General features: G+C 36.3%; 2 protein-coding genes and 1 non-coding gene across 4 annotated transcripts; 2 read left to right on the top strand and 1 right to left on the bottom strand.

The window, feature by feature from the left end:
- The first annotated feature begins 12369 nt into the window (after window positions 1-12369).
- Utp20 (UTP20 small subunit processome component) lies at window positions 12370-106336 on the top strand. The gene is made up of 62 exons (XM_046429652.2): window positions 12370-12575; window positions 13476-13556; window positions 16912-16978; window positions 17081-17213; window positions 17671-17859; window positions 20244-20325; window positions 21015-21152; window positions 21660-21815; window positions 22549-22695; window positions 22774-22908; window positions 23901-23978; window positions 25806-25984; window positions 28977-29132; window positions 29265-29353; window positions 31014-31119; window positions 34094-34244; window positions 34900-34962; window positions 35786-35944; window positions 41850-41926; window positions 43873-43952; window positions 44190-44430; window positions 48701-48886; window positions 52302-52392; window positions 53327-53412; window positions 54363-54488; window positions 58887-59053; window positions 60659-60867; window positions 64971-65114; window positions 65826-65905; window positions 67470-67699; window positions 68198-68342; window positions 69685-69772; window positions 70773-70916; window positions 71630-71680; window positions 71781-71933; window positions 73280-73435; window positions 73746-73886; window positions 74301-74438; window positions 76887-77026; window positions 77126-77208; window positions 80784-81073; window positions 82112-82251; window positions 82468-82624; window positions 86067-86165; window positions 87216-87383; window positions 89362-89528; window positions 90163-90304; window positions 92252-92368; window positions 93637-93807; window positions 94019-94150; window positions 94510-94620; window positions 95982-96061; window positions 96649-96718; window positions 96852-97034; window positions 97728-97859; window positions 98251-98383; window positions 100249-100436; window positions 101153-101224; window positions 103771-104055; window positions 104242-104368; window positions 105586-105731; window positions 105990-106336. The coding sequence occupies exons 1-62, from the start codon at window positions 12531-12533 to the stop codon at window positions 106143-106145; spliced, it is 8376 nt and encodes a 2791-aa protein (XP_046285608.1). The 5' UTR covers window positions 12370-12530; the 3' UTR covers window positions 106146-106336.
- On the top strand, window positions 78283-78384 carry LOC124083169 (U6 spliceosomal RNA). Its single transcript, XR_006848670.1, has one exon. It is a non-coding gene; the product is annotated as a U6 spliceosomal RNA (small nuclear RNA).
- Window positions 106337-111037: 4701 nt separating the features above from the next.
- On the bottom strand, window positions 111038-120502 carry Arl1 (ADP ribosylation factor like GTPase 1). Of its 2 annotated transcripts, none has more exons than XM_058574287.1 (6): window positions 120299-120502; window positions 118472-118609; window positions 116130-116211; window positions 115023-115134; window positions 111933-112157; window positions 111038-111396 (listed from the first exon to the last, which is right to left on the bottom strand). In XM_058574287.1, the coding sequence occupies exons 1-5, from the start codon at window positions 120300-120302 to the stop codon at window positions 111960-111962; spliced, it is 534 nt and encodes a 177-aa protein (XP_058430270.1). In that variant the 5' UTR covers window positions 120303-120502; the 3' UTR covers window positions 111038-111396; window positions 111933-111959. The 2 variants fall into 2 exon arrangements, with proteins under 2 accessions (XP_058430270.1, XP_046285609.1); XM_046429653.2 differs by having other exon boundaries at window positions 111979-112157; window positions 120299-120499.
- Window positions 120503-144179: the final 23677 nt, after the last annotated feature.

A 144179-nucleotide genomic window follows, 5' to 3' on the forward strand; every position in this document is an offset into this window, starting at 1 on the left:
AGCGTTTTCATATGCCAGTTGTCTAATAAGTGGCATAGCCTGTTCTAGATTAGGGAATATTTTTCCTGCAGCCTGCATTAGGCGGGCTATAAAGTCCGAATAAGGTTCAGAGGGTCCTTGAGAGATCTTGGAAATTTTTGCTTCAGTCTTAGAAACGGGCAGGGCTTTCCAGGCATGAACTGCAGCTGAGGCTATTTGAGCATAAACACCTGGGTCGTAATTAATTTGTTGGCCTATGGTGGCATACTGCCCAGTTCCTGTCAACATTTCGGCATTTCGCTGTTGATGGCCCGCATTCAGGTTAATCTGAGCCAGCTCGCGGCACCTTTCATGATATTCACTTTTCCACAATAAGAAATCCCCTCCAGATAACACAGCCCTGCAAAGTTGCTGCCAATCATTAGGTATCAGTTGACTGGCTGAGAAGGACTCGAAGAGGGTCAATGTGAAAGGGGCATGAGGTCCATAATTAATGACCGCCTCCTTAAGCTGTTTTATGTCCTTGAAGGCTAGGGGGACATGGGCTCTGGCCGGCTGTCCATCAGCATCGGCGTTTTCAATCATTGGAAAAACCTGAGCCACTCTAGAACCCCAGTGGACCTCCGCCCGTCTAGTAGGGGCGTCCTCATTCCAATCAGGATTATAGGGAGGAGGTGCGGCAATTGAGGGGGCCCTAGGCACCCTCACATTTGCCCTTTTAAGGCGATGTTCTAATTCCTCTATCTCCCTTTCTAATCCCTCCTCTTCCTCAGAGAGAGAACTGAGGTCCTCAGGATCATTTTTGGGCTTAGAAATCTGGAGGTGTTTCCTACCCTCCGAGCCAGAGTCCTCAAGAGGACCCTCATCCTTTAAGGATTCTGCCATTTGCTCTTCCTGCACCTGATTAAGGGCCTGTTCACATTCAGCAAGCTGATCCTTGATCTTTACTTTATCTGTTAATAAAGCATCCTTTACCAACCTCCATAAGGAAAAGGTGGCAACTGGGACACTGTCCGAGCCCCGGTCCCTCAATAATTTCTGAAGGTCATGCCTCACCAGGTCCCAGTCACTATTATTAAGAAATCCTCCTGTCAGAAACCAAGGACAAGCCTGGGCAATAATTTCAACGAATTCGGTTGCAGTCTTAGTTTTTATTCCTGTTCCTTGTGTATTTAACAGCTCTTTCAGTTCGTTGGCCAGACGAACCTTCGCTGTTGAGTTACCCATGGTACGTACCCTGTCTCTTTAAAATATCTTTAAACCAATCCTCCCCCTTCTTTCTTAGAAGGTGAGCCCCGTCCGCTTACCCCTGCTTTCCGGATCTCGGTGAGAACCTCCAATTGCCGCGTCCGGCCAAGGGAGCCGAGTCCGGCGAGGGATGGCGAGGTTAAAAGACACACAGGACACCAAGGTTCTTCATCCAGGAGTCAATGATCTTTATTGCTAACATACCTTTTTTTATACCCCAAGCAGCAGAAGTGGAAAACTACCCAAAAGCAGGAGGGAGGGGGGAGAAATTTAGTTTCAACATCTATTATTGTCAGGTACCGAAACCTCCCTTAACAATAAGTCCATCAGACCAGAAAAGGTCAAGGCATTCCCGTGGGATACATATGTCTCAGACGGATAAGCAGGAACAGAAAAACCGCAAGTTCGCCATGGCCTTGTGAGCTGGCCACACTGGCATGCAGAACAAACTAGTGGAGGTAGGGCTCCAGGGGCCAAGGTGGACCTGTTGCCAACATATAATTCCTCCCACTGACACCAAAAAAAGCTCCAAATGCTTATGAACCACATGGTCAGATTAGTCACAGCAATGACCCTACTTCTCAGTACCAATTTCTGTATTTGTCAGGGTTCTCTAGAGAAACACAACCAATAAGAAGTATGATTATAAAAAGATATTTCCTAGATTGGCTTGTACAACCAGAAGCTGGATAGTCCACAATGGTCATCTGCAAGGTGGAGAGCTGGAGAAACAAGTAGCTACACAGTTGAAAAGGCTGAAGCCTCAGAACAAGAGGGATCAACAATGCTACCCCAGTCTGAGACTGAAGGCTTCTAGGAAGGGCAGCAGAATACAACAGACACTAGTATGGCAGTATGTAAAAAAGTAGATGTGTAACCGATGTGAATCTGCAATATGTATAAGGGTAAAAATGGGAGTTCATAATCTGCTTGAATCAAATGTATGAAATATGATATGTCAAGAGCTTTGTAATGTTTTGAACAACTAATAATTTAAAAAATTTTTAAAAATAGATAAATAAAAATTTAAATTAAAAAAAAATCACTGGCAGAGTCCACTTTGGAGGAATGAAGGAGCAAGAGTCTGATATCCTCAGGTGATCACAGCAGCAATCAAGAACACATTGAAGAAGAATAGAGCTTGCATCTCTTGCTGCTTCCTTGTTCTTCCAACTTTTATTCCATCCAAGCCTCCAACCTATTTGACGGTGCTGCCTTTGCTTTAGGAGGGTGGCCACTTCAGTTTGCTATCCCACATGCTAATCTTTCCTAGACACACCCACATTAATACACCCAGAATCCTCTTAATCTTTAACATTTTTAATCCAATCAAGTTGAAAATTCAAATTGACCATTATACTTCATAAAAGAGGAATAAGAATCTATCTCAATAGATGTGAAAGTCTAAGACCTCTGTAAACAATAGGAAATAAGCAAACAAGTCTCTCCTCTCACCTCAAATTTACAATCCCCCAATAAAGGAACCAACAAATATTAAAAGGGATAAAATTCCAAAGAAAGACAACAAAAATTATTACTATAATAATTAATGATCTAAAAAAAAGATCTAAGGAACAAATTAAGAGAGAAAATACAAGAGATGAAAGATCATTTCAATAGGGGGCTGGGGTTGTGGCTCAGTGGTAGAGCGCTTGCCTCACATGTGCAATGCCCTGGGTTTGATCCTCAGCACCACATAAAAATAAATATATAAATAAAATAAAGTTATTGTGTACAACTACAAAAAAAATTTTAAAAAAAGAAAGATCATATCAATAAAGAAACGAAGAAATGGAGATTCTGAAAAGAAACTGATCAGAACACTGGCAATGAAAGACATGATAAAACACTCCAATGAAGCACTCAAGTGAGAGGACTTCTAACAAATTAGATTATCTAGAAGACAGAATGTCAGGTCTTGAAGACTTAGACACAGAGTAAGCAGTTAAAAAATAGATCATATTCAGAATATAAAAGAACTCTGAGACAACATTAGGAGACCAAATTTATAAGTCATTGGACTTGAAGAGGATGCAGAGATAATAGGCTAATGGCATTGAGAACCTTTTCAGTGAATAATAGCAGAAAAATTTCCAAACCTTAGCAATGAGATGGACGTTAACATATAAGATGCATATGAAGCCCCAAAATCACCTCTCCAAGGTACATCATAATCAAAATGCCTATTATAGAGAATAAGGATAGAATATTAAAAGCTGCAAGGGAAACATGCCAGGTCACATTTAGAGGTAAACCAATAAGGCTTGCTTCCGACTTCTCAGCTCAGACTCTAAAAATATAGGAGGGCTTTGAATGAGATAATCCAAGCTCTGAAAGAAAACAATCACCAATTAAGATTGCTAAATCCAGCAAAGCTAACATTTAGAAATGAAGGAGAAATAAAATTTTCCAAGGTAAGGATAAACTAAAAGAATTCATGACCACTAAGCCAGAAAATACTTACAGAAATACTTCACAGAGAAGACTCCCAAAACAAACCCCAGAGCTTCTGAGTAGATAAAGTTCACTAGATGTTAGACAAATTAAAATTAACACAAAATTAAATTTATAAAACAAATCTAAATGGTGGGAAATAATAAACATCTCTCCATAATAACATGGAATGTAAATGGTCTCAACTTTCCAATTAGAAAAGTGATGCATGCCTGTAATCCAAGTGACTCACAAGGCTGAGGCAGGAAGATTTCAAGTTCCAGGTTAGCCTCAGCAATTTAGCAAGACACTGTCTCAAAATAAAAATAAAAAAGGGCTATGGATGTAGCTCGGTGGTAAAGCACCCCTGTGTTCAATCCCCAGTACTAAAAACAACAACAAAAAACAATAAAAACAATAAACAGATTGACAGGGTTGATTAAGAAACAAGACCCAGCTATATGCTGTTTTCTACAGACTCATTGTATAGCCAAAGGTATCCATAAGGTGAAAGTTAAAAAATGGAAAAAGATACTCTGTGAAAATGGAGTCCAAAAACAAGAAGGATATACTATTCTCATACCTGACAAAGCAATCAAAACAGAAAAGGAAGTTCACTACCTACTGGTAAAGGGAACAATTCAACAAGAATATATATGAAGTTAGTGTAGCGGTACCTGGAATTCCAGCAACTACTTGTTTATCTTTCCAAAGAATCAGCTCTTTGTAGTATTGATCCTTTATGCTTTTTAATTCTCCATTTCATTAATTTTGGCTTGGGTCTGAATTATTTCCTGCTTTATATTGGTTTTAGAGTTAATTTGTTCCCCTTTTCTAAGACCTTGAGTATAATATTAGATTGTTTATTAGGCATCTTACTTTTATTAAATTTAAAAAAGGCATCTTTCTGTCTCTTTTAAATGTAGAAACTTAATGCTACAAACTTCCTTTTTAGAACTGTCTTAATAGTATTTCAGAGATTTTGATATGTTGTACTACTACTCTCATCTGACTCTAGGAAATTTTTTTCTATGATCCATTCTTTATTCAAAAGAGTAATGTTCAATCTCCATGAGTTTATGTGGTTTCCATAATATTTCTTGCTGTTTATCTCTAATTTTATTCCATTTTGATCTTATAAGATGCAAAGGATTATATAGGTATTTTTTGCATTTGCTAACACTTTCTTTGTGACCCCAAATATGGTCTACTGGCTATAAGAATGGCAAGTAGGGAATCAACAATGTGGATTTCTAGGTCTATGGGGAAAGGGAGTAAAACAAAACATGGAAATAGAATCTATAACTATAGGAGCAACTCCTTCTTCTAGTAAAGTAACTAATACAGGGACATTAATCTCTAAAAGAGAATATGACGTTTCATTGTAGTTTGCAACAACTCCACCATTATCATCTTTTTGCATTAATCAGATTTTCATCACTGTGACCAAAATACCTAAAAAGAACAACTTAAGGGAGGAAATGTTTATTTTTCATCATGGTTTCAGAGCCATGCTGGATGAAACCATGTTTCATCCAGATCCATTGTTCTGGGTCTGAGGTGAAGTAGAACATCATGGTGGAAAGGCATGAAAGAGGAAAGCTGATCAGCTTATGGTAACTGAGAGAGAGGAAGAAGGTAGGATACAGGTGGGGAAAGGGCCAGGACTTGTGAGAAGATAAACCCTTCAGGGATTGCCCCCAGTGACCTATTTCCTTCAACTAGGTACACTTCCAGTAGTCCACTCAGTCATTGGATTAATTCACTGGAGTCAGAGCTTTCATGATTCAGTCACTTCCCCCAAAGTCCCATTTCTGCTCATATGATACTTTGGGGGACATTCCAGATACAAGCCACAGAACTCTTCTTTTTCAAAACTACAGGGACCAACAAGACAGAGATTATGGTGATTATGGTGTTTTCAAACTGGGTATGGGCCACAGACTGGCACTATTCTCACTCAAAATGTTCAGGTTTCTTTTCTATTACTGGATAATCAAGATTTGCCTTTGTTAACACCTTGAAAACATGTTTTACACTTCAACCTTAGAGACAATCTGTTCGCAGAGTGGACAAATACTCTTGTGGAAGTCTACTGGCTTTGAGAATGGCAAGTAGGGAATCAACAATGTGGATTTCTAGGACTATGGGGAAGGGAGTAAAACAAAACATGGAAATAGAATCTATAACTATAGGATTGCCCATGTAGAGTGAGAGGTCTTTTTCTTCTTCTACCAGGCTCTCATGACATCTGCAACTGGCCACCGTGGTTCAGTGGAAGCAAATGTTAAGCTGGAATAACACCCAGTTATCTCATGGATACAGCTGAATAACTGGCCTATGGACTTAAACCTAAATTTACCTTCTTTTAAGGACACCAATATCACATATTCTGTTTACAATGGGAACAAATAAACATGACTAAGCCTTTACTAAGATACACTGTGTTTAATGGCTTGGGATGGCTAAGTACAACTGAAGTGAGAGGAAAAGTTCCTCTCTGTATGAAAAAGACAAGTGGCAATAATATTTCTCCACTCTCGATAAATATCTTACCACTATATTCAAAGACACTGACTGACCACTTGGGATGGCAAAGTCAAACAGCATGTGCACCCCTCTGGGGGAGGTTATGGGTATGTTTGTTATAGGTCATGGGTGGCCATACCTGTTTGCGACTGTATAGACTGGTGCACTTACAAAAGACCCTACATACCTAATCCCACATACTTTCCATTTTTATCTATTTATCTATGGCCCATACTAACTGGGACATAGTGAAAGCTAGGTATAGAATAACTTGAACTGCCTAGAGGTTTTACCCAAGTGCTACACTTTTTCCTCAAACAACAAGCATTTTTTTCTAGTTTCAAGCTGATGTTTAGCTAAACACTCCACTGCCTTAAATAATATTCAGAGTTATATCTTGATTTAATACAGAAACTACTCAAATGTAAAAGGCAGTACTGCAATGCATCATTAGGGATGGAGGTACTATTTTCTGACAAAGCATTGTGAAGAATGAAGGTACTATTTGTCAATCTGTTACCACTGGAGTTTTTGGAGTAACATTGTGAGGGATGGAGGGACTACTTGGTAAAGCACAGTCAGGGATAAAGATACTATCTGTCCAGCCTATCACCACTGGATACCCCCCATATTCATTTTTCAAAAAGCCTCATGCCTTGCATACCATCTCCAGATACTTTCTTTGGTCTCTTGGCAACCTATCCCACTGACCTAGCACAACTAGGCTGTGTGCAGTAAACATGCTGTGGAAGCCTTAACAATTTACCAGTCTTGGGGCTGGGGATGTGGCTCAAGCGGTAGCGCGCTCGCCTGGCATGCGTGCGGCCCGGGTTCGATCCTCAGCACCACATACAACCAAAGATGTTGTGTCCGCCGAAAACTAAAATAAATAAATAAACATTAAAAAATTCTTTAAAAAAAAAAAAAAACAATTTACCAGTCTCCCTCAGAACTCTACCTCTCCATGAAAAAAGCTCAAGCTAGCCTGCTGGATGATGAGAGACCATGTGAAGCAGAGCTAAGCAGTGGAAGGATCTAAACCAAGGTTGTACTAGATTAACCAGCCTCCATCTAGTATGCCAGATGACCACAGATGTATGAATAAGTCCAAGCAAGATCAACCATATCAACCCACAATAACCAAACCACCCAGCCAACTGTAGACCTGTTGCGTGCCACTGTGTGTTTTTTTTTTTAATACAGATTTATTGTGGTGACAAATACCAGTATTACAGTGAAATTCCAAGTTTCTAGGCAAGGGAGAATATCTGATGTATGAACAATGCCTGTATTCATCAAACCAATTAATCAGAAAAGTTTAATCTAAATTGCAAGTAACAGAAATCCAATTTAGAGGATTTGTTGGATTACATTATTGAAAAGTCCAGGGGTAGACACAGCTAGATCTAAGTACCTGAAATTTATCATCAGGGACTTGTTTCTCTTGGTTCTACTTTTATCTGTCTGCCAGTTCTCCTTCATTAGGATAAGATAGCCACCAGCGGCTTTGAGCTTACACCTGACTGTATGAGTTACTAAATAAAATTGTGTGTGTGGTGGTGGTGGTGGGGTGTTGTTTCAAATAGTTCAAGATGTAGGGCCAACTTTCATTGAACTGATTAGCATCAGACACAGACCCCTGAATCAGCCCCTCCCCAGAGGATATACTCTCATTGTACTTGGGTCATGATCCAACCCTGAAGGCAGGAAATGTGTTGGTATTGAAACTACAATGATTGAGAATGAATAAAGAGGGGATTTCCTGAAAGAAAATTGAGATAGTGCTAACAAAAACAGAGAAAGTAGGTGAAAAGAACATACATCTACTCGAGTCCTCCATATTATTAATGAACACAAACAAAAGAGTGAAATGATGATTGCTCAGGTTGGCTCTATACTTCTTCCACCCCACCCAGATGTACAATTTTAAAACCAAATTTTGATCACATCTCTACATAAGTGGTTAATAAGACCAAGTGGTCATACACATCAAAGGAAAGGCTTATGACAGTCACAGGAGCAACGGGATATCTGAATGTGATCTCAAAGACTTGAATTGAGCCCTTGAGTCACCTGAATCATAAAGTTGCTTCTGAGTTCTTCTGATTGAATAAGCAGCATAGTGCAGCTTCTGAGACCATAGATTCTGAGCATGGAATCCTAGCTCTGACTGCTTTGTAAGGCTATCTGACCTTGGGCATGTTGCTCAGTTTCTGGCTCAGTTGTCCCATCAGTAAAGAGTATATAATAGAATCTACCTAGTAGGAAGAGTAAATGAGTGATCATATGCAAAACACTTGGAACGGTGTCTGGGACAGAGTAAGAGCTATTAAGTGCCAGCTATTAATCACCTGGGAAGACGCAACGTGGTGCCAAGTAATTTGGAGCTGGAGTAAGAAAATCTGGCATCATCCAGAAAAGAAACATGACCTTGGCTGAGTTGCTTATTGTCTCTTGGACTATTTTCTTTCTTTATAGTATAGTAGAAATTTTATCTACACTGCTTATCTCACAGGGCTGTCAAGAAGATCAGAGGACATAATGAATGTTAAATTCTTTGAAAACCTGAAAGTCCTTTATAAATAAGAGGCCTTAAAAATACTAATTATCTCCATTGAGATTATATGATTGTAACAGGGCAGTTTTTCATCCCACATAGTTTTATGCAAAGTGTCATTAGGAAAGAAAATCTGCTGCTTAAAGAAAATAATGAATTCCACAACCAAATCCAATTCAAAAGTTGTGAGAATTGCTTTGTGATTTGAAATACTCACCACCACCTAGTGTACCTAGAATGTTAATGCTGCTTTTAATAGAAAGGGGGTTATATTGGGAGTCAGGGAAACTGGATTGCAATTCTCAATTCTTCTGTCAATTTCCTGTGTCTTCTTGGGCAAGTCATTTTATTCCTTGGGGTTTCTCTCATCTGTACAATGAAAATAAATCAATGCTTACAATTCTGTGACTATGTATTTTGTGGCAGAGATGTTACTGGGCATGAAGAGGTCTGGTCATTATTCATAACTTGGGTTAAATATCTACTGTTATCTCTGGAAAATACATCCTCCCACACAGAATTTGATTATAAATATAGTATTTCATTAAGAGAAAACATCCAAAAGTATATGATAAGCCCACAATGTCTTTGTCTCCAGAATTTGCCGCAGTCTGGCTGGGCACAATCAGGAGCCACTTGTCAAAAGAAACTAACTTTATTTTTAGAACCACACACGCCAAACAAAACAGCCTCTCAGGAAAAACCCTCAGAGCCCCAACTGCCACCACCGGCTTTCCACAAGCCTCTCTCTCCAACACAAGCTTCTCTCCACCTCCCACAATCCTCCTGCTCTTGAGGCCGAATGGCTGGGTCACGTGGGTGGAGCCAAAAAAGTCCCCCAGTGAGCAGCTCCGTGGTCTGAAAGGGCAGGGAAACAGCCCAATGAGCATCACCGCAGAGGAGCCAATCAGCTAGATGTTGCTGGGGCCACTGTGAGCCAATCATCAGCCGGCAGCTGGAAGTTTGCTGGCAGCTGGAAGTTTGCTGGGGCCCCTTCGGCTATGGCTCTCAACAAGAATTTTCTGTGATCGTAAGCCTAGATCACTTTATAGATGCTCCAGAAGAGGATGGCAATCTTTCAACAAATGGCTTGGAAATGGCATAAAGCACTTCCACTCTTACTCAGTTGGCCTGAACTTGGTCACAAGGGTATACTTAGGTGCAAGGGTAGGGTTGGGAAGAAGGGAGGTAGGGCAAATAATCAGTTAACATTTAAAATGGGGTTCTTTTGTCTTTTTTTTTTTTTTTTTTTTTTTTGAGGTTCTGGGGATTGAACCCAAGGGCCTTGTGCATGCAAGGCAAGCACTTACTGAGCTATATACCCAGCCCTAGTGGTGATGGGGTTCTTTTTCTTAAAAATGAAACAGAGTACTAATTCTGTGGAATTATTAATAGTTTCTGTCATTCTCAATATTCATCTACTATATTTATCTCCTTAGCACTTATCACACCTGACAGTCTATAAATGTATATGTTGATTTATTTTTTTATATCCCTGTACTAGAACATGACCTTCCTGAGGACAGGGACCTCAGCCTTTAGGCCAAGGCTTGATTATAATAGGCACTCAATAAATTCTTGTCAACTGAGTAAATGAGAATTTTTTTTTCCAACTAGTATCTGGATTCACTTTTTGGTCACAATAGGTTCAAGTTTTCCTGGTTTTTAGTGTTAATGAGATTATCATCCTACTTCCTCTTGGGGCTCTGAGGACTCAGGAGTGGGATGCTGTGGTCAGAGAAGCCACATTCTGAGAATCAATATATTCTTCTTGATTTTAGAAAAGTAAACTGAGACTCAGATAGCAGTGGCAGAGCACTTGTGTGAGTCTGGGAGCCCTGGCAGTAGAGATCAAGCTCCTATGCACAATGACATAGCAATTCTTATTCAAAGAAGCAACTGTCCAGTAACAATCAAGACAAAAACGAATATGAAAGATAAGTGGTCAATTTAACTTATGTATAAGTTACCATTCTTTTAGTTTCCTTGATTTTTCATTTTTCTCCCCATTCTCTATTGTCCCACTAACTATTACCAAAAGCAAATAACAAAGAAAAAAAGGGGTACAATTATTTGGTAGCAATTTTAGCAAGAGATAAGGAACTTTGCTTAGAGTAGGGATTCCCATCTTCAGTTAACTGCAGGCTTCAAACCTATGAAATCATCTATACATTTTAGTGTGAATAAACTTACTTACATTTTTCTGGGGACAAGGTCTACAGCTTTGGTAGACTTTCCTGAGGGCTATGTGATCCCTAAAAGGATAAGCATATCCTAAAGAGAGCAAGAGAAAAAAATAAAAAAGGCCAATTATTAGCCTACTGGAAACCAATTATGGGGCATCTCAATGTTTTATGATATTTTGTTATTAAAAAGTAAAATCCATAAATTCTATGGAGCCATTAAAATATTTTAAATGACCTTGCAATGACATTGAAAATGTCTGTGATATATTGACAATAACAGTTTCAATATGTTGTGCCTACTGTACTTTTTCACGCGATTCCTTCCTTGATCCTTGATCCTTGATCCCTTAATATTTTGTTTCTTTTCCTCCACACCAGACTGTATTTCCAAGGTAATTAGACTGTCACATTGTTATATCCAACAGTGATTTCTCTACCCTCAGTGTCCAGGACAGCTGCCCACTGACTCTGTTTCCATTCCATGACTAACCCATTTCTACTTCACTGATTCTCCTACCAAGTCACCAGTATCTCAGGCTTGAGGTATTTAGTGGCATTTAATGTATTTAAGTCACACCTTAAGTCCTGACGTCTATGCTGATATATACAGCTATGTATGCATGTCTACTTAACATCTCTCCTCGGCTCTCCCCCAAGATGTAAGGAACTCAAACTAAATATTTACAAACATAATTATTAATATTTTCTCTTGTTCACTCCTAGAATACTGGCCCATAGCAGACTCTAAGTAAATATTTGAACGAATCAATGTTAAGTGTGTGGGGATTATATTTAAAATTATATCTAAAAACTGTGTATATTATAAAATTGTACAATTATTTAAATATATGCTACGCATAGACATTAAAATGGGAAAAAAAAAACACCAAATGAGTTAACAGTACCTGAAAGTAAAAGATTTTTCTTTAAATTTCCTTTTCTGTTTTTAAAATTTATTCCAAGCAGAGTGGTTATCAGAATTTAAAAGCAAGTGACCTCAGTCTTAAATTCGGACACCAGCTGCATAATCTGTTTCCTAGCGTGCCAAAGAGGCTTGAAGATACAACCCTCCTTTATGCTTAGCGTTCACAATCAGCTTTACTGTGAAATTATGAATGGAAAGAGCTTTTGCACGGTGCAGGGTAATAGTGAAGAGCAGCTAATGTTAGCTGCTAATGATGACAAACTTAGTTGTTTTTTTTTTTTTTTTTTTTTTTTTGCTTTCCTGAGGGTGCTGGGATCGAACTCAGGGCAGTGCTCTAGCATGAGCTACATCCCAAGCACCACGCATGTTTTCTTTTATAATAAAAACACTTATCCTGCTAATAAGAAAAAAAAAAAACAACACCCAGCCACGTGCCAGCTAGGACAACGCGGCCGGCCCGTGCGCCTGCTCGGACGCTTCTTCCGCCCACGTGACCCACTCAGGCTCCACCCCGCTCCCAACATGGCGCTGCCCTGGGACTCCATCCGCACGTGAGAAAGACTGGGCCACTGAGACTCGGAGAGTATCGCATGCGAGCCACTTTCTCCTGGCAGCGATCGGTTGTAGCTTCGACCCTTTTCGAGGCCCTCCGTGCCGCTGCCCCTCTTCAGCCATGAAGATAAAACCCATTTCCCACAAGACCGAGAATACCTACCGGGTGAGAGCGAGTGCTTGGGCCGGGAGCCGCGGGTACCTCCTGCCTCAGCTTAAGACTGGCACAGGAACTCTTGGGGCTGCAGAGTCTGGGCAGAGCGTGGGACACTTGTCAGGAGGCTCTGGCGAAAGTGGAAGATTCCGGGTGTAGTAAAAGTGGAGAGGGAAAGTTTTCAAGCTTTCGCTGACAGCTTGTGAGATTTGGGCCGTCCCGGGTTCCTTTCAGTCTAGAGTGAAATTTATTATCCCAGAATCTCCCTTGGTTTTTTATCTTTAAAAACCGAGCTGGAGAAGATAAGTGACTTCCAGCTAATGGCTACTGTTGCTCTTTTTCTGGGTGCTTCCTGGCAATTTGTTTCCAGGTTTAAAAATCACTCTTATTGCAGGTTTAAAAATCACTCTTATTGCAACAACTTAGCGGGTCCCTGCGCTTGTGTAGTGGTGTGAAACTAATAAATCCAGATAATCTAATCGTCAGCGTTTACCTAGGTTTACCAGTCTAGTATGGAAATCTTATTTGAAATGACATAGCTGGAAGAACTTAATGCAAATATACAGAAAAATTAATTATCCTCCAGTAGTAATGCAGTGTCTTTGTTTAAAGTCTTGTGCCATTCATTTGTTTTTATACTTACCCTTGTGTTTCATCAGTGATGCTTTCTTTTAGTTTAAAATTCGTTTATGTAGTTTATGATTGATAGAAAACACAAGTCTGAAATGCCAAGCAAAGCATACATTTATTTGTAATGATTGCACATAAGGGTTTTTGAACCTTTACACTTTTTTTTTTTTTTTTGGTTTCACAAGAAAATTGCCCACATATGATTATTATATAGCACTCAGATATTCAAGATGCTATAAGTACTAAATGATAATGTATCTTAAATATGCTTTCCCTCCCCAGTTTCTTACATTTGCTGAACGATTGGGGAATGTGAATATTGATATTATTCACCGTATCGATAGAACAGCAAGTTATAAGGAGGTAAGAAAATGTGATATTAGAAAGTCTTAAAGTATTTGTGATGCTTTTCCTGTATTTTTTTTTCAGTGTTCTCTATTAATAAAAGTGATTTCTTTTTCAAACTATTCTTACATGAGCATGAAATGTATTAGACCTGTGGTGTCTCACACAGAAGCCATACTTGAAATGTAAAGAGCTCGTTCATATGTGGCTGGTTGTTACCATATTGGACAAGTATAGATAGGGAACATTTCTTTCCATCCTTGCAGAAAGTTCTGTTGAGTGATGCTATAAAGGCAGTTGATTTGACTTGATAATCAACTGGCTTTTGTGATTCAAGCCTTTCCTTTTCTCTTGTGCATTCTGAGCACTGCTGCATATTTGTATTATTTTAAAGTGATTTTGATGAAGTCACTTTTCTGGGGCTTAGTTTCCTCTATTAAAAAAAATTGGGGGGTTAGACTACATGATTTTCCAGTTCTAATCACTTCTAACTATGTCATCCCTTTGGACAGAAATCTTCCTCATTTTACTGTATCAATTCATTATTCCTTCACTAACTAACCTTTTAAGGTCTTGTATAACATGCCTTTAACTTGAGAATTCAACTTTAGTTTTTATTCTTCATTTGGCTCTAGTCAAAGTCTACTCACAGTGTCTTTGAATGCATTGTGTCTTTATAGGTTCAGTGTGTTAAATCATGTTACCTAGGTAAGCACATAATGCTTTGGGAACTCATAGTGAAGACAGAGTACCCTAAATGCTTTGGAGGTATAGAATGTGGTGTCAAAGAGGTGATCTAGACAAGATGCTACTTGAATTGAATTTCATTGTTTGTATAGATTTTGGCATGGCAAGCAGGACAGGGAGCACTATTCCAGGCTGAGGGAGAAGCCTACATAAAGGAACAGAGGCTAGGAAATTACATGTCACATTTAAGGCAATACAAAGAAAGAATTTCATATGCCATTCTAAGTTCAGATTTTTCTTGAAGCTGTGGGAGTGAGAGACGTGAATCAAGCTTTAAGTTTTTGATCTGCTTTTAGTGTAGAGGAAAGAATGGGTCTTGAGTCAGAGCAACCAGTTGTAAGGATCTGGTAGTCATTTTAAGTAAGAAATTATTATGGGGTAGTTCCAGTCAAGATGGAGAGAAGGGAATTCCAAAGATACTAAGGAAGTATGACCTACTGGATATGCAGGAAGGAGGAGAATGGTGTTAAAGGTTTTGGTTCTTATAACTGGGTGATTGAGGATGTCACTTATCAAGATAGAGTTGTAGGAAGAGGAGCATGAGTTTTGGAGAGAAGATAATTTGTTGCATTTGAGACTAGTAGAATTTGATATTCAGTACCTATGGACATGAAAATGATACTATTCAAAAGATATTTGGGTATATGGATCTCGAGAATAGATGATTTCAGAGGTAGAATTAGATTTGACATTCAGCAGATGGTTTATAGTTTAAGCCATAGAAAAGTTCAAAAGTACTAAGGGGTAGAATGTTAATTTAGAGAGCATGGGATAGGATCCTGGGCTGGGTGGTCTAGAATGGCCTCAGTCACATGATTGGCAGCTGGCTGGGGCTTGCTGGTCTTGATTCTCCTCATGCCTCTTTTTCTCCAATAGACTAGTCTTCTTTTTATGATGGAGAATCTTTCCAAGAGAGTAAAAGTAGAAGCTGCAAAACTTCATAAAGCCTTGCTTTTGGTGTCACAGTGTCTCTTCCATTGAATGTTATTGGCCAGAGCAAGTCTTGAGGCCAGGCCAGATTCATGAGATTAGGAAATAGACTCCATCTCTTGTTGGGAAGAGCAGGGATGTGGTATGTCATAAGTGTCTGACATGTGTCAGTCAGTATGGAATGCTAGAAATATCTTTTTCATTTAGATTTTAAACTGTAATGTTTAGTTTTCTTCTACCTTGGGGGTGCTAAATAAAATTTAATGGGATTTTCTTTTTCCTATATTCTCCTTATTTATTTTTATTTTATCTCATTTTTATCTTTTAAAGTTTTAAAAGCACAATTTAATGGAAAAAAATTTTTTTTAAATATTTTTTTAGTTGTCAGTGAACCTTTATTTTATTTGTTTATCTGTGATGCTGAGAATCAATCCCAGTGCCTCACACATGCTAGGCAAGTGCTCTACCACTGAGCCACAGCCCCAGCCCTGAAAAAAAATTTTTTTGGCATGTTGTTCAGGTTTGTGCCTAGGTATTTTCTGTCTCTGTCTTTCTCTCTGTATATGTATATGTGTGTGTGTGTATATATGCATATATACACATGCATGGTAATGATTTACTTATTGGCTTTATCTTTCAAAGAACAAAATAATATATACTGTGTTAATGAGATAACCAACATGTTGTGAACTTAGAAAAAAGACAGTTCTCCTTATTGCTAAGGAAATCATCGTTAATGGTTCAGTATATGTGTATTCTTCCACAGTTTTCTCTCATACTCATATAAACATACGCCAACATTTACAGAGGTTTTTGTTTTGTAAAAATTAGATCCCAACATATATTTCACTATGTAACTTGGATTTTGTCACTTTGGGAATATATCAACATTCAATATCCTCCTAGTTTAATATAAAACATAGTGGGGTTTTGTTTGTTTGTTTGTTTTGTTTTGTTTTTTAATGCTGGGGATTGAACTTCTTTTTCAATAGCCACATAATATATTTTACTACATTTAGACTGTAGTTATTCCAACAGTTTTCCTATTGTTGGACTTTTAGGCTGTTTTGTTTCCACTATAGTAGAACTGAATATACATTTTTGTACTTCTATGTTTGCAGTTTTTTGTTTCAAAAAACTAGAGTTGCTAGATCAAAGGGTAAATCTATTTTTAATTTTAATAGAAATGCCAGATATCTTCACCATAAAGTTATAGCAGTTATTTCCAAAATCACCATGAAAGAACTGTAAAGAATCAGCACTTTTTTTTTTTCTGTGTCTAAACTTGCAAAAAAATAAAATAAAATAGAAAAAGAATTTTTTTCCTATATGACTATTTTGTGGGCTTTAGAGAATTATTCAATACAACCAAATCAACAAAACATTGTTTTTATTTTACTTTTATATGTTGGTGCTCAGGATTAAACCCAGGGCCTTGTGCATGGAAGGCAAACATTGTGCTACTGATTTACATTTCCAGCCTAAAACTTTGTTTTTATAAATTATCTGTTGATACTATCATTTCTAATTGCTTTTGAAAGTGTTAGTTAACATACTTTTCAAAAACAACTAAAAAAGACTTTAAACTCTTAGTTATTGTCTTACATATTAATATTATTATCATTATTATTATTGTTAAACTTTGTCATAGTTTTCTTGTACTTGTCTGATTAATGGACTGCTTTAATCTTGGCAGGAGGTTGAAACCTACTTCTTTGAGGGTCTGCTGAAATGGAGAGAATTAAATCTTACGGAACATTTCGGTATTTTAAATTTTGTTTTAATTTGTACTTTATATGTTCAAAACAGCTAAATAATAATGTGATAGAAAGCAGAACACATTCCTTTCTCTTTTTTTCACCCAGGCAAATTTTACAAAGAAGTTATTGGCAAATGCCAATCATTTAATCAGTTGGTCTATCATCAAAATGAGATCGTTCAGAGTTTGAAGACTCACCTGCAAATTAAGAACAGTTTTGCCTACCAACCCCTTTTGGAGTAAGTAACATCTTGAGAGAAAATTTGATATTTTTTTAATTTTTAAGAAAGATTGTGTTTTATAGCTGCACATGCCTTGGATCAGATATTTGTAATTTAGAAACAAGAAGAATTTACCTTTCCTGTTAGATCAGAATATCAGGAAAATGTGCATTATCATTAAACAGAATCCTAGGTGTGTAATTTTGCGTTTTTCATGTACTCCTAAAAGAACCCCTTTTTTTTTTATACTATGGAAGCAGGTAACTACAACCTTGAAGGAATGCACCTTCTGACCTGATTTTTTTTGTTGAACACTTTAAGATCTGAAGAATTTTGTATCTCTTAAGACTTGATTTAGAAGTATTTTTGAATTAATTAATCTGATGATCATAGGTAATCTATCATCATATAGATTTATAGCCTTTATTTAAAAAAAAAAAAACTACATAATCAGTTTCTTCTTTTTTAAATCCAGTTTGGTTGTACAGTTGGCACGAGATCTGCAGATGGATTTCTATCCACACTTTCAAGATTTTTTCCTGACCATCACATCTATCCTAGAGACCCAGGACACCGAATTGTTAGAATGGGCTTTTACCTCACTGTCATATCTTTACAAGTACCTGTGGAGATTGATGGTGAAGGACATGTCCAATATATACAGGTGACCCTTTTCTCTATCCAGTATGTTTTTTTATTTATATTTCTCTTCTGTCTGGCCGCTTCCTGACTCTAAACTATCTTTGCAACTTGATGCCTAATTATTTCCTTATATAGAGTTGATTTGCCAGCCAAAGTGACTCATTATCTAGTCTAGCAATCTGCGTTGAATGTGTCTTGTTTATATTGACCTAACCTTCTCTCATCTACAACTATTGAAATTATACCCAGTCATCCAAACCTAACTTGGATTTCATAACTTCCAAAAATATTCCCAGGCACCTTTACCAGAAGTGAAAGCATTTGTTTATTATCATTTATATTACACAGCTTTCATTTTAACTATTTGTAGTATAATGCTGTTTCCTTAAAACCCATGAACTCTTTCAGAATCCTGTCTTAAACACTTATTTACCCAGCTACCATTATGCTTACTAAGCCAAAAGAGATACCCAGTATTTTTGAGCTTATGTAGATAGGGAAGGAGAATGACTTCCATGGTAGCATTTTAAGAAAAGATTATTATCTGTTTAAATTTGGTATTTGATGGGATTTGGTCTCCTGATGGTTTCAACGTGGTAATCGCCACAGGAATACTTAAGATCATCGGTCAACTGTTTACCCGCTATCAGAAAGTGTGAGTATGGCATAGAACAGTGGTTTTGTGCCACCCCCTTTACCTGCCCACCCTTTTCTTTTAGGAACTTTGAATAAAGAATAAGAAAGAAGTATTTTTCTACTCTTGACTAGTTCTCTATGAAGCTTTGAATAAAATGATTAAAAGCCAAGATTGTGTCATTAACAACCTATGAGGTTTTTAGGGGAGTATAGTTTATTTGGTTTTATAACTTCAGCTGTCATAAAAACTATCACTTTTATGTCCCCTAAGAAAAGTTCTTTAATTCTAAATTTATTTGCTTTCAGTGTGTGACATCTTCAGTGGCCTGGATATTTTTACTTGAATATTGTTAAAACCAGGTTTTTAACACATCTCTGTTCACACCATCTTTTCTTACCTTTTATTTATTCCTGTGCTCATAAATATGAACTAAGGGCATACCTTGTACCAAGTCCCATTTGGTTGCCCATTTTTTATCAGTTATACTGACAGTCTTCCTGTATCACACCTTGAAAGCATATTTGACACAGTCATCTTCAAGGACTCTAAATCCACTTGATGCTGTTATGTACACACGTATTCTGAGTATTTACTGAATGCTCTCTGCTTGGAAGGCACTTGAGATGTGGTCACAAATAAAAGATGAAAATCCCTCTTCTTACCAAGACATTTTAATGGGGGAGAAACATCTGGGGTACATGCCTGGCATGTTCAATGAAGAACATGAATAATAATAAGAGCAATTAGGTGATGTCAGAGTACTAGTAGATGGGGGCCAGTTCATGGTGGGTCTTGTGGACTACTGTAAGATTTTTTATTTCATTGCAGCAGATACTTTAATGTCTCTTGGGTCTATCCTTCATCATTTTCCTCTATCATCAGCCCAAGTTTGCATGATGTTATCAGCTTTCCAAGTGGATTACCTGTCTCTCCCCCCTCCCCTTTATTTTATCCTTTCTCTTGCTCCCAAATTAATCTTTCTGAAAGTATTTGTTATTTAGCCATTATTTATTAGTACCTGCTGTGAGGAAGAAGTTGTGGGGAACTAGGAATATGGCCAAAATGAGAGAGAGATTCATATTCCATGCTCTTCCATATTAGAAAGGCCAATTTATGTAAGTAATTTGTTATAGCTGCATGGATATGTGACCTTCAGCAGGTTACTTAGTCTTTCTGTCTCAGTTTCATTATCTGTAGAATGAGAGTAATAATAGTACTCATCTCATAGAGTTCTTGTGCTGATTAAATGAAAGTAACACAGACTAAGTTCTTGCGTAGAGGTAAGTTAGAGTTCAAATTAATCTGCTTGGTGTTCACAGCTATCTGTTTACCTGAGTAACTTTTTCTGCAGCTTTTTTCAGCCTCCCACCTTTATTCTCCCCTAGCCTCTGCATCTCACCACCAACATTCTTCCTCTTTGAGACAGAATAGCCTCCTTATTATTTCTTGACCATGATCAATGCTGCCTGTTCTGTCTTTATTCTTCTGTTTATCCTAACATTCCCTATAGAATTTCTGTCATTCAGAACTCACTGCTAATTTTAGCTTTTCATGGAGTCTTTGCTATAAGACCAGCACCACTGAATGTGGGACTCTCAAGTCTTGCATTTGACATGTCAAATCTCCCAGTAATTAAGATATTAAACTTGTGTTATACCTCTTAGGTATTCCTCGCATGCTTAGCACAATGTTAGTTTTATTGCTGACATGTAGTATATCTTTATTAGAGTTATATGGTTAATAAATTGTCTTATTTTTCTCATTTATAGCATGTATAGTACACTCCTGGCTCATAAAAAACTACACATAAGAAATTTTGCTGCTGAAAGCTTTACATTTTTGATGAGAAAGGTTAGTTTGATGTTTTATATATTTGCTGCTAGTTGATCATCAAGAATCTGATGACCAGAAGTAGACACTTTGTAATAATATGACTATTATGGATTAACCTTTTAAAATACATAGACAGACCTGATACTACTTTGACTATATCTCTGTAAAGTTTAGTCTTTGCTCACTAATTAATTTGATGTAATTTGGGGTCACTCTTGTTATTTAGGTTTTTGGTAACTTTCTGTGTGTATATTTCAAAAGTATTTTCAAATTCAAATCCGTAATACATTCACAGTAAGATGAACAGGAAGTTATGTAACAGTTTCCTTGAAAAATGGTAGCGTAGTGTGATTTATGTTTGTCTAAAAGTTTCCCTAGTAAATTTTAGACAGGTTTTGTAACAACAACAACAAAAAAATAGGTATCACATTCTTCCACACTCATAAAATACAAATATATGATTTGCTTTAAATCATAGAATGTTGCCTTATGTAGTTTTTTGGGTAGGTATCTGCCTATCATACTAGTGAATTCATCACTCCTCTATGTGATTGTACAAACGAGAGTACACTATTGTAGTAACTCAAGAACATTACAAATGTTTGTTTGCTAAGTATGTTTAAATAAGAATATGTAGAATAGGAAGTAAGATTTCTTCATTTGAATGTATTTTTGTTGAAAATATACTTTTTCATTTTATATTTTAGGTCTCTGATAAAAATGCACTTTTCAATTTAATGTTCCTTGATCTTAATGACCATCCAGAAAAGGTGGAAGGTGTTGGGCAATTGCTCTTTGAAATGTGCAAAGGAGTTAGAAATATGTTTCACTCCTGTACAGGCCAGGTAATTAATGATGGGAAGTTGTGGGTGGGGTCTATGTAAAAGGATTAAAGAGAAAAATAGAGAAGAATTAGGCAAATGTTATGGGAGAAGGATAGATAACCTAGAACAAATACAAAGCACTAAGTGGGAAAATTAGAGGATTAATAACATTGCTTCCTGCTGTAGGCCCTAGGTACATTTTTTGGTTCTAATTAGTTATACTTGAGAGTAGAATGCTTTCTGACACATCAACCCTGGGTATGTTTACTTTCAGAGTCATTTCTATCTTCTTCATTGTGGATAGTAGGAGGTAATAACACAGATATCAATGGGCACAAGTAGGTAGAGAGGGTCAGTTGTACAATAAAATTCCCCACCCTAGTTTGGGAATTCCTTGGGTTACAGTTAACCATCAAAGCTCCCATATCCTTGGTAATTCTTGAACAGATTTTTAAGGTAGCTAATTTAGAATGGTAAATCACAGTTTAATACTTAAAAATAATTTAAATTGTTCTTGTATTACTACAGGCAGTGAAACTAATTTTGCAAAAACTAGGACCAGTTACTGAAACAGAAACTCAATTACCATGGATTTTAGTTGGAGAAACACTCAAAAACATGGCCAAATCCACTGTATTCCACATCTACAAGGAACATTTTGGTACATTTTTTGACTGTTTGCAAGTGAGTTCTAAGTTTTAAAGATGGGTATATAATGAGAAGTGTTGAGTGTTTTTTTTTGTTGTTGTTGTTCTGAGTCTATCAGAGCACTCTTCTACCTACATTTTAAGATTTTCCTCTCCATTACCCTTAGTACTTTTTTTATTTGATATGATGTCTTGAGATACAGTGATGTATAGTGTTACAAGAACCTTTGGACACACCTGTAACCCCAGCTGCTTGGGAGACTGAGGCAGGAGGATTGTAAGTTCAAAGCCAGCCTTGGCATCTTAGTGGGATCCATCTCAAAATAAAAATAATTAATTAAAAAGTTCTAGAGATGTGGCCCAGTGATACCTGGCTTCAATCTCTGGTTACCCACCCCCCCACCCCCCCCAAAAAAAAGAGAGGCTCTGGATCCACACTGTCTGTTTAAATCTTGGCTCCACCACTTACTACTAGTGTAATTTGGGGAAGTTAATTTAAATCTCTATTCCTCAGTCTCTTGATCAGTAAGGATGATGTCAATATTCTTTACTTCAGGGTTGCTGTGAAAATGTTAATTACTTCAAAGAATTAAGAATTGATCATTCAGTAAATGGTATCTCTCATTATCTAGTGTATCCCCATAAATGTCTTTTCCTTTCAAAGCAAAAGAATGAAAAAGTGCAAATAGGTCACAACATTTTCATTATTGGATGAAAAATTGAGTTTAGTATCTTTCAGTTATTTTCTCTGTTAAATCCATTGTTTGCAGGAATCACTCCTGGACCTACATAACAAAGTAACAACAAAGAACTGTTATGAAAGTTCTGAACAGATTAAAAGGTTATTAGAAATATATCTGATACTTGTGAAACATGGAAATGGATCAAAGGTAACTGAACCTACTGATGTGTGTAAGGTGAGTTCCCAACTTAATATGTTTAAAAGCTTGTTGATTAAAAGTGGATTTTACATTGTTTTTCTTTTATCTTTGCAGGTACTGTCTGAAACATTACAAATACCCAATCTCTCCACATCTTGCTGGGAAACTCTCTTGGATGTGATTTCTGCTTTGATTCTTGGTGAAAATGTTTCCTTGCCGGAGACCCTCATCAGAGAAACTATAGAAAAAGTAATTTATTTCAACAAATAGTAATTGAGTAGTTAATAACATGTTTGGCATCGAGTAAGCCTGCTGGGGAATACAAATGAAGCATGACAAAGGCTCTGTCCTCAAGGAATTTATAATCTTGTTAAGAAGACGTGTTGTATGCTGTAATGGAAATAAAGTGGGGTAAAAGCTAAATCTCGAGAGCAAATATTTAGTGAACATGGATAACTTACTATGTGTGAACTAGGTGTTCCAGGGATAACCCTGTAATCCCTACAGTTTGTGATGTTAGAGAATGGGCCTGGGAGTCAGTAGTTAAAATCTAGAGAACTGATTTGTTTGAGATACATATTGAATTATAACCATTAATTCTGCCTGGGATTGAGGAACAGAGAAAACATTTTTGAAGATTTATATTTGAAATAGTCCTTGAAGGTTCTGTAGCGTTCTGCCAGTCATAAGAGTTTAAAAATACTAAGAAGGGACAGCAAAGACCTGTATTGAGAAATGTGTACAGTCTGGGCACATGGACACTTGAGGAAGTGTGATGTGATAGCCACAAAGCTCTGTTCAGCTTTGGAAAAATAAGTTGGGTTTTATCTTACAAGTCATGGAGGACCCTGGAAGAATTCTAAGCAGGGGCATGATTTGAAGAGACTGACATTTTAGTGATTTTTGAGAGATGGTTTGGAGGGAAGTGTGATTGAAAATGGATATATTAGATGCTTTCTAGCATCACATAATGCAGCTGGACACATTGGAAAGGTTAGGATCATGCTTTTTGCCCTTTTACAATTTTGTGGAGCTGGGGAAAATCCTTAGGCAGGGCCTCTGTCATTGATAAAACAATGCCCCTTGCATCTGTGTGAGTTCCTTTGGAGAAGGCTGAGCCTTGGAACAGCATGCTGGTTGATGTGCCCTCCATTCCGTTAATGTATTCACTTTCTTTGGGGTAAAGGGGAAGGTATTCTCTAATTATACTTAAATTAATAGTTTTTACCCGTGGTTTGCAGATTTTTGAGAGCACATTGGAAAGACGTTTAATTTTGGATTTTTCTGAAGTCATGTTTGCTATGAAGCAGTTTGAGCAGGTGAGCAAGATACTAAGTTTTGAGTGTTCCTTGAATCTGTCGAGATAAAATAACCAAATTTGAAATTCTGTGATTTTTATTTGTTTTTGGAGAGAAACAGACTTAGTGTTTGATGTTTTAGTCGCTTCTTACTTTAAAGAAATTATATTCAGTTCTGGTTTACAGGTAAAACTTTATTCCAAATGCTAAAGCATTTAAAATGATATATAGCAAACAATCTGTCTTTAATAATTTTTAAGCTAGTTACAAAATCATGCAGTAAAATTGAAAAAAACAGTTTAAGAAACTTTTAGGTGAATTTGAAGCATAGAAAATAGTATCTGAAACAGCTTATTTTTGAGGAACATTGAAAGTTTATTTCATTGCTTTAAAAGAAATACCTGATAGAACAAATCTTTTTGTCAAATCCAGAGTTTATTTTGCCTGTTTCCTCTTATGGCCATCAAGTATTTGCCACATCCTGTAACTGATAACCTTGCAGTATACTTACTGTCTGCTGGAGACAAAGGTAGAATTAATAGTTATAATTCAAAGACCTCTTGTATCAATTCTTAATAATATATCATTTTATTTGACTAAAAACTGAAAGGAAAAAAAAAAACACCTCTATTGTTCATGTCCTAGATCTCATTTCTGCTCCATGTGGACTTTATCTCACTCTTGATTTCTTAGCGACTATGTCTTTTCTTCTTCCATTTCCCTCCAGACCTTCGTTTATTTGTTTGTTTTTGTTTTTAATCATTTTTATGTAATTTAAAATAGTGGCATACATCTAAAGATAGTCATTTGTCCTCCACATTCACTTTACCAGCACCGACCAATATGAATGATTTTTGCTATTTTTTTTCTGGCATTTGCTTTATATTTTTGGGTCATCTGAATATACTACTTTTCCTTAGTTTGTTAGTTTTTGTCCTAATCTGTAGAATTCTTCATATAGTTAATGGATAAAAAAAAGTAAATCATCTTTGTGATAGAGTTACATCACAGGTTTTGGTTGAACCACATGGTTTCTGTAAACAAAGAGTATTTATGACTATGTATCACTTTTTGCATGCCTTTGAATTTTTCCTGAAGTTAGTAATTACTTTATCTTTTAAAAACTAGAGTCTGTCTGCCAGCATCATTGTAAATACATGTCACACGGCAAACTGTCAGAGAAGTTAGCAGTTCAGTCAGTTCTTTTTACAATTCATTCTGAATGGGTTGCTTTCTTAACCCACTACACAGATGTTATAATAGGATGTCCTTTTCCTTCTCAATCCTGTTTCCTGGATCCCAGATTTCCTTCTTATTACAGTTTATTCTCTTATTTTAATGAACTATATTTTCCAGGGGTTCCCAAGAATGGTAAATGGAGGTAAAAGTTTTAAGATTTTTAATTAATTATTAAAACAACCAACTATGGGTAAATGGCAGAAAGTTCAGTAGAGGGAAGGAGAAGGGAGTGGGGAAGGGACAGTCCTGAGGTCTGGATTAGAATAAAATATTCTGTGCTTGTATAATTGTATCAAAATGGGTTTTAATGTTATGTATAACTAAAAAACACCCATTAAAATAAAAGATTTAGTACATCTGAAATTCTCTCCTTACAATACATTTTTAAAGCTGGATGTAAAATTCTAGATTGTAAATCATTTTCTTTCACAGTTTTTAGGGTATTGCATTGTCTTCTTTCATTGTTCCTATGGAGAATTTTAATGCTACTAGGATTCCTAATCCTTTGTTTATGAATTCATGGTTTTTTGAGATGTTATGATTTTTTCTTTTTTACCCATTCTAGAATTTTTATCTGTTAACAAGTGTGATTTCCTTTCTTTTCTTTAGCTTTTTCTGCCAAGCTTTCTCTTATATATTGAGAATTGCTTCTTAATTGATGACAGTGTGGTCAAAGATGAAACCCTGGCCATTTTGGCCAAGCTTATTCTGAACAAAGCAGCACCTCCCACTGCTGGCTCCATGGCGATTGAAAAGTATCCTCTTGTTTTCTCACAGCAGACGGTGGGGTGAGTTCTCTAAGTCTGTTCCTGTAGTGTTGGTAAGATTACCTTTTTAAATATAGTGCACCAAGAATGCTGTAAAAAATGAAGCTCTATATGTTTTAACATATATAATGATAGATAAATATCAATGATTATTTATAAATAAGTAATACATATTATGTGGAAAAAGCAAGTTGTACATATAGTATGCATAACATGATCTCATTTCGTAAAGTTTTCCTCCTCCCATACCACACTCTTAATTCTCTAGCTATAAAATAAGTTTTGAGATTTTTAAGTAAAAATCCTCATTATTCCTCTTTGTCAGAATTGTTTTAGTTATTCCTATTCCTTTTGCTTTTCTATGTCTACAGAAAAACTTTGCTGGGATTTTGTAAAGAATTGCATTAAGCCTTTTGATCAATTTGGGGAGAATTAACATCTTCCCAAGGATACAAAGACTGTTCATTTTGTTTTGTGTTGTCAGGAGATGGTGAGGAAAAATTAAGTGATTGTTCATTTTTAAATTTTATACTTTTGCCTTATTTAAGTTGTTTAAAGGACTATGAATTACTTTCTTAATTTCATTCAAAACAGGTTGAACCCTTTAGAAGTTAAAAGCAATCCATTTAAATATGTGAGAGGATTCAGCTTATCGGTGGATAAGCTTCTAGAAACTGTAGGTTAGGAAATGGGTTCCCTTGTAATTCCTTTGTGTTTACATTTGGTTTCATGTCTGTTGGATTAGTTCAATCTGTTCTGTTTTTATGGTTTGCTTTGAGGTAGTCAGAGGAAGTGCACATGTGTTGAGTTTGTGCTGAGCACTCAGCTTCAAAGTTTCACAGCATCCATTGAAGTGGGAGATACTGTCTCCACAGTCACATAGCAGTTAGCTTTGGAGGTTGATCAACTTGAGATTCTGAGGGAACCCATCTCTTTTAACACCTACTTACATCTTCTGCCTACTTTAAACCTATCTTCTTTATTAAAATGTGCCAACAGAATTTTAGTGTTTTAATTGACTGAACTCCAATTCCTGAGGAGTGGGTAATGAGTAACTCCTATAGAATTATCCCTTTGAACCTTTTCTCTTGATTTTGCAACCTCAAACCAATCTCTAGCAGGCCCATTCCTTGCAAGTGGCCACAATTATGGTGTCTTCATATGGGAATGAAGTTGCTTTGTTGGTTGAATTCCTTGAAGCCAAGGCACTAATGTGACTGGATATCAGACCTTCTCACACTGTTGTCTCAACCCTCTCAAATCCTCCTGAGAAGGTCACTTGGTAAAATCAATAAATAAATTGGATGTATTAATTTAAGGCAAGGGCTACAACTTCCTTGTCTGTCTGAGAAAACATTCCTCTGCTACTCACCCTCCCATGCCCCGGAGATATGATATGTGTAAATGATCACTTTTGTCTTGATTCCTTCTGTGAATAGCTTTAAATAATTGTTTCAGTAGTCTGGCAATAGTCCACTCATCAAGTTTGTTGAAGATAAAAAGATAATTAATGTGAAAATGCTTTTCAGAGTATTCTGTTGTTTGATAAATATTTATAGTATTAGGTAATGTTGGAGACACTGGTATACAACAATGAGTAAGAAAAAGATTCCTTTTGCGGGGAGATAATATTCTATGGGAAGGGACAGAATGAGGCAGATAAGCCCATAAGCAAGATGATTATAGTGATAAAAAGGAGCATGAAGGAGGCACTCAGTATTCCTTTCTGGAGCAAGAATGTGTGGGCTGAGAAGGATTCAGCCTTGGGGGGAGCCAGATGAAAGACTTCCAGGCGGAGGGAAGAGTTATTACAAAGACTTTGGGAAAGGAATAAATTCAGCTTATTTCAGAAAGAGAAAGTCTCTGTGGGTAAAGAGCTCTAGAGAAGGAGGGAGTGGATGACAGGAGGTGAGGGAGGTAAGCAAGTGTCAGATCACATAGAACCTTAGCACAACAGAGGAACTCATGGCAGGTATGAAAAAGGTGGGGAATGACATGGCAACTAATCATTCTTTTTTTCCTTCTCTTTTTAAAAACATCTTAATAATTTGTAAGATTTTTGTAGATTGTTGATTCATCGTTACTGCCAAAAAAACTATACATCAAGATGTGGTGACTTTAAGTAGCTGACCTTTAAAATTAACCATTTATTATAATTTCCTATCATTCAGTATCCTGATATGTATGAAACTGTGACTTTTTGACTAATTGTAATAATAAAAAGGGCATAGGAGTAAAAAACCTGACATTTCACTTTTTTTTGCATAATAAGCTAATGTAACTGGTCATGGAGGGATTGGGGTTATAGCTCAGTGGTAGAGTACTTACCAAGTATGCCTGAGGCCCTGAGTTCCATCCCCAGCACCAAAGGGAAAACAAAACAACAAAATAAACAAAACAAAAAACTAGACATGGAGGACAAATTGGAAAACAAATAATTTTCCTTTATGATAAATTTTTCTTTAGATTTCTTTCAGATAGAATTGAGGCATAGTATGAGGGCAAGACTAAAAAGAGGCTAGCAAGAATAATAAAGACTAACATACCCCAAACCACATGTCATATCAGAAAATGTTAATCATAATCATTTTTGTGATATTTGTTAACTTTAGTACAGTAACTTTGTAACATTTCTGCATTTGGAAAGTTGTAAAATTCATATGAAAAATGAAAGGGAATGGAGGAAATTAGTTCATTTGAATGAGTTATCCCTCCAGTTTTTAAAGACATAAATTAAGAAGTAATATCCAAAACTGAGAGAGACTTGGTTTAAGTTATGAAGCAAATTGAAATGGAAAGAAGTAGAGCCAGTGGAGTTGAAAGGACCTCACAGTGAAAATCAATGGAAGGACTCACATTTGTTTAGTTACTTATATTCAACCACCACCACTAGTTCCCTCCTCCCCCAAAGTGCCACAATGAGAAGGAACCAGTGTCATTTCAAACTTTCGAGGGCAATAAGTGATTACATTGTCTCTAGTTTTAAACATTTACTTGAATTTTCATCCTATAGGTCCTACTTAAGGCAGAAGAAGACTAGATCCAAGGCAGGAAAGGAGCAGTTTCCAGTTTTGGACCATCTCTTATCTGTAATTCAGTTACCCCCAAGTAACAATACTACTTACCTTTCACATTCTTGGGCAGCCCTTGTTGTTTTACCTCACATTAGGTAAGAAAATAAACTTTTAATTTTGAAAGGAATATAGCATGTGCTTAGAATATATTGTTCTTTACCATTCTGTGAAAAAGCCATTGGATGACTGTTTGAACTTTTCCCTTTTTCTCCCTACTTCTTGGACAGACCTCTTGAGAAAGAGAAGGTGATACCACTGGTTACATGCTTCATAGAATCACTTTTCATGACTGTTGACAGAGGGAGCTTCGGAAAAGGTCAGTTACAATCACCATTTGTTCTCTTTGTCTTTTCTGGCACACATAAAGTAATCGTAAACACGTGTAATAGCAGAGGATAATACTAACATTGTGTTCTGACATAACTCCTTATGTGATAAATACGGAAAAAAGAGCATAAGAAGGGCATGTTTCACTTGTACCCTGTAATGTGTTGACCAAATCAAGGTGACTTGAACATAGGAAAGTCGAGTGTCAGAAGGATGCCATGGCATAGAAAACCGTTCAAGCCCCAGCCTGTGTCTTGCTCTGTGTGTCCTTTGCCTGCCCTACCCCGGGCATACACTTCATGCTCCAGGCATTTCTGTTTCTCACCCTGAGCAACATAATATTCTATTTGCCCTTGAACATGTGTTCCCTGTGCCTAGGGACCATTCTAGGTTTTGTCATTCGTTTAACTCTTAGTTACCTTTCAAAGCTGAGCTCAGGTAATAGTACCTCTGAGAAGGCCTTCCTGCCTTTTCCAAGCTGTATTGAACTGTCCTGCCCCACACCTCATTGCCTATTATATATGGGTACATCTCCCATATAAATAGCACCTTTTATTCAGTCAGTATTTGTTTGCTTTTCTCGTGTACCAAGATGTACATGAGACAGCAATTTAAAAGCAAGTATTTTGTTTTATTCTAGCACAGTATTTTCTCTTAACATATAAACATGGTAGCCATTTACTCACTTAAATAAGAAAAGATATCTCAAGTGCTTAGCAGCCGCATTTGTCTAGTAGTTACCATATTGGATTGTGGCTACAAAATAGCACAATAATTTTTAACATTGTATAAAGCTCTGTTGAGTAGTCTAGAGTGTAGAGCAAGGGTTGGCAAAAAGACCAGATAATAAATGTTTTAGATTTTGTAGACATGTTTTATCTTTGTTGCTTTTTTTTTTCCTCCTTAAGAACCCTTCAGAAATGCAAAAAGCATTCTTAGCTTATAGGCCATATAAAAACAGACTGTCTAATATATCTGACTTGTGGGCCACAGTTTACTGACCCCTCGGCTAGAAATTAAATGGGGTTTAATTAATATTAATTGAATATATTCAAGGTAATAGCTACTGGTATGTGACTTTTTATAAATTAGAAACTAATGCCAACATGAGTCTTATACAAAGATAATTTGGCTTTTTTAAGATCCAGAGGGTTGAGTCATTACTCAGGTTGAGTGTCCCTTATCTGAAATGGTTAGGACCAGAGTGTTTTAGATTTTTTTTCTGATTTTGGAATATTTACATAGGCTTCATTGGTTGAGCATCCTGACCTGGTAATCTGAAAATGGAAATGCTCCAAAATCCGGAACTTGTTGGGCATCATAGCAGTATTCAAAATGTTTCAGATTTTGGATTTTTTGGATTAGAGATGCCCAACCAGTATTTCATCCTCATCTCAATTAATGGCAAATAAGTTATTATTCTCTACTTCTAAATATATATTTACCTTAAAAAAGATAAAATATAAGGCTTGGAAACTTCTCTTTTCCTTTCTATTAATTCAGGTACCTGACAGATAATTTTTAGAAGGCACAGATTCACTTTAAAGTGAATTTACTTGTTCTATAAGTATCAGATGTTGGATAAACAAGATACTTGATAGTTGTGTCATAGAAATAATAAGCATTTTTTTCTGTCTTTCTGTGCTTAGGAAACTTATTTGTTCTTTGTCAAGCTGTAAGTACTCTGCTAAGTTTGGAAGAATCTTCTGAACTTCTTCATTTGGTTCCTGTGGAACGTGTAAAGAATTTAATATTGTAAGTAAGCAGATCTTTATTTGGCTTAATAATGAATAAAATATTTAAGTCTATTTTTGAGAACATAAAATAATTGTCTATAATTCAGACATAACAAAAATTCTTCTAAGATATTTCATACATGAATTGTATTCACATAGTGAAATTTAATATTAGATTCTCCAATTAAAATAAGAATTTTTTTTACAGTCTTTAAACACAGATTCATCTTTGTGAAGGAGTATTGTTTTATATGTGTAAATTAAGGTGCAGTGTAAAGAGTTTATAATGGCAGTTGTTCCCAAATGTAACATTGCACAGTGTTGAACTTTCTTAACCTCTTTAATGATTCCAACTGACACATTCCTACCACTGTCATATTCTGCCCTACCATAACATAATGTGTTTCAGAAAAATTTCCTTGTGATCTTTTTGCTGTGTACTGAAACAGTCCAGTTTATTTAATTATTTATTGTTTAAGTTAGTTTGGCTAGCCTCTGATTTTGGTAGTAGTACCTTTTATTCAGTCAGTATTTGTTTGCTTTTCTCATGTACCAGGCTGTATTCTAGGCACTGGGAAACACAGTGGAATGAAGTAGACAGAATTCACTGCCATGGAGCTAATGTTCTAGCAAGAAGAGACACTAAACAGAACAAATAAATACAATATGTAGCAGCATGTAAAAAGGTGCTAGATACTATGAAGAAACCAGAGTAGTCTTCGGGTAGGAGAGTCTGAAGGTTAGGGTGAGTAGCAGTTCTAAATAAGGAAGGCCTCACATAGAAGGAGATACCTGAGAAGAAACTTGAAAGCAGGAGGGATATGGGGTCCAAGATGCTCCCTGGGGGCAATAGGTGTATAAACTTGAGCAGCAAGGGGTGTATTGTGGCCAAGCAGAGTGGGTGGGTAGTAGAATAAGAGGACACAGAGGTGGAAGTAGCAGACAGTATATGACCTTTAGGTAGAGGAAGGGCTTTGGCTTTTACTCTGAGTGAAAGGAGAGGGTTTTTGGCAGGGGATTGATTTAAACGGGATCACTTAGCTTACCCAGTTGAGAGGATAATTAGGAGACTTATGGCAATAATCCAGAATCTCTTTACATTTGTAAATCTGGGTGAAGTTGATGTTTTTCCATGGTTAATTATATTGTTTTAAATGAACTTTCTTTAAAGAGGGAATATTTATTTGAATTCACCATATTTACCATATTGCATATTCCCCTTTTCTTGACTGTTGTGGTTAAAATTTCTCATCCTTTAGTCCTTGGTATAAGCAATGGAAGACAGCTAGAGTGTTTGAAACAAAACACATGCATAGCATACCAGAATGGGGTAATTATGTCCTCTGGGAAAGGACCAGGTGGCAGTTAGCCTTAGAAGCCCATCAGAAGTGGATCCACTTTTGAGGTCAGGGTATGATCTTTCATTGTATGTACTGGGCCTTTCTCAGTGTTGTGCTATTACACTGAGTGTCTAGGTTTCACTGTCACTTCAGACTGGATTTGAAGTTTGTAACTCCGAGGCCATGGGTAAGTTAGTTGACCTTAGCTTCATTATAACTCAACAGAGGACAGTTAAAAAAGGAAAGGATAATAGTACTTACCTTTTGCAAACAAATTTGGATAATGTATGCAATAATAGTTAAAAAATGCATTTATTTATATGCAAATTGCTGTTGTGTGTACACTTTATACATTATTAAATCCTTACAACTCTGTAAGGTGTAGGTACTTGCGTTCTCCAAGGGAACTAGTTTCAAATTAACACCCTGGTCTCATTTGTTATCGCCTGCATGGATCATTGTCATAGTTGCCTAATGAGTTTCCTTACTTCTTCCCTTGTGTTACTGCTCTCTAGTCTATACCAGAAGCCAGAATGATTATTCTTTTAAATGTAAGATGATAGGTCATGTCACTCCATCGCTCACAACCTTCTAGTACAGTGCTTCTTAACTGAGAGAAATTGACTACTGGAGAGAGAAATGGACTCTTGTTTCTGGCATGTAGTGGAGAGAGGCTAGGGGTGCTACTAAGCACCATACCATGCAGAGGTCACCTCCCTGCAAAGATTCCAGCCTCAAATATCGATAGTACCAGTATTTATTGAGAAACCCTGCTCTAGTGGTATCCAACGTCTTTATCAGATTCCTTGGGGCTCCATATGACTCCCACTCCTAAATCTTCAGCCACTGTTCTTTGTTAACTCAGTTTCAGCCAGACTGTTCTCCTTACTGTTCCCACAGACGAGCACATCTCAGGCTGTGGTGGCTTTACTTTCTCTCTTAAGATGTTCTTCCAGATACGTCTTAGCTCCCTTTTTCATTTCCTTCCAACCCTGCTTTCCATAATCTGGTCTCTGTTTAACCTCCCTCTCTGGTTACTTTTCTCCACAGCACTCATCACTGTCATACTATTTGTTAGTTTACTTATTGGCTATCTTTCCCTGCTGGAATGCAGTTCCAGAAAGATAGAAATGTTGTCTTTTTTTTTTTTAACCGCTGTATCTGCAGTGTCTAGAAAAGTCACTGGCATATAGTAATATTGAGTAAATAATTGTTGGGTGAAGGTAGTACATAGAGATTAAGCTTGCTCAAGGTTATGCCACTGATGCATCATGGGGCTGGGTCAAGACATGGGCTGCCCTACACCAGAACTCCTCTGCTGCTCCTCTTACTAGCTCCATGCCTAGTACCCAGCAGACACTTAATAAATATTACATATCTTCTTTTTATGTGACTGTCATTTTTCAGCTGTGCATATGGAGTGAAAATAGCATTGTAATCCTGCCTCTGCCTCCAATCAGCTATGTGCCCTGAACAGAGCACTCAGGGTCTCTAGGCCTCAGATTCTTCATCTATAAAATCATGATGCTACATGTCCAGTAAAACTTGTCCATGCTACCTTTTATATTTCCCTCAACAGTGATAATTTTATTTTACTGTCTAAATACTCCAAGGTGTATGTGCAATTTGGGTCTTATAAATATCTCATTGCAGAACATTTCCTTCGGAGCCATCTGTATTGCTGTTGGCTGATCTCTATTATCAGAGATTGTCTTTATGTGGCTGCAAAGGGCCACTTTCTGAGGAAGCTTTGATGGAATTATTTCCCAAGTTACAAGGAAACATTTCTACTGGTATATCTAAGGTAATACTGTTTTGTGGGATGTTCGCAGTCTCCATTTGTTTTTATGTGTATAGCCAGAAGTCATGAGAGCTCCTTAATCAGAAAGTGCTGCTGTGGAATGATTTCTCTTTAAAGCAAGGATTCCTAAAGATTAGCTTGCAAACTGCAGCAGAATTAGTTAGGGAGATTATAAAAATATGAATGCCAGGTTCCCACCCCAAAAGATTCTGATTTAGTAGGGTTAGGGTGGAAATGAAAAATGTACATGGTGTTTTAAAGCCCCCTTGATGATTCTGGTGGTCATTTGGGTGTGTGGAAATATATGAGTAGGTTACTTAGGAATAAAAATAATACTGATTTTGATTGAACTATAAGCTTAATCAGTTCCTTGCACTTATTTACAGAAGTACTTACAGTGTTATCATTCAGGAAAACAATATGGAATATTGGTCAGCATCGCTGTCTTAATCTGGTCTGGTCATTATATATATATATGCTCTTTTTTGAATTAGGTATTTGTTGGTGTTGAATATGAAATAAGGGATAGAATAGGTGTCTATGACTCTGGTCAAATGGTATCTTTTTTTATTTTATAAAACTTAGATCTTACTGGCTGTAAATGAGTTTCTTCCTCCATATAAATTTGAAAGTGAAATACGCCTTTTACTTTCCCTAGATTCGGCTTTTGACAATAAGGATCCTAAACCATTTTGACATTCGGCTTCCGGAATTGATGGAGGTATTATAGCTGCTTGAGTGGAAGGTTTTTTAAAAACACAATTTTACACATTTTTTAAATTTCCAGAATGTTATATTTGCAGAAAACTAACACACTTCATAAATATCTCATGGAAATTGATATCTTTTTGAATTCTTACTCCCACCTAACAATAAGACCACAAACAAAAATCTAGGTAATTGATGAATATTCTTTAAAACTTTTTCAGTATACATACATAATTAAAGCAGATTTTATCATAAAAGTTTTCCATGTTAGTACCTATTGTGTTACCTTATTTTTTGAAGTTTTGAATAGTATTCCACAGTTTAAAATATCCTAGTTTTTCAGTTCCCTATTTGGTGGGTAAACACTGTAGTGAACCTCCTTTCACAACCTCTGTGTAGGGTTATATATATTATATTTCTGTAATGCAAACTATTGGAATTGTATAGTAAAAGTATATATACATTTTATTTCAATAGATATTGCTAATCAGTTTGAGTCACTGTGAGAATTACTTTTCTGTTTACTTTGCAATCCTGTGCTAAACACTAAACCTAAATTACCTGCCAAAAAGTAAATAACGAGGAAAAATGAACATTTTACCAAACCAAACCAAACAAAAATAGTTACCTAAGACATTAATATATTTTATTTTATATATTTTATTTATATTTTATTTTATATATTTATATTTAATATATTTTATTTTATTTTTATTTTTCAGACCTTTATATGTATATGTATATGTACATATACATATTATATGTATATGTAATATTCTTTTACTTTTTGGATAAACCCCAATGTTGATCTGCTTGGGTTGTGTTTGGCTGTTCAGGGTGACGGGCTGTGTCAGCGGCAGTCTGCCTTTGCTATATTACGCCAGGCAGAACTTGTTCCTGCAACAGTGAGTGATTATAGAGAGAAGCTTCTTCACTTGAGAAAACTGAGGCATGATGTGGTGCAGACTGCAGTACCTGATGGGCTGTTACAGGAGGTAAAAATACCATCCTTTTCTGTTTCTTCCTTCTTAATTTACACTTCAAATCATATTTGGGGAAGCATATCAAATAGTTACCACCCCACACCCCCTGAAAAATTTTTTAAACAGGTAAATTCACAATTCTCTTAGATGCTGTGAGTTAACTAGCTCTACCAGCCTGTTAAATAGTAGGAATAATTTAGTACCTACTTTTTGACTGCATGAAGGTTTGAAACACTAATGACCAGTTTGTTTAGTTTTATGATTGCTTTTCCTGGTAGAATAGGGAAGTGACCAATTTAAAAGTTTGTTTTGTTTAGGGTCTCTGATGTTTCTCCAGTTTCAGCGTGTAGCACTACATTTTAGCATAAAATACGTCACTTTTAGCAGTTTAACTTCATTAACCTCAGACCTTAAAGATTGGGTTAATTTGTGAATAATTTCTTGTCATAAGTTCACTTTTAAACTGGTTTTATTCATGTAATGTTTTAAAAATTAGATTCCATCTTTAAAAAGAAGCTTTGAAGGGTAGAGTATAAAGAAATGATTGGTCTGGAGGTAGGAGGCCGAATTGTGTTATGTGAGGAGTCAGAATTGATTCTTGTAGTCCCTGGCATCATCACACAATAGTTTAGGTAGAGTGGTCAAGATTGTTGAAATCAAGGCCTATCTCTGCCACTTACTGAACCTAGAACTACACGGTGACTCAGTTTCCTTATTTGTGAAATTGGGAAAATACTTTTAGTTCACTGCTTTTTTTCTGGGAATTACATGAGATAAATATAAAATGTTAGAACAGTAGCTAGCACCTATTAAGCACTTGTATGGTAACTTTGAGATTATTAAAATTAATATTTTATCAAACATGTACTGATGTTTCAAAGACATCACATTGTGCTACAGTAGGGCAGGTTCCATGGTGAATGTGTAAGACAGTGTTCAAGGATTTCAGGCAGGGGTGATGTTTGACTGTACCCTCACAAGGGGATAATGTTCTATTTGAGAGGAAGAATATATGTAAGGGAAGCAAAGTCTGAGAGAATGTAGTTTATTTAGGGGAACTATACAGACTGACATATCTGAGAGTTTGCACAGGTATTAGGGTGCCTTGGTAGTTCAGTTTGTTGTTACTGACATTCTCTCCCTCATCTTAATTCAGTTATTCTACAATCTTTAGTTTACAAAGGTGATTGTTGTGCTTCTTGACAATAGATAATATTCTTTTCTTTGTTTTTTTACCTTATGCATTCATTAGATTAGATATTTTCTTTGAGCAATTTAGGTGTTAATCATCTAAGCATAGTGCTTTGCCCCACTGAACAGGTTTTCAAAGGAAATTTGTTTGTAGAATAAGTGAATGATAAATTATTTTTATTGTTCTATATTAGTTTACTAGAGACATACTTTGTAATTTTCTTTATTAGATTTTCTTTAAGTTACAAATTCAGTATGTTTTTATAATAATAATTGGGTTGGATTTTTGATCCCAGACATTTCCCTGGAAAGGCAAATGTCCATTAAACTACTGGAAGGAGACTGAGAGAACAGGATCCTTCTATATCCAGGTCCTTTTTACATCACGATGGTTTTAGTGTCCACCAAGGTGGTGGCTGGGTTTTAGGTTCAGAGAATGGCCATAAAATAGATACAATTTTTTCAATTGCTTTTTCACCCTGCCTATAAAATACATAAGGAAAAAAAAATATACTTTCAAGAATAAAATTGTTCTTAATATTGATCTTGATTTCTGTCCTTATTAGTCTGAGAAAGATCAAATGCTATTTTACTTCTTATAAGTCTACTGTTTGAGAAGCACACATTTTATTAACTAGGCATTATTTCACTGGATTTAGGGAGCTGGAAGCAGAATGTGTTCCCAATTATGCACAAACTGAAAATATGACTATCAATTATTTACTGAGTTACTGACTTCTTTTGTCTAAAGCAACACAGAATACTTACAGTACCTTTCAGTTTTGCTGCTTAAAACTGTATGTCAAACTTAAAAATATTTTTACAAAACCCTAGATTGTCTTGCTCCTTTGTAAGAGTACCTCACAGTCACATGGTGTTTTATGTTTTCCCAGATAGTATACCCATTGCATAAGAAGCTCAAGGCTGAAGTATGTTAAAATGATTTGTTCAAGGTTATGTACTAGTGAGTATTCTAATTTTAGAATTGGAACTAAGATCCATATTGTCCAATTCCAAATCCAGTGCTTGAAATTGGATATTATTTTCTGTCATTTCTAGAGATAAAAGAACAATTATATATTGATTATCAACATATCATAGTTAGAATTACTTTGGCCAGTGTGCCCTGCACATAAAATGATGATTAGGTGTCTTTGTGTAATTTTATTTCTCTCAAAGCCTTGGGTAAATTGTGGATGTTGCTTTAAAAGTATTTGTAGAATTGGGCATGGTAGCACCCATCTGAAAGCCCAGCAACATGGTGGGAAGCTGAGGCGGGAGGATCACAACTTTGAGGCCAGCCTGGGTAACTTAGTGAGACCCTGTCTCAAAATAAAAAGGACTGGGGGTGTAGCTCAGTGATAGAGCATAAAGCCTTGGGTTCAATCCTTAGTACCACCAGAAAGAAATTTATACACATATATGCATATATAAAATATAAATAAAATGATTATATATAAATTATTCACAGTCATTTCAACATTTGAAATGTCCTTATTGAGTGGCCAAAATCGTACTTTAAAAGTATTCATAGGATTGGGCATGGTGGCACCCACCTGAAAGCTCAGCAGCTTGGGAGGCTGATGGGAAGTCTTTATATGTAGAGAGGCATGTTTAGAGAGAACTGGGAATCATGCAGAGGGCATGATTGCCCTCACTTGCCCTTTCTCCTGGGCTGACCCTGTGTCTTAGTTTTCCTATCTATAAAGAAGCCATATTTAATATGATGGTCTCTCACTTTTCCTGCCCCAGAAACCTATGATTTATTTCTATTCAGAAAATACTTACGTTACTGAATTTGCTTGTCAGTATTCTGTTCTGAATCTAGCCAGTTAATAAGCATTTACGATGTTTTGGACATCAGGTTAGGTTCTAGGGATACAAAGATAATTGAGAACATAACCCAGCCTATAAGAGATGTATAGCCTAGTAGAGCCTGTCAGACACAGAAAGCACTGCGTACAGTAGTGCAGTCTGATGAGGCTGCACCGAGGGAGCTGAGTGCTGAATGATGGATTAGGTGTTCAGGAATGCAGATGGGAAGGCTGTTAAAGCCAGAGAGAGGAGAGTGAGGCAGAAGTGTTATCAAGTAGCCCAACTCATTTGAGGGATACAGGCAATTCTATATGGCTGCAGTGTGAGGTGCAGGGGAGACATCATGAAAATTGAGACCGGCCTAGGTCATATCTGAAAACCTGGACTTTTTTGTAGACCTTATAAACCAGAGACAGTGTTCACTATGTAGGCCCTTGTTTTCAGTCTTTTCACTCTTCAAAGATTTGCCATTTTTGGAAAGAAATGCCATCATTCATTCAGTTATTTATTGTGTATTGTTTATAGCACCTCTTAAATATCTTATGCCGTACAAAGTGCTGGTTGTACAACAAAGAACAGAGGAGACATAGACCCTGACCAGTGCATCTGATGCCAACTTTATAGATCACTATTGAAACTTGATGCTATTTTTATTAAAGGGAGAGTGGGGCAGACATTTGGCTTTTGTTACTGTTGTCTTTTTGCTTTTGTTGATTTTATGTGCTATTATTAAAACATATAGATGATGAGTGAGTTTCTGGAATACTTAGGAGAAATGTTCAAAGGCTGCTTGAGTTGAAAAATTGCTGATATTCCTTGGCTAAGTTATGGTGAACATTCATAATAGGAAATCTGTTGAAATGTATTTCATTTTAACTTCCTGGTTCAATAACCAGCCTTCTGCTTGTTGTAGTATTAGGGCTAGGAATGTGGAAATGGAACCTGGTAAAAGGAAATCACAAGAAACATGATGGCTATTGTTTTCTTCCTTATTATTAGAAATTAAGAGAAAGAAATAGATAGTCATTATCTGAGAATTAATTTCCATTTTTAGGCCATTACATTAGCTTTTCGGTGCTGAAAAATTGTGTTAGATACCTGAGAAAAACAACTTAGAGGAGGAGAGATTTATTTTGGCTCATGGTTATAGAGGTTTCAGTTCATGATTGACTGACTCCAAGTCAGAAACATCATGGCGGAAGGGTGTAGCAGAAGAAAGTTGCTGAGTTCTTAACAGCTTGGAAATGGGGCAGGGGATGAGAAATAGTTCTCCAGGGGCAAACCCTCAGTTACCTACTTCCTCCAGACATGTCTACCTACATTCTATTTCCACCACTTCCTAGTAGTTCAGTCACATTATTAATCCATCAAATGGATTAATTCACTGCTGAGATCAGAGCCCTCATGAACCCATTATTTCCTTAGAATCCCTCCTGAACATTATTACATTGAGAACCAAGCCCTTAATACATGAGACTTTGGGGGGATATTCCAGATGTAAACTGTAACAATCATGCTTTTTTATGAAGGAACTGCCTGCCTTTACCATTGAAAGACATTCTGAGTGCTGCTTCCTACTTAGTCCAGAGCTATTTACAAAAATAAATGTGAATTCTGTTTGGAGACTCTACCTGTTGGCCAAGACAGGTACTCTGTACTCTTTTTATATGTTCCCAGCACCACTCTGTAGACTTACTATATATTAATGCATTTTTTTTTTTTAGAGCAAACTTTGGAGATAGGCATTTACTATGTTCATTTTATAGAAAGGAAAACATAAAAAGGAGATTTAGTAATTTTCCCATGATCACACAGCTCAGAGCTTGGAAAACTAGTATTCAAACCCAAGTGTTTTGGATCCATAGTCCGTGCTTTTAATAAGATCCATGGCCTCAGTTAATGACAACTCAGATAATTTCCACTAAAAAATGTAAAAGCAATGGATTCATTTTAATTTAGGTAATGTGTTCAGAGAACACATAATAGCCAGAATTGTATTTTATAATTTACAACATGCCTTTATAATCTCATTTAATCCTCAAGGTAGGTAGTGTCAGTTCCTTTTTGCACATGTCTCAAATAGAACCCAAGTGAGGTAGGTAGGTGAGAAAGCAGCAACAGGAATACCAGTGTCAAAGTTTAAAGCCTTATATTCTTTCCCACGTTTGTTCTCTGTTGCAGGACATTAGGGGTTTTCAGTCCATAGCATTTGAAGATCCATCATGAACTGAACTCTTAGTGAGCAAGACTGCAGGAAGTCCTGCTTTTAACCTGTTTTAGATGTTAACATCCTCTGTGATATTTCATCTGGAAAAGAGATGGCTGCTAAAATATGTACAAACTTCCCAAACTTAAGTAATGATACTTGATGCCTCTCCAGCACAAGGAGATGTTGGTAATAATGAGTGTCATTCCAAAAGGAGATTGAGAAAACTTTACACACTGGACTGAACTCCTTTTGAGTATAATTTTGAGAACTCGAACATGTGCTTATGAAGCCTCAACTGTCATTGACAGTAAACTTTGAGTTCTTTAGCCTTGTACTTCATTGACCTTTCTTTAAGTTCTGTTTTAGCAGGTGATGGCAATGTTTGTTAGAAAGGAATTTAATTCTGAGTCAAATGTATCCTTTATATGTGGATATCTGAAATGAGTTTGAATATTATGTTTATTCATTATATGTTTACTCATTATAATGAGTCTTCTGTGTTTAATTGTGAGTGATATGTTAGGAAAAGGAAGGAAATTGTTACACACTGTATTTTGGATGGATAATTACAACATTTTTTCTTAAAGCACAGCATCTTTCCAAATCTCAGATTGTCCAGGTTGGGATGTCTGCATTTGAGCACTTCTGCCATTCTGTTGTACCTTATTACTCATTTACTAAACAAGTCTTTTGCAATTGCAGGTACCTCTTCGGTATTTGCTAGGCATGTTATATGTTAACTTCAGCCCTCTTTGGGATCCTGTTATTGAACTCATAAGGTAAGTGTGGGTTAAATGGATGAAGCTATTATGCTTTAATGGCTGCAGAATAATGAGGCCAGGATTATATACTTTCTACCTGTGATTTAAATGAATGGCTATGTGCACTATTTACATTTACCTTAAATCCTTTGTGGAACGAGGAAGCCAGAATTATACTTTATAATTTACAAAATTATAATTTATGTCTATAATCTCATTTAATCCTCAAGGTAGGTAGTGTCATTTCCTTTTTGCACATGTCTCAAATAGAACATTAATAAACATTAATTATTCTCTTGGATGTCAAGATTTTCAACAATTCAATTGTTATACGTACATTTCTATGTGTATGTGTATTGAAATAGCTTTGGAGGGCTTTCTCTTTTTACTTTATGTAATAATTTCTGTGCTGATTTTTTTATAGTAAGAGATATACTAATTGCATGCTTATATTTAAATATATTGAGTCATTGAGCTACACTTTACTTTAAAAATAAGGACTTTTCAAAACCTTTGCTGTGTAGTATACAAAATCCTATTAGCTCTAAATAACTTTCCTATGTTCATATCTAAAAAAAGAATCTTAATAGTCATGTAGAAAATACATATGCCATTACTCAGATGTAAAACTTGGTCCTTTTTTCAGATATTTGTCTTCAGATTGTGTACTCTGGCTTTTTAACAGATTGGAAATATGTCATATGTGGCCTTTCTATCCTGACTGTTGGTTCTTATTTAACAGAAAGAAACAATAAATAAATCCCTTTTGAATTTCAAATTAGCTTGTCTGCCTTTTACGTCCCTTCAAAACCATCAAATCAGTATGCTGAAAATAAGTGCCTTCTAACACCAGCTTTATTATTTTGCTTATTGTCCCTTCAGAAGACAAAAATAATCTGATATATTATCAATGGCCTCTTGTCAAAAAATGTTGTTTCTTTAAGTACTAAATTGCCTTTAATGGTTCTCCATAGTGTCTGGGCTCCCTTCCTGTTGGGTAGCTATTTCTGTTTGGAAATTGGATATTTTTTTTTTCTATGTATAGTACAGAACAGACATAGTTTATGTCTGCATGAAGTTTATGCATTCTCAGAAAAGTAATGACAAAAAATATCAAAAATTCGAGATGATTTTTGCTGGAATATCAAACTATGTAAACACTATTTGATTCCCCTAGTATCTATTCATGGAGTTCTAAAAATGTTTTTCAAATAGTTGGTGAATGTTTATTTTACTGTTGAGTTAATAAGTATATATGAATTTGGTAGAGGGAACCTACATTTTAAAATTAGCTGTGAACAAAATAACTTTTCTCTCCAAACAGTGGTCTCTTTCCCTTAATGGTCTATACCTCATATATTATGCTCCATTGCCATTATTATGCCTTTAAAAAATATTCTCATTATAGGGATTTATTTACATTTTTTAAAATACCCATCAGTCTTTTATGACTACCAAAAGAATTTTTGAGCTGGGCACTATGATTCATACCTGTAATTCCATTTACTTGGGAAGCTGAGAAAGGAAGATTGCAATATAGAGGCCAACTTGGGCAACTTAGCAAGACACTCTCTCAAAAAAATTTTTTAAAAAGGACTGTAACTCAATGGTAGAGCACTTGCTCAGCATGTCTGAGGCCCTGGGTTCAATTCCCAGAGTAGCTAAATGTGTGTGTGTGTGTGTACACACGTATGTGTACGTATATCTATATATCTATATCTATCTACCTATCTTTATATATATATATATATATATATATATATATATATATATATTACACACATATGTGTATATGAGTGTGTGTATGTATAGCAATGCAGGCATTTTTAAAGAATGCAGAACTTGTTTACAACCTCCCATTGAGTTAATCAAATAAACATTTTAATTCTTTCAGTTTTTTTCTTATGAGATATCCAAAACTTAAGACCATACCACATTATTTTTAAAATTTGTTTTTATCTTAGTTCCCATGCCCATGAAATGGAAAATAAGCAGTTTTGGAAAGTCTACTATGAACATCTAGAAAAAGCAGCAACCCATGCTGGTATGTAAGAGGGCAGGGGAGGCTGGAAAGACAAGCTGTGGTTTAACTAAGTTTTACTGCATAATTATGCATGAAATTGGAAAACAAGTGAGAAATGTATTATCTTCTATAACCATTGGATGTGGGTTTTTTATTTTCCTTATATTACCAGAGACAGAAATGTCTTCTCTTGAGTAAGCATATAGGGCATATGTTAATATTCTCTAGTGGTTATAATGACTTTTTTCTCTGTTTCAGAGAAAGAACTGCAAAATATAAAAGATGAGGAAAAGTCCATTGGAGATGAAAGCTGGGAACAGACCCAAGAAGGGGATGTTGGAGCTTTTTATCAGAAGCAGTTAACATTGAAAACTGATTGTCAGGAAAGACTGGACCATACCAACTTTCGATTTTTGCTCTGGCGTGCTTTGTCAAAATTTCCAGAGAGAGTAGAGCCACGGTCCAGGGAGCTTTCCCCACTTTTCTTGAGATTTATCAAGTAAGTATTCTCTTCTAGGAATATATCCTTGGTAGGGTGTGAGTATTAACCTTCCAAACTGGCCAAGTTCTTTATTCATCTCACATTTTTAAATCAGTGGAATGTCTGTGAAGCACTGGTTCTCTCAGGTAACAACTAGTTTTGTTCACCACTTAATTTTAAATGAATCAAAACACAAATGATACTAATAAAAATATTTCATATTACGAAATAAGAAGGTCATATTGAGTGTGATCAACATAAAGAGGCCTTGTTATTTCTCGCCCTGTTTGTTGTTTTATTGTTTACCTGGAACTGGAAGATATTTTCCAGTGAACCAACCCCAACTACTATTTTGAACCTCTTGATATTTCTCATGCTGATGCATGTACTGTCAAAGAATAACAGGAATTTTCTGGAGTATTGTTTAGTTTTGACTGTATATGTGTGTATATGTCTGGTTGCTTTAAGACTCCAAAGGTATGGTATCAGAACTAGGCAATTAGCAAAAAGTATGCTCTCCACTAGTATTTCATGACATGAGAAAATGCTGTAGGATTACATGCTAGCTTATCCAAGGATGAAAAGGAAGTCTAGGTGGTTGACATAGAGCTGTCCAGGGAGTGTTTGGAAATAAGAGCAAAAAGTTAACAGGAGACCAGATTGTGTGCTTCAAGTAATGGTAAGGACTTTGGCCCTGGGAGGTTTAAGCAAAAGGATGATGTGATCTAAGTCTTAAGGTTTTTTTTCTGTTACATTGAAAATGGCCTTTAGAATGGCAGTGGCAAGAGAAGAGACCAATCAGGTAGGGATTGCAAGCCTAGACAAGAATTTGGTGGTGACTTGATCAAAATTGTAGCAATAAAGGTGGGAATTTTTAAAAGATTTCAATTTGATAGGATATATTTTTGAAAGATTCCAACAAGATCAGCCTGTGGGATTTGCCAGTATGGCAGTATGGGTATGTGGTGGTGGTAGGAAATGGGAAGAAGGTAGGAGTTAAGTATGTCTCTTAAGGGTTTGGCCTAAGCAAATAGAAGAAGAGAGCTACCACTTACTGAGAATATGAGGAGAGCAGGCTTTCCAGGTTTGCAGGTTGAATCAAGGTTTATTTGAAGATGTGTTAAGTTAGGGCTACTAAGTAAACATCCAAGCAGAGGTATGTCAAGTACATATTGAAGGTAGAAGTTTGAAATCAAAGGAAATATGTGATCTGGAGATAATAAATTGGGAGTCATCAGTATGTGGATAAGACAGAGAATGAAGTCACCTAAGGTATGAATGTAAAAATAGAAGACTTGTAAGGATTGACACCAGTGTTTAGAGGTTGAGAGAGAATAAACCAGCAAAGAGACCACAAAAGAGTGATAGTAAGAAGAACCAAGACCATCTGATATCCTGGAAGCCAGATGAAGAGAATATTTTAGGGAGGGAGCAATCACTTTAATCACATGTGTCTGAGAAGTCAGGTGAGGATCAAGAATTGATTCAATGTATTGGTGCAAATGATCCAGAAGGGAGGAGAAAATTTGCTAGCACCATCTCTTCAACTAGGTAAGAGGAAATAGGATCCGATGCATAAGTGAAAAGGTTTGCATGAATTATTCATTTTGGCAAAGGTTATCGGCAAAGAAGCAGCAGGATGACAGATATAGCAATGGAAGAGCAATGATTTTTCTCTTTGCACATAATTATTTGGATATAAATTTGTTTATAAAATGAGGACAGTGATATTTATCATCTTTTGCCTTGTTTTGGAGGCAAAATTTGTATCAGTTGTTTTATGAATTGCAAAAGGCATCCAAGTGCAACCTGGCCTTAGTGCTGTTAATTGAATATGAGCTCTCTGCCATGTTAATTTGAAAAAATAAGATCACCCCTTAGCTTAAAGATGAAAACCTTAATCTGTGTTATTCTAGTGGTTCTTTTAAAAGGGTTGGTAGGATACTGTCCACAACGTGTTATTTTGAGTGAGAATTTAAAAGTCTCACTGTGTGATCTTTTTCTTAGTATCTCTCCATGCATGCAGTAAACAACAAAATGTTAATCATTGGATGAATGAATGAAAGCTAGTGCACTAAATGACTTCAAGACTGTATTTGTTAACTACAATAATGGATTAAAAATAAAGAATTGGAATTTAGTATAATTTAATAAGAACAAATTCTATAATTAGAAGAGATAAAGCATAAAAACTTACTGATTTTTGTTGCCTGGACATTCTGTTTGAATCTACCATATCATGGCTGCCACCAAAAGCTATGGAGTTTATAGCTCCTTTTATCTTATCAGACCCATGCTTTTTAAACTGAATTTTGTGGTGATGTCCTCTGTAAGTATATTTTTTAATTTAAATTAAGCTTATTTTTAACCTAATACATAAAAAGGTAAGAAATTTTATATATTAATAAACATCATGTGAAGTTTTGATACACATATATTATAATGCTCAGATCAGGTTAAATTTATCCTTTTCTTCAAATACCTGTCATTTTTTTTTTTATGGTGAAAACATACAAAATTCTTTATTTAAGTTTTTCAAAATATGTAGTACATTTTTACATATAGTCACCCTACTGTGCAATAGTTAAACCAGAATTTCTTACTCCTAAGTGGAACTTAGTATACAGTGATCAACCTTTTCCCATCCCTCCTTCTTTTAAAGTCTGGTAACCACCATTATCCTTGAGATCAACATTTTTAAATTCTAAATATGAGCTCATGTAGTTCTTTTCTTTCTCTGCTTGGTTTATTTAGCTTAATATAACAATCAGGTAACAGGATTCCTTTATATGGCTGAACGTATTCCACTGTGTTTAAGTACCAGATTTTCTTATCTGTTAATCAGTTGATGGACATTTAGATTGTTTTCATGTCTTGGCTCTTGTGACTAGTACTGCAGTTAAGATGGGAGTGTAGACATTTCTTTAGCTATGTCCCCAGTATTGGGGTTGCTGGATCATCATATGATAATTCGATTTTAATTTTGTGAGGAACTTCCCTGCATTTTTCCATAACGGCTGTACTAATTTACATTTCCATCAACAATGTCCAGGGGTTCCCTTTTCTCCAAGTCCTCACCAGCATTTATTATTATTTGATCGTAGCCATTCTTACTAATGTAATTTCATTGTAATTTTGATTTGTGTTTCCCTGATGATTAGTGATATGTTGAGCATTTTTTTATGTAATTGTTGGCCCTTTGTATGTCTTTTGAGAAGTGTCTCTTGAAGTCTGTTGCCCATTTTTTAATTGAATTATTTGGTTTTTCTGTTTGTTTTAATTTTTGCTATTGAGTTTTTTTATTTCCTGATATATTCTGAATCTTATTTAATCCCTTGTCAGATATATAGTTTGCAAGCATTTTCTTCCATTCTGTGAATCGTCTCTTCACTATTGATTTTTTTCTTTGCTACAGAGCATTTTAGTTTGATGTAATCCCATTTGTCTATTTTGATTTTGTTTTTTGTGATTCTGGGGGTCTTGTTAAAAATGTGTACACAAACACACACACACACATGTATGTATCTTTGCCTGTTCCAGTGTCCTGATGGATTTCTTCTGTTTTCTTCTGGTAGTTTCAAAGTTTCGGGTCTGTCTTTTAATACATTTTGAGTTGATTTTTGTAATTGGTGAGAAGGGTCTAGTTTCATTATTCTGTATGTGGATATACAATTTTTCTCAGTACCTTTGTTGAAAAATCAGTTGGCTATAAATGTGTGGGTTCACTTCTAGGCTATTATGTTCCATTGGCCTATGTGTGTATTCTAAAATCATACTGTTTGATTACAAGTTTGTAAGATATTTTGAAGTTAGATAATGTAATACCTCCGTCTTTATTCCTTGTGCTCAAGATTACTTTAGCTATTCAGGGTTGAGATACTGTATTTTCAAAAGGACACTGGCAAAGTAGAATGTGTCTGGCCAAATGTAACGGTGTGGTCTTAACATCATGCTGCAATCTTTTAATATAATCCATTTTTAACCACTTGCTTTTCCAAAGATGAAAAGCTGATTTCAGTGAAGTCCAAAATAAACATCTCAAAATATTTTCAGCAATTTACCAATGGAATGAGCTGTCTTCTACAATTAGTGATTATAGTTAGTGATTGGCTTGTCAATGAGGGACACAATAAAAAGAATAATATTGTAGAATAAGCTTGACTAATCTCTGATGTCCCTTTAGGGTATGATTCTTGTGCCGTGAACATCTCCCTCATGAACAGAATCAAGACATTTCAGATTAGTGTGCCCTTCTCATCCGTGTTGTACCACTCTCTTCCCGCTATAGCAATGAGTATTACCCAGCAGATCTGCAGGTTGCTCCAACCCAGGATCTGCGGAGAAAAGGCAAAGGGATGGCAGCAGAGGAAAAAGAAGATGAACCTGCTGCTGAAGATGACATAGAAATGGAGGAAGAGGTGGTAACCCCAGATGAACCCCCGCAGAAGAAAAAGACAAGAAGAGCTGCAGCAAAGTGAGTTCTCCTTTGTCGAGTGATCACAGATGTAGGCGGAGCAGGTGCTGTCTCTTCTCACCTGAATGGGAAATAGCCTTGTACAACGTGAACTACTAAGTGCTACATCTTCCTAGGATTTTTCTTTTACAGTCCAAACAAAACTGTCTGTCTTCTGAGTGTACTGTTCCAGAACAGCCCTGTTCTAGGGTATGAGAATTGGGCCAATGGTGCCTTGAGAGTGAAGAAATAGGCAGACAGATCCAGGATTGTGCAGGTGCAATATTTTGTGGGTCCACTGATCTTGTTTCTGCCCAGGATCATGCTTCTGTCAGTGACCCCAGTACTTTACACTCTGTACAGTTCTGGATCTGTCTGCCTCTTTCTTCGATCTCGTGGCATCTTGAGGCTGGTTTTCACACAGTGGAATTATTGTCCTGGAACAATTACTTACTATTAGCCTTGTTTATCCACAGAATATAGAGCTAGGAACTTTTGAGGTAGCTCATTTTTATTGTAACTTCTTTTAAAGATGTGAGCTTTGGAGCCTCCAGTGCTTAAATACTCTTGGACTTTTGCTATTCATCTTCACAGCAAAGGGCATCATTATGTTTGTGTTCTAGGGGAACACATAATGATATCTTTTCTCTTAAATAAGCATAATCAGCTACTTTTACTCTGCTGTTGGCTTATCTTCTACTGGTTACTTTTTTCTCATACTGTTATACCCTCTTATTCTCTGGGTTACTCATTTATCTAAATTGTTAAACCTTAAAAAAAAAATGATTGGAGTTTCAGAAGTTATTTCAGGTTACTTGAAAATTGTCTGAATTGAGGTGTCTTAAGAGCCACTGGACTGGTGCCACTGTGTTATTTTAAAACTTTAGATCTCATTTGTTTAGTATTTTAACATGAGCCATTTGTTAATTCATCCAATCCTGTAACTGTATGGAATGATTTTTGCTAAGTGCTAGGCTTTAAAGTGAATTGTACACAATGTCTGCAATGCAGAAGTCATAATCAAATGCCTGGTGAAATATTTCTATATGAGAAATATTTTTAAAGGAGTTATAGGAGCACAGTAAAGAATTGCTAACTTCTACTACAAAGTTCCAGAGAAGACTTTTTCCAAAGGAAAGAATATCTTTGATGCGGAAAGATTACAGTTTGGCAGCATTAGACGAGAAAAGACTTAGCAATTAATGGAAATGTGTAGAAAGCACAGGGGCAGGTAAAGTCATGAGTACATGCAACTATATAGTTCCTCCTCTGCCTCTGCCTTCTCATAGCTCTGAACGTTCTGTCACTTACTACTTTAAGATTGTTGCTTTCTCCTTCGTTGCCATTAACATAAAACTTAGCAAAACATTAGTCCTAAATATGTATTTGGTGAATAGATAAATAAATCATATCTCTAACCAACCATGGCTTTGTCTTTCTAATCCCTGGATCTTTGCATATGTTCATGCCTCTTTCCATGGTGCCCTTGCCTGACTTCTGTCAATTGAAGTTCTATTCATACTTTAACTCACTCTTCCATCAGTACTTCACTTAAGTCTTTCCTATCTTTTAAAGTCAAAATTGTCTGTCTCAATTTCTGACTTTCGTAGCAGCCTCTGTCATACCCCTACCACATCCCCACTCCTTCCTTTGCATATTAATTTTTTATAGATCTCCCATGAAAATCAGAAACTCTGAAGAATTAGATCTATGTATTAATTTGTCTTCTATAGCAAACCTAGAATATTGCCACCAAATAACAAAATTGAAAATGTGAAGAAATCAGTAATCACCTTCTTGGTGCCAGCTCAGTATTTTCATAACCTAAGTTTATAATCTCTCATAAAATCACCATTTGGCAAGTACTTTATTGAAAATGTGTAAATTAGCTCCTGTTCTCTTTAAGTCTGTAAGGCCACATGGCACATAGATGGAGAAAATGAGTGGAAAAATCATTTGTGTGTGCAGAACTGGGGATTGAACCCAGGGCTCTCCACCACTACACTCTCAGCCCTTTTTTTTAAAAAAAAAAAAAAAAAAAACAACTTTATTTTGAAACAGGGTAACACTAAGTTGCAGGCTGGCCTCAAACTTAATATCCTCCTGATTCAGCCTCCTGAGTAGCCGGAATTACAGGCATGTATGTGCATGACTTCAATAACAATTTTTTAAAGTTTATTTGTAAAACTGCAGATTATTTTTCTACAGTAGCCAAAGAGGTTGTGATTTCTAGCTTAATTTCTTCATATTAATTAGAAGGACTTTGATAGCTTTGCTTTCTTTTGCCCAGTAACAGAGAAATGCATTGTTTGGTAAATGCTTCAGAGCAAAGGCACCATAATTTAGACTCTTTCTTTCATTTAATCCTTGTGGAAAACCCAGGAAGTTTGTGGTTATTACAGTGAAAAAACTGAGACTCTGAAACATAAGTAGCTTTCCCCAAAGTTACACAGCTGAAACTGGCAGAAACATACATGCAGCTTGATTTCCATTTCCTTCTTCCTACTTAAATTCTTGAAATAGTCCAATAAAATCTTTTGAACTCTTTTCATTTATAGTTATTTTTGTTTGTTTTTTAAAGTTCTAACACAGATTATGTACAGAAAGAAAAGAGTTTTCTCAAAGCAGTTTTAGAGTCTTAGAGTCTGTGGATTAGGAAGTCAGGTAAATAAATACAGTAAAAGCCCTCTTGGTCTGTGTTAGGAGATGGCCATTTGTTCTGGGCATTCCCATGTACATATTTATGTTTCAACCACAGAACATTGTCGTTCTTCCTTTGTGGAAAACTGGTGCCATTGTTACCTAAACTTGGACCTCTGTTAGCTGACATCAGTGTTTATGCTATATGAAGGCGAGGAAGACTATATTCTACCACTTAACCATCTACTTCATAGAACTTAAATAAGGAATTATTCCCCAAATTACTTGGCTCAATTTTGGAATATATTACTATGTTGATTACTTTCTTTCAAACTTTAGTTTGAAAGAAGCACATCCTGAAAGATTTTTCTGGGATAGGGAGCCTGTATCAGGGAGAGACTTGACTAAGATGTAGAATTTCTGGAGAGTAACTTCGTAAATGTAAATGATTGTAATTTGTTTGTAGTCAAGTGCGGTAGTACATGCACCTGTAATCCCAGCAACTCGGGAGGCTGAGGAAGGAGGATTGTGAGTTCAGTCAGCCTCAACAATAAGGCACTAAGCAACTCAGTGAGACCCTGTCTGTAAATAAAATACAAAGAAGGGCTGGATGTGGCTAAGTGGTTGAGTGCCCCTGAGTTCAATCTCTGGTACCAATAATAATAATTTATTTGCATAATTAATAGTGAAACTATAGGTAGAGTGCTTGTAGTATTTTGCAAGAATAAAATTGTAGGTATTGTCATCTGAAGAAAATAATCTCTATCTGTAATACTCTTTACTTGGTTTTATTTAGGCAGTTAATTGCTCATTTGCAAGTTTTCTCTAAGTTTTCAAATCCACGAGCCTTATATCTGGAATCGAAACTATATGAATTATATCTTCAGGTAAGTAAATAAAGTCTTTATCATTTTCTTTGCCAGAGTAACTTGTAGGGTCTCAGTAGTTGCTTGTTGAACAGAACCTATGTCTATATTTTAATTACTTTTTAAAAAATAAACACATTTTCTGCTATCTTGAAATTATTTTAGGTAACACTAATTAATTTAAATGTATTTCAGGTGATAAAACATTGGTGAGTTGTATTAAAAGTGAAAATTTAAAAAGCATGAATTACATCATAGGATTAGCTTTTAGAAGGGAGTTGTACCAAAAGCAATTGGCTACCTTTCCCTTCTAGTTAATTCAGCCTTCATGGAGGTCTAGAGTTTCAGGATCTGTTAGGTGGAATAAAAACAGATAGTTGGAGTAATTGTCTATTGATATCACAGTGTATGTCCCTGAATTCCAGAAAAGGCTGCAGAAAAAATTTAGTGTCAGAAGCAGAGTAAGTGTTGGATGTCATTCTAAACAATCTGAGAAATGTTCTTTTTTCATTTTGATATTGTTTAGAGAAATTTAATTTCAGCAGAATTTATCTGTGTTCTGCCTATATTCAGAGAGACCTCATTTATAAAGTTGTTCAAAGGAAACAAGATTCTGAACTTAATATTCAGGGAGTCCTCAGAGCCAAGTGTTTTTTCTTGGCATCTTGTTGGCTCTGGTTATAGTGTAGGAATTTTCTTTATCACATGACCAACCCAGTTGGTTTAAATTCAGCATAGAGATTTGAGGTCAGAGTTTCATTTCCATTTTTTTATTTGCATATATTCTCTTTATCCTTTGACTAGAGAAAACCCATAAAGCTTTTGTTAGGAATCAGCCCAACACTTGCATAAAATTTTAGATTTTAGGAAATTTAATTGAGCAAATAAACACAAGGAGATTGTCATCCCATGGCATGTGTATATGTTAATTTATTCTATAAAATATCATTTCCAGTTATTGCTACACCAGGACCAAACAGTGCAAAAAATAACTTTGGATTGCATCATGACATACAAACATCCTCATATCCTTCCTTACAGGTAAGTTGCTTAAATTTAAAGAAATATTATTTCTTTGGCTGATTTTAATCTTTTTGCTTAGGAGCTCCCTTATGAAATGTCTGAAGGCCTGAGAAATCTTCCTCTTTTCTAAGGAATTCATAATGCTGTTTTCCATGGTAGAGTTATTCTCTAGCTGGGCTGGGTAGTGCACACCTATAATTCCAACTATTTGGGAGTCTGAGGGAAGAGGATGGAAAGTTTAAGGCCAGCATGGGTCTACTGAGACCCTCTCTTAAAAAATAAATAGGCTCAGATTGTGGCTCAGTGGTAGACCACTTACCTAGCCTGTGCCCTGGGTTCAATCTAGTGCCTCCCCGCTCCCCAACACACACACACAAAGAGTTTTATATAGAATAGGGAAGAGAACCCGGTGCAGTGGTGCACGCCTATAATCCCAGTGGCTCAGGAAGCTGAGACAGGAGGATTGCGAGTGCAAAGCCAGCCTCAGCAAAAGTGAGGCACTAAGCAAATCAGTGAAGTGAGACACTGTCTCTAAATAAAATTCAAAATAGGTATGGGTTGTGGCTCAGTGGTTGAGTGCTCCTAAGTTCAATCCCTGGTACCAAAAAAAAAAAGGAAGGATAATGTAAAAATGTATGTTGTAAAGTTTAATCATTCTCTCTGTTCCTGTTTATAGAGTGCCATAAAATCTTAGGGTTAGGGTTAGGGAGTTATAATTCTAAGAACTAAAGAAAGCTTTTGTATGCTTTTTATAAATAGCCAAATTGTGTAGTAAATCTAGTCTCTTGTAATCCATTTTCCTTTTGAAATTTGAAGATATTTTTGTGAGACTTTTTGTATATGGAAACCAACCACAATATCCATTTAATACTTTGATTTAGTTGTACTTTTTGCTCTGTATACATACTACTCTTCTGTTTTTAAAAAGTCTTGCTGACTGATAATTTGTGCTATTCTCTTTTTTAAAGGGAAAACTTACAAAGGTTGCTTGATGACAGAAGCTTTAAGGAAGAGATAGTGCATTTTAGCATTTCAGAAGAAAATACTGTAGTGAAAACAGCCCACCGAGCAGATTTGTTTCCTATTCTAATGAGGTATTTATATTGCTGTTTAAAAACTGATTTAAAAAAAAAAAGTTAATCACAAGCACAATTTTAAGTATAATGTTATGATTCTTTTTAGCAGTTGTAGTAGAATATATCATTTTGTATTTTCTTTTGAATGCTTTTTTATTTTTTAATAGAATCTTTGGGGAAGTCAGTTGTATGTAATTTAGATAATTTTGTTTCTCATATAAGGAAACTTGTTAATACAGTATTGTTTTAATAATGATAATATTAAAATTAGGCCCATTATTTCCCTAGGTTTATTGTTTAGATGTACTACAAAGGCTGGGTGTGCATGCTTCATGTGCACAAAGCCTTGGGTTCAATCCCCAGCACCACCAAAAAAAAAAAAAAGAAAGAAAAATCCATTTAAAGAAACTGAACAAAGAGTTCATTCCAGTGTCTATAAATATCATATTTATATTTAATGATGTTACTGCTTTCTAAATTATAGACGGTGGAATACAAAGTTATATACAAATAATGTAGAGATCATATATTCAGAGCATTAAAAAATGAAGTTTAAAAATTTTAGCTAAGTGGCTCTGGGGTGATGGGATTTGGAAAGATCATGAGAATAGGAATGGGATTTAATAGACCTTTACTTGCCATTCAGCTCTGGGATTATGTAGTCCTGAAAGCTGGGGCAGGTTTTTTTAGATTCTTTGGGCTTCACGTCCCTTTTTTGGATGGAAGATGGATCACATATCCTCTGTTGCCTATACTTTCTCTGATGTGATGACTCTGATTCCATTTATAGCCAGCATTAAGGTATTTGCTGTAATGGACATAAAAATATGAGTAAATAAGTAAATATACTTACTTAATATATACTTATATATACTTATATAAAATTATAATTATTGGTGGATTATGAAACAATAAAAATGAGAAGTAGAAATTACCTTACCCAAAACTCAAAAATAAACTCTTCATGATCTTTCAAAACAATTATAAATTATAAACATCAACAATACTAATAACATTTTAAAAGCTAGAAGTAAAAATCAAAGGGTTGCATAAAACCTAAAATACAAGCTACCAAAAACTGTCAGAATACATGCATATACAGTTCTTAAAAGAAAATTGCAATCATTTTGCATAAAATGTTTTATCTTTTTTTTTACTTAAAACATATTACATGAATTTTCTTATACTATAAGATGTTTCAAAGTATGATTATTCGTTTTATAGATTTACCATAATTTTTTAGCCAAGCCCCCTTTGTTGAGCCTTTTGCTTGGCTCTAGTTTTTGTTTTCTGCAAAACACATGTCTGATTTTGAATATCTGTGAATCTTTTAGAACAGTTTATTAGGATAGATTTTTTTTTTAATTTTGTAGGTATTTGTTCATTATCATTGGTTTTTCATTTTCCTTCATGACTTATTCTTACTAAGTATACTTGGATTTTTTAAATTGTTAACTGTACATAAAAGCATAAAAATTGTACATATTAATGGGATAGTGTAATTATTCTAGAGGTGGATCCTCAATAGGAAAATTTATGACCATTTAAAAAGTTTTGGTAAGTAATGCCAAATTGCTGTCTATAATTGTTTTCTATCAACAGTTTTATTTTCTGTGAATATGAATGTTTGACCCAGTCTCTGATGATTTTTCTCAAATAATTTAAGGGAGAAATACAGACCTTTTATAATTTCTGATATAAATTATCCAATCACTTTCAAGTATTTTTGAGCCACTTTATATTCCTATCAGTAGTAGGATAGCTGTTTCCCCATTATTCCAGCTCTGAGTATTATTATTATTATTTGTTTAATTTTTCCTAATTTTTTGGTGAGAAATGGCATCATGTTGTGTAACTTCACACTTTTCGGGTGACTGCATTATTAGAGGTGCCTTCCTTGAATTCTTTATATAAAATCATACCTCTCTTATTTGATATTCACTAGGCCCTTTCCTTATTTATTTTCCTTACAATATTTATCATACAACATAATCTTTCCTTATCTTCCGTATCATAGGAAGTGAGCTCCATGACCCTTAATAAATATTGGTTGAACTAATTTGTACTCATGTATGATATAAAACCATTTTTTCCAGCTTATTATCCTATTTATTGCCCAAATAGCCTAAAAGAATTAACTGGAGTGGTGGTGGCAGTGATTATCTTTGTTTCGTTATGGGCTAACAGTAATTACTTATTAACAGTCATGTTCTTAAAATCTGCTCATCTTGTTTGGGGAGGTCCCTGAAACACCTATAGGGAAGTCCATAGGGTCCAAAATTTTCATAATAATAAAATAAGACCATATTGTTTTCACTGTGTTGACATTTGTACTGGCAAGGCAAAAGCTAGTTTTACTCAGTGTCCTTGGTGAATATTGACCCTTCAGTATATATTTTTTCTACTCTGTATGACAAAGTGGGAAGTATACAAAAAAACTCTTCTGCTGCACACTGCTTATTCACATATGGGTGAATAAGATACGAGTTGAACTGGCCACGTTTTTTTTTGTTTTTGTTTTTTTTCCTTCCTTTCACAGAACACCATTTTTATCTGGAAGTTTGGCTAGTAGACTATGATTCCTTTCACACTTGGGAATCATAGGAATCTTCTAAATAGGCAGTGAGCCTGTCACTTCAAGAGAAACAATTGATAGCATTTGTTTCCAGTGATAAATTCTAGTATTCAAGTGAAAAATCAAGATTTTAGAAAACTGTTATTTGCTCCTGTGAACTTGACAGATTCCCAATTAATTAAAAACTTTCCTTATGAAGAGGATAATGATGTAAAGTTAATATGCACACTTGTCTTTTGGTTTGCAATAAAATGTGCAAGTATTTGGCGTTCTATGTAACTCAGTGGACTTAGTGTTTTCTGAGTAACTATTGCATGTTACAGAATCAATGTAAGGGTAAGAGTTCTGTTCAAAGTGCAAAGTAAACAGATTTTAATATAATAAGGTTCTCAAAGTTTGTTGGTATATCAAAGTGGAATAGTCACAATTAATCTTAAAGTTTTTTCTTCCTTCTCCAATACATATCTGTGTGAGGTTAGATTTTCTTTCAGCCCCAACAGATTGAAAGCAGATAGGCAAATCTTATATTAAACCAGACAGAAAATAAATAAAACAATGCCAATAGTCTTAATTTTTAAGGAAGAGAAATTTGGAAAATATTATTTTCATTAAAATGCTATTTATCTTAACACGTAATAAGTTTTTATTTAAGTGAACTCAAACAAATATTTAAAATTTTTCTGTTTTAATGGCTACTATAGTAAATATAAGCTGATAAAACTCAGACACAAAAGTTCTTGTGGGAATCTCAATAAATTTTAAGTGTTAAAGGGTCCTAATATCAAAAAGTTTGAAAACCACTATCTTTAAATTTTGAAAAAGTCAATATGTTGTATCATGTTAAGAAAGTAGCTTTTATTAGATTATTTAGAATTTTATCAGAAGTGGATGTTGAATTGTATGCTTATTAAGCAACTGTTATAATGGTTATATTATTTTTTTTTAATATGAGCTGTTCACCTATATTTGATTTAACAGATTTTATTGAAGATTCTTTGTTGCAATTCCTGGGAAAATTCTTATTTGGTTTTAACCCAGAACTGGATACTGTGTTTAGAAATGTTGTGCTTTATGTTTCTAAGCAATATTAGTGTGTAGTTTTATTTTTGGTCATTGACTCATCTTAGTTATTAGTTTTTCCACCTTCATTAATACAAAAGGACTGTTTCCTTCTTTCACTCTGCTAGGAAATTATGACAGCAGTTATTTTTAAAAATAACTGGTGCTGTGGTTGTAGCTCAGTATAGTGCTTTCTTGGCATGTGTGAGGCACTGGGTTTGTGTCTCAGCATCACATATAAATAAATAAAAACAAAGTTCCATCAACAACAAAAATAATTTTTTTAAATTCAACTATATTGGACAGTGTATTGCATATAAACCACGTTTTCCAGTTATTATTGGTCTACTCCTTTTTTCCTTTTTAAGCTCTTTTTGTTTATATGTGGTTTTTTCCTAGCTATTAAACTAAAATCTTTGCAGTTTCCTTATTTGCATATAGTTACTCTTATTTCATTTCCTTTTAATCACTATGTTCTTGTTTTCATTTTTCCTTGACTATACTTAACCTTTGACTTACCTATTTTACTGCTTCTTTTCTCACACAGAAAAACACCTTCTGGCCTTTTGTCTATATCTTTTTCTTCCTGCTTCCTTTTAGCCTAATGATGATGATGATGACAATGATTATTTTTATAAATGTCAATGTAAATATTTCATTTGTTTTCATTTTTCCAATTTAAATCTGCTAAGTTTCTCTTATAGCCTTTTAAGAAAAGAAAATAACTAGTATTGTGTTTTAGAATTAATGTGCAAAGAAATAATGTTCTTTTGACTTTTCAGAATTTTATATGGTCGAATGAAGAATAAAACTGGGAGTAAAACTCAGGGGAAATCTGCTTCAGGCACCCGCATGGCCATTGTTCTACGCTTCCTTGCTGGGTCTCAACCTGAAGAAATCCAGATATTCTTAGACCTGCTGTCTGAACCTGTGAAACACTTCAAGAATGGTACCCACCAACTGCCTCCCATTCCCTGCTGAATATGTTACTGTAGCAGACAACTTATGTAGAAACTTATAAAAGTAATATGTTTCCATACTTTCCTGGACATTAGAAGTATTTCTAATTGGGTTGAACCTCCCAACCATGATGACTGTTTTTCAGCTGAAGTGCAATTCATTTTAAACATTGAATTAGGTGATCTCACAATTGATCCTGGGAATTATCGGCACTCTTATGTTACTAAGTGCTTGATAAGCAAATGTGTATTATTTTGTGTATTTAGGCCATCTGAAAAATGGTGAATACTTATCCATACACAAAGAATGGGTTTCTTCTAAGAAATCAAAAGTGTGTCGCAAAATTTATTTGTCTTGGTATTTATTTATTCACTGAGGCATTCACCTATTGAGAGTGATTTATTGAGCACCTCTTGTGCCCCAGGTACTCTGATAAGTTAAAAACAGAAAAGTGAGTATAATATTTACCTTCAACCTCACAGTCAAGAATTGAAGGAAAGAATAGTGTATACACTGAGCTATAAGGCTCTGTGGTATGTGTGGTACACAATGTTAGTAATTATAACTAATAATAATGGCCAACATTTATTAAGTGCTTAATTTATACCAGATGTTCTAACAGTCCCCTTTGCACACAACTCAATTGATCCTTAAAGCAACCACTTGAGCTATCAGTATATGATTGTCCCCATTTTATAAATGAGGAAACTGAGGCTTAGAGATTTACTGGAAGGTGGTAGAGTTAGGATTTAAACCCAGACCTTTCTGACTACAAAAACCTGTCCCATAGTTGCTTTGGATTATCCAAACATAGATATTTATTTGTAAGGCAATGTATTGAATTAGTTTGATATTTTTCTGTGATAGTGGGCCCAGCTGTTAAAAGAATTTCATTCAGTATAATATTGTCCTCTAAAGAAAGTTGACTCTAATGAATACAAAAGTTTTTGTTCATGTATAGCCCCACTATAGGAGGGTAGAATGACTTATGGATCAGTTGATTCATGATCTCATCTCAGTTGGTTTATGTAAAACTTAAGTAATAACATGTTTTCAGAAGCTCTGAAATCAATATTTCAACAGCTATTTATAAGGGACTGTTGCTTTGTTTCTTAGGCAGGAACTACAAGAGGTATAGAACATTGGATTCTCAGCCTTCATGGAGTTTATAATATAGCAGAGCAGTTTCCATGAATCCACTGAACTCAGCTCATTGAAAGATGAGCAAAACAAAAATATGTGTAAAGTTGTCAGGTGGAATGAAAGATTGTTAGTAACTCAGATTTTTAGGAATAGCATTAAAAAAAATTGGATGAGAAATGGGCCAAGAGACTGAGTTCTGTGACAAGTTTCTTATCCTCCTTTATTCCTGAGTTTCCTTATTTAAAGTGGGAATAGGAAAACCTGGCTTACTTAGCTCATTGAATATCTGGTAAGAATCAAAAGGAGATAGTATATGAGAAAGGTGCATTGTCATTTATTAATTATAACAGTAGAAAGTACTGTATTATAGAGGAAAATTGAAGCCATAATTACATATAGTAATAACATAATAACATTTTACAGTACACAATTATCTCTTCTGTTTTGTTAGGAGAGTGCCATTCTGCAGTCATTCAAGCAGTAGAAGATTTGGATTTGTCTAAAGTTCTTCCTTTGGGACGTCAGCATGGAATTTTAAATAGCCTTGAAATAGTATTGAAAAATATTAGCCATCTGATCAGTGAATATTTACCAAAGATTTTGCAGATATTGCTCTGTATGACAGCAACCGTATCACACATCCTTGACCAGCGAGAAAAGGTGAGAGATTTGACTATAGATGCTTCTTCTTGGGCTGAGGAGTCTGGGAATTGGGAATTGGGTTGGGGACTGAAATATTAACATCCTTCTAACCTAAATCTTCTTATATATAACCCTTGAGAGTGTCTCTTTAAAAAAATCAATCTTCCATTTATTAGGAATCAAATATTTATGTATTTATAATATTTATGTACAAATATTTATGTATGACTAGCAAATGCAAATTCCTTGTTATCGAGTGTATGTTTTTAAAGGAGGTGGAATAATAGTAGACCTGTATACATTTCTCAGAAACTCAGCTCACTGAGCTGGTGTGCCTTGAAGTTTAATTTCAGGAGCTGAAGAGTTGTAAACTATCATCCAGTTGTCCTTTCTTCAGAATGGTTGGTAAATAAATCAGTCACTGTTGCCATCATCCTTGTTACTTTGAGACATAGTTACATGGGACTCCAAGTAAATGCTTCCCTACAATTTGCAGTGTCTTGAATAGATAAGCAGGGAGATGAGAGAAGACACATCAACTGGCCAGCTGCCAAGAAGTGTTCTGGTAGATGTTTTCTGAATTGTATTCCAAACAATATACTTACGTTTCATTGAAACTAGTATATAGATGTAAGTGTACTCTTTGGAGTTTAATGAAATAATCCATACGTAATAATTTCAGGGACTGACCTCGAAGTAAAGATCCAGGCTCATTTCATTTATGAATATGTCTGGTGAATCGCCTCTCAAATACAGTCCTAATAAATGATTTACATTTTTAAATATTTTTATTTTAAAATAATTTCAACATAATAATAAGTGAAAATTGACTGGCAAAATTTTAGGCTGCATTTTGGTGATAGGCATGGATGTAAGTCTGTTTTAGTAGTGAAACAACCAGTGTAGAATTCCTCAGGTGGAAAGTCATGGCATGTTCTAAGAAGAAAAAAGGTAGAGGTGGCAGAAATCAGGAACGTTGGGCAAGGTGACGTTCAGCTATAAAGTAGATAGGGTGGGTTATGTATACCTTGTAGGTTATGGCCAGGAGGTGCATTTACATCTAAGTATAAAAGTACACTTAAGGGGCTGGGGTTGTGGCTCAGCGGTAAAGCACTTGCCTCACACATGCAAGGCCCTGGGTTTGATCCTCAGCACCATATATAAATAAATAAAATAGAGTTTAAAAAAAAAAAAAAAGTACAGCTTAGTGGTGGGAAGTTCCTGAGAGTGTTGAAGCAGGGGAGTGATAAAGACAGTCTGATGTTTAAAAATATCACTTTGGTTTCTTGGTGGAAAAGAGGTTGTGGGAGGTCAAGAGTGAATACTGAAAGTAGGTCTTGGAAAAATCTTTCTGTGTTATATGAGAGCTAAAGGACCATAGGAAGAACTATGTTTATGCTTTATAGCAAGTGAAAGTGACTATGGATATATTAAACCATGAGAAGTGATAGCTTTTGTAAAGCCTGTAAAAGTCCTTTGAATTTTTGGTTAACTTAGAAGTTACTCAATAATGCAGCCTTGCTACCAGGTCACCAATCAGTAACTCAGAGGATCATTTGTGCAATTTCACAGTTCATTAGTTAGTGAGGTGTTAAGCTTATGCATAGTTATGAGGTTTCTTCTTTTTATTTTTTAACAAGTCTTTGGAATTCCTTAAAGTGGCATGATGCAATTATTCTACAGTGAATTTTCTTGAGTTAAAGTTTTACATTTATGTGTTTGAGTTCAGTTACACATTTGCTGTTTTATGTCTTTCCTATCCTTCAGGGTACTGACGACATTAAAAGATGTACCGTAAAGATTATTGTTCGCTTTGTGGGCGTTTTGTACATTTAAGTGATGTAATAATGTACATAATTTCAGCCATACTGACAGTTAAGGAATTAAAGTCTACAGTTGCTCATTTTGAGAGTTTTTTCCAGTTTATCCAACAGTTTTGGAGTAAACTGGGTAGCCAGCACTGGAGTTGCAGAAACAAGTAGGGCCTGCCAATCCTACCCACAGGCAGGGAGGGGGATAGGTGGGATTGAAGAAGGACAGGGATGTCTTATTTAAAATCATGGTTGATGATGTTGGTTTGGCATTTGCTTCAGATAATAGTGATACCGAGTTATTTTAAGTATCAGTGACAGTATTTATCTTTCACCCCAAGTATAATTCAGCTCATATAAAATACTGCCAGTAGAATTGAAGCAGATCAGAGTGACTTATAACTGTGTCACCTTTTGTATTTGCTTGTCATTTCTTTCATCTTTTTAACTTGTATAATATAAGCTGATAGTAGATGATATGTGAGATACTATGGTCCCTTAGGTTTGTACAACAAATTAGTTAAGAGCATTCTTATTCATTCTTATTTAAGTCACCTGAATTTAAAATGTACTATTTCAGATTCAAATCGATCTGTTGATCAGAGTATCAGATTTTCATGGAAGTAACTTCCCTTTTAGTTTTATATGTGATATCTTGGTCATAGACTTGATATTCAGCATCTGAGTGCATTTCAGTCATCTGTACATTTTTAGGGTGGTCTTTAGATGTTGATGTAGGTAATAAAAGTCATATATACAAATAAGTTGGTACTTTTGTGCCCATCACCCACAGTATATTAGTCAGTTGGCAAAATAGTCAGGGGTTGAAACTTCCTCTTTAAGTCTGGTGTTTTACAACATTCTCTACCTGATAGAAATCTCTGAGGCCATTGTCTCTCTTATTACTGGCTTACACTTTTTCATTTTTTAATATCAAGTGGAAATTCTTTTCCATAAAGTTTACTCTTCCCAAGTTCATAGAATTTCTTGTCTGTTGAATATCTTTGGGATTTTCAGTCTCTCATCTAATTTAATAAATTTGCATCCAGTTAAGTTTTTAAGTTGAGGTCAAGATTAGGACCGTAATGTCATTGGTTGGGACTCACTACATTATTCTACATTGAGTCTGAACAATTAATTGGCTGCGTGTTTAGAGAAAGGAGAATGCAAATTCAACAGTCACTGGTATGGCAATATGTAAAAACGTGGATGTGTAACCGATGTGATTCTGCAATCTGTATACGGGGTAAAAATGGGAGTTCATAACCCACTTGAATCAAATGTATGAAATATGATATGTCAAGAGCTTTGTAATGTTTTGAACAACCAATTTAAAAAAAGAGAGAGAGAAAGGAGAATGCAGTAGAAATAGCAATATCTGTTATAAAAAGAAGTTTGCTTTTAATTCAGACCCATTGATCTTCCATACCTTAATTCATTGTCTTTTCTTTACTACACAAAATAGTCTACTTTATGGAAAGGTCACAGATTCTTTGATTTGTCCCCTAGACTAATTTTAACAAGAATAATTTAAAACTTCTAGTTTTAAGAAAAGATACATTTATCCATGTTTATAGCAACACAATTCACCATAATCAAGTTATAGAACCAACTTTGTGTCTATATACAATGGAGTTTTATTCAACCATAAGAACAAAATTATATCATTTGCAGAAAAATGGATGGAACTTGAGAGCATTACGTTAATGAAATAAGCCAGACTCAGAAAATCAAGGACTATGCTTTCTTTTGTATGTGAAAGCCAGAGAGAGAAAGGGGAGTGGAAGTAGGATCTCAAGAATTTGACACAGAAATAGAAAATAACAATTAATAAACAATTTGGAAGATTTTAGAGTGGCAAAAAATAAGAATAATACAGTGTGAAAATGAAAAGGAACATTACTCTGAGTTGAAATGAAGTTCTAATTCTTTTTCCCCTAATCCTGATTCTGAGGCATTGAGATGGGCGGGGTGGGGGGAGGTTTTGTTTAGAACATTCTATTCATGCAAAGTTGTTGCAGATGTGATTATTTTTTCTTAAGGACAGTGAATGTGATTTTACTGGGCAGTGATAGCAGAGCACTTGATTTTTTTGCTCTGATTTTCCTTCCAGTTCAATGAGAATAGCAATGTGACTTGCTCCTGTGATGTCCCTATGTGAATCAGAGTCAATAGATTTAATAACAGGATTTTCAGTTCAGTTTGACATCTGAGCAGGAGAGCCTTTCTGAGGAATCAGGAAAAAAAAAATTGGGTATGTACTTTTTTTTCTTTTCTTTTTGTTAATATAGCAGATCTTCTGTTTTGCAGATACAGCTGAGGTTTATTAACCCATTGAAAAATTTAAGACGTCTTGGAATCAAAATGGTTACTGATATCTTTTTGGATTGGGAATCCTATCAGTTCAAAACAGAAGAAATTGATGCTGTGTTTCATGGTGCAGTTTGGCCCCAGGTAAACCTAAATTTCTATTTTCTGCCTGGGCATCTTCTGCTTCCTTATTATTAATTTAACATCTCAGCCTGCCTCCTAGACATGAATGTTTATTCTGGTCTTTTTTTCTTAACAGCAAGCATTTCTTTATTTCTGAAAGTTTTCACAACACGTTTTTTTTTTTTTCCCCCTCCACTACTAGATCTAAAGACCAAGAGTTTAGTTTCTTGAATACGTAGGCATTTGTATTTAAAGCTAATTTGAATATGATTGTGTCTCTAAACAAAATTAACTTTCATAGCTCCTCACAAATAAACATTGAGGGGAAATATTCAGGTGTTTTTGGTGTGCGTTTTCTTGTTTGATTTCTCTAGTTGTAATCACTTGATGCTAGACATGTAGTTACAGCACAGAAGACTACAGGAGAGATTTGATCTTAGGAGATTTCTAGCTGCATGAACTCTCAATCCTTTCTGACCATTTGAAACCTAAAATACCTGATTCCTTCAAGTCAAGAGCTTCCATGCATCATCTCTGCCATTTCTTTGATGTCAATATTATTTTGCTTCCCTTTGTCTTTTTCTCAGCCTTTCTTTACATGTTAATCCCTGTCCCTTGTTTTTTTCTTCATCTTGTGATGTGATCTCTCTGTTCTGCTTGTTGGTTGTTTTTGCTTTTCTATAATTCTCTCTGTGTTTTTATTTTATGTTCATTTTAAATTTTGTTTTGTAGATCTGCAGGCTTGGATCTGAGAGTCAGTATTCACCTACTCCTCTGCTGAAACTAATTAGTATATGGAGCAGAAATGCAAGGTATAATCTTCCCCCTTCTCCCCCTTTAAAAAGGGGTGGTGTTTTGGGTTAATCTAATCAAAACTAGCCTAGGGAACTTCTTTTATATTTGATACTCATCTGAAAAAAAATCTAAAAAGTCTGACTCCTTAGAATCCTCATGGCAGGAGGTATGCACATGTAGTTTTATGTAGAAAAATTAATGAATGAATATTTCAGAACCACTCCATGGGAATGTTACTCTTTGATTAAAAATAAATTCACATTTTGAAGTTCACTTACAGTTTATGTAAGTGTCCATCAGATATTAAAATAGGTTTTTCCATCTGTACAGAAGTCTAATGTTTACCTAAATGCATGTAGAGCTGAACAATAGCCAGTATCTTTAAGCTTATAATAAGGATAAATTGTCTCAGAAATTAGGTGAACTCAAGACAACAAATACTTCCTTACCAACTAGAGTGATTGTACAGTTTATTGTCCCCTACATTCCTTTGGGTGAAAAGATGCTGAAACTAATGAGGCTAAAACAACCAACATAACTGGGACTGTCCTTGACCACACTCTCAGTTGTACTGATTCTCATTACCATGACCCTTGCTTGGCTCAGTCTCTTCCTCCTGGGAGTACTGTCCACTCTTTTAAGGCCCTGACATCACATACAACTTTGATTGTACTCTCCGTCTTTATAATTATCTGCCCAAGCCTCCTTGCGGACAGAAACCATTTCTCACTCATAATTATGTCTTTCTCCACAGAGGGTTGCTCCTCTTAATCCATGTTTAGTCAGTATTCATTGCATGTTGAATGAATGAGCCATACACCTCAGCATGGAGCAATACCATTCTCCTATGGCCTCTGAGCCTCAGTTTCTCCACCTATAGAATGGAAATAAAAAGAGACCTACCTCATGCTTGGAACCTGTGCATACTGTGCCCAATATTTATTATACAGAAAGACATATGAATACAACCTCAGAACTTTTTCATCAGCTTGTTAGTACTAAGTACTTGAACTCTTTTCTCCAGTGATAGTGAATTGATAGCAAACTATCTGAATTTTTTCTTATAAATTGTTAGTATAATAGCTCCTGGAAATTTTTTTAAAAATTAAAATTTTAAGATTTAAAAAAATATTTTAAATTTTAAAAACATTCTAAAGGGGGAGATTTCACATTAAAAAATAAAATAGGCTTTCACATGTTTTTTTCAGAAAGGGCTAAGACTGGAATTAGACTGTGGTTCAGATTGCATGTCTACAATTTTTTTAGTTGTTTATTAGCACAATGACTTTGGATAAGTCTCAGTTTTTTCATCTGTAATGTGGAAATACTACTACCTAATAGAGATATTGTAAGGATTAAATAAGAAATGTACAAAAAGTGCCTAAGTAGTATAATGTTTACGAGGTGTGCTTAGTTTAGATCAAGTTTTAGATTTTAAAGTAATTCCTCTTTTAAACAAACCTTTTAATGTTCATACACACTCGTCTATATTTTAAACTCATTGTAAAAATTCATATGGAACATATTTTAGAAATAAACGTTGGAAAATAGGTGATTATTACAATGGTTTTTTCCCTGCAGATATTTTCCTTTCCTGGCTAAACAGAAACCTGGGCACCCAGAATGTGATATATTGACCAATGTCTTTGCAATTCTCTCAGCAAAGAATCTTTCTGATGCCACAGCCAATATTGTGATGGATATAGTTGATGACCTTCTTAACCTTCCAGATTTTGAGCCTACAGAAGCAGTCTCGAGCTTGCCAGTAACTGGATGCGTATACACTGCCGACACAGTAGTAAACACAGAAGGTGTGTATGTTGTATAAAGCAAATAATTCTTTGTCTTCAGAGGCAGTGACTCTTCTCAAAAATGAAAAAGTCCTTAGAATTGACTTTCTTAATTGAGTGCTCAGAGTTTCTTTTCTCTGGGAAATAAAAACTGAATTTTCTTTGAACACATAGGAATGCAGATTACTTACTGCCCTCAGAGTCTCAGTTATCCATTAGGAAATTATCAGATGACTTCTACCATTATCTCTCTGAATTCTTCTTACCATATTACTCCAAAAATTCTGTTACTGTTATCAAAAAGGGATTAAATAAAGCCTTATGTATCTCTATCATAAATTTTTGTTTTATCTAGCAATATAAGTCTTTTAAGTAAGAAAAAGTTATTTAAGGTTTAGAGTTGAAATTTAATTGTTTATTAGTAGTTGATTACTTTCTGTATCTGTCATCAAGAAGATACTATACAGTTATGTTTTATGAGAATTTGTGAAAATCAAGACATTAATAACTGTGTTTCAGAGTCTATCACTGTAGGAGGAAGATTAATTCTACCTCATGTACCTACGATTCTTCAGTACCTCAGCAAAACCACAATAAGTACTGAAAAGGTGAAAAAGAAAAAGAATAGGGCACAAGTCAGTAAAGAACTCGGTATTCTTTCAAAGTAAGTGACATTGGTACTTAAAAGATTACATTATCATGCATGGTTATGCTTTTTTTTTTTTTTAACATGCTTTTCAATTGTTTGAACATGGTAAATAAGTTTAAAAATTTTTCAGGAGTATGTAGTACATCCTAGATTCAATACCCAGTACTACTATCACACACATACACACACACACACACACACACACACACAAAGCATATCTGTAGGGGTGGGAGTGTACCTCAGTGGTGTAGCAGGGGGTTAGCATGTGCAATGCCCTGGGTCCAGTCCCTAATACCAAAAAAAACTTACAGTATTTTAAATGTCCTACACTTGTAAGTTACAGAATTGTTTCTTTGCTGACATAATCACTAGAAACTTCTTATGCATTTGCCTTCATGTAATTAAAGACAGTTGACTTCAGAGTCCTACATCAGACTACTAGATTTTGCTTAGTTAGTATTTGCATATTTTAATTAAAGCCTTGGCTTCAGTGAGATCATTACCCTTTTCTGTTTTATCCTTTTTGTTTTTGATTTTTTATCTTAATTGAAAAAAAATGATTAATTTGAAAGAACAGATTGTTTGTTTGTTTTTAAGAGTCTGTTTGTCAATAGACCCTAGTAGTATATAATTGTGATTTCTGTAAAGGGCAAGGTTAGTAAACCCAAGTGCAAGAAATGACTTTATCTTAGGGCTTAGGGATATAGCTCAGTGATAGAGTTCTTCCTTAGTATGTACAAGGCTCTAATAATTCCCCTGTTACAGGGCTGTTACAAGAGTTATTGAAATACTGTATGTAAAACCTTAAATCTTAGCAAAAATGTTATTTCCTTGCAAAGTAAGAAATCATAAATTCCACCAGGTATGATAGCCCACACCTGTAATCCCAGTGGCTTGGGAGGCTGAGACAGGAGGATTGTAAGAACAAAGCCAGGCTCAGCAATTTAGCAAGGCCCTAAGCAACTTAGCAGACCCTGTCTCAAATTAAAAAATGAAAAAAAAAGTCTGGAGATGTAGCTCAGTGGTTAAGTGCCCTGGGGTTCAATTTATGATATCAAAAAAAGAAAGGAGGAAGGGTGGGAGGGGGGTGAGAAAGAAAGGGGGAGCCCACCTATGGGATCAGATATTGTAAAAGAAATAGAATCATCCCAGGAACCTGGTGTTGTAGAGGAATAAGATTAGAGGGGCACTGCTAAATAACTAAGTTAACCTTCTTACACATGTACAGTACACCGTCAATTGAAATGTTAAAAGTCTGTGTTTAGTTGCTAATGCTTTTCTACAAAAAGTTAACGTCTTAGAGAAATATTCTCAACTTGCTTGTCTTCCTAACATATCCATTTGTTTCCTTCTCTAGGATAAGCAAGTTTATGAAAGACAAAGAACAAAGTTCTGTCCTCATTTCACTTCTCCTTCCTTTCCTCCACCGTGGCAATATTGCTCAGGTACAAATTCATACAACATTTATTTTGTCTTTGAAGTGGCACTTTATCACTAATTACAAGCAACAATTTTACTGTTTTTTTGTTTTGGTTTTGTTTTTTGTGTGTGTGTGCTGAAGATTGAACTTGAGCACTCACCCACTAAGCCACATCCCCAGCCCAATTTTGTATTTTATTTAGAGACAGGGTCTCACTGAGTTGCTTAGCACCTCACAGTTGCTGAGGCTGCTTTGAACTCACAATCCTCCTGTCTCAGCCTCCCCAACCACTGGGATTACAGGTGTGCACCACCGCACCCAGCTGTTGGTTAAATTCTTTGATGTGTCTGTCCCAAGGAACTTAAAAAACTATATAGAAATTAGATGTAGAAAACTTTTCACAGAAATAGGTATGGGGACAGGCAAAAAGGTAACACATCATCGTCAGCCACAACAGTAAAAGTTTTAGTCTCTTTATTTTCTTTGTTTAGTTTCTAATTTTTAGTCTCAAATATGGATCACATGGTAAAAACTCAATGAAAGTCAGACTTTTTAATAAAATTTAGACATAGTGAAGAATTTCTAACCCTCAAACCCTTCCTCAGTTATGCGTCTCTGAGTGGCTCATTCACTCATTCAATAAGGCCTCAGGAGCACTGATCATCACTCGCTACAGCACTGTGAAAGTACTTTCAGTTTAGAATACCACAAATCTGTGGATGACCAGAAGTGTCTTGTTTCCCTTCAGCAAGCTTGTTTTGTTAGCTCTTTTTTGAGTACAGAATTGCAGAAATTATGTTTCAAACCCACATTTTTCTCTATTAGAATTAAAGGAAGAAACTATTATCAACATTATTGAATCTTATATTAAGTTAAAATTCTAAAACCTTTTAAAAGACTATGCAGTTATTTTTCCAGGTACTACTTTTACATATCAATAATTATTTCCAATGCTATAATATATCAAAATACAATTTGACCTGTTCTATAAATTACTGAAATGAGATTTCTCATTTCTTCTAAAGGATACGGAGGTTGATATTCTGGTGACAGTGCAAAACTTGTTAAAACACTGTCTGGATCCTACAAGCTTTCTCAAGCCTCTTGCCAAACTCTTCTCAGTTATTAAGAACAAGTTGTCAAGACAGTTGCTTTGTACAGTGTTTCAGGTATGTAATATTTATTTCTACCCCAAATCACCCTTTCTTTAAAAGATAACTGTGATATAGTGACACAGCCATATCAATGTTTATAGCAGCTCAATTCACACTAGCTAAACTATGGAACCAACCTAGGTGCCCTTCAGAAGATGAATAGATAAAGAAAATGTGGTATATACACAATGGAATACTACTCTGCCTTAAAAAAGAGTGAAATTATGGCATTTGCCAGTAAATGGATGGAACTGGAGGATATTATGCTAAGCGAAATAAGCCAATCCCAAAGGCCAAATGTTTTCTCTGATGTGCGGATGCTAATTCACAATAAGGGGGTGAAGAATGGATCTGTTTTGGACTAGACAGAGGAGAGGAAGGGTCAGGAGGGGTTATGGGGGTAGGAATGACAGTAGAATGAATTGGACACTATTACCCTATGTGCATATATGATTATATGACCTGTGTAACTCTACAATCATGTACAACCAGATGAATGAGAAGTTATACTCCGTTTATAGATGACATGTTAAAATGCAATTTACTGTCACATATACTAATTCAAACAAAATTTAAAATATGTTTTAAAAAACTGACATAAAAAGCATCGGAACAACCTTTTTTTGTGACAGTAGGATGGTTTTGTATGAATTTGTGTACTGAGCTAAGGGGAGGAAGTCAGAAAAGTTAAAATTCTATTCACTGATCAACCATTCTTTTCCTTTTAGAGTCTTTCTGATTTTGAGAGTGGACTAAACTATATTACTGATGTTGTCAAGGTAAGGAAGGAGTCTCATTTCTCTTTGATGTCAAAAGCATTATCATTTTTAAGATTTATGCACCTTATCATTTATGTGATTTCAATGGCATTTCTTGTAGCTTAATGCCTTTGATCAACGACATCTTGATGACATCAACTTCGACATTCGCTTTGCAGCATTCCAGACCATCACCTCTTACATAAAAGAAATGCAGACTGTGGATGTTAACTTCCTAATTCCAGTTATGCATAATTGTTTCTATAATATGGAGGTAGGTTTTTATAGCAAAATTGTGTGAGATTTTTATTGTTTGATAATACAACCATCTAATACTATCACCTAATTTTTAAATTTGTTTTTGTCAAGGATAAATGTTTTTAGGATAAAATTTCTTTTAGATGAAGAATTTTTCACCTGGCAAAAAACTTACTGTTATTATTCGAAAGACAGATATTTCAAATAAAATACTGTAGGTAGAAACACTTCAAAAAAAATAAAGTTACATATTAGAAGAAATCCAAAGAGATAGAAAGTAAATTAATGTTTATCAAAAGCTGCAGGAAGGCTGGGGCTGTGGCTCACTGGCAAAGCACTTGCCTAGCATGTGTGAGGCACTGGGTTTGATCCTTAGCAGCACATAAAAATAAACAAATACAATAAAGGCATTCTGTCCATCTATAACTACAAAAAACATTAAAAACTCAATAGAGAAAAAAACTTCATGGAGGGAGGAATGAGCAATGATCTATGATGAGTATAGGCCTTCTTTTAGGGGCGACAAAATATTGTGAAATTAGATACTGGTAACAGTTTCACAACTCAGAATAGACTAAAAAACCATTGGATTATGTACTTTAAAAGGATGAATTTTATGGTATGTCAAATTACATACCTTTTTTTTGTTGTTGTTAACTAACTTGAAAGTTTGCCCTTTTTATTGATGATATGGTAGAAGTAAAAGGTATTTGGGTTATAGTAAGTGCCATGTTGCTGGACTGAACAAAGTTCAAAAATGACGAAAATGGAATCCTTGCTTTTTATTAGTTATGTAATACCATCTATAAACTGTGCAGCATAATTATTTGTTATTATGTACATGAAAAAATGCTCTCCCATTTGGAGCTTATTCTTGATATATCACTTCCAGTTTCAACACTGGTGTTCAGTGTCACTGCCTGGTTGGCTGAATTGGGAATATCTTCTTTACACTAGGCTACATTCTTCAAACCAGGAACTCTGGGGCACGTAACCAAAATTATTCCAGCCAACTCTGTCATTTTCAGTGGTGACCTAATGGTATTGAATATTGAAAATTGGCTTCAATGGACTTGTTATACTGCTTGTTTGGGGAAATTAAACTAAAACATACCCTTCATAGTGCTTCCTGAAATTAAGAGACACTTCTCAATAAGCATAGTTTCTCAAATACACTTACTGATTATATCCCTCACATTCCTCCACTGTGTTCGTCCTGAGTTATGCAATACTCAAGGTGCATTTCTTAGTAGGGACTTTTATAAAAACCAGTGATAATATTTCACTTTCCTTAGGAAATAATATTTCATATTGTATGTAGTTATTATACAGAATAACTTGGGTTCTTTTTCTTATTTTTAGTTAGGAGATATGTCTTTAAGTGATAATGCCAGCATGTGCTTGATGAGTATTATCAAAAAGCTAGCTGCCTTAAATGTCACAGAGAAAGAATATAAAGAAATCATTCATCGTTCACTCCTGGAGAAATTGAGGAAAGGATTGAAGAGCCAGACAGAGGTATTGTAACTTTGTCTTTTGAATACTTTTATCTGAGGTTTGGTTTTAAACTTTCATTCTTCTGCCACTGTTGTGTAGAAAAGGAGTCAGGCTTAGTTAATTTAATTAAGATACTTGAAATAGTGACCAAACGTTTAACAGGAGAGTGGGAATAGATGGGAGCAATCACTTTTGATTTTTTTACAATGGAAATGTTTAGTGCTGGTGGTGGTGATGGTGGTGGTTCTTAATTTAATGGCTTTCTTGGTGCCACCTCATTTTATCTAGGAAGCAGATTGTTTTAAATTTTAATGTTTTTCTTGATTTGCAGAGTATTCAACAGGATTATACCACAGTACTTTCCTGTTTAATTCAAACCTTTCCAGATCAGCTCGAGTTTAAAGACTTGGTACAGCTTACTCATTACCATGATCCAGAAATGGACTTCTTTGAGAACATGAAGCACATTCAGGTACACAGCAGTTCTGCTTTTCCCTGCCTGGAAATATGTCTCATTTAGAAAACATATTTTTAACTTCCCCCAAAGGTTTAATAAGTTTTTCTTTCCTTGGTTGTTGTTATTAGTCAGATTTGCAAATAAGATGATCGTTTCCTGGGGTATGATTATTTTAATGATATCACAAACTACAAATCATAATAGTATACCTTTCTCTGTCTTCCTAAGTTTCAATGCTTTGGGACCTATTGTTGAACAAATGCTATAGGTTGCATTTCTGTAAGTAAATCAAGGTACAGTTTGCTCATGTAACAAATGGACTGTGTTTGACTCCTTTAATATTTCCATGGAAAAAGACAGTGGTCCTAAGGTAGAGCTGGTTATAAGTGAGATTATTCAATAACTAATTCATATTCTATCTACTCACAGATCCACAGAAGAGCAAGAGCCTTGAAGAAACTGGCAAAACAGCTAATGGAAGGCAAAGTTGTGATGTCTTCAAAATCTCTTCAGAATTATATTATGCCTTATGCCATGACTCCAATTTTTGATGAGAAAATGCTCAAGGTAGGGCATTAAATCTAGAAACTGACAAATCTCTGCCCATATCATGACACACTTTGCCAAAATGTCAATGAGTTGATGGCATCCGCATTGCCATCTTCACCATAACTAGAGGCTTAGAATAGTTCTAAAGCTGTTATCACTATGCCTGGTACATAGTAAGTGCTATGTAAATGTTGATGTTACTTGAATCTTTACTATTATTATTACCTCACAAAACCCATCCACAAAACATTCCCCTTCTAGAAATGGTCATATTGCTGAGATAATAGTCTTTTATTTTTGTGTCATAGGACTTCTGGTAAACTCCACTGATCAGCAGAGCCTTTGCCTAAATGGCTCCTAAGAAATGAGATCAAACAATAGCTATCTTTCACATTATACCAGGTACCAGGCACTGTTCTGTATACTTGACTTCATCCTCACCACTGTTCAACTTTATGGGATAAAGACTATTCTTTACCACTGTTTTACAGGAGAAGAAACTGAGAGTGGGTGAGGTTTTATAAGTTTCACAAAAGTGGAGTTGGAACTGGTGTTTGAATTTCTGGCTGTTTTAACCTTTGTACTATACAGAGCTTAGAACAGTGCTGGTACCTGGGGAAAAGTGGCTGAGTATTTATTGATTATATAGATTAATGAAAGGTGGAACAAAGAAATGGTCACAGAAGTTTAATTGTGGTAATGTCAGGATTTGTGACTTGAGTTTATGCAATTTATTACATGGCCTTTTACAATAATAGTGTTTATTTAGTTATTAAGAAATATTTAAAAGAATGATGTAAGTAAACCAGGTGCCATTGATCTAAGTAAATCAGGTGCCATTATACATGTCTATACTGTCTCAGTTTCTTGGGAGGCTGAGGCAGGAGATTGTGAAATTGAGGCCAGTCTGAACAATCTAACAAGACCATGACTCAAAAAAAAAAAAAAAAGAAGAAGAAGAAAGAATCTAGTAGTTGAAAGATTGCTCCTTGAAACTTCATTCTGATAGTGTCTCCCTTTTAACTGACTTTTAGACATTTACATGCAATATAATTGTTAATAAACTTTGGCTGTAAACTTATAATGTATTTTTCATTTGCCCACATTTTATTTTCCTTCTGTTGGATGAATTTGTTATTTTTTGTTAATTTATTGGTTTCTGTTGACTTATTACTAATTGTAATATTTTTATCATAGGTTTTTTACTTAATTAGCTTTAAATAATACAGTACATTGTTATTTTTGCTTTAAATAGTTACTCATCTTTTAATGAGATCTTAAAAAAATAAGGAAAAGGTGTTTTATATTTGCTTGCACATTTGTAATTCCTGGTGCTCTCTATTCCTAAGTCAAGGTGTTCATCCAGTATCATGCCCTATGTATCATGAATTTTAACACTCTAATTAATAGGAGCCTGGACTATTTTCATTTTTAAAATTGTCTTTGATGACTCTGTCATCTCTTTTTTATGATTCTTTCCTCTTCTCATCCTTACTCACATATACTCATCAGTACTCAGCTGGAGTTTCAAGGGGCTTTCTGTGTATATGTCTCTTCCTCTGGTAATCTGCACTTGTGGGCTTATTACCGTAGCCTCAGCTCTGTCTCCTTAACTCAGGGAGATCACTGGGCCATTCTTTTACCTTCCTGTGCTGTTTGTGACTGCAGTTCTCTGCACATAGTAAGTTTGTGTAATTACAAGACTCACTTCATGTTTCTTTACTCTCAGAGATCACTGTTCTGTTCTCCCATTCTGTTTAATGTTCAGAGTATGAAAAGTGTTGCTTCATATATTTTTGTCTCCTTTTCTAGTGATGTTTCTGAGACAGCATTTTGTTGTAGTTGTTGTTTGGTACAAGGAATTAAACCCAGGGACACTCAACCACTGAGCTATATCCCCTGCCCTTTTCTATTTTTTATTTAGAGACAGGGTCTCATTGAGTTGCATAGGGTCTCCTATGTTGCTGAGGCTAGCTTTGAACTAACGATCCTTCTGCCTCAGCCTCCTGAGCTGCTGGGATTACAGGTGTGTGTCACTGTGCCCAGCTAAAATAGTGTAGTTTTGATTGCTAAGAGCAATGTAGTGTATAGTTTTTGATATTTGTCAATTTTTTTTTTCAGTGCCAGCCACTGAGCCCAGGACCTTGCATATGCTAAACAGTCTACCATTGTGCTACATCTGAGCCCCAATATTTGTCTACTTCTGTATCTTAAATAGATTTCGTTCACTATATCTAGTCTTGAACCACTTAGGGAGGTCTGAGTGGAAAAGAGTTAATATCTGTTAAAGGAATTTGTCACTCCTTTAAATGCATTTTTTTCCTGGAATCAGAAGAGGAAATATGGAGTATAATTGGGACATTTGGATGTTCTCCCCTTTCTATAATTACTAATCATGTACTGTGTAAGCTTTTTAGTAGGCCATCAGCCAATACTTGTTCTACATTTATGCTGTTTATTTTACAGCATGAAAATATAACCATTGCTGCCATAGAAGTTATTGGAGCTATTTGCAGACATCTTTCTTGGTCAGCATATGTATATTACTTGAAACATTTCATTCATGTCTTACAGTCAGGACAGATCAATCAAAAGTTGGGTGTCAGGTATTGTCAAACTTCTTATATTTATGACTTTACATTAACTTTAATAGTCAAATGGTATTGGTAATCAAATGAAAATGTGTATATCTTTTTTTTTAACAGTTTGCTAGTAATAGTGTTAGAAGCATTCCACTTTGACCATAAAACTCTTGAAGAACAAATGGGGAAAATTCAGGATGAAGAAAGTAAGTTTGTAAAGCTTTCTTAAACTAGATTTTCATCCCGTATTTTTTGATCATTTATGATTATGAATTAAAGGTGTCAAAATTGAACTTAGGTCCTTTTTCTGTTCTTTGCAGCAATGACCAGTTAATGGATCAGGAGAAAGTTAAAATGAATGGTTTATTTAAAAACAAAACAAAACAAAAACTTATTTAACTGTGAAGAAAGCCAATCTAAAATTTATTAGTAAAAAAATTAATTTGAACTTCAGGTTATTTATCTGGAAGTCCATCACTTTTATATATAGAAAGACCATTAACCAATGAAAGCAAAGCAAATGTAAGAAAAGGAAAAAAATGTTAAAGCAACAATTAGTGAAATATAAAAGATACATTAGAGGGGATCAAACAAAACTTTGGTATTTGAAAAGATTATAAACTGACAAATGTCTGCTAAGATTGACCAGGGAAAATAGAAGACAGAATAAACAATATTAGGAACTAAAAAGGATAACAATTAAATGCAAAAAGTAAGATAATATATGTATTTATAAATTTGAAAATTGAAGAAAACTGACTTTAGAATAAAATAAAAAATCTGAATGGATCTCTAACCAATAAAGAAACTAGTCTATAGTTAAGCATCTCCCGATGAAAATGCCAGGTAAAGAATGTTGTATCAGCAAGTTTAAGCAAACATTTAAGAATGGGTAATTTCAAACTTACTAGTTCTTTTAAATGAATAAAAAAGAGGAAGTCCCCACTAACTTACAAAATTGGCATAATTACATACCTAAAACTGGCACAGGTACTCTGAGAATGGAGTATCACAAGGTCTCATTCATTAACATGGATATAAAAATCCTAAACCAGATATTTACAGATGAAATTCCGTTAAGTGATAAAAAACATTAAAAACCATAACCATGGCTGGTTATTCAAGGAATGCAGTGTTTGCTCGCTCCTAGAAAAGCAGTCAGTGGGCTTTAACACATTAGCATATTTAAAAACATGATTGTCTATGTAGACCCCAGGGAAATATTTGATTAAATTTCATATATACTCAAGCAAAAGATGTGTTTTAGAAACTTAATGCAAGTGCTTCCTTGGGTATCACATATAATGAAATTGGAACAAGATAGACTAGCATGGCTTCTGTGCAAGTATCACACGCAAATTCGTGAAGCGTTCCACGTTTTTTAAAAATAAAAACCCAATGCAACATCTTACTCAGGGATAAAGAAGTATAAATTTAATTATCACTTAAGAAACAGCATGAGGGGGGCTGGGATTGTGGCTCAGCGGTAGAGTGCTCGCCTACCACGTGCGAGGCCCTGGGTTCGATCCTCAGCACCCATTAAAAAAATAAATAAATAAAATAATGATATATTGTGTCCAACTACAACTAAAAAATAAATATTAAAAAAAAAAAAGAAAGAAAGAAACAGCATGAGGGAATAATACCTGATGCTGCTTATCCTGAACATTGAACTATAGGTTCTAGTCAGTATAGAAATATGAAAGAAAAAAAAAATTAGCACTCAAATAGGCCAAGATGCTTATCCTAATTATTTTGGCTAAAGACAGAGGAATATTCTACCCCTCCGTTTAGTTTTTGTTTTGTTTTGTTTTATTAATGGGGTTTGAATCCAGGGCTCTACCTTACTACTGTATCCCCAGCCGCCACCCCCCCTTTTTTGAGGTGGTATAAAGTTGCCCAGGCTGGCCTCAGACCTGTGTTTCTCCTTCCTTAGCCTCCAGAGTCACCAGGTTTACAGGCATGCACCACTGCACACCATGGCACTGTTTTCTTTAATCAGTTAAATCTGCCTTTGGCAATTTTGCATAAGTATAAATATTTGTTAATTTAAAAATATTTATTTACTTAACTATTTCTTCTTAGAGAGTTTAGTTACTCTCTCTATTCTAAACTAGCTCAAATTATCCAAGTTTAGTGGTACCCAAATCCATGTAGTATATTTAAAAGATAACTGAAATCTGGTTATGCTGTCTGAACTAAATAATGTGCGACACCTGAGTTTGGCTCTCTTATTTGTTGTGCTGTTGACCCTGGGCCATTAATATCTCCATTTAATAGTTGTCTGAAATCTCTTTTGAAAATGATTGCCAACTCCTGGTGACAGTATTCAGGTTTTGTTTTATTTTTATTTATAGAAAATAATTTTGTCCTTAAGAAATATTTCACTGGGATATTTTATTAATATAATTTTAGTTGTTTTTGGAAAAAAACTTTTCTTCTTATATGAGGCATAGCTGTGATGAGATCTAACCTCTGCCTGGTAAGGATGTCAAATAACAAATAAAATATCTTACTTGCAAAGGCTGATTCCAAGTATCTAAAAAGTTAGGGAAGTCAATAGAAAGACTTGCTTTCCTTGGATTAGATTCATATCACTTTAGAAAACACATGTTGAGATTCATCTCTGAAGACTAGCAGTGGCTCCAGGTGCTGTACAAAACAAATCCTCTCCCTCAAAACAGTCATCAACTTACCATAAGGTCCCTGTCCTTCAAAATAGCTCTTCTCCCTTTGTTTTCCTTCATAAGTAATCTCTTCTGTACTGCTCATATCAGATACTGGTAAAACAACATAAAAGACTGTCACATTATGATGCAGCCAAGAGCCCTGCCCTGCTGATCACTACCAGGCCACAAAATTACCCTAAGTCGTCACTGCACAAGTGGAGCACCATGGTCCACAAAATAGTGGTCTTTTTAAAGAATGGGAAAAGGGGTGTAATGAAATTTGAAACCTTTATTGAGCATCTGCTTTGAGCCAGGTTTTATAGACATTATCTCATTTGTTCTGATAAGAAGCTTTCAAGATTCTTGGTATTAGTTACCCCATATTTTTGATACGAGAAACTAAGATTCAGAAATATAAAGTAACATTTCCAAAGCTATATAGCAGCTAAGCAAAAAAAAAAAGAGTGATGCTCCCGTCTTTTGCCATTAACATGTCTGACATGTTTTAGTTAATTGTAGACTTTATTTCATTTAATTCTCACAGTAGCCTTGCAAGGTTGGTGCCAAAGCCCATTGGAGTCATGCTGATTGACTGTGATCATATAGTTTGTTAGCAGGATCAAATCTAGACTTGTCCCACAATACTGTACTGCCCAATTTCCTTTAATAAATTGAATCCTGGAATAAGAAAAATTTCTGCATGGGAAAGATTGGCTGCTATTATGGTGTTCATGCCCACGAATAGAAGTTTTTGCTTATGGAAACAACCACAGGACTCAGGAAGCTTTCTTTCACCTAAGAATTTTTTTCCCAGTGTGCCCCATCCCCTTTCCCCAAATAGGTGTTCAAGTAATCCTGTCCTGACTATTCAACATTCTTTCATAGTTGCCAGTTTACTTGTCTGTGCCCTTCATTAGACTCTAAATTTTGAGAAAGCAAAAAATAGACCTTTCACTGCCTGCTGCTTCTTTGGTACTTAACCTTGCCTTTCTATACTTGGAGATCAGATCAGATGTTTTTATTGGATGTTAGATGTTCATGGAAAACATTACTGTGCTGTTTCCTCATTCTATTTAAGGTGACTTTTGTTGTTTGTTTATTATTAAATGTAGATACAGTAGAAATGACTGAGTTACCAGAGTCTGAAGCCATGGAATTCGAGCACATGAATGAGGAAGAAAAAGAAAATACATCCAAGGGGTTGTTAGACAACAGTGAAACTCTTGCACACCCTGATCCAGCTGACTCTGATGGGACAGAGGCTAAGGAATCCGACTGTATCACAAAGTCTGTCTCTTTCCTTCCTCGGAATAAGGAAGAATTGGAAAGAACAATTAAAACTATCCATGGAACCATAACTGGGGATATCCTCCCCAGGCTACATAAGTGCCTCTCATCTACGGTAATAACTGTTTGGGGCCAGGCTGGTCTGTAGGAACTTGGGTGCTAGTGAGGCACTGCCACACCAGGCTCCTAAAGTGACTTTGGGGGTTAGGTTTGGGGGGTTTTCTGGGGTTTTTTGTTTTTGTTTTCTTTCTTTCTTTTTGTAGTCCTGGGATTGAACCCAGAGGCACTCTTCCACTGAGCTACATCCCCTGCCTCTTAATTTTATTTTGAGTCCGGGACTTTCTAAATTGCTCAGGCTGACCTTGAAGTTGGAATCCTCCCCCTTCAGCCTAAGAGTAGCTGGAATTATAGGCTGCACCATCACACACAGCTTGAGTTTCCTTGTACCTCAACATTTTATAATTCCCTTCCCTTCTCTCATCAGTTTCAGTCTCATTTCCTGCTGTAGCTAGTCAGTCAGTAATGGCCTGGCGTTTTGATTTTGCTATGCTAGATAGATGCTTTTTCTATCTCTGAAGCAAATGTTAAGATGACTCGCATTTCCAAAAAAAGCTAACTAAAAATTAGTGTTTCCATTTTCTACTTTAAAATTCATCTCCTCTGGTTAAGAGGAATTACATTTAGCAGTGCATATTCATGAAGCTAGAGCCTTTCCTCTTTACTGTAAAACTTTGAGCCCCCAAATTCTGGTCTCTGTGCTACATCTATGTACTTATAAAGTTTTATGGGAACACATGCCCATTTGTTTCCATGTAATCTAATCCTGGTTTTGCATTACTACAGCAGGGTTACAAGGCCAAATGCTTTTTTTTTTACAAAACTTTTACAAAAAAGTTTGCCAATTGCTAATATAAGGTATTGACTTGGTCATTTTGTATCTTTGTAAATAAACCTTCTCTATTGGAGGCATATTTTTCATGTACCAACCATGTTACACAAACACTTGAAAGTTCCAACTGACACAACTTTTAGTTTTTTTAAAGACAGCTAGACATGGGCTTAAACATGAAAAGAGCTTGTCTTTCAAATACAGAGTTACAGTGTAAGCAGGGCTCTCATCCTTATTTTTGTTTTAACATGAAATTTTTTATAGACTAAAAGAGAAGAAGAACACAAGCTTATCAAGTCCAAGATTGTGAATGATGAGGAAGTGGTTCGAGTCCCTTTAGCTTTTGCCATGGTTAAACTGATGCAGTCCCTTCCACAAGAGGTCATGGAAGCTAATCTGCCAAGGTTTGTATGTGACAAATTCAGGGAACCTCAAATATTGGTTCTTTTCTTCCTAATTTTTTCAGTCTTTTTTGTTACAAAGAAGAGAGGTACTATCATACTTTGCTGTACTTCTGAATACTAAGGGAAACCTAGCATTATAAGTAATTAAGAGATAGAATGATATTTGTATTTTTGTGTGTTTATTGATTGATCGTTTTTCAACTTCTTATTTTCTAGTATTTTGCTGAAAGTGTGTGCTCTCCTCAAGAACAGAGCACAGGAAATCAGAGACATAGCGCGCAGCACACTCACAAAAATAATAGAAGATCTTGGTGTGCACTTTCTGCAGTATGTTTTAAAAGAATTAAAGACCACCCTTGTCCGTGGGTATCAGGTAAATTGCATTGTGTGCTTTATATTCAAGATGGGTTGGATTTCAAATACTTGCATTTTGACCACTACTTGCATCCTCCTGCCTTAGCCTCCTGAGTTGCTGGAATTCCAGTCAAGCACCACCACACTCAGCTATGTTTCAACTCTTAAGCAAATAAATATGTTCTTGTTCACTCTGACAGTATATTCAATATAAATTAATAATTTTATTAATATCCAGAGAATATGAAATTCAGTATCAAATAATTTGAGAGGAAAAAAGGTCATGCAACTTAGGCCTAAAAAGATCTTTTTAAAAAGGAGATATAGGGGCTGGGGTTGTGGCTTAGTGGTAGAGTGCTCGCCTAGCACATGCGAAATTCTGGATTCGATCCTCAATACCACATAAAAATAAATAAATAAAATAAAGGTATTGTGTCCAACTACAACTAAAAAATAAATATTTAAAAAAAAAAAAAAAGCAGTCATAGGCTGGTTACGGTAGTACATACCTGTAATCCCAGCAATTTGGGAGGCTGAGGCAAGAGGATCGAAAGTTTGACCCTCAGAACCTCAGCAACTTAGCAAGAGCCTGTCTCAGAATAAAAAAATTAGGACTGGGGACATAGCTCAGTGGTATAATGCCCTGGGTTCAATCTCCAGTACAGGAAAAAACAAAAAAAAAAGTTAAATCATGAAAGTTATAAAAACAGTAAGAGCACCGGGCAGAATATAAAACACCAAGTTGTTGGAGATGCAGAAATTAGGACCCTACACCCAACCTGTGAAACCGCATTTTAGTAAGATCCCCTGTGTGATTTAAAGTTTGGAAAACACTACAGTTTGTTCAAGTACCCAGTTAACACTCCTGGAAGTTAGCTTTACATGGTATGTTCTAATTTATTTATGGGCAAGATCAATCTATTTCGTAGGTTATAACACTAAAATGGCTGTGTTCATTTCGATCACATTTGTATGACATTTTCGTGGTTGCTCTAGGGTATCATATATATATATTTTTTTTTTCACTTTTAACAGTGTCCTGAGAATCAGTGTTTGGTGGAATGTAAAATAAGTCCAAAATATAAGTCCTTTTGCCCTCCCTTTTTTGTATTACAGTTATTTATATCTGTGTATTTAAAACTTATTCAAGTGATGTTATAACTTTTGCTTTTAATTGTCAAACATACTTTTGATGAGAGGGGAAAAAGTAGTCTGTTATACTACCTATTTACTTTTTCACTTACTCTTTACTTCTGAATTTCCAAATTTCTTTCTGATATCATTTCTCTTCGGTCTAAGGAGCTTTCTTTAGCATCTTTTAAGACAGATCTGGTGGTAGTAGGTCCTCTGGTAGCAAGTTGTTTTGTTTGTTTGTTTTAAATTTTTTATTCATGAATATCTTTGTTCCATCTTTATTCCTGAAGGATATTACTGCTGGATATATAATTCTGCATTGATAGTGCTTTAAGATGCTTTGAAACTATTGATCATTTCCTTCTGACTTTTCTAATGAGTTGTCCAATTTGTTTTTCCCCTCTATATAATACATTTTTTTCTGTCTGCATTCATAAATACTTTTTTTTTTTTTTTAAATAGTGCTGGGGAATGAACCCAGAATCCTGCACAAATACCCCACTCTTCTATTTTAAGACTTTGTTTGCTTGCTTTTTGGTTTGTTTTAGAGATCACTGTGTTTGGGGTAAATTGAGCTGCTTGTCCAAATTTGAGTTTTTAGCCAATATTTCTTCAGATACTTTTTTTGCAGTTTACCCTTTCTTCTCCCTTGGGACTCCAATGAAATGAAAGTTAGACTTTTTGTTTCTCTCTCACGAGTCCCTGAGCATCTGTTTATTTTTCCTCCAGTTGTCTTCCTTTCTATTACTTAGATTAGATAATTTACGTTAGTCTGTTTTCAGGTTCCCCTCCCAGAGTTGCCAATCTCCTGCCAATCTAATTATAAGTCACTATCACTACTTTGACAGTGTTGCTTGGGCCTGGGGTGCCAGAAATGGGAAAAAATTAAGACAAGAAAAATAAAATGAGAGATTTTCGTACCCTTTCTTTCCCTGATGAGTTCTCTCTCCTGTTCACACCAGAATAGAAAGCTTTCCCAGCATTCCCTCAGGCTGCATCCTGGCGCCCACTTCTGTGTCAGCTGAAAAATGCTAGCAAACTCATTTTGTGGCATTTAGGTTCTCATGTTCTCCCCTGAGAGTTGCTCCTTGGGTCCTGTCCAGACTTTATAGCTACATCCAATACAGAGAGACTAGTTGTGCTTTTCTCCATCTTACCTGAACCAGAGCCCCTTTTAGTGTTCATCTTTATTCTGTTCTTTTAACCAGCGTTTACTTCATGGCACTATAGGTGAGATGCTGTCACAGGTGCTGACATATGTGGATGAATTCAGTACATTTCTGTCCTTGAGAATTCATTCACACATTCCTTAAACCAAAGGTATTTCCATGAGTAACCCTTTTTTTTTTCCAAGTCTATCTTATTTGTTAAAAGAATTAAAATAGGGTAGACAAAAATAATTTTGGTGTTTTAGTATTAATCATGTAGACACAACCAAAATTGTATTCTTCAGGTGTCCTTCATCCTTCCACCCCTACCCCGAAAAGGGATTTTTAAGAATTATATAAAGCTCATAGCAAATATGTAAATATGTAAAAAGTATTTTTAAAGGTCACAAGTAAGATACAAAAGAAACTATGCCTTTAAGATCTAATTTTTATATTGACAGCTAAGTGTGTTTCCTTGTCCTGTGATTATAATCTGATGTTTGCTTTGGTGGGTAGACAGTCCTGGAAGCAGCATTAAAAAATGCAAAAAACTTGAAAGTCAGTATACTGCAGTGATATAGACCTGCGACTATGGTACCAGCCCCTCTGGTTTTGAATCCTAACTCCACCTTTTACCTGTGCAGCCTTGGACAAGTTGTTTGCCCTCTCTGTGTCTCAGCTTCCTCATCTGATAAATGCTGATAATTTAGCACCTACACCGTAGATACAATGCATGAAGCTTAAATGATTTAAATATTTATACATGTGAGATATGTACCTGTATTAATACAGTGTAAGTTCCTAGTAAACATTTGCTTGATTACTATTGTGGGCAAAAACTTAAAAACCTGTTTCTGTCCTTATGTACCAGCTTTGATTGCATTCAGCATTAACAAGCTCCTTAATTCACAGTTTGGCTTTTAAAGTTGAAGGCTTTGGGGCCTTTATAAATCACTGACCTGCTTTAGTCACAGTTATAGATCCTAAGCATTGGTAATGTGTTTCTAAACATCCTTCATACAGTGCTCACTTGGTTAAAGGATTTTTAATGGTGGCATTTGTCAAAGCTCCCAGTAATAACATAAACTGAGTACTCTCTTTGCAGTACTTCTTAGATCTTAATGTTCTTTAACATGGGGTTTGTACCCACTCCTGTTCTCACTGTGCATCTCCTTTTAGGTCCACGTGCTCACCTTCACTGTTTACATGTTGCTGCAAGGCCTTAGCAACAAGCTGCAAGTTGGGGATTTGGACTCTTGTTTAGATATCATGATTGAGGTAAGATTTACAGAATGGAATTCTAGTTTTTTTTTTTTTTTTTTTAAAGCAAAGGGCATAAAATGAATTCACAAAATAATAATATCCATACAAATGCAAATAGAGGAGTGAGGGTAGCTCTGTGGTAGAGTGGGTGTTTAGGAAGTGCAAAGCCCCTGGGTTCCATCAGGAAGGAAGTGATGGAAGGAGGATCTTTTAGATTTTTAAATTAGCAGAAGTTTGAGAAGTGAGGACTCAAGTGAGATGGGCATTCTGTCATTGCCAGTGGGTCATATATTGGTGCAGTGTCTCTGGAAAGGAAAGTTAACATTTATATTAACAGCTTTTAAAATGAACAAAAATTTTCAATTCCAAGAATCCATTTTGAAGGAATAATCAGAGATATAGTCTGGAGTAGAATTTCATTTTATAATGAAAATTAACAATGATTTTAACTTTAAAAATTGGATAATGTGTGTGCATGTACAACTATATAATAACAAATCTCATTATTATGTATAATTATAATATGCCAATGGAAAATATTGGATAATATTTTATCCAATAAATAAAAGAATTGGATAATTGGTAATTTGGGAGGTAGATTTGGGAACAGGAAAATAATTTGCCACACAACCTTTTGTTCATTTATTTTTTAAAATATGGGCACTAATTTTGACTCTCAATTTAAATATTTACATTAAGTTCTATAATTAAGTTGCAAATAGAATTTCTTAAAGGGAAATTAAACTCTCTGGTAATATCATAAAAGAAGTATCTGTTCTGTATATGTTTTTGTCTGTGAAATACTTTTCTTTTGTTTTCCATTAATATTAAACTAAAAGTATTTCTGCATGTTTTATTTTTATTTATTTTTTTAAATTTTTATTTATTTATTTTTATTACTGATCCCTAAACTGCATTGAAAACAAGTACAATCTAATAGAAACTCCTGCCATCTCATTTCATTCCCTCCCCATTTGCTTTCCTTTGACTTGGTTATACCTGTGCTTTTGTCAAAGACTGCTTGTGTTGGCTACATAATCACCTTTTGTCCTTTTGCTTTCAAAGATGTTTAACCATGAATTGTTTGGTTCCGTTGCTGAAGAGAAGGAAGTAAAGCAGATCCTCTCCAAAGTCATGGAGGCACGAAGAAGCAAGAGTTATGAATCTTATGAAATCCTGGGCAAGTTTGCAGGAAAAGATCAGGTCACAAAACTTATCCTTCCATTGAAAGAGGTAAGGACTGGGATACAGTTCAGGTGGTCCCAAAATTATGAGTTCCTGAAAGGAACCTATAGGGCAAAAACAACTACTTGAGTACCCAGGATTTCCTTTAGTGCTAAGGGCATGAATACCCTCTAGTCACTAGGTGGCAGCCTTGAGTTGGGTGCTCTAGACTCCATTCAGTCCTTGATGTAATCCATGAGATGCAGAAGGAAAGGCAACAAGAATTGGAGTGCAAGTGAATTTTATAGCTGGGTCAGGGCAGCAGCTAAGAACATAGCCTTTAGAATCAAACTGTATCCCCAGACTGCCAAGAGGAAGGTAACTGGAATTTATTGAACATAAATCACATTCTAAGTACATTTTCTCTTCTTATCTTCACAATCATCCGATGAGATCAATGTTATTTCCATTTACAGATAGGAAAATTCAGGCTCAGAAGAGCAAAAAGGAACACAGTTAAGGAGAAAAGTCAGAATGTCTTTCCAGATCTTTATGATCCAAAGCTCACATTCTTTCCATTTTTTTCATTTTTTTCTCCTAAGAGTAGGGACTATAGTTAACCTACCTTTCTGTTGTTTCTCTGTGCCTGTTACAGGGATGAACATACAATAACATTATCGATTCATTTTATTCCAGTGTTATGTACTAAAAATTGTTGAGAGCCACAGTTTAGTCAGAATGATGCCTGGCATTTTTGCCAGAGGGAATGGTTGAAAGGTGACCCTGCTCCAGGATTAGGGCGGATCCTGCTGGGAATAGGGCGGCTCCAGGATTAGGGAGGATCCTGCTGGGATTAGGGTGGATCCTGCTGCCTCAGGCGCCCGCTACTTTGGATTTCCCAGTTGAGTTCCCGCACGGGGGTTTCGGGAGAATTGGCACTCGGAGCCCGGTGGAGTGAGTGTGTTCCCTGGAAGTGTGTGTAGAGTGCCTGTGAGAGTTTGAGAATAAAGAATTGCTGTTTGAACCTACAAGGCTTTTTAGCGGCTCGGTTATGGCAAAAAATAGAGAAAAAAATCACTAACTAGTGACATGAATTACTCTTAATCCAAATGCTTTGGTGCTAGAAGAATTTCATAATTGTTCCTAGAATGCACATAGTATTATCTGAGCCTAATAAGAATGTTGATGTTTGAAAGAACGAACAAGGCTTGTCCTTAGAGCAAATGCCCATTTATTGAGGAACAGATCTGCACATTTATAGAGCCAGGGGTAGTTGACAGTTGGCATGGGGTGCTTTTTGATTGGAGGATAAAGATCAGGTGAACCAGCAGGGCTAGTCTGATTGGTAGGTAGGATCAGATGAGCTAGCAGGGCTCTGGTTGGTGGGTAAGGATCATGTGAGCCAGCAGGGCTTACCATTGGACAGCTCTTCTTGGGGGATGGGGAAGTTAGTCTTTGGACGACTCCCAACAATGTTTACTGAGGATTAAAGAGAGTCATCCGCAAGAAGTCCTGTCCTATCAAGTACTGACTAAGTATTTTACTGTAGTTGATGATCCTGAGTTTACGTTAAATTCCTCTGATTTGACCCACTAATTAATTTCAAACCCTGAGGCTTGGTCATTGTAGTTCAGTCACATGGTTGCTTAGAATAGGGACTATACATTTTATTATGGTGCAGGGTGCCTGTGTGTAAATTACCCCCTTTGTTACATTTAGAAGATTAACATTGTTGGAAGTCTCATCATTTATCCAGCAGTATGTCCTGCTACCTCACCAACAGGGAAGGAGGGAGCAGGGAAGGAATGGAAGGATTCTGAGGCACTCAAACTGCTCACAGTGGTTATCTCTTGGGTTTGAGTTTATAAGTGACTTACTGTGTGTGTGTGTGTGTGTGTGTGTGAGACATATATATTACTTTTTGAATTTTTAGAATAGATTTTTTAATTAGAAAAAAAAACACATTAGAAAGCAAATTTTTAAAAAAATTATAGTCAATCTAATTGTGTTTGTGTTATTTCTACCTAACATTTACGTTTGCCTTTAGATCTTACAAAATACCACAAGTTTAAAACTGGCCCGAAAAGTTCATGAAACCTTACGCCGAATCATAGCAGGATTAATTGTAAATCAGGAAATGACGGCAGAATCCATTCTATTGCTCAGTTATGGTTTGGTCAGTGAAAACCTACCCCTATTAACAGAGAAAGACAAGTAAGTTTGGATTTGCTCCAAAGAAAGATAAAAATTATATTATGTGAAACACAAATACTACTTTGGTCCTTCAAAGTGCTACTTTTCAACATAAGATTTTCTTTGAGGTATCTGTGACAGAAATGTTATTTCTATGATGTCATTTTTATTTTAAATATTTATTGAATGAAAGGATAGATTTTAAATATATACAACTTATTGCAGATTTAAAGCTATTGTGAGCAGGAAAACCAACATGCACATATTTATTGAGTCTTAAAATGAAACTCACTGACTTCACAGAGTCTGTACTTAAAACATGTGAAAATGCCTTATACATGAGTACACTTCCTTTGGATTTTGCTTTTGTGTTGTGGGAAAGACTCCTTGCCATTTATTTTCAGGGATCAAAGGGAATGTCCTCTTGTGTTCATCTTCATTTATTGTTCATCTTCCTTAGAAACCTCTGTTTCTAAGGATCAACCTAGTAACTTGATCAACAGGATTGCATCTCTTGTGTGTTTGTGGTTAAGGGAAGGGAGGAAACCAGAGCATATTTGTTCAGTGCTAGGCTCTCATCTTCATGGATGGCCACACTAACTTCTTGGAATGCAGCTAACAGTGTTTTCCATTTTTATTCCATTGGGACTGATAGGAGTCCCGCAGTCCCTGCACCCGATCCACGTCTGCCACCCCAGAGCTGCCTGCTGCTCCCCCCAACTCCAGTTCGAGGTGGACCCAAAGCTATTGTGAGCAAGAAAACCAACATGCACATATTTATTGAGTCTGGGCTTCGGGTAAGATTTCCTCTTAAAATGAAACTCACTGACTTCACAGAGTCTGTACTATTTCATCTTTTGCTGAATTTCTAGTATTTACTAGGATTTCACTGTTGCCTTGCCCATGAGCAGCTCTAAACCACTTTGACTTTGACTTTTTTTTTTTTAATTAATTCCAACTTAAGAAAAATTTCTCTTTCATGAATTTTGCCTTTAGTGTTTGTATCTACAACATCATCAAACCTAAGGGGATTTAGATTTTGTCCCATTTTATCTAGAAAATTTTATCCTTTGGGGTTTATATTTATGCATGTGTTGTCTTTTTAGTTATTTTTTGTGAGATGTGTCTAGAATATTTATTTTAATTTACATGTTGATATTCAGTTTTTCCAGTACCATTTGTTAATGGTACCATCCTTTATGCATTGAAGATTCTCTCCCCTTTGTTAAGAATAGCTGTGTCACTGAATTTACTTCCGAGTCATCCTTTGGCCGCATTGTCTTTTCTTCAGAAAATGTCCTACTATCTTGATACCTGTATCTTTATAAATCTTAAAGTTTGATGGTGCTCATTTCCTGTCTCTTTTCTTCTTTTCCAATATTATGTGGGAAATTTAGTGTCTTTGCTTTTCTATGTAAATTTTAGAACCAGCTTGTCGATACACAGTTCAATTTAATTAATAATATTAATTAAAACTTAGTTGACAAATAATAACTGTTCATGTTCATATATAAAACTTTTTGAAATCTTATTTGGGATTGCATTGAATCTGTAGATCAAATTAAGAAAAACTGACATCTTAACAATTCTATTTTTCTCTTTATAAGCATGAATATCTTTTTTGTTTTTTAAAAAATTTAACAATGTTGTATTGCTTTTTTCACATTGACCATATTTCATTCGATTTAAACAAAAGTATTTCAGGTCTGGGGATGCTTGTGTAAATGCTATTGCCTTTGGGTGGGATGGGGGCAATTGAACCTTAGGCACTCAACCATTGCAACACATCCTGAGCCTTTTTTATGTTTTATTTTGAGACAGGGTCTCAATAAATTGCTGAGGCTGGCTTTGAACTTGAGAGTCCCCTGCCTCAGTCTCCTGAGCTGCTGGGAATACAGTTGGGTGTCACCACATCTGGCATGCTATTGTGTTTTAAATTTCAAATTCTCCTTGTAATTGAGGGTATATAGGGTGTGTGATTGACTTGTGTTCCTTCTGTAACCTGTATCCTGCAACTTAGCTAAAATAGTTTTTCAGTTCCAGGAGTTTTTGGTCAATTTCTGGGGATTTTCTCCAAGGACATCCTATAATCTCTGAACAAAGACAAGTTTTCAAGTTTTATTTTTATTTTTTATTTTATTTTATATTTTTTTAAGATGATGAGCTTTTAAAAATACAAATCTGGTTATTTTATTTCCTTTGGCTTCCATTTTTCCTAGGAGAGAGCACAGTCCTTCATTTGGGTTGCAGGGTTCTAGCCTCATCCTATACCATTCCAACATATGCTCCAGCCATTCTGGCTTCCCTTTCATTCCATAAAGTCCCCATACTCTATTGCTGCCCCCAAGACTTCACCGCTTACTCTTCCCTTTACCCATGCCCCGACAAGCCTCAGAGCACCTAGCAGTCACACTTTGAGTCTGTCTTCCTGGCTGAGGTCCATCAGGACAGGAACCATGTTCATCTTAGTCATTGCTTTGCCCAGCATACTGAGCCAGTGTTTGGAATCACAGCAGATGCTGAGTGACCATTTGTTAAATGGACTTAGTATCTCATCTGCACAGTGAGCTTCCACCTTCTTGACTTATTAAGACTCTCCAAGGCCATTTCTCACTTCTTAAAAATATTCGTCATTTCAAACAGAAGCAGCTTAACATTTCATGTGTATCTCTTATTTTACATTTGACCTCATACATCCAATCTTCAAAACAACTAATGTGCAATGTCTTTTTTACACTTTTTAGCTGCTTCATCTGAGTCTGAAGACTTCCAAGATCAAGTCTTCAAGTGATCATGTCCTGGAAATGTTGGATCCTTTTGTCTCTCTCCTCATAGATTGCCTGGGTTCCATGGATGTGAAGGTGAGCATCCATTCCCTCACAGGAGCCATGTCATGCAGAATTCTTGGATGGAACTTATTTCAGGGCTCTTGCTTTGTGAGATGGTGGAGTTTTTAAATGAAATGGTGATACTACGAACTGCCACTGTTTCCTGAATTAATAAGTCCCATTTGTTTGTATAGCTCTTAATATCGTTTAGAATGCTTCTAGGTACATTAATCGTCTTATCTGATCCTCACAATTTCATAGGGGTGATTAGTATTGTCCCAAGACCAGTGATCATCTTTACCACTGTCACTCTCATAAACTAATCCTTCTGAACCTTACCACCTCTTAGACAAATATTCTTGACATTTCTGGGATTTGTTTGTTTGTTTTGCGATATTGGGGATTAAACACAGAACCTCATGCATGCCAGAGAAGTGCTCTACCACTGAGCCACATCCCTCTTCCCAACATTTCTGTTTTATAGATGAGAAAACTAGGGCTAGGGTCTAGTTAACAGTTTTAGATGTGAATCTAGGTCCGTTGGACTCTAAATCCCACTTATGTACAGCACCTTCAGAAGTGAAGATGCTTAGAGGGTAATAACATCTCTGGAGTCACACAGTAGTCAAATGTGAAACTGGGATTTAACATCTAGGTCTTTAAAACTCCCATCTCTCTTCTGTGTTTTCATCAAATCCATTGCAGTGTAGTAATCAGAGCAGCAGGATTATATTAGGTAGAGCTGAACTAGCTGATCCTGGGGATTGCAAGGTTTGACCTTCAAAGTTCGTGTATAAGCACATTGTCTTAGCACACTTTTTTTATATCCTTGTGCATAGCACTAAACTATATTAAATGACTATTAATTTTTCCTCTGTTTAATTTCTGCTCCACCTATCTTTTCCTTACACACAGAGATAGTTTCCTTCTTTATCTTTCTATTTATATAACTAATAGAGGGCTGGAGATGTAGCTCAGTGATAGAGCACTTACCTAGGGTGGGCAGAGCCCTGGGTTTGATTCCCAGCACCACCAATAATGATGATGATGATGCCCAGTACAGTGCCTTTTACACATGTTTGAATACACTATATTAACATTCCCAGGGTTAGAAAATATGGATTACATTGAAGTACCATTCTGGAAAATAGAAGAGTCATTTAAAATGTATTTTTCCAAAAAACAAAAATCCTAAATTAATTTATTCAACTCAGCCACTTGTATAATCTGCACAGCCTCTGGTGCCTTGTTGATGGATTTGGTCACTTCACAGTTGACTGTTTATTATTTTGTTTTCTCAGGTGATCACAGGTGCTTTACAATGTCTGATCTGGGTCTTAAGGTTTCCTCTGCCTTCCATAGAAAGAAAAGCAGGACAGCTGACGAAACACCTTTTTCTTTTGCTGAAGAACTATGCAAAACTTGGGGCTGCCAGGGGCCAGAACTTCCACCTGGTGGTAAATTGTTTCAAGGTGAGGTGAATCAGTTGCACCTAGAAAAAGCCAGGACCTAAAGTAATACCAGAGTTCAGTTTTCCCCATTGCTCTTTGGTCAGAATTATTTCCATAATAATTTGCTAGTGCTTGAAGGTTAGTATCCTGTGTGAAAAAGTCAACTCATCATTTTACTGGATCCTGACATGTGGAGTATGCTGTCTGTTAACTTCACTGTTATTATTTGCAGTGTGTGACCATACTTGTAAAGAAAGTCAAATCTTACCAGATAACTGAAAAACAGCTTCAAGTTCTACTGGCCTATGCTGAAGAGGACATTTACGATACTTCAAGACAAGCCACTGCATTTGGTCTTCTGAAGGTATGGTGTCACTATAACCTTGTCTTTCACAGTTTGTGAGTCTCAGGTCTAGTATTTAGAATAATGTGGAACATATTGTTTTGACTAGTTGTGGACCACTGAATTTAAGTAATTTATAAAGATTATGATGATTTTAATGCATCAGTCATAAGCTAACATTCTACTTATGAAAATGTTTGAATACACTACATTAACATTCCCAGGGAATACTGTACAAATATGGGTACTCTACCAAGTGCGTCTTCTTTTTCATTTGAAGTTACTTTCATTGCTTGAAAAGTGTCTACAGCTATTTTAACATCTGAAAGTACCTACATATACAGTAAAACACATGAAATGAATCTTTTTATATTTTTTAGGCCATTTTATCAAGAAGATTATTGGTCCCAGAAATTGATGACGTCATGCGAAAAGTGTCCAAGTTGGCAATTTCTGCACAAAGTGAACCTGCCAGAGTCCAATGCAGACAGGTGTGTAGAGGGAGCTTATTCCCATAGTGAGGGTTGGGTGGGCTCCACCTTAGCAGTTCATCTTTTAGTTAGCTCTTGGTATTAACTGAATTCTGAAGACTACTTTTTGTCATATTCTTGCTATGCTCTGAGACTCAAACACCTAATGGGGTAGGTCAGAGAAAGCTTTCCTGAGGATTGACAGGTAAGCCAAAACTTGCAGGAGAAGGGGAAATAAATACCTGAGGAAGGTAACCCTTAGGTGAATAAGGCTCACCTTGTTTGAGGAACTAAATGAAGGTTGGGTGGAGGGAGCAGGGGAAGCCAGGTGGTGCAGGATCTTGTGGTCTTGTTAAAGATTTAGGGCTTTATTCTAAGAAGAGTAAGACCCTATTGAGTTCCTTAGGCAGAGGAGTAACACACTCAGATTTGTTCATACATTTGTTTAATCTTTGAATATGTATCATACCCAAGAAGTGGGAGATCTGAATTAGAAATACACACTCAGGTTGAAGGAGGGTTTAGACCACTGAGAAGGCCAGGATGGAAGAGAAGAAACATGTCTTTGGGGGAAGAAAAAAAAAAGTTGCTTGATTACTTAGGAAGGATGGCTAGCTTTTATTAAAACACTAGCTGTGTGCCCAGGAATTTACACACATGACCTCTATTTACAGCTGCCCTTCAAAAGAATATTATCCACATTTTACAGCTAGGAAAAAAAGCAGACCTTGGAAAGTTAAATGATGTGCATTAGTTCTCACAATTTATTAATAAAGGAGACTAAATACTAATGGTTTTTAAATGAAGTCTTTGACCATAGACTAGGCATGAAATTCTGGCACCGTCACATGAGCAAATTACTGAACCTCTCTGGGCCATCTTTATTATCTTCAGTTGTAAAATGTGATACCACCACCTACTTCCTAAGAGAGTGAGGAGAATTAACCAAGAAACAAATACTTAACATAGTGCTTGACACATTCATTATCAGTATTAATTTATTACCATGTTGTTATTCTCATATCAAGGGGAGATACAGGGTTGAACCATAGTCCTTACTCAGTCAACTGCCCCACCTGTCAGATCAGCTTCTAATATATATGTAAGTTGAGATTTGGGTCTTAAACCACCATAGCAGTGGGGGGTCAAGACTTGACTCAGCCAGGCACAGGGGTTAAGATCCAGCTGAGTGAAGCAGGAGATAGGAAGGGGCACAGTGATTGACTTAGACAGAATTAGCTGGAGTCAGAAAGCCTGGTTGATTACCCTTTTGCAAGATTTTTATAGAGTATGAGTGTATCTCAGAAAACAGCTTAGGAAACAGGAATCCTAGAGTGACAGAATCTAAATGATTAACTGTGTGATTTTTTTTTCCCCCCTAGGTTTTTCTGAAATACATTCTTGACTATCCCCTTGGTGAGAAATTGAGACCCAACTTGGAATTCATGCTCGCTCAACTGAAGTAAGCTGAACCATTTCTTACGCAGAGGCAAAAAGCTAGTTTCTTTCTTTTAATATGGTGGCTGTCTTGAAAGGACAAGCTTTTGTCCTTTTCAATGGCACATTCTCTGAAGATGCTGGTGTGACTTGTTGGCTTGATTGTCAGACACTGTGTCTGGTTTCATATGTCAGTTCTTTAAGTTAATTTTCACTCAGTTTAATCTGACCATTGATTGTCGGTAAAGTCCACTGAGGACAGTGTTGAAAATCTAATAAAATTACATTTAAAAGAGCTCAGTAGCTTGATGAATATAAACATTAAAATTGAGCAAATAGAGCACTTTGTGTTTCTAAGAAAAAAAGATTGACACCTAACTGTAATATTTTAAATTTTTTAAAAATAAATTTAGAAGAACTGGGGCTGGGGATGTGGCTCGAGCGGTAGTGCGCTCGCCTGGCATGCGTGCGGCCCGGGTTCGATCCTCAGCACCACATACAAACAAAGATGTTGTGTCTGCTGAAAACTGAAAAATAAATATTAAAAAAATTAAATAAATAAATAAATAAATTTAGAAGATACTAACAGTTCATCTAATGTTCTTGCCCTAGTTATGAACATGAGACTGGAAGAGAGTCCACCTTGGAAATGATCGCTTATCTCTTTGACACATTTCCTCAGGTACTATGAATCACAAAGAGAAACCCTTCAACTGTTTGCCCATGATCCCTGGAAGCCCTGGGCTTTCCCCTGTTGGACAGCAATTGTAGGAATTCCATGCCCACTAAGTTCATCAATGCCTCTTTTCCTGTAGGGACTGCTCCATGAGAACTGTGGGATGTTCTTCATCCCTCTTTGTCTAATGATGGTGAATGATGACTCTGCTGTATGTAAAAAGATGGCATCCATGGCAATCAAATCCTTACTCAGTAAAATTAGCCTTGAGAAAAAAGACTGGTTATTTGATATGGTTATCTCCTGGTTTGGAGGAAAAAAGGTTAGTATTGCTTTTACTCATAGTTCAACAAGTCCAAACTTCAAATAAAAATTCATATTATATACTGTAGAACTGGCTTATATTAAATAGCTTTATTTGTATCTGATTATGCAAGTAATATATTCTCAAAGTTTCAGAAAGTGCAAGAAATTATAGAAAGTTAACACTGAGTCATTCGTATTCCTAATGCGTTATTATTGCTAGCAAAGCACTCTACTTAAATATAATCATCATTTACTTAACCAGACCCAGTTGGTGAATATCTGCTTCCAGTTTTGCTTATTCATTTTCGGAGTGTAATTTCTATTATTCTGTTCACTTATTGACTCTGCCACCATCATCACTAGCCCATCTTTAGAATATAAATATGTTTTTTATATTAATGAGTAATTTGTTGCATATCTATATAATTGAGGTTGGGAATGAAACCTCTATTTCTTTTTTCTTTTTTTAATGGAAAAATATGTATCAAAATACTCACTGGATAAGTGCCGTTTTTCTAATGTTATTCTTGGGTATAAAGATTGCTTCACTTCTGTTTGTTGACCATGACACTATATTTTATTGATTCTGGCATCAAAAAGGTTTCTTACTGTCTGATTGTTAACATAATCCCCACCTTCGTTTTATAATTTTTATAAACAGCTTCCCAAGTTGTATTAACACTCACTTGTGGTGGTTTATTTTTGATAGAGCTTAAATAGACAACTTGCTGCCCTGGTCTGTGGCTTATTTGTGGAAAGTGAAGGGGTTAATTTTGAGAGAAGACTTGGAAATGTTCTTCCTGTGGTTGAAAAGGAAATTAATCCTGATAACTTTAAAGATGTAAGTAATTTGTTAAGGAATAAATTTTCTGATGATTTTTATAAGAAAGTTGTACTTGAAAGAGTATAACTAGTGGATTAAGTAGTTTCTTTAAAAATGTTCTTTGTTAATAAAAGCAAGAATTCAGTGCAGTTGGAACTTCTTTTTAAGATGGGGGTAAAAGGTTCTCAGCTCAGGCAATCTTGCCCCCCATAGGACATTTGGCAGTACAGTTGGAGGGTGGGGGTTGCTACTGACATGTAGTGGATAAAGGCCAGAGATGCTGCTAAACATCCTAGTCAAGTGACAGCCCCATAGTGACTTGGTATGGATTTACATGCTGACACAAACATGTATCCCAGGTACTTCCAGGTTGTTGTCTTACATTTATATGCAATCACCCCATGTTTAGATCATGGAAGAGACTGAAGAAAAAGCTGCAGATCGACTGCTTTTCAGTTTTCTCACGCTAATAAGTAAACTCATCAAGGAATGTAATTTTATTCAGTTTACCAAGCCCTCTGAGACTTTGAGTAAAATCTGGAGTAAGTATTTCCTTTTTATTTAATTAAATCTAAAAACACATTAGGCTGGGCATGGTGTACACCTGTAATCCAAGCATCTTAGGAGGCTGAGGCAGAAGGATCACAAGTACAAAGCCAGCCTCAGCAACTAACAAGGTCCTAAGCAACTTAGCAAGACCCTGTCTCAAAATAAAAAGGGGCTGGGGATATGGCTCAGTGGTTAAGCACCCCTGAATTCAGTCCCTGGTATAAAAAAACAGTTGTGATACAATTATTGAAAATAGATTTGGGAAATTAGAATGGGAACAACTTCAAAACATAGATGGGAAGGGAAAAGCCCATGAGGAAAAAAAATGTGAAAGATCCTATCAGACAGATTACAGTCAAAATATTCTTTCAAAAAAAAAAGTGTGTGTGTGTGTATTACTTCATGTAACACATTTCATCCATAAAAGAATATTGTCACAAAATCAAAGGAAAAATTCTCCCAAGTTCTATTTGATGATAATTTGGCATATATTTTCCCACTTCTTCTTTTTGCTGCCCCCCCCAGCCTTATTAAGGTATAATTGACATGTAAGAATTATATATATTTGCCCTGTACAGAATGTTTTGAAATATGTATAAATGTGTACATATATTTCTATCTAGTCTTTTTGCTAAATAGTTACGATTTTTTTCAGAGAGATTGCTTAGTTCCATATAAAACTTTTAGCTATTTGTACCTGAGTAAGCTTATTATTATACCACAGTTCACTTCCTAGCTTTCCTTTTCAATAGCCATCATGCAAATGTGCTGTAATTTACTGAACCATCTCACTTGGGTGGTGCATTTAAGTACTATATCACTCTCCAAATGAAAAATAAGACTCCATTAACACACTACACATTTCAATTAGTTCTTGGTTTAAGAGCCAGAAACTGTGATCCTGTGAGAAATAACACAGTTTAGTCAGGTATGGTGACACAGACCTCCAATCCCAGTGACTCAGGCTGAGGCAGAACCATTGCAAGTTCAAGGCCAGACTCAGACTGGGGATGTAGTTCAGTGGTAAAGTACCCTGGGTTCAATCCCTACTACCAAAAAAAGAGAAATAACTGTTTATATGACCTGTTTGGGTCTGGCTCCACTGAGACATGGCCAGATTGTTACAAAGATTTAAACAGAATGTAAATAACATTCATGAAATATAGTAGTATAGGCTAAAACTGAAACATGGCATGATTAATCCATCCCATTCACAACACCTACATTATAAGACTTTACAAATGTACTTTCCAAGGGTGTATACTCTAATGCTGAAGAATTATGTGCTCTGGGGCCCAGGCCAGTCTCTACCCATTGCATGACATTTGGCCTCTCTGGAAATTCATTTCCTCATGTTAGATTGAAAATGACACTTCTATCGTCACAGAAATGTTGTGAGGCTCTAAAAAATAAGGTAATGTATATAATACACATGGCTCTGTGCCTGGCACAGAGAAAACATTCATGAATGATAGCTTTCTAGGCAGCTACTTTGAACCACCAATTTCACTATTATATATATATAAAATATATATGTCTTTACATTAGTCACTTCAGAAAATGTAATGTTAAAATGCCATCTTATTTCCCTGAATCTGAAACTAATCTGTGTGAAATAAGTCTGTGCGTAAGCTTAGGCATATTTACCACCCAGGGAGTTTCCTAGTTGTTTCAGTGTTTCTTCACCTCATTTCTCTCTATCTCCTAGTGGTCTTCCAGGAAACATGGACTATTTTGGCCATCTTTGGTTATTCTTCCCAAACATATAATATATGCCCAAATCAGTCATATTTACTATGAATCATAAAAGAACCATAAAAGCTGTTCAGCATTTGAGAATGCATTCTGGTTCCCCTAGGTCATGTGCACTCTCACCTGAGACACCCACACAATTGGGTGTGGCTCACAGCGGCCCAGATTTTTGGATTACTCTTTGCTTCTTGCCATCCAGAGGAGCTTATTCAAAAATGGAATGCCAAAAAGACTAAAAAGAAATTTGCAGACCCTATAGCAGTCAGGTTTCTAACAAGTGATCTTGAACAGAAGGTAAGGTTTCTTTCTCTAAAACCTTTTCCTTGCCTTGTGACCTCTGAAATGTTCACTCTGGTTCTCATAACATCTTAGTGTTGTCCCTTGGGAAAAACTCCTCCAACTGACAACATGTTGCATATGTGAATCACTAAGTGTTAATAACTGGAGAGGGGTTACCCTCAAGGCCAGTTTTCCAAAGATAATTTTTAGATCATCAGTCTAATCAAACTTGTGATTATTTAGCTTGTCCATCTTTCATTGTGTGTCTTTTATCAACATTAGAAAAAATAAGATTAACTGTCTGTCCTGTGTTCTTCATGACTATATGAGATCATGTTCATAAGTTGTTAGGTAAGGACCATGTTATATCTGTTTCTTGATTCCTAAACCTAGCACAGTGTGGCTCATAGTGAGAATTCCATAAATACTGGATAAGCAGAAGATGGAAGGGGAAAGAGAAAAAAGAAAAAACTACTGGAATGTTGCAAAGTATTCTAATAGTTGTAGGAAATTAGACTATTACATTAGACTTTGGTGGGTGTGGGGGGACTAACACATTTGGGGCAGGTAGAAGGGAATAATTACGTAATTTCTGGTTATGACCTTTTCTCTACAGCTCTGTATAGGTTGTCATGCAGAGCAAAATCTAGTACATCAGTTGCATTATCGTCAATTTTTTTTACTTAATAATCAGAAATGTTATGTTTGCCAATGACCATTTCTCTCTACAGATGAAAAGTATCTCTCTAGCCTCTTGCCATCAGTTGCATTCCAAATTCTTGGATCAGTCTCTAGGAGAGCAGGTAAGAATTATAGCTCCCCAAGTTTAAGTGAAAGCAACCTACTATTCTACCAATAGTCTAGAAATATGTTTACATTTGGATTTTGTTGTTGTTGTTTTTGCTATTTTAGTGCTTGACAGATTTCACAAAATATAGACATATACTCAAATAAATTGTTCAGTTATGCACACAAGTCTCATCAACTCTGGGGGCTATTTGGGGGGAACTCATGATTCTATTTACAATTCCCAATAAAGATGATACAATGGGAGGGAGGCTATTAATCTTCTCATCTTAAGGGTTTCACATATACTCCACCTTTGTGACGAAAGCTTTAAGGGGCACTGATTGGTTATTTTTCTAGAAAAACTATAATATTGAGTTTCCTCCCTTTATCCCTTAAGTTAAAGAGAAAGCAATAATATTCATGATACTGTGTGATCTACTATGTAAGCAAGTGAGTCATCCCATCTTAAAGTCTACTGGGTGCAGTGGCACACACCTGTTAATCCCAGCAGCTCAGGAGGCTGAGGCAGAAAGATCACCAGCCTTAGCAACTTAGCAAGGCCCTAATCAATTTAGCTAGACCCTGTCTCAAAATTAAAAATAAAAAGACCTAGGGATGTGGCTCAGTAGTTAAGCACCCCTGAATTCAATCCCTGGTACAAAAAAAAAAAAAATCCTATTATAAAATATAAATTCAGAGAATGCACTTATAAATATGCAATATGTTGCTATGAAATAGTCTACTAGTACTTTTATTATTTTATTATTACCTCTTTTGATAGAGCATTTGGGCTGGTGATCATAAGTCAGCACCATTATCCAATGGGCCTTGACCATGTCCCTCATGAATCATTGGCAAGATGGAGCCTTATAGATTCGTGCAGTAGGCATTAGGCATTGGTCAATGCTTTTATCTGAAGAACAATCTCAAGTGGCACATCATGAACAATAACACTTCTGTCACATTTTGCAGTGAAAATTCAACTTCATTATATGGCATGCTCAGAGAATGAATGGATAGCTAGCTATTCAGTTAGTAGCAAAATGGAGACATCAAAATCCTGCCAGGGTTCACAGAGGGTCAGGTCTCACAAAGAAGCAGTTTTTATAGGGGCTGGTAGACCACAGAGAGGAAGAGATTTACAGGATAAAAGAAATTAAGGATTTTAGATGATCATGAATTTTGGGGTGAATTAACAAAGATTGCCACAGGTGAAAAGGCCACCAAACCTGGGCTATATTCACAAGGATCAGGCTTCCAGAAGAAGGAAATTATGATCTTGACCTTAATGTATATGTGTTTTATTGGGGGTTGAACCCAGGGGCATTCTACCACTGAGTTGTAGCCCTTTTTATTTTTTGGACAAGTTGCCCAGGCTATCCTCTAACTTAGAATCATCTTGCCTCAACCTCCCAAGTAGCTGGAATTACAGGTGTGCACAGCTGTGCCCAGTTTGGCATTAATTCTTAATGGCTAAGCTAGTCTTGGAATGTGTGAAGGTTCTGACAAATACGTGTGGGAGAATTTTGATGCATCTAGCAGAACAGCCAAGATGGTCAAGGAACTCAACCCAACTTGTTTTCCTCCCTCACATAATGGATGTGAAATACCTACATCAGAGATTTGATAGGGACTAAAGGAATGGTCCCATTATATTAAGATTAAAATCCTAAGGATTAGATGGGAGTTGAGGATGGGAAGCTAAAGTTTAAGAAATTGGCCTTGAATTCTAAAGATCCTTGAATCCTAATTGGCCACTCCCTTTATTTGGGTAAGTCATGTAATAACACTGAAAATTGGCCTTCTCTCCTAATAACAGTATCTGGCTGAGATGTTTTACAGCTGAATTGGAATACTATATATAAAACAACTTATCAGCTGGGCACAGGGGCGCAAGCCTGTAATCCCAGCAACTAAAGCTGAGACGGAAGATACAGTGTTTGAAGCCAGCCTCAGCAATTTAGTGAGACCCTGTCTTGAAATAAAAAATAAAAAGGGCTGGGGATGTAGCTCAATGGTAAAGGGCTGCTGGGTACCTAATTAAATAAAAATAGAGCAACTAATCAGTAATCAGTTAATATCATTTTTACATAGAATGGTTGAAAGAATCTAATGAAAGTTGGGATGAAAGCTTTCTTTTAAAATGTAAATGACTTGGTCATACATGGTGGCACATGCCTATAATACCAGCAACTCAGAGAGACCCTGTCTCTAAATACAGTTTATTAAAAGGGAGCTGGGGATGTGGCTTAGTGGTTAAGTACCCCTGGGTTCAATCTCCGGTACAAAAAAAAAAAATTAAATGGCTGATCCATAAGGAAATCTTATTTATGTTGTATGACCTTAAAGCACACACAGAACTAGCCAACAGGATGAAAATTACATGGAAATGAATTTGGAATGTAAAAACAAGAATTGTTGAAAGAGCCATCATCAGTTTAATACTGAAGTACCCAGGTTGTTTATATTTTCTAATTGTAGAATGCATACTTCAGCTCATGCTCTAACAAAAAACATATTTGTTTCAAAATCTAATTCTTCCCTCCCCTCTTTTTTAAAGGTTGTTAAGAATTTGTTGTTCGTAGCCAAAGTCTTATATTTACTAGAACCTGATTCTGAGGATAAGCAAGGTGAGATAAAAGAAGACCTGGAAGAGCACGAAGCTTTAGGAGGTGGTGTGGCTAGAGAGGCAACAGAATACGAGGCCTGCATACTTGGAAAGCCAGAGTCTGACAAAGAAGAGAAGAGCAAGCCCAGCAAGCCAGCCACACTGCTGTGGCTGATCCAGAAGTTGTCCCGGATGGCCAAATTGGAAGCTGCTTATTCACCTAGAAATCTCTTAAAGGTATGACAGGATAACTGTGTTAAATTGTGTTAGTTATCCCAAGTCCTTAGGAATTTTCCCTTTTGAATCCAAAATTATAGCAATAACATTCACCCCAAGTATACTGAACACTTTTCTAAATTTATTTCTGTGTATTTGTGTGGCTGTGTTAAAGAGAAATGTTTAAAAAACAATCTTTACTTTCAGAGAACATGCATCTTTAAGTTCCTTGGTGCCGTAGCAATGGACCTTGGGGTAGACAAGGTAAAGCCCTATCTGCCAATGATCATAGCTCCCTTGTTTCGAGAACTGAACAGCACCTATTCAGAGCAAGGTAACACTGCTACTTCTGTTCTGAATATTTTCATGCTCAGATACCTAACTTCTCCTAGAGGCCCCTCTTCTTCCTTTTTTGTACTCTTTCCCTTTCAGAATTTAAGACAGATTACTTGTGAGACAATTAATAGCAAGTAAATAAGCACATCTGTTATTGTGTTTGATGGCCGTCTCCTATGCTTTCTCATGTCTAAGCATGAGTGTTTCTCTAGTAAAAGCTTTATGTTTTACTTCAAAGCATAGGTTACACAGTCAAAGAAAACTATGGTTTTGAGATGGTTCTGAACTCATAACACTGTGAACAATAATAAATGAAGATGTTATTACATTCTTACAAATTATGAGGCAAAAATATATACCATTCTTATCTGAAATAGTCTTTAAATATAATTTTAACATTTGCCATTTTTCTTCTTTTTCCTTGCCTGGTACATTTGTTCTATTCCCTTAACAGATCCCTATTGTTAATAATAGGAAAAGAGGGAATTGTGTGTTGGGAAAGGGGGTAAAGTGGATGTTAAGAGCTTAAAAATTAATATAGTAAATATGAAAACAAGAGTTTTTTTAGCCTTGAAACCTTGATAGAAAGTTCTCCTTGCTCTAATTTTGAGGAAAGGAGCAATTAAACCAAAGACTTTGGTTTAAGCAGCCATCATGTACTAATATACACCAGGCAATGGGGCTTCAACAGTGCAAAGGGACTGATGTTTGCAGTCTAACACACAAGTCCTGAGTTTTCCTGAAATTAATATGAAATGTCTGGGTTATCTGTATTTGGAGGATAGGGAACAGAAAGAATAGGACAGCACAGCCTTCTGTCAGCTTTTCAGTCTCTAATCCCCCAAAAAAGGTTATCATGGGCAGAGCTTAGCTTCTGTGACCCATGGATTAGAGAAGCAATCTTAACCTCTCCCTGCATCTGCACAAAGCTGAACAGGTTCGCAAAAATAATCCAAAATATTGTCAGGTTCTCAAATTCATTGTCTTCAGAACCTGCTGGGAAGTGGGCCTAATCTCTTATTGCCTCTGGATGAGGTGGTGGATGGGAGGGCTTTGTTTCCATCTTGGAAAGTACAGGGGCCATTAATGGTATGAACTGCTGTTAATGCCACAGCAATTAACAGTAATAATGCCACACATTTAAATACTGTACTTTGTTCAGCTGTGTCCTTTTCCATATGACCATCTTTAACCATATTCTCTGTGTTCGAGTAGATCCTTTACTGAAGAATCTATCTCAAGAAATAATAGAATTACTCAAAAAGATGGTTGGGCTCGAGAGCTTCTCATTAGCCTTTGCCTCTATACAGAAACAGGCTAATGAGAAAAGGGCACTCCGGAAAAAGAGGAAGGCTCTGGAGGTGAGTTTGCTGCTTGAGAAAATGGCTTGTTTGCTGGGCTTAAGCTTTTTTAACCAGAGGTATATACACACTTGTGTCACGCTTACCCAGAAGATGACTGAAGATTTGAGAGGTAGAAACTTGATAGCAAGAGTTCCATATTTTCATTAACAAGCACGTATTACAATCACGATGTTTAAAGGTGAACATAGCGGCATGTTTGGGGGACTGGTTTAACGTGTACTTTAAAAGTAATAAAATTTCTGTTCTCTTTTCAAGTTTGTAACCAATCCTGATATTGCTGCCAAGAAAAAGCTGAAGAAACATAAAAATAAAAGTGAAGCAAAGAAGAGAAAGATAGAATTCCTGCGTCCAGGCTATAAAGCCAAGAGGCAAAAAAGCCACAGCCTGAAAGATTTAGCAATAGTGGAGTGAAGGCTCCCTGTCCTGATACTGGAGCATAATTCATAGTCTTAGTTCACCTCAACACATGAACTTTCTGGTGGATTTTGCTGGGCTGAAATCACAACAGATTTTATTACTTAAGTTAAACTTTGACACAGAATGTGTAAATACATAGTTTAATGTAACCATGGTCATTTTTAATTAAAATGTTTAAACTGTTACTGTTATCTTCATTGTCTAAAAGCATGTGATACTACATGATAGAGTTTAAAAGAGTTGTTTTTTTTTTAATAAGTTTAAATAGCAAGAAAAAAAATGTAGCAGGAATAAATGAAACAAAATATTTATGGAGAATATATAAAGCTTTATCAAAAGGCATTAAGAAAGATCTGCACAAGTAGAGAAATATAGCCATGTTCATGGATAGGAAGCTCTATTATAAAATGCTAGTTTTTTCCAAGTCAGTCCCACTGATTAAATGCACACTGGATCAAAAACCCAAGAGTTCTTCATGTTAATCTAATTAATCTGATTCTAAAATTTATTTGAAAGTCACGATAGCCATGATGCTCTTAGAAAAGGATGATAAAGGTCTTACCCAACAGAAACCAAAAAGACATGAAGTGCCATCTATAGAAGAAATGTATGGTAAGTCTTATTACTTCATTAAAAATTAAGAAAATGAAAAAAACACAAGGTAGAATATGGCATATACCATATTCTACTGTCAAAGGATTAGTAGTGTCCACACTAGACAATGATACCTATGAATCAAAGATAATCCTTTGACAATTAGTTGATATGACTGTATCGGTTCTTCAATATTTAAATATATGTTAGTTAATAGTTGATGCCTTGAGATGTCCAAGTACCACCCCTTGTTAATATGTGTCCCTAGAATCCTTATCTCCACACCAGAAGTTCAAGGATTAATATCAGGACTTGTGGAGGGAGGGTGTCTTTTTTTTTTTTAAACTAGGGAACTAGGGATTGAATTCAAGGGTGCTCTACCACTGAGCTACCCCAGCCCTTGTCATTTTTTTAAGACCGGTTCTCACTGTAATTGCTGAGGCTGGCCACAAACCTACAATCCTCCTGCCTCAGACTGAGTTGGTGGGATTATAGGCATGTACCACCACACCTAGCCAGAAAATGCACAAGAATGACATTCTATTTTTGAATTCTTCAGACTGACAAGGCTGACAACATCAAGTGACAAGGACAGTGGAGCATCTGGAATTCATAAGCCATTTTGGAAAATAATTTAGCACTATCTTACAAACCTGAAGAGTACACTCCCAATCTAGCAGCAGCAGTTCAACACCTAAGACAGACTTAGAGCCATGGATCTGAAGAAGATATGACCGAGAAACGATTCAACTGTACCTCCACAAGAGAAAGGAAATTTCAAAAAACTAAAAACCAGTTAATTTTATCAGTATAGATGAATTTTAGAAAGTGTTCAATTGGGGGTAAGCATAGAAAAATAGAGTTGAATATCTAATAAACTCAGGAAAACTTGCAGGTCTGGACAATATGTGTGTGTGTGTGTGTGTGTAGAAAAAAATGGGAATGATTTCAAAAATTTCAGCATAGGGTACTTATGAGAAAACACAGGATTTGAAGCACATGATGTATGGTGGCAGGGGGCTTAAAATGTTCTGTCTTATATTTGGTGTTAGGTTAAGTTTTCATACATTTCATTACAAACCTGAAGATGAGTACACTTGCAACTACATTATTTTATTATTAATAATTATAAAAATATTAAATTTTATAATAAAAACATTTCAATGTGGCCAAAACTATTAAACTAATAACAAAAGAATTAAGTGGTTTCTTTGAAACCTAGTAATTGTTTTAAGGTTTAATATTTACAACTAAAAAGCCAGCCACACTTAGCGGAAGCCAAACTAATTGTTGTTGAACCACATGACATCTTTGGCCTTGCTATTCATTTGATATGAAAACAAATTCTTTAGTGCCCCATGTATCTAAAGACAAAGGGAAAGAAGAATTTATCCTGTGTGCCAGGCACTTGGCATATATTTTAATTCTCAGAGTAGAGTACCCCTGAGGGATTCCTAAAATCAAACATGACAGGTGGTAGAATCATGATTACAACTTCAAGTCCAGCGCTTTGTACTTTATAATTATGGAATTATAATACAATATGTGGCCTCAGAATCAACTGTTTGAACATTCACTCATCTATGTTTTGGTGAAGTGTGTGTTTCAAACAGGTGTTCTCACCTTCTAAAGGGTTTGCAATGTTTCAAAATGATAAGCACTGGACATCTTGGAAGTCAGATCTAATTAATTATTTCTATTTGACTTAAAGTCCTTGTATTTGCTTTCATAAAAATTTTAAAACTCAAAAATCAAAATACTAGCTGGGTGTGGTGGTGCATGCCTATAATCCCAGCAGTTTAGGAGGCTGAGGCAGGAGGATCACAAGTTTAAAGCCAGCCTCAGTAACTTAGGCCCCAAGCAACTCAGTGAGACCACCTCTAAATAAAAGATTTTAAAAAGGGCTGGGAATGTGGCTGAGTTGTTAATTACCCCTGTGTTCAGTCTTCGGCATCAAAATAAATAAAAATAATAAACATCAAAAAGAACACATGTATCACAGATATTGAACGCATCTTTTTAAAATAAATATTTACTGAGTGCTACTATATGCCAGATGCACCACACAGATGCAAAGAATACTAACAGTAAATTAGATATGGTCCCTGCTCTCACAGAACTTATATTTCCAGTTTAAAGTGCATGTCAGGTATTCAAGATAACAGAAGTAATTCCACTACTTGATTTCTCATTTTCTTTAGTGAGATCACAACACAGCACAACTACCAACCAGAAATATAAAATATAATGGTAGAGATGAAGGAACTTTTGGTCTCTTCTGTCCAAGTCTCATTTTACAGAAATAAAACTGAAGGGTAGCCATTTGGACCTAGAGCTTCTGTTCTGATTTCAAGTGTGATGCTTTTGCCATGACCAGGCATCTCACAAAAAAACAGTATTTGGATTTATTTTTGAAATATCAATATTTGAACACTAGTAGCATTATCTATGCAGTTATTCCATGTTAGACAAGGATCTTAATCCCGATTGGTGTGCCCTCTTTTATCTCATCCTATTCTTTATTATAAACCAGAAGAATCAGAATCATCCAGGTACTGGGACAGTACTCATGCCTCAGAATTCAATTTGGCAGGCCATTATTCCCCTCTCCTATTATTTTTTCACACTGTTCCTGAACTGCTGGGGAGTACTTAGGCCCTTGAGTATAAGCCTAGAACCTCAGGTTTATAAGTAATCATAATCATGTGCCATTGACCAGAAGAGAACCCAAGTCTGATCTGCAGAAGTGCAATTCTCCTAGATTTGTATCCCACCATTTCAACTATGGTTAGATTCTGATGGGCCATAAAGTGCCAGGTATCATACTGGATAGGAGGGATATAAATATGAAAAAGACAAGTCTTGTCCATCAAAGTGAGTTAATAGTTACATTAGAAACACTTGTGCCTGGAGGAAAATAGTCTCCAAAAAGGAATTCAAAAGAGACCAGAGGAAAGAAAAAAAAAAAAAAAAAAGAATCCTGTAGGTGAAAAGAGAGAATGCCTATAAATTTGAGGGAAAGAAACCAGAGGAAAGAGGATGAGAACCATGAAATGAACCACTAGTATTTATGAGACTTGGGGGCACAATGGCATATAGTTTTTGTTTTGACAGTTCTGGAGATAAAACCCAGGGCTTTGTGCATGCTACACAGTACTCTACCCCTGGGCTATGTCCCCCAGCCCTTTTATTTGAGACAGGATCTTGATAAGTTGACCAGGCTGGCCTCAAACTTGACATCCTCTTAACTCAACCTCCTGAGTAGCTGGAATTACAGGCATGTGCCACCCAGTTTCAGTTCTTTATACCAGCACTAATTTTTAAAATGCTGGTTGTCTAACTTGAGTGAAAAAAACTCTCCCCAAATTTTAATAACTGCTATGAAAGAGCTATATCTACCACTGATCACACTAGTTTATCCTGTTATGGACTGAGTAGTTTGAAAAGTTGCTTTGAACAGGCTTTTTAAAACACCCACAGCTCAGCAGTAAACCTAATTTGTAAAACCAAGACTGTAATTTCTTCCTTTAGAACCAATAAGATTTTTACTTTTAACCAATTTACACTCCATTTACAGGTAGATAGATAATGAAAGATACTAAAGACATCTTTTATAATGCTGCTTTAAAATAAATTTTTAAAATTTCCTTTAATGTGAATTTTTTTCTTTATTGTGCTATAAATTCCATCAAATATGCCCATTTATGATTGTTTTTACTGTCACTGATCAGTTTTACAAGTATAGACAAAGTTACGACATTATTTTAAATGTTCTGCAACTAATTATCATAATCTTAAGAGTTAGGTTATCTGTGTTGTCAATGTTCATTTTTTAGGAATATATAGCACAATTTATGAAACAAACTTCTGACCCAGAAAAACTTCTTTGAGCCCTATTCCTCCTCACTAGTATGTGGCCTCGGGCAAGCCAATGTATCAGCACTGTAGGTACACATTCATGAAGTTACATTACAGTCTGTCCCATCTACCTCACAGGGTTTCCTTATAAACCGATTAGATCAGTATTATAAAGCTCTTAATAAAGTACTATAAAGTTACAATTATAGATAGTCAATGAAGTTAGTCAACAAAATATTCATGCCTATAATCAAAAACTTTTAAGTGAAACAGTTTAATATAAGTGGTCAGCTAAGCAAATAAAAATTATACATACTGTGCTTCTAGCCTACTCTATGGAGTCTAATCTTTGGAAAGACTCAATTCATTTTAAGGAAGAAAAAAATCTTGAGTTAATATATGTGTTAGTGACACAAACAAGATGCAACCACTAATTCAAAAATAGGCGGGCTTCCCCCCAAGAAGAGTACATTCTTTAATAGAACTGTATTTGAATAAGAATTCCATACAAATAGAATATATACCTTAACACAAGAAAGCAAGGAAAGAATGTTTTTACATTACACAGAATACCCAGATGATTCATCAAGTTACCCCTCTAACCAAATACTTCATTTTTTGTGTTTATTATGAACTTTGTAGTCAGTTCTGTAATATGCCAACAATCGTGTGGTTTCAACATTTAGTGATATGAAGCACACCTGCCTGTTTCCAAAGAGAATGTGATGTAGCCTTCATTTCAGAGGAGCTGAAGTGATTGAATTACTGTCTGCTTTTTAATGTTTCAACTAACCTGTAAAGAGAAAATGAAGTTCCATGAAATTAATTTTCAGGTATAAAGCATGCACATTTATAATATAAATTTTATAATGGAGGCAGATTCCAAAGCACATAAAATGATGAATGCTAACACAAATTAGGAGGAAGTTATGGACTCAATTTCCATGATGGTTATTATAAGCTTTGACTTTGTGATTTGCACAAATAATCAAAAAAGACCAAACTTCTATTTTCCAGGCTGCTACTACTGTCAGGCTACACGTGGATGATTCAGAGGTGAAAACTAGTCTCATTCCTCAAGGAGCTGATTATCCAATGAACAAATGCACAAATCAAACAATTACAAGTCAGTGTAACAAGTAGTATGTCACTGATTTCTAACAAGGTCACCTAGCAACATGTGGAAAGGTATGGGAATGGAGATAAATCAGGAAAAATTTTTGAGAATGGCAGAGAGCTGGATTTATTTAAATAACTATAACCAGGTAGATATAGCTGAAATAAAAGCAGATGTACATGAAGACCAGTGAGAGAAAAGGCTGGGAGAACCTGTGTGATAAGCTGCTGAGATGGCTTCTAGAAATACAATACTTGCCACTCCATTGCCTCATCAAGGCCAGTGCCTTTGGTTGCTGATGTTTTGAATATCTGCCATTTTCGGTCCTTCAAGGCAGGTAATCCAAGTGAGTTTGCCATCTCTGAGGGAGTCATAGCCTGCTCCATGTCTTGTTTATTTGCAAACACCACTAAAATGGCTTTTCTCAGCTCTTCTTCCTAAATAAAATGGAAGATATTTAATTTCCTCTAATCAATTTGCTCCCTTGAGTTTACGGAAAAAATACCAAAACTACATTACTTTAAAAGTACATATAATGTTTATTATAAATTATTTCAAAGTACAGAAAAATACAAAGATGCTTCATCCATAATCCTACCTCCCAATCACCATTGTTAACATTTGGAATATTTTCTACCAGTACTGTGGTTCTATAGATATTTAGTTTACTTAGTTTAAATACATTTTCACATTTAAGATTACATATAATTCTATACCCTGCTTTAAAAAAATAAACATTATGAATCTTTCTCCAAACCATAAAAATTTTTCAAAAAATAAATTAGTGACTAAATATACTTTACACTATGGGTACATGTACCATAAATCATGTAACAATTTTATAGCACTGGACTCTATATTCTTTCACTTGACAATTAGAAAAATCCAGGTAACAAGGTGTTTGTACAGAAATCTTTGAATCTGTTCTCTTAACAGTTCTCTAAAACTTTATGTTGAGGATTTGATAAAGTGAAAAAAAAATTATATATATATAAAATGGCTTTCTAGAAAGGTGGTAACATTTTTTACTCCACCAACAAATCTAAATTTTCAATGTAACCTTAGTATACCAGAAAATTATTTTTCCAAACATAGTTCTAACTGAATGTTTGTTATTAGGCCATTAGAAATGCAAATGTTATTAGCAATGTGTTTCTCTTCTGTATACTGCCTTTTTCTCATTTTTCTACTAATTCGCAAAAGGTCTAGATATGATTAAGAACAGTAATTCTAGCCAGGTGCAGTGGCTGTAATCCCAGTGGCTCAGGAGACTGAGGCAGAATCTTTGAATCTAGTTCAAAGCTAGCCTCAATAACTTAGCAAGACTCTAAACAACCCTGCGTCTAAATATTTTATGGAAAGGGCTGGAGATGTGGCTCAGTGGTTAAGCGTCCCTGATTCAATACCCAGTACAAAAAATAAAAAGTAATTCTTAAGTCACTGGTGTTTAGTAAGTTCTAAGTTCTAATTTCCCGTTTTTACTCTTAATTACATTTGGTATATCTGTTTTTTTTTTTGGGGGGGGCAGGGGGGCAGTTCTTTGTGTTTATACAATTAAATCTAATTAACAGCTTATGGCTGTTACTTTAAAACTCCATTATATACAAGACAAATAGTTCCTTATATTTGAATTTATCTACGAAGATCTTATAATAAATATGATGCTATAATGTAAAAAATTAAGCATAAGTTTAAAACTACTAAGTTTGAAATTTATAATTTGGAAACCATTACAAAGTCAGTAGTCCAAGAAATCAGGAATCTAGTGTCCTCTCTTCTGAGAATGGTTTTCCTTAGGTATCAAGTGGTCGAGAACTTATATTTAAGCATTCAATGACTGGGTAAATCAGAAACATTTTTGGTGTGAAAAGGAAATTTAACTATCTGATCTTCTAGAGAAAATGCAATTTCATTATTAAATTAGTCATAGTATATCTTGCTATTTTAATTTTTAAAAATTACTTAATGCATCCTCTGAATGTCAGCCAATATATCATCTTAAGCTCAATGAATAAAATGTACTGAGTTCTTCCACACATCAAGATAAAGTCAAGGAACTTATATTTTGAGGGGGAAACATACATAAATAAATAAACACATTTAAAAACTAAGAGCCTGGTGCACTGGCACATCCTGTAATTCCAGTGACTCAGGAGGCTGAGGCAGGAATATTCAAAGTTCAAGGCTAGCCTCAGCAACCTAGTAAGACCATCTCAAAATAAATAAAAAGGACTAGGGATATAGCTCAGTAGTAGGGTACCCCTGGGACTAACCCCCAGTATTGCAAAAAACACAATAACAACAAATATCTAAATAGAGAAACAGTAAGTGGTATAAGGAATACAGTAGGGTAAGGGTTTAGAAAGTAACTGAGACTACTCTTTCAGGAAGAGTGTGTCAGACAAAAAAAGGGCCAGAAGGTAGCAATGTAAAAATTTGGGGGGAGAGAATTCTAAGCAGAAGGCTCACAGGTATAAAAGGCCCAAGTATACAACTTAGTATGCTCAAAAAACAAAGATCAATGTGACCCAGTAGAAAGGTACATGCTTATGATCCCAGCTATTCAGGAGGCTGAGGCAGGAGGATGACAAGTTTGAAGTCAGCTTCAGCAACTTAGACTCTGTCTCTAAATAAAAATAAAAAATGCTGCGGATGTAGCTCAGTGGTAAAGTCCTCAGGTTCAATCCCCAGTACAGCCAGCAACCTAGAAATACACGTTTTTGACAAGTCTCTCCCCACACAGAGGAGTTTCAGTTATTTTCTCACTATTTACCCTACTTTATTCTTTATTCCATTTATTGTTTCTTTACTTAGTTTTTAAATTATATTTCTGCTTCTAAAACAGCTAAAAATAAGACATTTTTTAAATGTCACATCATAGGGGCTAGAGTTTAGCTCAGTGGTAGAGGGCTTGCCTTGCATGCATAAGACCCTAAGTCTGATCCCTAAAACCACAAAAAAAAAAAAAAAAAAAAAAAGGAAGAAAGAAAAAGTGATGGTGGGATACATCATAGGAGTGACTTAAGATAGTTTTAATAGTTGCCTTAAGAGACCTCTGAACTTCTGGAAATCAAAGGATCTACCTTATAGGAAGTTTCAGGGTTAGGGTTAGATTTCTTTTTTCCTCCATTTCCAACTGTATTTCTGGAACAGGAAGTATTGTGAATAAGAGAAAACATTGAAACATGGAAGGAAAAAGTCACTGCATTCTTTTTAATTATTCCTACATGTGATAATATACTCTGGAAGTAGCAAGCAAACGTAAATGATTTCCCTTCATCTTAAAGTATTAGTTTACTTACCTCCAACATGGCAACTAACTCTGATTTAGAAATGCCAATTCGGTCTCGGTCACAACTGTCTACTACATAAATGACTGCATCGGTGTTTGAATAATAACATCTCCAGTATGGCCTAAAGAAAATTCAAAGGGGGAGAATATATAATTATTACTTGAAAGAAGAAACTGACATACCAATTAACTTGCTAGGACTCAGGGCAATAATGAGTGGGTGGGGAAGACTGCATGCCAATCCTGCCCCACTCATGTTAGAAACAATGCTGTAATGATTTCACTATTTCTGACAGTTATCTCTCATGTCCCCAGGATTTCATGAAGTTGAAAGAATGGTGGTAAATCTTCAATCAAAGGACCAAGGAATTTAAAAATAATTCAAATTTTTTAGGCTGAGACAGATTCTTATCATCTATAAAATCATCAAATTTTCTGATAGAAAAGTTGTACAAAAATCTGGCCAATGTAGCTTATACTCTTTAACTAGGAATCCTTCAAAAGGAATGTTCTTATTTTAATATGGTTTTATCCAAGTCATTAAATTAATCACTGTAGACACCAAGAAGTAGAAATGGCTAAAATCAGAAATAACCTCAAAAGTGATTTAAGAAATGAAACAGTTAAAGGAAGGCAGATGTATAGGGACTGTATTTCTAATCTCTTACAATGGCAACGTAGGAAGCTACCATTAAGTTACCAAATATTCATACAAGTCCTGAATTTCCTGAGACATCTATGTTTATATTACCTCTACATGGTATGTCTACGGGGTATTTTTATGAATTCTCTGTCACACAAAGGAAGGGGCTGATGAGAGCTAAATGGAGGGATAGTTAAAAAACTACTTTAGTAATTAGGTCTTGAGATTTTCATGAACAGATTTTCATTTAAGTGATATCTGAAAAAAATCAGATCTGAAGTGGTTATCTTTAGATTTTAATTCAATGAATGCTCTGAGGGAATAGGCAGTTTCAAATTTTACCATATTTTAAACTTAAGTAACTCCCATCCAGTTTACAATAGAAGATATGCTTTGGTTTATTGCTGTTAACAGTTAACCAAAAAAAAAAAAAAAAGTTAAATACTACAAAATAACCTGGTATTTAAACTATACCTGATACTTGTCTGTCCTCCTAAATCCCAAACTTGGAATTTAAGGTTTTTGTATGTCACCGTCTCTACATTAAATCCAATAGCTGGAAGAGAAATCAAATCGGTAAGTATGTGTAGACTAATACATTCTACTTTCAAGTATCCAATCCAATTGAGTTTTAGCAATTAACAGTAACTGTTCAATCACATTATCAGCTGGGACATTATTATTTCATTTAAGATAATATTCTATGATACACACATACACACACACAAACTCACTAATTAACAAGATTAGCACTACCTTCAGATTACATAAGAATGATCTGAAATATCTAATTCCCAGATCAATGGAAATCCTATTAAATTCCCTCAGTACTAGCAAATAAAAGTGTTCAGAAACTTGTAGTTAGAATGTAGTTATATTTACAAAAACTGGAATTTTTGTTGGTAGGTAGTAAATAAATAGGGATCAAAACCAACAATGGACCAGATGCAGTAAGCACATGCCTGAAATCCCAGCAATTTGGCAGACTAAGGCAGAAGGATTGCAAGTGAGGACCTAAACAACTTAGTGAGGACCTAAGCAACTTAATGAGAACATGTCTCAAAATAAGTCATAGCTGAATGGTTGAAGGGGCACCACACAGCTAAGGCAAGGTACTACCACTGTCACTGAAAGGAATCTAAGGAGTGAAAAGGATGCTGAAAAAACTTAGGACTGATATATACAAAGAGTACTTACATTTTACAAGATTAAAAATATCAAAGCAAAAAACAACTGTTGTAACTGGATGATTAAAACTATAGTATAAGAAACCTAAGTGGAAAACTAAAAAGCCAAGTTCATGATGTCCTCCTTAGAATTATGCAATTACACAGTGATTACCCTCATTCACCATGATTAAGAGCACTATTTATGTGCAAAGGACAAGAATGTAGTATAAAGAGCTCTCACTGAAATGGGATCCACTATGCACTGCATGGGCCACCAAGAGTTGTCACAGTAGAGATTAGAAATTTTAAGAAGAACCAAGGGAACTGAAATGTACTGAATGTAGCAAAAAGAAAATAAGAGATGCTACAAAGTTCAAAAAGTTCTTTTCATAAAAGCTAGACTTTTCTTTTAATATCTAGAACCTCAGTAACAATAACTATACAGGCAATAATTTAAATAATCTTGAGCAAACTCTGAACTCTTCAATTTAGTGTAAATGTATTAATCTTAAGTAAATTCAGATCAACAAATGAAAAAGTATAAATAACAGTATTCATATATAGTTAAACAGGATTGTTCCTGGATATTTGTCTAAGACAGCAACAAATGTTTCTTTTGTTATTTTTAAGTACCAGTGTATTTTGACACTCAGTCTCTACAACTCAGATCTTTAAGAGTAATCCACAGAACCCTGCCAAGTGCAATCCCAGCTACTTAACACTTGCCTGGCAACTTAGTAAGGCACTGCCTCAAAATAAAATAAATAAAGGCTGGGCATGTAGTTCAGAGGTACAGAACTTGCACAGCATGCCCAAGTCACTAGGTTCAGACCTAAGTACCACCACCACAACAAAAAGGAACCAATAGAATTACTAAAGACAAACTAACTAGTTAAAATACAAACAAATTCAGGCAAAAAAAAAAAAAAGGCCCTTTGCATATGATAATATCACTTAACAGCCATATAATTCTTTACACACATTTACAAAGAATTTTTGTTCTGTTTCTCCTGCCTCTTAGTGCTGTGATTGAACCCAGGGCCAATGCTCTACTACAATTGAGTTATAGCCTCAACCCCTACAAAGTATTTTTAAAGTATTTTTGTACACTTCATTTATTTCCCCCCCCCCTCAAGGCCAGTAGATATTTATTATTTTTCGTTTTATCAGTAAAGATACTGGCCCTCAGTAAGATTTAGTGACTTAAATCAACTTTAGCTCTAAACAGCAAACTTGCTTTGCACCCTTACAGGGGGCCTTAAATTATATCAAATTGCCTCTCAGTTTAACTATCAGACCAGGTGCAGTAGAGTACACCTATCATCCCAGTGACTCCGGATGCTGAGACAGGAGGATCACATGTTCAAAGCCAACTTCAACAACCCAGCAGGCCCTAAGTAACTTAGGTAGATCCTGTCTCAAAACAAAAAATAAAAATAGGGCTGGGGATGTAGCTTAGTGGGAAATCACTGCTGGGTCCAATCCTTAGTAACGAAAAAAAAAAAAAAAAAGGAGAAAGAAAAAAGTGTTATTATATTCATATTAGAAGTTTACAAACCTTATCAATTTATTTTACAAATCACTTATTCAGAAAGTTAGATATAAACCAGAAAGCTCCTACAATTAGTTTATTATACCAACACTTACTAGGAATAGTAGTAACAACTTCTCCAACTTGTAATCTGTACAGAATTGTGGTTTTTCCTGCACCATCTAATCCCAAAATTAAAATCCTCATTTCCCGGGTTCCAAAGAGACTGGAAAAAATACTTGAGAAAAAGCCACCTAAAAAGATAATAAAAGCAAAATCATATTCAATATTGTGTAAACCAGATGCACAATACATTTAATCTTGTCCTTTGAAAGCTACATATCAAATTAAATAATAATATATTTTCCTGGTAGATATTTTTGCTTCTAATGAAATGGATTATTCAACATCACACAAGTAATTAGTGATATATTAGTAGTCCTAAATATTGTGTCAGGCAGGCAAAAGATATACTAAATAATTAGAAATATAGTCACTGCTGACATGGGGTTCAGAATACAGATACCTTGACATGGTTTCCTTACTACCCCTAAAAACCAAGTCAGAAGGGCAGTGGTTTTTCACACATGAAAAGCAATTATTGTACAGCAGCAAAATCACAATGATCTTTAATCACTGAGACTTCTCCAATTAACAATATAACAGGCAGAAGAAACTGACACACAGGGCTAGGGTTGTGGCTCAGTGGTGGAACACTTGCCAGGACGTGTGAGGCACTGGGTTCGATCCTCAGCACCACATAAAAATAAAAAGTAAATAAATAAAATAAAGGCATAAAAGATGCTTAAAAAAAGAAACTGACACACAAACCAGAAATCACAAGAACTATTTCTGAAAGCCACTAGAGAAAATTTTTTTTAAGTTAGTAATAATAATAGTTGACAACAAAAGGGTTGCCACACTTTGCTATACGGAAAGGAGATGGGAAAATTAAGAGTTGCCAAGTTTGGAAAATCGAACACACCACGGGCTACATAGAGAATCTTGGAAAAGTCAAAAGAATCTGGGTGTGACTTGACAAAGTCCTCTCTGCCATTTACAGGTAGGAAAGATGCGGAAGAACAAAACTGAAGGGTTACACAAGACAGGTTAGGGGCTGTGAGGCTCTGGAGCAGGAAGTTTACTCCCGGAAAACCGACGAGGGATATAAACCAAGGGACAAGCATCTTCATTTGGAAAGTGGTAAACAAGTTCACGAATGCACACCTCCATTTGGGCTCTAGCGGGCAGAAGGAACAGTCCCTAGAACTGGAATTCAAGTTTTCATTCACTGGACTAGTAACACCCTCCCCGCTTTCAATTTACCCGACTTAATTTTACACGAAAAGCGACAGCAGACAATCACACAGATGCCAAGGTGGCTATAAGGCGACACTCCCGGGCTGGGCTTGTGGCTCAGAGGCACGGATGAGGCACTGGGTTCGATCCTCAACACCACATAAAAATAAATAAATAAAATAAATGTGTTTTTTGTTTTTTTTTTAAAGCAACACTCCCATCGGACTCCTCCAAGTGACGCAGTCCCGACTGGGCAGGGGAGAGAATTCGGCTTGCACTGCGGGGACGGAGCCCGTTTCAACGTTGTCAGTGAACCCGCAACTGACACGTCGCTGCGCTTCGCAAGCCCAACTGCGCCCGGCGAGCCGACGTGGGTATAGGAGGCTGGGGGAAAAGTCGGGGTCACCGAAAAGGACTCGCCGCCCGGCCGCCCCCGACGCCGCAGGTACGAAGGAGAAGCAGCCAGGGCAGCGGAGAAGCGCGGAGAGGGGTCCGCCCGCAGGTGAAGAGCCAAGCTGAGTCCCGCACGACCGCCCGGGAGAAGCTGGCCACTCTGGGCTTCGCACCGCGGCCCCTTTCCCCCTCCCGCCCCCAGCCCTGAGCCGCAGCCCCTCGAGCGCACCCAGACTCCTCCAACTGCTCACCCATGATGACCCGCCAGTCGGCCCTCGCCGGTCCTCGGAGGAAGGCCTCGACTCGGCAACGACTGCTATTCCAGCCTCGGCGCCGCCACCTCCGCTAGCTTTAGCCTCCAGCCGCGGCTCCAAGGCGGTCTCCTCTCAAGCCAGGTCAGCCAGCAACTTCCACGTCGGACTCCCGGCGGGGGTGGGGGCCCGGGCCGCCGCGACTGCGCGCTGGGAATGGCGGCCTGAGCATCCGCGTCGGCGCTTTCGACGCAAGGTCCCGGATCGCCGAGGGTGAGGACTATGGACGCCAGGATCTTAAAGAATGCAAGAACATGAAGTCGCTCCAGATTCCAATTTCCTGAGTAGAAATGGCTTCCGAAATAATGGAATACGAATTTTCATGTTAAACTCTGACACGAAAAATTGACGAATCAGCCAACTCAGAAAGCGAGTAGAGGACTCAAAGAAGCGGCCGCACAGGACACCGGCGCAGGCTGCGGCATCGCAGGACGTGCTGGTCCCGGAGCACCCTGCGCGGGCGGCCCCGCTCTCACCCAAGCTTTCCCCAGAAGGAGATGGGACTACGTAATAATAATGGGAAGACGCCCCGCGCCTCCCCGTGCCACCAGTACTCTGCAGCTTTACACCTGAGGTCGCTACCTGGAGAATTTTTGCCAGGACTAGCGTTAGGGCCCCTCCCCTCTCTCTCCCTCTGACTCTGGACACCTGAGCGATGTGGACGAGCTGGGCCGGATTAGAAAGATCGGGGACTTGTTCTCTCCAGGGGCGTCACTTGGAAGTAATGGAGGTTTTTGACAGTGAACTTGTTGAAAGGAGGGAGGAAGCGTACCTGGAGAACGGGCAAGAGTTCCCTGGACTCTTAATTTGTAAAGTCAAGCGTTTTGGAAGGGTACACAGAAGAGGAAACCTATCCCTTAATCCTAAACCTTCAGTTCCCACTGGAACACACACAACATTTTCTCAGATTTCTTTCCCAATACAAACATTGCAGGTTACGTTTTTATTTATAATAGAAATTGTCATCCATTCAAGAGTTTATGAATTGTCTGTTTTAAGAATTTTTTCAAACTGTTTTTGAAGTGTAATTGACCAAAATTATATATATTTGTGATGGATAGTATGATGTTTTGATGTAGGTACGCGCTGTGATGTGATTACCTCAAACTAACACATCCATCGCCTCATAGTTATTTGTGTAATGAGAAATGATAAGTTCTCTCTTAGCATGTTATTAAATATAGTCACTATGCTGCACAGTATAGCTCTAGAATTTATTCCTCTGGCCTAAATGAAACTTTGTTTCCTTTAACTAAAACCTCTCTATTCCTTTTTCCCCTGGCAAACATCATTCTAGTTTCTGCCTCTGCAGATTCTACTTTTTTAGATTTTAAACTATGAAGTATTTGTGTTTCTGTGTCTGGCTTATTTCACTTAGCATAATGTCTTCCAAGTTTGTCTATGCTGACATAAATGACACAATTTCCTTTTTAAGGCTGAATAATATTCCATTGTGTATGTGTGTGTGTACATATATATTACATTTTCTTTTTTCCCAGAGAAAAAAAAATTTTGACTTCTTTCTCATATCTTCATGCATCACCTTCTCAGGGGCTGCCCACAGGAATTCTGACCCTGCTACACTATGTGTGGCTTTCCAGGCCTTTCTTGGAAATCTCTGTGGAAGCCTCCATGACCCCCTAACTCCTGCAACCTGCATTCCTACAGAACCAGTAGCACATGGTTGACTCCAGTGTGCCATCATCTTGAGCAGTAACTATGCATCCTGAGAACATGGCTGCAGCAGCATCAGTGCCTACACAGCTGAGCACAGTGAAACAATTTTCTAGGCCTGCCTGTGCAAGCAAGGTGCCCTCATAGCCTCTTCTCAAAGGAATTTATACTTTGATACCCTTGAGCCTGCGATGAATATGTTCCTGCCAATTCCTGGGATGGCTTCCAGCCATCTTTCCTATTGTCTCTGTGTAAAGTACTTAGCATCTCTTTAATGCTGCAATATCTTTAACAACCACTATTTCCTTAGCACCAATTTTATTCACACTTCTCTGGCCAAACTGCACATTTTTTCCAGATCTTTCTGCTCCTGATTATTACAGTAAACTTGGTTAAAAGTTACCAGCAGGCATGGGGTTGTGGCTCAGTGGTAAAGCGCTCGCCTAGCACATGTGAGGCCCTGGGTTGGATCCTCAGCACCACATAAAAATAAATAAATAAAATAAAGGTATTGTGTCCAACTACAACTAAAAAATAAATATTAAAAAAATAAACTACCGGGACTGGGGTTTTGGCTCAGCAGTAGAGCACTCGCCTAGCATGTGCAAGATCCTGGGTTCCACCCTCAGCACCACATAAAAATAAACAAAATAAATGTATTTAAAAATAAAAAAATAAACTACCAGCAATATCCATTCTCCAGCCTGAATGCTGTGCTGTCTTAAAATCTCCTCCACCAGATTAATTAGTACATCACCTTTAAATACAACCTTAAAGAAAGTCTCAGGACACAAGCAAAGTATTGACAAAGTCTTACCAGAAGGTAGCACAAATGGCCTCTAATCCAATTTCCAATAGAGCCCTCCTCCTCTGAAACCTCATGAGCCAGTCTTTATTCTCCACAGTTCTTACACAATCCTGGTCTTTTGAGCACCCACCAAAATCACCCACTAAAAACATTCTAAAACTTTTCCAGCTTGCAGTTCTAAGCTTTTGAAAATGCCTTCCATAAACTCTAGAAAGCTCAAAAACATTTTTGAACTACATGGGCAGGTAAGTGAGAACGACAACCTCACATCTCAAGACCAGTTTCTGTTTTAGCTTTTTTTTTTTAATCATTGTGACCCAAAGACCTGAAAAGAATAATATAGAGAAGGAAAAGTTTATTTTGGGCTCACACTTTCAGAGATTCAGTCCATGAGCAGCAGACTCCATAATTCTGGGCCTGAAATGAAGCAGAATGGCCTGGCAGAGGAAGAAGAGCCACATTTTTTTAAAAATACGTTAATTCACACATTTGTTAATTTCATACCTTGACTATTGTGAATAAAACTGCAATGAGCATAGGAATGCACATCTCTTTGATATAATGAAATGGGATCATACAGTAATTCTATTTTTAATTTCTTGAGGAATCATATTTCCCATAATAGCTATATTAATTTATATTCCTAATGCCTGTTCTGGTTTGTTTATTTGTTTTGGTACCCAGGGATTGAACCAGGGGTGCTTTACTTCTGAGCTACATCCTTTGTACTTTTTTTTTTTTATCTTGAAACAGGGTCTCACTGAGTTGCTTAGGACCTCACTAAATTGCTGAGGCTGGCCTTGAACTTGCAGTCCTCCTGACTCATCCTCCCTAGTTACTGGAGTTACAGGTGTGCACCACTATAACCAGCACTTTAGTTCAGTTGTCCGTATGTTTGCCTATTTTCATCCTTCAAAACCAGAGATTCACAGAAATTTTCCTTGCACAGCAATGTTTAATCTTTTTTCTTTTTATGATTTGTTGTTTGAGAAGGGGAGAGTGACCTAAACACCTGAATCTTTTTGAGGCTATCCTTTGTAAGCATTGTGTTCCAAGTGTCGGACCTTCATGAATCCACTGACCTTCCTCCCTATTCTTCACCTGACTCCTCTTCATCTGGGTTAGTTGCTGCCGCTTGGTGTATCTTAACCATTGCTGTTTCACATTCCCTAACAGATTTATGTTTGAGTACAACTGCATATAATATTTGAAAATAAATATTTCCTTTAAAAGGAAACAAAAATGTGCTGTAATATAATAACTTTTTTACGCAGACTACATACTTAGAACCAAATAACCAAATGAAATATATGTGAGGATGTTTTGTATACTAAAGTGCTGTATACAAATTAAAAAGCATTGGGCTTGGGGTATAGCTCAGTTGGTAGAGTGCTTGCACGAGGCTTTGGGTTCAATCCCCAACACCATATACACACAAAAAAACAAGTTTAAAAAAGCATTAATATTGACTATTAAATGGTATTTCAGTCCTTTGTAATATGTATACTAAGCATATAATAACAAGTCATGATGAAAACAACAGTTTGATTAAAAACTAACCAAAAACCCAATTAACAATTTGATCAAAACCCATTTTTCAAAACGTACCCTCTTCGTCAGTAAAGATCTGTTACAATTCCCTGAATGCATTAACAACAACAACAAAAATCCTCATTCACGGGAAGTTCTGATGTAAGGAAAAATTCCAAAATATTAAGATAGGGTGTTACCTTACCTTTAAATTTTTCTAAGCTTTTGACAACTAAAATAATTTTAAATAATTTTCTTCTAAGCACGATTTCAGGGCCTTATGCTAAGCCTATGAAGGATGTGAAGGTAATCTCTACTCTCATCAAATTTCTAATATAAACTGGGCACAGTGGCTCATGCCTATCATCCCAGTTACTCTGGAAGTTGAAGCAGGAGGATCACAAATTTGAGGTCAGCTTAGGCAATTTAGCAAGATCCTGTCTCAGAATAAAACAGGTCATTGGTAGAACACCCCTTGCTTGGTTCCATCCCCAGTACAAAATAATAATCATCATCATCATCATCATCTCAGAAGACCTTGGGGATAGGACAAAATTAAAATGAATTCAAAAGGTTTTGAGACTTTTTAAAAGAAAAAGTTTTAATGAACTGACACACATGCAAAATTTAGAATAGTTCTCAAAATGTCTTAAATATTCATTCTTTTTGAAATATTTGAGATTGGGCTGAAGTACTTAATGTTCAAGTGAGGCCCTGAGTTCAATCCCTAGCACCCCAAGGGAAAAAAATGTTGAGATAAATTTATAATTAACAAAAACATAACTACCAAAAGAAACTTAACTCATTTTTCTTGGTGACTACCTCATCTCCACCTAATCTTCACTTCTCTCAATTTATAAGCCTCAAGCAAAGTTACTACTTTTATTAGAATACAATTTTCAAAGCATAAAGTATTTAAAAACCAAGATTACAAAACTGCTATTTCCTGTGATTTTTTTTTCTGATTCTAACTTAAGATAGCCATTATTCTATGAGAAATTTACTTAACTTTAGGGAAGTATTACTCCTCAAAATGTAACATCCAATTAACATTGACCTGGTATTATATGTTCCAGCTTATTTTAAAAAGATAACCTTTGAGGAAGTGGAATTATAATATCATACTAGAATTATTATTTATATTGACTGCATTTCAAATTTTGTCCTTTCCACAACCATGTTGAATTGACCTATTTCAAGCCTTTGATCAAATGTCATCCTATTTAAAATTGCAACCTACACCACATTCCTCTTATTCTGTTTTTTTAAAACAATTTCTCATTAAACATTATAACTTGCTTGCTTATTATGATTTTTTTATTGTCTTACATTCAGTAGAATGAATGAAAGTATGAAATGCAAATACGTTTTGTCCATTTTGTTTAATGTTTTATTCTTGCACATGGACACAAACACATATTTGTTAAGATTATAAAATAAGGCTGGGCACAATGGCACATACCTGTAGTCTCAGCAACTCAGCAGGCTGAGGCATGGGATCTTGAAGTCAAGGCCAACCTCGGCAACTTAGGGATATCCTGTCTCGAAATAAAAGACAAAAATGACAGAAGATGTAACTTAATGGTAAAGCACTTCTGGGTTTAGTGCCCAGTACCAAAATAAATAAATATTTTTAAAAATAAGGAGCTGAACACAGTGGCCCATGCCTGTACCCAGAGACGCAGGAGGTGAGGCAGAAGCAAGATTCTGTCTTAAAATTTGGAAAAAGGGGCTGGGGATGTGGCTCAAGCGGTAGCGCGCTCGCCTGGCATGCGTGCGGCCCGGGTTCGATCCTCAGCACCACATACAGACAAAAAATGTTGTGTCTGCCGAAAACTAAAAAATAAATATTAAAAAAAATTCTCTCTCTCTCTCTCTCCATCCATCTCTCACTCTCTCTTAAAAAAAATTTGGAAAAATAAAAAAAAAAAGTATGGTATGGGGGGTACTAGGAATGTTGTTCAATGGAAGAGCAACCCTGAGTTCAATCTCCAGTACCAAAAAAAAATATGGTACAAATTAAATTAGTTTAATTCTTAAGCATATATTATGCAATTAAAACTTGTTATCTAAAATAGTACTCACAAAAACTAGGTTCAAAAAATTAGAGCAATGTAGTCAACCCTTGACAGTCAAAAAATAAAATAAAATAAAATAAAATAGCACTCAACCACTTGTGCTAATTTGATAGACCAAGCATCAAGGAAGTCGTCCTATTTGAAGAGAAGCCACCAGGTGGTGGTGTTGCTTCAAACTAATGATGAAACTCATGTCAACTGGTCAATTTATTAAAAGCTGAGTGAACAATTGAATCCTTTTCAGAACTATGGTACAATAATAATTTACTAAATTTCAAAAATATGGATGTTCTTTCCTCCTTATCTCTCTTGAAAACTTTGCAGCTTTCCAAAGAGTCTTACTGGGGTTCTGTCCCAGCCTAAAAGGCCACAATTAAAATTCTTTTAGAAATAGATCTCTCTGATAAAGTCAGAATGACATGAAATAGTCCCTTTAAGATTCAGAGATCCCTTTTATCTATCTAAGAGTGTCTACTAGCCTCTACTTCAAATATTTCTGAGATGTTAAATTTTTATTTATTTAGTTAGTTACTAGGGATTGAACCCAGGGACGATTTACCACTGAGTTACATTCCCAGCCCTTTTTAGTTTTTACTTTGCGACAGGATCTTGCTGAATTGCTGAGAGTCTTGCTAAATTTCCAAGGCTGCCCCCAAGCTAGCCTCCTCCTTAGCCTCTGTAGTAGCTAGGATCATAGGCCCATGCCATGGCGCCCTGCATTTTCTGAGATTTTTAACAAAGGGTCTTCCAGTTATACCACTGATTTTATCTTTACACTGAAGAAGTTTCTAATTTTGAGACTCTTGTCAAATGGAGAGCTTTGAGATGAGGTCCTTGGTCCCCTGTTTCTTCTATCTTCCCACAACTTACCCTACTCAACTCTAAGAAGTCAAATGACACTCAAGCATTCTGCCTGGAAATCTCCCAGTCAGCTCCGCAAATTCATTAGATATGCAATGTATATTTCAAGTTAGCAAAAGAAACATTTTTACCAACTGTTTCACAATGGTTTACCACACTTCACTCTTTTTCTAGCCACCAATGGTATTTCTTCACTGCCTTGTTATCCTTAAAATCCTTTTGTTTGCTGTTCTTCCAGGTCTCACTTGTTAATCTCCTCATTTTCCTCATTCACCAAAATTTATTTCCAAAGTCAATGCCACATATTTTAAATGTTCATATACCCCGGCCATGAGTGTAATTTGGTTATATTGTCTTGTTTTTCACATGTCGTTTTTTTAATCTTTCTTTTTCTTGAATAGGATAATCCCATGTTGTCATTTGGTCCACTGCTTTGATTTTATAAAACATTTATCTTATCAACCTTGATTTACGTGACTAGACTGAACAAAAAGCACTGATTGCACACCCTGAAATAATAATTCAGTTCCATCCTCTTTCCTCATATCTCCCAAAATTGCTTTTGTAATTATTAAAATATTATATAAGAGATCATTTCAGCCAAAACTTTTAAAACTACCTGTATTGTAAAACAAAACAATTTCTTAAATAATATAATATGTATTTTTAATTCCAAAGGTGACATCTCTAAAATGCACACACACACACACACATACACACACACACATACACAGTTCAAGGCTGACCGTGGTGGTGCACACCTGTAATCTCAGAAAAATTGAGGCAGGAGGATCACGTATTCAAAGTCAGCATCAGCAATTTTTAGAGGCCCTAAGAAACTCAGTGAGACCCTGTCTGTTAAATAAAATGCAAAAAGGGCTGGGGATGTGGCTCAGTGATTAGGTGCCCCTGGTTTCAATCCCCAGTACCCCCCAAAAAAATTTTAAAAAAAGTTCTCATACATCATTTCTGGTGCCAATTTCTCTGTCAGTTAATTTAGGAGCTTACTAGGGTACAGTGGCATATACATGTAATCCCAGATACTATGGAGGCTGAGGCAGAATGATCACAAGTTCAAGGACAGCCTGGGCAATTCAGCAAGATCCTTGCTCAAAATAAAAAATAATAAAGAACTGAGGATGTAGCTCAGTGGTAGAACATCCCTGGGTGTAATCCCTAGTACCAAAAAGATTTAGGAGGTTAAAATAGCAAAAATATATTATTTGTCATAATTACATGGATTGGCTGGGCAATTTTTTTCCCCTGGTCTTTCTTGGAGTTACTCATGCAGCTGTGTTCTGCTGGTTCAATGGCTGGGTTGCTTAACATTTTTTTTTTCCCATATGGTCATTCATCCTCGAAGAGGCTAGACTGATCTTGGCATGGGTCTGGCAGTGCCACAGTCATAGGTACATAATGCTAACATAAATGCATGCATGTGTTCACCAAGACATGTATGGAGATATTTAAATAGCATTATTCATAAAAACCAAAATCTGCCTTTCAACAGTAGAATTGATAGAAAAATTGCAATATGTTTATTTAATGGAAATCTCTGTAACAATGCAAATGAAGAACTAGAATTGTACACAATGACATGAAGAAATCTTACAAACCCATTATTGAATTTTAAAAAGAGACACAAAGGAATGCATACGTTATATGATTTTGGGTTTATAAGTTCAAAACAGGCAAGTTGGGGGAAGGAGAAAAGGGTAAGTGATTAGGAGGAGGCATGAGAGAGATATGGTTTTCTATTTCTTGACCTGCTTTGCTTCTTTGATAGTTCATTGAATGGTATATTTATGTTTTGTGTGTTTTTCTGTACATGTGTTATATTTTTAAAGAATTTCAATAAACACTATAAAGAGGGCATTTGTGCAACTCAGGAAGCTGAGATAAGAGAATACCAAGTTTGGGGCCAACCTCAGTAACTTAGATCCTCAGAAACTTTTCAAGACCTTCTCTCAAAATAAAAACTAAAAAGGGCTATGGATATAGCTCAGTGGTAAATCTCCTCTGGGCTCAATCCACTAAATATATACATATATACATATAGAAAGTGGCATGTGGGAAAATCGTCACTCTTATAAATTGTGAAATCTCTTGGATGCCATTAGGCAGAATCTATATACAAAATTTTAAATGCACAAACCCCCAACAAATTCTCTTTCTAGGTAATTTTTTTTGTTTTTTGTTTTTTGGTTTTTGGTGCTGGGGATTGAACCCAGGAGCACTTGATCACTTAGCCACATTCCCAGCCCTTTTTCGTATTTCATTTAGAGACACAGTCTAGCTGAAGTTGCTTAGGGCCTTACTAAATTGCTGAGGCTGGCTTTGAACTCGAGATCCTCCTGCTTGGATCTCCCAAGCTGCTGGAATTATAGGTGTGCATCACTGTGCCTAGCTAGGTATTGACCTTATAGATATACCTTCACATGTACATAGCAACATTTGTATTTTGCCATGCCTCTATATGCATGGAAATTCTGAAACTTACACAAGAACCTCTTTAAAAGGTTGCTCTGCAGAGGGTCCTGCAGATTTGAAGAGCAGGGGGACTTTTTTTTTTATTGTATGCCCTTGTGTATTTTTTAATTTGATACCATGTGACTGGATCACTTTTCAAATAAAAATAAACTAGCTGTTGTTGTTCTTCTTCTTCTTTTTGAATTTACTTGATGAAGATATCAAGTTATCTGGTTTAAAAAGTGACAGAGCTTGCATTGGAGACTTCATTTACTCACTCTATGGCCCATGATATTAACCATAACTTGTAAATTTTCTCTTACACAGTCTTAGTTTTCTCATCTATAAAGTGAAGCTATTCATCTAGATCACAAGAGACTCTACGGAGACTCTGTTATATGAACTGAGCAAACAGTGCCCAGGAATCAACCCCAGACACACCAGGTCTATCATAACAACAAGTACTCAGTCCCTGATAGATGATAGACAGATTCTGCAGATATACATGCCAGATAAAGAACCCTACTAAACTGGGTATGATGGAGCCTACTATTATCACAGCTATTGGGGAATCTGAGGCAGGAGGATTGAGGTCAAATTTGAGGCCAGCCTGGGCAACTGAGTAAGAACCTGTCTCAAAATGAAATTTTAAGAAAGGACTGAGTATATAACTCAAAGATAGAGATCTTGCCTATCTTTTGCAGGGTCCTGACATTTATCCCCAGTACTGGGGATGGGGGAGCCTACTAAGCTTACTGAAACAGGCAGTTTAGTCAATATTGGGGGTGGAGAGCATTTTGGGTACATAGAAGTTCCTAAATCGTGGTGTTAAAATATGTGTTACACAATTAACTTGAGAGGAATTTAAACTACCCAGCTATGCATTAACTATAATAAGCACTTATACAGTTGGTCAAATTTTTTAGGATATAGGACAGCTGTTGTTTCTTAAGTCAGCTGATACATTTTAACAAGTGAATACTCATGTAACAAAATAAAACAGGACTTTGAAAATGGAGTTTAATAAAAGCAACTTGGTTCCTGGCATTTTTGCTGTTACAGTTGCACTAATAGGAAAAAGAAATTAGATGACCTGTGAACAGATAACTAATTTATATTGCTTGTAGCCAAGAAAGCAAAGGCTTTGAAGATTCTTTATGTGAAAACAAACAAAATGTAACTAACCAATCAAATTGGAATTGAACAACCAATTCTGTTGACTTCCCGGAGATTTAAATGGATTATTTAAGATAGCTAATGTGGAGGCTTCTGGAGGGTGGTGCATCTCCTAAGGGCATGGAAACTCACATACCTTCTTCTCATTTTAGTCCATTTTTCCATTGCTATAGCAAAATACTTGAATACTACTTTATTAAGAAAAGAGGTTTATTTTGGCTCATGGTCCTGAAGGTGTGATGGCCTTCTTGCTGGTAATCTCAAAGTGAACACTTAGCATCTCATGACAAGAGATAGGGAATATTTGTGTATATCTGTCTGTGTGGTTTCTCTCCTTCTCCTTATAAAGCCACCAGGGTTCACTTTCCAAAGGCCCTCCCTGTAAACACCACAGTCAGAAAGTATTCACCCCTTACTACCATTAACATATGATTTGGGGGAGATTAAAAGTGAGTTGGGGGACCAGACAAGAGAATCATATTCAAACCATAGCACTTACCCATTCATCTGTATCCCTTGCAATATCCTTTATAATAACCTAGTAAATATGAAACCCTGACATGTGTCACCTAAACAAAACATGAAGTATAGAACGTCACCCAAGAAATAAAATTGATATGAGTATGTAACTTGAATATGTCCAGCCTGTTTCCAGGAAATACAAGGGATGGAGGAACAAATTGAAAAACACCATGAGACCTACTCAGGCAAATTTAGAGTATAGGACACTGCAAGATGTCTAACCTAGTCTCTTAACAAAATCAATATCAAGAAAAAAAAAGAGAAGCATAAAGACTGTTCTGTGTAACTAATTAAACAAATTTTTTTAAAAAGACCATAAAAAGGGGCGGGAGCTATAGCTCAGTGACAGAGCACTTGCCTAGCACGTGTTAGTCACTGGGTTCGATTCTTGGTATCACATACAAATAAATAAATAAAGGTATTGTGTCCATGTACAACTAAAAAATTTAAAAAAGAAAAAAAGCTATAGCTAAAAAAAGAAAAATACAATAAAAAGAGCTGGGGGTGTAGCTTCGAGGTAGAGTACTTGCCTAGGATATGTGAGGCCCTGGGTTCAATCCCCAGTGCTACCAAAAAATAATGGGATAAAATTAAATTTGCCATTATTATCAGAAAAGCTATCCAACCTCTCTGTGACTCGGAACCCTCTGCAAAATGAAGGACTGGCCTAGAATGGAACTACTCTGCCATTATTGTATACATAAAGCACCAAAAAACCTTGAATGTGCTGAATCACATTCTGTACAAGCTCTCAGGGGATACTAGTGTCTTCCACTGAACACCTTACATGATTATGAAGTTCTATGCTCTGTGGCCTGTTTGTTGTCTTTTGCGTGATTAATGCTATCATGACCTGTACACTGCTTTTCTTCCCTAAGATTCTTTCCCCATTTATTTCCCTCTATCTGAATCCAACCCATCTTTTTAAGCTCTTTCTCCTGGGTAAATCCTTCCCTAACTCTCCAGCACCCAGGACCTCAGTTTTCCTTTAGCCCACCGCAGTATTCACTGTTGGTACTTGGAATTTTCTACTTGTCATTTACAACCATAATTATAGATTAACATGGTGTTTATGTACATCCCCAGTTAAATATTGTTTTTTCTTTCCTGTAAGGCTTAGCACAGTGCCTCATGTATTTAGTACTCAAAAAACCATTGTGGAATCCATGGATAAATGCATGACTCACGCAGCCAGAGAGAAATCAGATGTTTTAGTGTTCTATATCGATATTTTCTAGAACATACAGGAAATAGCTGAGATGGAATTTCCCTAATCTACTCAGATGAAGCAGTCCAATCGGAACAACAATTTGATCTATTCAAAGATTAATGATACTAAGAATATCTAAAATGAGCTTATATTAAAATTTAACTTTCTCCCTTCAGTTCTGGAAACAATTAAATTTGTTCCTGCTATTTCTGCCCCCATGTTTCAAAACCAAATACACATAATATATTATGCATGTGAACCTGGCATCATGAATAGAAACATCATGAATAGAAACCTATAGAGTATGATGATATATCATTATTTCAGTATCCTGATTAAACACCTGCTTTATACCAAATGCCATGTTGTATCAAATAATGGAGCGAACTTCCTGCCTGGAAAACAAAGAATCTTATTATTAATATAGAGAAGTTGTTTTAAATTTTAAAGTTAAAATAAGGAAGTTCTTTGAATATTGCCTAACTCACTATTGTGGGAAAAAGTAAGATGGTTCAGATCATGCCACCCTACTTTGCATTTCTATTGAGCACAGTTTTTTTTTAAGCCAACTTGCAATATTTGCTGTATAAAATAAACTTTAACTCACATATTAATTCATCATTTCTGACAAGAGAAAAGAATTATATTGCATAGTATCAAATTCTTGATCAGAGCGATGTTTCAGTTGGAAGTTATTAAAATTGAAATTTACTGTAAGAACTCTTGGTAAAATTTAAAGAGCTAGTTCTATAAATACAAAGCATTTTAATCAATATTATACATAAGGTATAACATTTCTGCAAAATGCTATAAAATACTATCTAAATGAGTATACCTCGTAAAAATAGTCTTATCACTTGAATAGGAAACGTGAAGCATATGAATCTTTTTCTTTGTAGCTTTTAGTCATTTAAAACAGTTTGTTTTATTTAAACCCGAAAGGATTTCCATTCTTAAATTAGTGTACCCATCTCTGGAAACTTCTCTTCATAAAATAAAGTGAAATTTCTAGGGAGACATCAATACTTTGAAGAATCTTGATGTTATGTTATTCTTTAGCTTGTGATAAAATAGTCATGGTAGGAGGTTATCTTACATCCTGGGTTTGCAATACTCTCTGTCACCTCCTAATCTGAGTTCATCAGAATAGAGCAGTACTGGATATGCAATCAGTAGAGACCAGAAGGGCTGAGGCAGGCCTGGCATTATTATAGGATTGATAGAGTCAGAGGCATTGAGATCACCTGGCCCAGTCTTGTTTTACAAGTAGGGACACTGTGGTCGGGCCAGCTCATAAGACACAGAATCTGGCTTGAATTCTTTCTCTTCAGACCCTGGTCTCCTTTCATCCTATTAGTGAAACATCCTATTAAGTGAACTGTGAGAATATCAAGAAACATAAATAAAACGGGCATGGTGGTACACACCTGTAATGCCAGTGGCTTGGACTCAAGCAATCCTCCTTCCTGCCTCAACCTCTTGAGTAGCAGAAACTACAGACATATGCCGCTGCACCTGGTTAACCATGTTTTAGTATCCATATTTGTCACTGTATGGCCACATTTTTCAAAAAGGAAATGTCTTCTTTGATATAAGGAGAGTAACTAAGATCAGAGTAGGGACGAAGAGCAGGAGAAGAAGATTAACATTTAACAGGGATGAGAGGTGGAGGGAAAGGGAGAGAGAAGGGAAATTGCATGGAAATGGAAGGAGACCCTCAGGGTTATACAGTGGAGGGGGTAGAGAGGGAGGAGGGGAGGGGAGGGGAGAGGTGGGGAGGGGGGAGGGTGGAGGATGGGAAAGGCAGCGGAGCACAACAGACACTAGTATGGCAATATGTAAATCAATGGATGTGTAACTGATGTGAATCTGCAATCTGTGTATGGGGTGAAGGTGGGAGTTCATAACCCACTTGAATCAAAGTGTGGAATATGATATGTCAAGAAATTTGTAATGTTTTGAACAACCCACAATAAAAAATTAAAAAAAAAAAAAAAAAAAAGAAAGGAAATCAGGGCTGTGGATATAGCTCAGAGGTAGTTGCTGGCCTACTAGTCACAAGGCCCTGGGTTTGATTCCCAGCACCACTAAAAAAGAAAGAAAGAAAGAAAATGTTGGCCTTATCTCACAAATCCTCACTGTATACACACTTCATGTTCATCATGTGTATCATTATTAATAGTTAAGCACTTACTCTGCAGTAGTCTGTGTGCAGATTCAACTGTATTACTTCATTAGATCTTAAAAAAAAAAAAAAAGTGCTGAGCTTGGAGGCACACCTCTGTTATCCCAGCAACTCCCGAGACTGAGGTAGGAGGATCCCAAGTTCAAGGCCAGCCTCAGCAACTTAGCGAGGCTCTGTCTCGAAATAAAAAATTAAAAATGGCTGGGGATGTAGCTCAATGGTAAGGCGCCCCTGAGAGTTCAATCCTCCATACCAAAAACAAAACAAAAAAAAACCTTCATAAAAACCATACCAAAAACAACAACAAAAAAATCTTCATAAAACCCCCAGAAGAAAATACAATTATTCTGATATTTTAAAGTCAATGAAATTGAAGTTTAGATAAATTAAGCAATTTGCCAAAGTACAAAACTAGTAAACCAGTGAGCTAAGATTGAATCCCAAACTGTTTTTTTTTTATATATATATGACAGCGGAATGCATTTTAATTCAGAGTATACATATAGAATACAATTTTTCATGTCTCTGGTTGTACACAAAGTAGTGTCACACCATTTGTGTCTTCATACATGTACTTGGAGTAATGATGTCCATCTCATTCCACTTTCTTTCCTACCCCCCCAACCTCCTCCCTTCCCCTTTGCCCTATATAAAATTTCTCCATTCCTCCCAGGCTCCCCCGCAACCCATTATGGATCAGCATCCCCATATCAGAGAAAACATTCAGTATTTGGTTTTGGGGGATTGGCTTACTTCACTTAGCATAATAGTCTCCAACTCCATCTATTTATCTGCGAATGCCATGATTTTATTCTCTTTTAATGTGATTAATATTCCATTGTATGTATATTCCACAGTTTCTTGATCCATTCATCTACTGAAGGGCATCTAGGCTGGTTCCACAATTTAGCTATTATGAACTGTGTTGTTATAAACACTGATGTGGCTGCGTTATTATAGTACGCTGTTTTTTTTTTTATAATTTTTTATTGTTGGCTGTTTAAAACATTACATAGTTCTTGATATATCATATTTCACACTTTGATTCAAGTGGGTTATGAGCTCCCATTTTTACCCCATATACAGATTGCAGAATCACATCAGTTACACATCCATTGATTTACATATTGCCATACTAGTGTCTGTTGTGTTCTGCTGCCTTTCCTATCCTCTACTATCCAAACTGTTTGACATCAGAACCTGGCCTCAGTATTATATAGCTATGAAAAAGAATCTAGCCAACTTCACTTAAGAAATTTCCTTAGTAGACTAGGGATACCTCAGCAGTATAGCATGTGCTTAGCATGTGTGAGGTCCCACATTTGTTTCCAAGCACCCCTCCACCACCAAAAATACCTGAAATTAATTTACATATTATTTTCTAAATGTTATATTCTTCTTTTTATTTTATTGAGGATAAATAAATATATGATCCCTAGGAGAAACTCTGACCTAATTTAGAAATCACTTTCAATTTCAATTTATTTCTGTAGAACATAATTATTAAATAAATAATAATTATTATTAATATGGGCCAGGTGATCTCAAGTGCCTCTGACTCTATCAATCCTACCTCAGTCTTGGGAGTTGCTGGGATAACAGAGGTATGCCTCCACGCTCAGCATTTTTTTTTTTTTTTAAGATCTAATGAAGTAATACAGTTGAATCTGCACACAGACTACTGTAGAGTAAGTGCTTAACTTAACCCTTACAATAATGTCCAGTTATTGTTTTTGTTTGTTTCGTTTTGTTTTGTTTTGGGGGGGTACCGATTGAACTCAGGGGCATGTAATTTAAAAAATTCAAACAGTGTGAAAGTATAGAGTCCTTTCATACTTCAATTTCTGTTCTACCCTGCCTCAGGGTCACTTTGTCAGAATTTATCATTATAAATAGTCTTAGGTATACTTCCAAATATAGTCTATGTATATGTATATATATTGTATATATCTTTGTGTGTGTGTTTGTGGTATGGGGGTTTGAGCTCCTGGGTACTCTACTGCTGAGTTATTTATTTTATTTTGAGAAAGTGTCTCACTAACTTTTCCAGGCTAACCTTGAACTTGAGATCCTTCTGATTCAACCTCCCAAGTGGATGGGATTACAGGTGTATGCCACTGAACCCAGTAGTATGTATACTTTAATAGAGAAATGGTAGCATTTGTATATGGCATAAATATAAGTAATGATATAATTATTAATAATATAATATATGTATGTTTAATATAAATAGCATCAATGTTTATATTATTCTGTTCCTTTCAATAACATAACAATAATGTATCTTGGTAAATAATCTATATTATTACATGTAGATTTACTCATTCTTTTCAACAACTGCCACAAAAGTAGAGAGTGACATGAAAAGGTAGAAATTCATTGATAGCAATGACAGCATTCCTTGACTCCATCTTCTGCTCCCAGCCCCTCTGCAAAGCCCACATATATGTCCTCTCAGCCTCCAGGTAATGGGGAGATATTCAGGTGCACCCTCTGATGCCGTCACATAGTGAGGATCAAACCATACTGCAAAGGGTTCTTTCTTCCATCATGTTTCACAACATTTTTGTGTGTTATAACAATTTATCCAGTTATTGTTTTTGTTTGTTTGTTTTGTTTTGGGGGGTACCGGTTGAACTCAGGGGCAGTCGACCGCTGAGCCACATCCTCAGCCCTATTTTGCATTTTATTTAGAGATGGGGCCTCACTAAGTTGCTTAGCACCTTGCTGTTGCTGAGACTGGCTTTGAATTCATGGTCCTCTTGCCTCTGCCTCCCAAGCCGCTGGGATTATAGGCATGTACCACCACTGCCCTGCTTAGTTATTGTTTTTGACATGAGTCATAAACTCTTCAAATCTGAATGATAAACAACATGCAACAGCTAAAATTGGCTTTCTCCCTCAAGTAACTAATTCCTTGGACATTCCTGGTCTCTCGTGCAAATAGACTGCTGGTGGACCCTGTCCAACAAACCTCCCGGCTCTACCTGTGTCAATCCATGAGCTCAAGGTAAATCAAACCTGACCCTTCCTTCCATCCTCTCCTGTTGGAAGCAGCTTACCCCGTGAGTGCACAATTGGCATGCTTGGAGAAAACGGACTTTTATTAATGATGTTATTGTTCTTTTACTGAGTAAAGTGAGATTAAGTGCCATCTATGGGAAGAAGTATGGCTGGAATGTTCAATATGAGGAACCATTCCTAGCACAACTCCTATTTAAACTCTTATTAAGTTCTAAGATCATTATGGGCAACTGTGTGCTCTCAGGCATTATATATGTTTATTCATTCATTCATTCATTCATTCATTCATTCTATTAAGATTCATTGAGCCCTGGGAATAGGCTAACTACTCTGTTGGCCCTAGGTATTTGCCTCAAAGGGAGGAAAACCTGTAACTTTTCAACATATAAATAAGTAAATAAGGAGATACTTACAGAGTGCAATAAATGCTGTGGTGGAAATCTGTAGGGTAAAGTGATAAAATGTAACAAACAGGGAAGAAGGGCCTATTTTAGACAGACAGGTCAGGGAAGGTCTCAAAGAAGGTGACATTTCAACTGAAGGCTGAAGGGTGAAAGATGAGAAGGAGACAGTCATGGGAAGACTGGAGAAGAGCGTCCAGGCAAAGTGGACAGGAGCCACTTGAACTTTCCAGTTCATTTCAACATAGTACAAGTGTCACTCAAAACACACTTCTCAAGTGAATATGAATTCATGCTGCTTTACTAAGTGCTAAAACATATTTTAAAGCCAACTATTTCCTGATCTGAAATATTATTAAAAAAACACAAAAGTTTGTATAATTATATATTACTTATTTTTATTAATGTTCTTAATGACATCTATTTGATATTGACTGAGTCAACACAATATTCCTTCAATAAATACTTATCTAGTCCCTATTGCTTGCCAGATCCTGCACTGGACTGGTAATAAAGTAATGAAGCAGGGCTCAGGTTGAAGCCCAGTGGTAGAGCATTTGCCTAGCATGCATGAGGCACTGGGTTTGATCCTCAGCACCACATATAAATAAATAAATAAATAAATAAATAAATGTATGGTATTCATCTACAACTAAAAAATTTTAAAAAAATGTAATGAAGCAAAAAAAAAAAAAAAAGTTGATTTAAAATGAGTACTGGACCGAGCATCAAAGACCAACATTCTAGTTCTGGGTTTTCTTTCTAAACAGATTTGTTTGTGGGTCAACCAGTTAACCTTTCTGCAACTCAGTTTTCCCACTTGGGCAACATCAATAGGTAGGGATAGATCAGTGGCTTTGCAAGCATTTCTGCACTACCCTTGCAGGACCAGATGGGATCCCGCCAGGAGAGTGCATGTGTTTTATATGTTGACATTCCATATGTGAATCTGGTATAGAAACAGTTCCACCAGCCAGACACGGTGTTGTATGCCTGTAATCCTAGCAACTGGGGAGGCCGAGGCAGGAGGATTTCAAGTTCAACGGCAACCAGGGCAATTTAGAAAGACCCTAAATAAAATAGAGCCAGATGCAGTGGCGCATGCCTATATTGTAATCCCAGCGGTTTAGGAGGCTGAGGCAGGAGGATTGTGAGTTCAAAGCCAGCCTGAGCAACTTAGCGAGGCACTAAGCAACTCAGTGAGTCTCTGACTCTAAATAAAATACAAAATAGGGCTGGGGAGGTAGCTCTGTGGTCGACTGCCCTTGAGTTCAATCCTGATGCCACATAAATAAATAAATGAGTTAATTCAATTAAATAGAAAGGACTGGAGATGCAGTTCAGTGGTAAAGCACCCTTACTAAGGTTGAAAAAGCTTCCTTTTTCCCCCCTTAGAATTCCTTACAGCCCCAAAGTAAACATGTGGACACTCTGTTTGAGACAATTTATGGATAATATGGAATAAAGAGAACCTTTCCTGGAATGAACGCAGAAAACGTGTACTTTCAATACAAACATAACATTTCCCCCACGTTCCAGAACACGAACGCAACGTTCCTTGCCCTCTCCAAAACCAGGGCATATTTAATGGTTGCTGATATCTTAAGTGCTCTTGGTTCTTTCAGAATTTTTAAGCGACGACATGTGTCTTAATTGTCTTCTTGTCTCCTTTCAAAATATCTAACAATCTTTTAAGTAATAAGGAAGGAAATACTAAGCTGGCAAAATGTGGGATGTGAAAATGGTGCTGCGGGCATGAGAAAACTGCTCCTATGACATGAGCAAGTTTCAAGTCCTTTACAGAAAGAAGAACTGGCTTGTGAAGGCCAGTTGTGCTTAGTCATGGCATTTTTTTTTAGAGCTGTTTTGCACTTATGCATTGGCTTTTTCGCTGGCATCAACGTGGGAAAGTCACATGAATTCAAGTTTGTGCTCAGTTTTTCCCTGTCCTTTTCCTCTTTGACACCTATCTAGGGTAGACGGATGTTATGAAACCGGGAGCAAAGACCTCCAGTCATCGCAAAAAAATTTCACACCCTTTCATCTCTTGCTTAAAATACTTACGCTGGGCTTCTTTCTTTAGGCCATGTAAGGCCAGTGTTCTACACGGTTGTGGGGCTCGCTCTTCGGTAGTGGACTTCCTTGGTCGTGAACATGTCAGATACTCATTGCTGGCCCTTAGCAACACTGTGTGGTAGTTTTCCTTCCATCTTTCATTCGGGGTGGTCTCCTCTGCCTGGCCATCAGGACTTCTGAGGCTATTTCTACCTCTGGACCTCTAGCCAAGCCTGAATTCTCTGACCAAATTCCTCAAGCTCCAGGTTTTTCCAGCCTCTTTCCCTTGCTTATCCTTGGGGGACTTCTAGTTAACAAAAGACATTCACACTAAAGTGTTAGACCAGGATGCAAGAAAAGACCACTGACTCCAATTAAAATCAAATTAAAGCAAGCTTATTATTTTGACCGGCCGGACTGTCTCTCCCTCCCAAAACGGCGGGAACAAGACAGCACCCCAGCTTTTCTGCAGCCCAGCTCTATAGCCCAGCAAGTTACACAAAGGGGGGTTACAGATAACAAAACTCTGACAAGCATCACACTAATGGTAGTTTACATTTTTTGCTGGCCCCAACATCAGAATTTATGAGGACCATTAGAGCCTCAGAGAAGGTTATTATCTGGCCAGGGAAGGCCAAGATTGATGAGGCACCACTTAAGTTTCAGAGAGGGCTGCTATCTGGTCAGAGAGCCAGGCATGGGTGAGTTCAAGGCACGGGAAGGCATTCCAAGAGGTTCAGAATTTGCAGTAATTTATAGTAAAGCCGAAATTATCTTTTCATGGCTTTGTGGCGAGATGACTCCCAATTTTAAGAAAAGATCAGCTTGGGTTTATCAAAAGTATTGGAGTGGGGAGGGGGAAGCAGTGTGTTTCCAAATGAACATTTTCATTGTCATTCAATGGCTTTATGAAGAATTATGAATGACATGGGATTTCAGGTAGCTACCAGGGGAAGTAACTCCCCGCCACCAACCACAGCTTTCTTAAGATGTTTTTCAAATGCTACCCCAGATGACAGAGCCATCTTTGCTAAAGGTTAAAAGCCTCCTGCCTTTTTTATTCAATGAAACTTGCTTACTCATGGCTCACAATGTTCCCTTAAAAATCATGAGTAAGCAATATTTCAAAGTTTCAGCAAAAATGTTGAAGCAGGATGCCTAAGACTATTAGATTCAAATTAGCAGTATAGAAAGAAGTCACATTGAGCCGGGGTTGTGGCTCAGTGGTACAGCACTTGCCTAGCATGTGTGAAGTACCACATATAAATAGCCTCCCCCCCAAAATGTAATAGTCTTTGTTCTTGGAAAAATGGGGGGAAAAAAGAACTTTTTAAAAGAAGCATTTATTGGTGACCTAGTGGGTGCCAGACACTGTGCTAGGCACCAGAAAGTAAGTTTTGGGCAAGGATGCAATGCTCCAAATACAGAATGCTCCAAATGTACGTCAATACATATGAGACTGACGGGCAGACTCCAGGTTGTGATTCCCTTACTTTTCAAGCTATGGCTTCTCTCTAAGAAATTTTGAAGAGGAAAAAAAAAAAGTTTTGAGGAGAGGGACAGGGTCATGAATGTTTACTATTATTAATTCTATAGTAACAACAACACAAATGATGAGGAATGGCAATCTTTGAAAGCAAAGGCTTTTTCAGGCAGCAATAATTCAAGGATCCCCTGGAAGGGTCATGAATGAGAAAACACACCTCTATTGGACAACTTTGTGTCACTTTAAGAAATGTCTGACCCAGGCTACTGACAGAGAGGAGGTTTATTTAGCTCATGGTTTTGGAGGTTCAGAGTACAAATGGTGAGACACAGGCTCTTGATGACGCCACCTCATGGCAGGGACACTAATGGCAACCAGCGCGCAAGAGATTCCATCTGGAGCCAGGAGGAGAGGCTTGCTCCGTTGATAACACCCATCACAGGGGAACCCAGGGACCACCCTGAAAACTCCAATGACCTCAAGCCTCCAATGACCAAAGGACCTCTCGCAAAGGTCCCACCTTGTAATGGCCCACAACCGTTCCCAGTACCCCCACCTAGGGCATCAAGTTCCCAGCATGAACCCTTGGAGAGACACAAATCACATTCAAATGACAGTACGGAAAGCACACATAAGCCCCCATGGAGACCCAATTCTCAGAAGTTTCTTTTTGTTTCTGTTTGCTCTCTCTCTTTAAGAATTGCCTGCCCAGTGAAGCCCATCTCTCACAGATTCACCATACTCTAAAGTCAGCAGAAATGCACAAGACCCTCTGTTCTGGAGCATTCCCTAGTCCCAAGTTACAGGAGGCCACATCTGGAAGGGAGCTTGACAGAAACAGTGACCAATGACCAATGACCAATGACAATGAGAACTAGACACAAACCACTCTACTCAACCCATAGACTTTGACGGATCATTTATGTTTTCTTTAGATCCACTGAACCGACACTCTCACTGACCTGCGTGAATGAGGTGAGATGAGCACCGGCCCACACTCCAGAAGAGGTGGCTTTTCAAAACTGGACAACTGAGGCCCCCCGTTTTCTGGAACCCACATTCCATACCTTGAAAACAAAGTGATTCTCCCTTAGAGGAACGGGTAAGAGCCAGGCACAGTGGCACATGTCTGTCATCCCAGATATTTGGGAGGTTGAGGCAAGAAGCAAGAGGATCTCAAGTTCAAGGCTAACCTTAGCAACTCAGGGAGGCCCTAAGCAATTTTCTTTTTCTCAAAAAAAAAAAAATGCTGGGAATGTAGTTGAGAGAGAGAGAGAGAGAGAGAGAGAGAGAGAGGGAGGAAAGGGGTAAATGGTCACTGAAGGCTAGATCCAACCATCTTCCAACAAGGCCTTGCTAATGAAGCTTTTTCTTTCTCCAGCATCTGCCTCAATTCACAGAACCTGTGCGGTTACAGTATCCTCCCTTCTCTGCAAATTCACTCTCTCGCTCAAGAGTCTAAGTCCCTCAACAAAAACCACAGTCACCGGTAGCTTTCCATTTTCCCCAACGCTGGAAACTGCCTATAAACCTACAGGAACAAACAGCATGTTTCCAGAGCTGTATGACAAGAGTTTCTGAATCTAAGAAGAATTCCCTAAAAGCCTTTGGACTAGGAGAGCGAAGTTGTATTGAAACGGGGTGAAAATAAGTTATAAGTTGGAATACTCCACAAATAGAGACTGGTTGTGAGGAAATAAAATCACTCACCAGAGAAACACTAATTGAAGCACTGATATATTTTCCATTTCCCATTTAATCCAACCAGCCACCATCACTTTTTAAATATAATTGGTTTTGTTTTTTTTTTTAAAGAGAGTGGGGGGGGGAGAGAGAGAGCAAGAGGGAGAGAGAATTCTTTTAATATTTATTTTTTAGTTCTCGGCAGACACAACATCTTTGTATGTGGTGCTGAGGGATCGAACCCGGGCCGCACGCATGCCAGGTGAGCGCGCTACCGCTTGAGCCACATCCCCAGCCCCTAAATATAATTGGTTTTTTAACTGATACACAAAAAATATCAATTTTACATGTTGATGAGTACCATGTGATGTTCTGATCCATGTTTATGTTGCATGTTTAGATCAGGTTAAATAAATCCATCTCCTCAAACATATCTTTTCTTTATGGTGAAGACAAACTCCATTCTTCTAATATTTTGATCAACATCAACACAACATCAACATGGATAGCAATACCACACCGGAAACTTTTGCTTCTTTATATAAAGGTTGATCAAGTACGCATTGATCAACCTTTCCCATCCTCTGTCTCCTCACTCTCCCATCATTTTTGAAAGAGGATAAAAGGCCAACTCAAATTTCTCATCCTTTGCAGAACAA

The sequence above is a fragment of the Marmota monax genome, unplaced genomic scaffold, assembly GCF_021218885.2.
Source record: "Marmota monax isolate L192 unplaced genomic scaffold, Marmota_monax_Labrador192_F-V1.1 WCK01_AAM20220418_F8-fsc00051, whole genome shotgun sequence".
Taxonomy (NCBI): Eukaryota; Metazoa; Chordata; class Mammalia; order Rodentia; family Sciuridae; genus Marmota; species Marmota monax.

What these genes read in the sequence shown, in the direction of transcription:
- Utp20 (XM_046429652.2), top strand. Translation starts at nt 12,531, where the DNA reads ATGAAGATAAAACCCATTTCCCACAAGACCGAGAATACCTACCGG. An exon ending in GTTGTTTTACCTCACATTAG is followed by an intron (nt 29,133 to 29,264) that starts GTAAGAAAATAA and finishes CTTCTTGGACAG; the next exon opens with ACCTCTTGAGAAAGAGAAGG. An exon ending in CACCTAGAAATCTCTTAAAG is followed by an intron (nt 104,056 to 104,241) that starts GTATGACAGGAT and finishes CTTTACTTTCAG; the next exon opens with AGAACATGCATCTTTAAGTT.
- Arl1 (XM_046429653.2), bottom strand. An exon ending in AGTTAGTTGCCATGTTGGAG is followed by an intron (nt 112,158 to 115,022) that starts GTAAGTAAACTA and finishes CATTTTATTTAG; the next exon opens with GAAGAAGAGCTGAGAAAAGC. An exon ending in CTTGATGAGGCAATGGAGTG is followed by an intron (nt 111,397 to 111,978) that starts GCAAGTATTGTA and finishes TTCTCTTTACAG; the next exon opens with GTTAGTTGAAACATTAAAAA.